The sequence below is a fragment of the Athene noctua genome, chromosome 5 (assembly GCF_965140245.1).
Source record: "Athene noctua chromosome 5, bAthNoc1.hap1.1, whole genome shotgun sequence".
Lineage (NCBI taxonomy): Eukaryota > Metazoa > Chordata > Aves > Strigiformes > Strigidae > Athene > Athene noctua.
The window spans coordinates 61,948,306-62,092,484 of NC_134041.1; the positions used below are offsets into that span (position 1 = coordinate 61,948,306).

General features: G+C 41.7%; 1 protein-coding gene across 7 annotated transcripts; it reads right to left on the reverse strand.

Annotated features, from left to right (window-relative positions):
• Positions 1-29,721: 29,721 nt before the first annotated feature.
• FGFR2 (fibroblast growth factor receptor 2) lies at positions 29,722-116,872 on the reverse strand. Of its 7 annotated transcripts, none has more exons than XM_074907864.1 (18): positions 116,206-116,872; positions 111,711-111,967; positions 96,065-96,331; positions 95,316-95,390; positions 87,888-88,057; positions 80,687-80,810; positions 62,833-63,023; positions 60,119-60,212; positions 57,681-57,877; positions 48,249-48,400; positions 44,690-44,811; positions 43,948-44,058; positions 42,989-43,179; positions 39,432-39,554; positions 37,989-38,059; positions 36,031-36,168; positions 35,209-35,314; positions 29,724-31,528 (listed from the first exon to the last, which is right to left on the reverse strand). In XM_074907864.1, the coding sequence occupies exons 2-18, from the start codon at positions 111,883-111,885 to the stop codon at positions 31,364-31,366; spliced, it is 2,472 nt and encodes an 823-aa protein (XP_074763965.1). In that variant the 5' UTR covers positions 111,886-111,967; positions 116,206-116,872; the 3' UTR covers positions 29,724-31,363. The 7 variants fall into 7 exon arrangements, with proteins under 7 accessions (XP_074763966.1, XP_074763967.1, XP_074763970.1 ...); XM_074907863.1 differs by having other exon boundaries at positions 60,068-60,212; XM_074907862.1 differs by lacking the exon at positions 60,119-60,212 and adding an exon at positions 61,837-61,984.
• Between the last annotated feature and the right edge of the window lie 27,307 nt (positions 116,873-144,179).

Genomic DNA, 144,179 nt, shown 5'->3' on the forward strand with positions numbered 1-144,179 from the left:
ATAAGTGTCCCGGATTCAGATGTCCTCCCTCATGAGAAGTGCTTCTTGGCACTTGATATCCTGGCGTATCTGTGTAATAGATACCGTGTTATCAGTACTGCCCAGCATAAAGAAATCCATTGTTTTTGGCGTAAAAGAAGTTATATTATTAAATCATCCGCCAAAGAAGGTGGTTCTGAAAAAAAATGGAGCATGTATGAATATAATAACCAAGTATGAGTTCCACCATTTTGGGTTTCATTTAAAGAAAAAACAGAAAATTGGAGATCATATCTAGACAAGAGTAACCCGTGGCCTTTATAAATAAAGGTGCTTTTCAAGGTCCATTAAGCACTAATCGTACCTTAGATTAAGGGGAGAAGAGGGAATCCACAGGTCTAAGTTTATTTAAAGGCTATATTTCATACTATTAGGAAATTTAAGACAGAGGCAGGTCAGGCTGAGTTCTGTTTAATTTAAAAGATACTCATCTTGAGCATTAGTCCGAGGTCTCAGGATACTGGATGTCTGTCTTATATGAGCGCACACAGGAAACAGTGAGGAGAAAGAATTTCAGGAGAAGAAAGAGGAAGAGAGTCCCGATTCTGGCCTAGTTTCCTCTATTTCCCCCAGAACAGAGTTTAAAAGTCAATTCTGGTATTACTCGCACAAATTTGCAAGTTGCTCATCTAAAACACATTATCTGACACATACACGATCCCCTAATTCATCAGTTGACTTGTATCAAGGTGCACTGTACAACACCCTTCTGGGCAAGTTCTGCCGGTCTGCAGGAGTATTTTTCTTGCACTGGTTCAGCATTTGCACAGCTCATGGGGGCAGTGACAGCCCGCACAGGTGACTGCACCCCTGTCTGCATCCATCACTGCGATCCGCTCCCCAAGGCTGGCTCTGATACCAGATACATCCCTGCATCGTCAAACAGAAGCATTGCCTCCTCCTCAAAATAGTCCCTCCAACTACAGTACGCAGTTTGCAGGAAAAGTGGTTTGAAAATATTGAACAGTGAAGTTCTTTGACTAAATTCTGTGGATCAAGGTAAGTGATAAACATTTTAGCCTTAGCCTAACTGAGGGGATCTAACGATTTAGTGTACAAGGCTGGCAGCCTTTCTGGAGCAACAGGTAGGTTATCCAAGAGCTACCAGTCACCCAAGCCAACTGGCACCCTTCTCCCTTCCAATCTCAACACAAAGCAATCACTCAGTCACCCGATTTGGCTAACGGCCCACACCACCTCTCCTGGCAAAGCCTTCGAGGGGCTGATCCAAACCCCAGTCAGGCCCAAAGGTCTCTCTGTGTGAGCGGGTTTGGCTGCTGCAGCCCTTACCAAACCTCCCCATTCTCTGCAAAGGCCTAACCAGCACGTACCGGTGCCGAGGCAATTCCAGATCTCTGCTCCATTGGCTGGGTGAAATCATCTCAAAACAAGGTCAGAGAGGAAAATGTCACCTTAGAAATGAAAGGAGGTTTCTGTAGCACATTATCGCCTAACGTAAACAACGACACTAGAGACAGCAAAAGTTTGCAGCTGTATTATAAACTTTCTTCCATCCCCCCTGCCTAGGAATAAGTCATCCAAACAAGCCCTGGCAGTTTTGACTGCTCAAGAAACTTTATGGCTGAAAGCTGCACAGATGATTTAGTGCTTGGTCCCCTTTTTCCCCTCAAGCTTGCACTAAACTAGAAATCCACAATAGTTTAATGGAGGACAGCATACTCTCCTTTTTTTTTTTTTCTCCCTTCTCATAAGAAAACTTGTTTTATAGTTCTTGTGAAAGAATTTGTGATGTCTGATTACAACATGGAGCTATAAATCCAAGTCTTTAAAAAACCCCAGCATCTTTTTTTTTTTTTGTGCTCAGCAGTAACACACTTGTTTTAGTGAGCCAACTGTCTAGGTATGAGAACACACGACTGCTGAGAGACAGAAGACAAGACAAAACACCCTGCTGCATCCCTGACGTTGTTGTGATGGATGCTGTTCTAACAAAGCATGTAGCTGATACTCAAAACTGCTTGTAAGCTTCAGGCCAGCTACTTTCTGCTTGTGAAACAGTCTGAAAAATGAAGCCAAAACCAGGCCCTGATGCACAAAGGTGGTTTAGAAGATATGTAATTCCAAGTGCATCGTCTTCATTGGTCAGAAATTTAATTATGGAAATATTACAAGACTCTCTCATTTAATAATTCATTTACTCTATGAAAATAGTACAGAAAAAATAAATTGTTTCTGTACTGAATAGAAGACAACATCAAAGGAAATGCAACCACCACTTACAGAAGAACGGGTCTAAAGATAAATAAAATCTGAGTAAATGGATCTAACCCATTTGGTCTCACAACACAAAACCTTTTAAACCTAATGATCAACTTATAACCATTAAGACTGGAAGAGCCTGCGGTCCATCTACACACAATCCTCCACCTGAACAAGTCATCCCACACCCTACATCTCTCATAGTCTGTTCCTCAGGCTCTTTGCCAACATAAACACTGGATTCCCCAAGCAGAGCACCTGTAATGACCTCACCAGTACAATGGTCTCTCTGAAGTCATGGTCACCACGGGAGGGGGACACACTGAGGACATCCCACTAGTCCCTTCTCAGCCTTGGATTTGCCAGGCAGGTTGGGAGAACCTTAATTCTCTCTGCCATCCATCTTGGGCTTCTCTTGAGGGAGATCCCAAAGCTCTTGCCCCAGAAATGTGCTCCAAGCACCCCCTGCTCAGCACAGACCAGGCTCCTTCCCCTTCTCCAGCTGCATCCAGCTGCAAGCATGTGAGGCTGTTTATGAACTCCACATCGTGCAGTGGCTGCAAATACAGCACTAGTTCAACTGTCAGTGACATCTCAAGGCAATCCAGTAACTGAAGAATGTTTGCTTAAGATGTGTTTGCTGTCTGTTGGGTTGTTTTCAAGTGTCACATTTTTCATACTTCCCTAGTTGGTGAGATATGATGACAATCAAAATGTTACAGGAGGTATTGAACTACCCTTCAAACACAAGTCTACAGTTTACAAGGCAACACAAGCAGGTACAGACCCTTATGTCATACAGGCAAACCTTTGTAGTGAACATATTTCCAGAGACCAACAAAAAAACCCAGTAAGTGACTAAAGGGATGGGACTAATCTATGGAACCAATAAATGCAACACAAGCTATTATGTCCATCATTTCTGTTTTTCTTTCCTATACCTATCTGCCTTTTTCCTACTAGCCAAAGTAAGGCTTAGCAAGAACGGACTTTAAAAAAATTAAATCCCTTCCTACACTAAGTTATACAAGACAAACTCTGAAAAGTGAATGTAAGTGCTGTAGCATTGATGATGGAAGGACAAAAGGCAGGATGCAATCTCTACCAGCTATATCACTTAAAAAATCAACCAAGAAAATTTTTCAAACCCAGAAAAACAAAGAATACCACTTTGAAACCTTGTTTTTGAAGGTTTTTCTAGACATTAGTCCACTGAACTTCCCAGAAGTCACACTGGAAGAGAGGTTGCCCTACCTGTGGGTATGTATGATACTGCACACACAGGGAGCTTTCCTTTTCCTCCCTGCAATGTTGCCATTTTGTTAAGTACTTATTTTTGAGAGTTATGAATACTATTTTAGAGCAAATTATTCTTCTGAAGGTGTATGACCAAAGGATATAGATCAAAAAACTATATGCGAAGGCTTGTTACACCACATATTTCTAACAGTAGAATATTTTCTCTTTCTTCAATTTTTCCAAAGAGGTGTAGCAGAAACATCAGAGGGACATTTAATCAGATGGATGTTCCATGTCTTGCAAAATATTTTTCTCTACTGGGAGAGAAAGAAAAAAAAAAAAGTACTGCTGTGCCTGTAGCAGATAGGACTGCAAAAAGAAGTTGGCCAGTCCCTACATATCTGCTTTGAGTTCCTCCCACCCCTTCATTTTTCACTGAATGAAATGCTTCCATTTCAGTTCAAAATATTTCATCTTTGTTCCTAAAAACTGAAAAGTATCTATTTTACATTTTCCAGTTTCAGGTTTTTCTCCTCTCTTTTATTATTATTCTCCCTCTCCAGAAAGGGTGAAGTAGTATGAGACACTAGAAATACAAGAAAGTTCCATCTTTGTTATTTCTGTAAGATTTAGTTAGAAAAAAGTTACAAATATTAAGATGGTATTAATAGTGGGATTGAAGAGGCCTGCTTTTAATGCTTAATCTCTAATTTAGAGCATTTTTAGAATAACTTTATATGTACATGCCTTTGAGGAAGATAAAAATCTCTCAAATACCATTCACAGAACAAAAAGTATTCAAAGTGATTATTTTATTCAATGAAGTTTTTATTCAGCTCTAAGTAGCACAGAGGTCTTGGGGGAACAATTGTTTATTTTTCCTTTCATTGTGACAAATGCTTGACTACATCTCAGTTTTCACTGTTGATACTGATGATTTATGTTTCAGATTCATATACTACTGCTTTAGAAACAAGATGACCTTTTCAGTTAAGAAGTATCATTGAAATGGCAATGCTTATTTATTTAATAGAAAACCAGCTTTTTCTCAAAGTTGCTTTGCTCAAGATAGAGCAAGTTGTCAGCAATGGTTCACAAACTGAATTTAAATTAAAAACTCAGTTAAAATTTAAATCAAAATCGAGGCTTGTGTTTTATTCAGAGAAAGGAAAAAACCCTCCTTAAATTGTAAGACACCTGTTAAATCAGAGGTCTTCCAAGATCAGCTTTAAATTGAGTTTTCAGCAGCCTCCAAATACAACTCCAATGATATTTACCTGTGACACTGATCTAAAAATCACAGATGACTTTCAATTTCAGCATTCAAGATTCAATCCTTGTGAAATTTAAAGGAACTCTAAAAATGAGGTCTCATGTCTGGTATCTGTATAAAATTTGGTCTTTCTTAAAAAAAACAGCATCAGGACAAAATATAGGCACAATTTTATTTTTAAATCAATAATTTTTTTATCATGGTTTCTTTGAGACCTTGGAACTATATTCAGAATGCAGCAGAAAATGACAAGTCATGCCAAATCACAAGCAGAGGCTGAGACTGCAGGTATGAATAATCCCACAGGGTTGTGAAGAGCAGCGAGATGTTCAGAACAGATTCAGCATCTTGAAAAAAAATAACAGTTCTCTTAATATAGCAGTGGGCCACTGTCCTCTCACAGAGCAGCAGTTAGAGGTGGCATGCACATAAGCGCATGAGTTTGGAATCACATCCGCATCAGACTTTTGGCTGTGGTCCCCTGCATTGGTCTGTATGCAGGAGTAGCTACAATACACACAATGGTGCTGTCACACCTGCAAGATCTGTATTCTTAAATATTATAAGTTGCTCTTAACCTACACACACACACCCCAGATGTAAATATAGATATGTATGCACTACATCTGGACTACCTCTGTAGCCTCCCAAGCCAGCCATGTATAAAGTTAAGGCTTCTGTATTAATAGATTTACTATTAGCCAAAATGAAACCTAGGACTTAAGAAAAATCTTAGTACTTCTCAAAAAAAAAAATTGCAAAGAAATCAGAATTAACCAAGGAGCCAGGGCTAATGTCGGTTTTGGAACTGCTATAAAGAAAGAAGAAACATTGCAGACTGGGAAAAAAACAGCATGCCTGTTAGGAAGGGAAACTGTTAAAGTAAACAAGATTCTCTCATTACAAAAGTATTTGAACAATGGTTAGTTTCAGTTTAGCTGCTGAACTTTGAAAAGACAGGGTGTACTCATAACACAAGGTGTACCAGCTTAAAAAGCCATCCATCAAGCAAGGCAAGCTTTGCATTTGCCAGTCGAGCTTTTTTATTTCAGCTGCACAATTTCAAATCAGAAAGAGTCGTAACTCTGGTTTCAGCCTGGATCTGCAGCCTTTAAAGTTGAGTATAATTTCCTGCATCCCACCACTACCGTCCCCCGCACCTTTCATAATATCCACTTCACTTGTACTTGCAACTGCATAAATAGGCTGCAGCACACATTTGTGGCTCCCAAGGAAAACATTAGGGAGTGGGTGTGCTTCCTTAAGATTGTATTGTGCTTAAAGATAAGCCAAACAGAAAACAAAGAGCACATTATAAGCAACTGGAATAGCAGCTTCTGAGGTTTCCAACACTTCAATAAGTTTGAAGTAAAGTGGATATTAATGACAAACAGACACTTTCTTGATTAAGAACCGTACCTTTGCTTTTTACTGGATGAACTGGGAGAGGACAGACCTTATTGATAACGATGCATTTGGCCGCAGCTATGCTTGTGATGTTAAGCAGCAGGTAACAGTTGGTAATACTGTAGTGCACATCTACTGTAGGAAATACAACCTAGGGTACAGATATACAGGTAAATTTACCTAGGAATATCACATTTGTTACTTTTAATATCAGAGCTCCATAAAGCCTTCCAAGAAGCTGGTCCACTGGAGTAGAACATTAGGTAGGCAAGATCCGTTAGGCAGGGCATGCTTTAAATGGGAGCATTTCATGCATTTACTCATGTTGCGTAAAGCCTTCCATCAAAAAGGAGTCTAACAAGCCTTTCTCAAAATAACCTTTCGCACTTCTGAAGTTTGCAAAAAGCTTCTGACACTTGGCAAGCAGAGCATCTTTGAGTTAAAAAAAAAAAAAGACCTTTTCTGTCAAATTCTTTTTGGTTCACGTTGATATGAAATTGTTAAAAATCTCCAATTCCTTTCTGTAGCCTGCCAAAACAGCAATTAAAAAGTGGCTGATTAAATTCTCAAAGTAATGCAAATTTTGGCATGATTTTAATTAAACCATTGTTTTAAATTCCATTATCTGGAACACACCACCTAAGAACAGCTTGTAACACACAGAATAGATTAAGACCAACGGTTTAAAAGAGCCATGTGCACTTATGAAAACTACATTCAGATCTAGGATTTTTTTGAAAAAGGAAGAAGTATAAAAAAGAAATTCTCAAAACTTTACCGTACTACAAGGATGTGTAGAATAACTTGCCATCAGCTGAAAAATTGCTTGAGACCGCATGGATATATGGTTCTATGGGGCTATTTGGCAAGAAGTATACTAGCCCTAACAGAAAGGGTAGGGCTTACCACATTATTTTTTCCCCAGTATAAAAGTTTGGGCAATGGTAGAATTGCTACTCTGAACTATCTACTGGCTTGTCAAGGTGAGAATACCAGAACTGACCTCTGGAGAGATTCTGTCAAAGCTGTCCCCAAGTCAATGTTAGCACTTCAAATGATGTAGCATTTGTCTAGTGACAGCAACAAATCAAGCAAAGATAGATATAGGGATTTCTAGAATTACTACAGAAATATTTTCCCAGAAGCGCTTATCTAACAAGTAACGCCTCCAGAGTTTTAGGGTTTCTGGATCCAGACTTGGGTTACACCTCTCCTGGAAGCTCAGAGCTCATTTGTAAGGTCAGATCCTCACACCTCCATAGATCAGGAGCAATAAGACCATGAACATCTCTGCATGAACCAGGTACAAGAAATTACACAAGACTCATGAAAGTCATTCATTGGCCATTGCTTTAAAAACTCACATATATTAGCAGGCACAAGATATTAAACCCCCCATAGTCATATGCTCCAGAGCAACTGTGCTGCCCTGGGTTCAAATACAATCTGGGAAAGGATGAGAAGCAAAGATAGCCCAAACACACTCACATTTATATGTTGTCTTAATACAAAACAGCATAGAAACATAAATCTCCTGGTTTGGGTATTTTTTTTTAAATAACAGTTCATAAATACAAACCATGAAGAAGGACAAAGTGGCAAGAATACAAAATTAGCCAAATAATACCTTACGAGTGCTCAAAGCACACTTTATATCATGTAATTCAGGTAATTAAGCATCAGATAATCTACACAGACTCTGCATTGGCCATATTACAGGGATAATATTGTCACAAGAATAATTGAGAACTGGCACAGTGTAATATACAACTCCTTGCAGCCTGCCAAGACCCAAAAGTGGGGAAAAGAACCAAAAATGCACATTTAAAGTTAAATAGCATAGGAAATCTAAAATAGCATGGATTTAACTGCATTAGAAGGAACAACATTTCTTATAGACTATGCTTCAAAGGTCTGCTATACCGAGACAAAAACTGACTTTGAAAAGCAAGATATTACAGAGAAAATACTAGGAGATCAGAAGCAAACCACTTTTTCCTCTCTGCAAAAAGTGTTTTGTGTCCAAACATTTATCACAGGCAATCTAGAAGAACCCTTCTTGCCATCACATGCCACTTCTCCTTCAAAGTCAAAACCACTGACATGATAAAGGATGTTGGATCTATCATTTTCAGCAGGAAATCCTAAAGCAAATACACCTATGTAGAACTCGGTGTTTAGACTGAGTTGAGTTTTGAGCATCTTTATGTCATAACTAACTTTGGTTCTTTCACATCTGGAAATCTTTCCAATTTCATTCTTTTAGATGACCTCCCATAGTCTTAATTCTAAAAAGTGTTTGGTATTTTTTCTTAAAGCATCAGCATTTACAGTGACCATGAGAACTTCAGGCTTCATTAGAAAAGGTTACTGCTTATTGTTACAGAAAGCCTTGTAAACAAACTCTAAAGGTCCAAACCCCAGAAGTTTCATAAAGATCTCAAATTTCAGCTGGTCTAGCACATGGTTAAATATTAGAGATAGGGAAGACAGACAATATGTTTTATATATTCAGGTTTAGCAGTACTAAGCTGCAGACTTAATTTTTAGTCTCAGAGCAGATAACATTTTACTTTTAACTTCAACACCAAGAACTTTAGATCATCAAGGCATAATGTAGCACCCTTGAAAAATAAATAGGGCCCTTTCAATAAGTATTCCTACTGAGAATATTTATGAATGAGAACTGAAGTTATTATAAAACAAATATTTAAACCTCACATTCTGGGATTGTTTTGACATTGAACTTGTATCAATAAGAATTGGTCTGAGTTACTGAAGAATCTGGATTAGAGATAGGATGCAAAAGAAAATTCTGGTTTGCAAACAAAAGCTACAGCTTGAAACTAGCCAATAAAAATGTCCAAAACTCACTTTGAAAAACAATGGAAGTCTGTCTGTCAGAAAAAAAGCTGAAAACTGTTTGTCAGCTTGCTAAAGGCAGCTCATCCAAATCACTGCTTTCCTTTATATTTTCATGCACCACAAGCACCAGTCTAGACCCCAAATGCACCATTCTGAGTAACAGGCCTTCCCAATTGCCCCCCAGAGGGACAGTCAGAGCCCCATCTACTCCAGGAGATCCATGGACGAGTTCCAGTCAGTTCCCCTCGCAACCCTGGTCAGATTTGGCAGAGATTTTTAAAGACATGGTACATGTGCACATATTCTGTGGAAAAAAGGTTCCTTGTTCAAAACTTGCTGCCTCTTCCTCTCTTCAATTATCCTCACATAGATTTAACTTATGGGGTAGGTGCTCTTCACACATTTCCTCGCTTAAAAAAAACCCAGACCCCAAAAAAACCTCCACACCCAAATCCACTACTTTTATGGCTATAAGCCAAGTCTTAAACTAATATAGAGACTTACATTAAAACCAACATCGTGGTACCTAGATTCCTAGTTTCCAGTGTCCTATGATGCATAGTATCTCCATAAGCTATGCTACTTCCACAAACTCTGATTTCACAGGACAAAGACCGAACATACCTTCTGTGTCATGATACAGGGGTTACATATTTATTTTAGTTCATTACAGAAATGGTGAAAAGTAGACGCAAGGATCAAACTCACAGTATGGAAGGGGAAGTTTGAAGCAGGATCAACTTGGGGGAGACTTTCAGAAAGCACAAAGGAATGATCAAAGTCTGTAACTTCCTCAAGACCTGGTTTGTTAATGTTATCACGGGTTGGTGAACACAAGGTATTAAAAACAAACAGATCCAGATTCCAGGCAAAATGATCCAAACTGAGCCTCTGCACAGGGCAGGCTGCATGACACCATATTGCTGCTTCTCCCACATGGACAACTCCAGTTTGGGGAAAAAAATATATAAATCCATCTTCACAACCTCCTTAATTTAAAATGTTTTAAGGCTTTTTGGCACTAGGATGGCATCTCTTATTTTAACTTTTCTACACTAAGGATCAACCTCTTGGACATGGAAAACAGCAAGTTTTAAGACTTTAAGCAACATCTTTTGGGAAAAGCCACCAAGAATGAAGTAGAGATAGACAGTGGTGGCAATTTCTGTATGTAAACCTGAGCATTTATGCTTTCACTTCTCATCCTCCCTTGTGTGTACACCTGCAGAAGTCCCCATTTCCATGCTCAGCTTTTCAAGGAGTCATGACAAGGGAGACACAATTACAATTGCAATTCCCTTTGCAGAAGAATTTAAGCAAATATTCATCAGAAACAAGTCAGAATTTAATTTGCCTAATCCACTGAGAAAAGGAAAGGTCCCAAATCCTTTTGAGGTCTCAAGAGTTCCTGAACTTTTTTTAAAAGACCTGAAAGATATGGGTTTCAAAAATAGCTCACATAATTTTCTATTTTTCTATAGTAAGTACAGACCACAGGAGCAAGTTGAAACCCTGCTTTTTCTTTGCCCAAATATTCAAGCGAGGCAAAAATTCTCTCTCCAAGGTGAATAAACTTAAGCCATAAGTAAATTCCTGCTTAAATATTGACACAGAACAGTATATTCTCCACTACCTACTGTTTTGTTAGCAATTAAAGTATTAGATAACAAGGCACATGTACACAGCTGGATGAAGAAACCTCAAATTTCTGAACAGCGTCCCAGTTTCAAGTCAAAGTGACCTTTATCTTGCCAGTGTTAACAAATTTAGATTAAGTACACAGATACCAAATTCCTTGCATGATTTATCAACTATGTAATGCTAATTTTCATACCCATACAATTTGTACAGTCTCATTTTACTAAGCACTGTATGAAATAACGTGTCAAGCATACGACAATATTGAAAGTGAATAGGGTTGTTGGTTTTCTCTTGATTTGTTTTCCCCGAAAAATAACCTGTAAATACCCTGGTAACTGGAAAAAAACCATGCTTCATCTTGCAGATCAGACTGGCAGACTCAATGGGGATGTTGCAGAGGAGATAAATTTGAGCTCTGGAGCACATGCACTGTTGGGAGTGGGAGTCCACATGGCAACAAGGACCTACCTGCCTGATGTTGCCTGGAGGCTGAGGTCTTGGTATGTGAGCATTTCTCAGGTGAGAGAAAAAGAAATGACAGATGGGAGAAGGAAGTTTCATTCTGTAAGTCAGAAAGGAATGAGAAAGCTGACATTGGAAACAGATCTGGTCTGCTTTATTTAAAGCGGGACTGGGCATAAAAGAATAGACATCGAGATGCAGGTAAAAGTGAAACTCAGAATATTGCTCTAAGTTTCCTATATTTAAACCTTTTGTTAGAAGTCGTGCCATATCATCAAATCTCAAAACAAATGTACCTCTTTCCAGATGACCTCCAGTAGTACTTCAATCCAATGCATATTTGTGTATATACATTTACATCTTTATATTCAGTGTTCTGAAATAATCCCATTTTCATTTATAGATTTAGTCTAGCAAACAGGATGTAAAAATATTAGTCTTCTCCCAAAACCGAAGCCATTTTAAAAGGCTTCTACTTTCATACCCTCCACACACATCTGCATCACTGTTCATTGCCCATCAATTGCACGGGTGCAGCACTTTGTGGTGCTCTGCTAGGAACTGTGTTAGGGAAGTGATAAATGTTATAAAACTGAAAACAAAAATGTAGGTACAACCATTGTACAGACCTATCCTCGTGGAACATCTTCCCAAAAAACCCTAGCAAGGAATTAGGTGATTGTACTCCACTCAGTGTAAAGGGAACTGTTTGTCACCTGATCTGACGCCTCACTGTAGCATAAAAAACCCTCCTGATGTTTCAGAATAATTCATTGGAGCCTCTCAGCCTTAGAGTATTTGAGAATCAACATCAGCACATAAAAGACACACTGAAACTCTCTTTCATGGGATATTACTCAAAGAGCAGCAGCAGCAAAGCTGTAGTTAAAAGTGGCATATTTAACCCTACTCATAATGATAAGAAGAGGTGGTCATAAATAATGCCTATGTCCTGGTAAAAATAAGGTTGTTAAATAAGGTTCTTTCAGTAGTATTGCTAGCTTCTTCTGCAAGCTGGAACATGCTGCGTGTCTCACTCATTGCTATGAAAACTCAGAATAATTATTTTTAAGATTACCCAAACACAGGTTTGTATAAAAGAAATCATTGAAGTATACAATTCCCTGAATACAGCTGCAAGGTCAGGAGGTCAGACATATGCTCCCTTCTCACTTCCCCAGCTATATATTGAAATATCATTAGCAAATTACACACTGAAAGGAACACATATGATGGCCTTATAATCATCAGTTGAGCATTTCCCCAGAATTGCTGGATTTAATAGATTTGCTCAAATCTAAGGATATGATGAGAAGCTCAGAGACTTGCTTAACATGGTTGTGGGGTGCACGTACGTCTAACCTGTGGGATGGGGTTTAGGTGACAGGATAGCTTACTGCACAGACCTTGCTCCCTGGAGCAGAAATGCCCAATCCTCTAGGGACCGTAAATTTGACATTCCTGTTTTCCTATCCATTCATTATAGGAGAGAACAAATGTTCACTCCTCCCAGTGCAGTTCAGTCACCTGGTCTGACTGGGGTATATCAGGGCAGCTATAAATAATTTGGAAACATTTGTTTAATTTTCCAAGCACTTAAAAATACATAGTTTATGCGAAAGATCCACCACAAAGCAGGCAGTTAGTTTACAGTCCTATTTAATAGCAAGTTAACAGGTTGACCACAGAAGTTGTGGATGGTGCCTCCCTGGAAGGGTTCAAGGCCAGGTTGGACGGGGCTTTGGGCAACCTGGGCTAGTGGAAGGTGGCCCTGCCCATGGCAGGGGGGTTGAAATTAGATGATTTTTAAGGTCCCTTCTAACCCAAACCAGTCTGTGATTCTAAGTTTTCCTTAGCCTAACCTGTGCTTCATAGAGCAGCAGAATTAAAAAAAAAAAAAAAAAAAATCAGGAACCAAATATATCATAGCACAGTATCAAGACCAGGTTTGTTCAGAACATCACTAAACTCAGATTTCAGAGAGGGTTGAGAAAGCGTTTGAAACTGACAGTAAAAACACTTCTGCAAGGCACATTATAGAACCAGAAACCCACTAAGTTCCTGCCTCCCTAGGAGTGCTGCGACTCAGGGCAGCCTTTGTAAGGCTTGCTCACACGTAACCTTCATCAGTACAATAGCAATGTTGATTTTAGTTAATTACGATCATCAGAAAGGTTTGGACAGCCAGAGAGGATCTTTTAAGGCCCTGCGTGAGCTCATTTTTGACAGTGCCCCATCCTGAGACACAGGACTGAACACTGTTTTGACCTCCCGTGAGCTCCTCACAAGGTAACAGGTCCAAACCCAACTTTTCTTCCATCATCACTGATGGAGGGGAACCTGCAAAGCAGCAGAGCTTTTCCATCATGGGCCGCATGCTGTGGCTGGCTGTTTCCAGTGCTAGAGGCTCCAGTCTGGCTTGGACAACTTCTCGCTGCAGTGAGCAAGCAGCTGCTCTCGGGATGCAGCGGCAGACGGTGCCAAGGAAGGTCTGACTCCTGCTCAGCTGGCCCTCCAGCAGCTGCCAGCCCTGGAGCAGGGGCAAGCTCCTTTGACACTTTGTAAAAGCAAAGCAAACAAAGCTGTTTGCAGATATGTGCTACGCCAGCGCATCCCCAACGCTTCCCATCCCTATGCCTCCTCCCTAGCCAGCACTGCACAGGATAGGGGCCACAATGATCACCTAAAAAAACCATAATTAAATAAAAATTCATATATTTTCAGGCCCAGTGTAAAGTGCTCTGCTCATAATGCTGCATGACATGGCCGTAGAAACCTAAACTCAGCTTTAGCACTCTGTCCCAGCATGACTAATCTTGAGCCAGTGCTGCAGAAAGCCATGGCAACACAACAGCAGAGCCAATTCATCACACTGGCACGGGGAACATTGAATTTCCCCCCATAAACATTGAGAAATATTCAATACAAAAGGCTTGACTCTGCTCTCACTCTTCCCAGAGTAAATCAATAGTAATTGCATTGGGGTATAATGAGCCATTAAAGCCAGGATCAGGTTGGCAGGATATACACAACTCTTGAAATTAAATATTGGCTGCCATTTGTAATTGTGTGACAGTTCATCTTTGGATTGCTTGTTGAGCTCTAGGCACCCTAATCTGTGAAAATAAGTATTTGTACGTATTCCTAGAAAGTAGGTCACAGCATTAGTGGTAAGCTTATAACAAAATGCAGTATTAAAACAAGGTTATAAAAATCTGACTTTGCAAAGAAACAGGCCCAAACAATGCCTGATTAGCTGTAAATTCTGAATAGCTTGAATCATACAAGTCTGGTGACACCAACATTTATAAATTTATCCCTTAGAAATAGATCAGATGAACTGTTCCCCAAGATAATTTCCTGCCTCTACATCATGGTTTCACAGAACAGCTTGGTGACTGAGCTACAGCTATTGCTGCTGCAGGTGTACACTAACTGCCACAGAAACCACAGTGCCCAGACAGCAGTGACTACTACAAATCAAAAATCAAGTTTTCTTCAGCAGATGTTAAAGGAATAAACTTAGAATTAATAAGCTTAGAAACATAATCTTCTTGTGTAGCAATAATAAAAGACTAACTTATTCACACCTTTCCTAAGAAAACACATATTTACATAACTTGCTTAAGTTTTTGCTAAGGGGAAAGACTTCGGAAGAGAGAATTTGATCACTTCACCAATATATACAGATATCAGACATCACAATTTTTACCATTCATGTTCCAGAGCATATAATTCCAACCCTGGGCCTCAGCAACATCTCACACTTCAGAGAAATAAATACATTCCTGCAATGCTTCAGGGGTCCTTTCCAAAAAGGCACCACAATGCCCCAGCTACTCGGTACCCAGAGCAAACCCCTGGCCAAGCACTTTCTCAGTATGACAGAGAGACATGGGATGGAGGTGTCACAGTGCTGGGCCAGCAGCCACGGAAAGGGCACCCTACACAAACCAAGCTGAGACCTGAAGACCAAGTCAACCTTCCCGAGGATGCAGAGACACGTAGCACATTCATGCTAGGGCTTGGGGACCAGCAGGTGCACTCACCTTAGGAGAGGGCTAGACACGGCCACGGTGCAGCGCAGAGCCCTCCCAGGGCACACACGAGCCAGGGAGAGGGGCCCACAGCCCTCTCCTCCAGGTAGCCCCTCCAGCCTGGGATTGGTTGGGTTGGACCAACAACCATGGGTAAGCGCAGGTCATACTTCTTGCTCAGTTGGCCCTTACTTCATTTTCTCCAGAGCAGCATAGCTTCATCAGGCAGGTGGAGAGACTCCCCACACACACCACCACAGCCCCCTCAAGGTCGGGGGGGGGGGGGGGGGGGGGGAAACGGACACAAGCATGCACACACCCCACCCCAAAGATATCAGCCCAGCATCCCCCACATCCCCCAGCCCCTCACAAGGCAGCCCCACCACTGAGACACTTATGTAAGTACCGCATCACCCAACAACATCCACCTGCTCAGGGTTACAGCCAAACCCCCCGGGGGGTGTGCACACAATCACACAGCTGCAATTCTGCTGGAGCACCTCAGCCTCAAAGTCCTACTTTGGGCATCTCACAGCTAACTTTGGGGTGTGAAATATCAAATAATGGGGCTTACCATAATGTTAGTCAGAGCACAAGATCTACTGACTGTTAGTTATCCTAGAATTACAGTAATTAGTGGGACAGTTATAATAATATGTTACAACAAAAATTTAAAATAGCTTTTATTTATTCTGTATTTTATAAGAAAGCAGCCCAGTTCCTCTCCTGAATAATAAATGAAGTAAAATAGTAGATTTCTGCTTTCTGTCATTTCAAATTTGTCTTTCAAGACAATAGCAAAGTATCAGCAAAGCAAACAGGGAAAAAAGAAAGATGCCCCAACACCTAAATATTCTTAATTTTACAATAGACAATACTAAAGATACTATTAACAAACGCTTTTCATTCCCAAAGCCACACCGTTTTTCTTTCAGCAAAATGCTATTTAGGTTGTCTTGGAGCAGCATGCTGGGCAGGTGTTTCTCATTTGACTAATAGTAATTAAGGCAACAACAGCTTTAGCATGGGAAAGACATGCGCAAATGGGAGAAAAATCTAATAACGAGGTGAAATAAAGGGGTGTGGCAAGGAGTTCACAAAATTGCTTGTAACAGTGGTTTAAAGCTCCTTTGGGGAATATTATCATACACTACAACACGGCAACTAGGATCCCTCAATATAGAGATTGCTTCTGAGAGCATTGGCTCAGACTGGCACTGGTGACACCACCTGGAAGACATCAGTAGATTAGCAGTCGTGGGTTTCCTTTACCCTTTTTTTTTTTTTTTTTTTTTTCCCCCCCCCCTGTTTAGCCAGTTCCAGGAAGGGAAACAAACATAATTTTGCTCACAGGATCATAGATGCAAAAAAAGACTTTATACATAGCCCAGTATCAGTAGGTGTTGAACTGTTCCTTGAGTCCTATACTTTTAAAAACTAGGTTAAAAATTACTCTAAAAGCAATAATCTCACCTCCTCTGAACTACTGCACAATGTACAGCTTTCTGCTAGGCTGTGTTCCAATAGCAAAAGGTTAGAGTGGATTATAAAATCCATGATGCTCAAGGGTATATTCAAAATTGTGAAGGTTTGGTTATTACTTGATGTCCTCACAGCACATGAAAATTCTGAACACTAAATATATGATTTGCATTAGAATACAGCCTTTTTTTAATGAGATAATTATTTTGTAATCAAATTGCCACAACTAGATAACTTAATGGCATAGGAGCATTCAGCTGGTAAAAAATAAAGTACAGCTCACAAACCAGGCTGCATAAATTGATGCAACTTCTTTGGTTATTCATTTAAGTTCTTTTATTCATTTATACTTGCTGATGCTCTTATTTGCTTTGGTAATTCAGAAATGCAATTTAAGGTTTAATATGATCTCAGGAAAGAATTCATAACTCTCAAACATCTGCAGTGATAGTCAACCAATCAGTACAATGATGGCATTCACATGAATTTCAGCAAACTACAACTGAGGGCTTGTGTCTAAGATCTGGGATATGTGTGATAAAATTATTTTTTTTTTAAGTCACTCTCTTCTGAAAGGTAAACCTAACCTAGCAATTCAGGATTCTGGCTACTCCAGAAGGATAAAGGAAATCAGATTTACCAGACCGCAATTGGGAATCTCAGCTTTCGGCCTTATGACAGTTGGCTATTCTTGAAACTCAAGTTTATCTGCTGGTTTATATGTGTATTTAGAAGTTGAATTAACTCCCTGATTGTTCAAATGAATGTTCAAAGCAATAAAGTATTTGACAGATTTAACTTCATGGAATGCAAAGACTTCATGAACAGATTACAACCCCTTTGAATGTTCTCATTACTAAAACCACACCAGGATTTATTTTCTTATATTTCTTTATCTCCCTTCCTTCAGTTGTTCATAGACCTGCTAAATACTCTGTGCTAAAGCCATTTTATCTGATACTGATCCACCCCCACCTCCCCAGCTGTATTTCCCAGCCACTGCTACCAGTTTGTTCTGCTCCACTTGGTTACACCAATACCTACATTTGCTTCTGTATGTAAGACAACTTGGAGGACAAACACTCAACACAGCTTGAAGACAATTGCACAAAGGGCATCTGCAATAACAGAAACTTTCTTCAGTGGCAACAAAACTGCTGTGGAGTGGCAAGACCGCTTTTCCACTTTCATGACTTCACCTGACATCTCCCTCTCCTTTGGTACCACCTACTGATTTAAGAATTGATGTGGATAACTCTCCAGGTGAGGTGTAACCTTCAGCAAAAGGAAAGAACAAATACATTTTCTTATACCCTTTTTTTCCCCACAAAATTAATCTTCTGCTACACTTACAAAACCAAAATTATCAGCATTAATCCCTTCCTTATTATCGCTTCAGCAGCTGTTGCTATCAGCCAGAAGCGCTGCACTCACTTTTTTCTCCCTTCTGTTTTGGAGAGCTGGGCAAGTATCTGTGATGCAAACGTGGCAAATACAAAACTTAACTTCTGCTGAAGCAAATTATTCTAAATGTTGTTTTTATACGTGGTCATGATTGTAAGACTGCTGTGCGCTTACTGTATGTGCTCCAAGAAGGGGGAACAAGGCCAAAGATAATTCAGTTCAAAATCCAAATAAATACTCATGGAATATTTTGGCAAATATTCACCAGGTCTAGTCTGCATTACAGTTTTAATCTGTGTCCATTTCACACTGCCAAACTGATGAGACACTCCTGCTGTCTACAGTGTTGTCCAGAAAGGCATCTTCATAATAACAGAATTTGGAAGGTGATAAAACAAACAAAACAACTTCCAGAATTAGTTGTCAACAGCTTCAAGTGATTTGTTTATATTTGTTACAGACCTTCTCTTTCCTCGGGACAACTTTGGCTTGAGCACTGTTTACATCACCATGGTGGTGGGCCCAGAAAGGTAATCCAGAACCGTGGTACATCCCGCGAACGCTGAACGTGCTCCTGTGACCACGGAGAGACCTGCTCCGTGGCCCCGATCCTGGGTCTTGCCTGACATGGGGCAGCCAAGGCACCTAAGCACCCTTTCCCACAGGTCACCACCACCTCATTTACACAGAAGCCCTGATTCTGGTGTATAAGCACATGATTTACACTCAGCTTGATTTCAGTGGTAATAAAGGATGTGCATGAAGCGAGTACTCAAGCAGTTTGTTGAGCTAATGCCAGGGTTTTACAGCAGTGCTGTAAGGGAGAGGGAACTTCTCCATGTAGGAGTTTCAGAAAGACCATTAAAATGAAAAAGGCAGATACCTCTTCTGTCACATATCCCAAGTTTTATTCCCACAAAATCTATTAGGAAAAAATGAAGACTGCAGTTCTGACTGCACTAATGAGTTTCAGCCTTATCTGCAGGCATACAGTGTCCATGCACTTAATCAAACACTTGATAGAGGAATTAAAAAGTCAGCAAAAATTAGTTTTGTCTTAATTAGCACAAAACAAGTTGCTTATAGCCACTGAAATAATACTTCTGGGAAAGAATAAACAGACTACGTATATGGAGCATAATTTATACTCTAATAAATGATTTACAGTATGGTGAGGGTGGAGTGACTTAGAGTAACAGGAGATAACTGTTCCCCTCGTGCATTAAAACATGCTTGCTCCCTCTCTCCTCATTCTCATGGTTGTGATTACACCAGGATAATGAGATTGTTCAGGAAGAGTTAAAACAAGACAACTCCTTCAAGCTGGAAGTCTGGTTTATATCCTTAACCATTTAGTTTTGCAACTACACTCAGCTGCTAATGCCTCCTGATCTCAGCTTGCATGCCAGGTTATCAAATAAAATTAAAACAAAACAAAAAGCCTGTCAGTATTGTTAAGATTGCAGTCGTTGCTAAATCACTTTGGATGCCTTTGGAAACTCCCAAAAGTCCTCACTGGAGTTCCTGTGTTGCTGCTGACAGAGAGCAGGAGGCTTCATCCAGGCAAGTGCACTGGAACGTTTTAGACTTCTGAGGTTGCTGACATTCTCGTTGCATTATGTGCCAAGTTTGTATTATTATATCTGTAATTTTAAAAAATGTTTTAGGCATCCAGATATCTTGCTGGTCATAAGTGTAATTTGAAAGTAAATACCCAATGCAAAGAATTTATCTAAAGGCTGCTCCAGTAAGTTTGCATTAATTTAGGATTTTTTTGCATGTACCTCTTACAGCACCAATGCCAAAATTACATTTTTTTATAAATTCATTTCCCTCTTTATCTAAAACAAAATGTACTACAGTGATCAAATTGAAAAGTCAGTCTTTTCAGAGACAAACAAGAAGCTGCCATGCTGCAGAGAAAGCAATTTCTCCACTCAATTAATTCTACTCTTATCAATTAGCTCTTGTGATGGAAGGAATTTTATCTAGTAGAAATTGGACAGAGAACTGGTCTGAAAACTTACAACATTTTGCCAACTGAAGTCATAGTAGGGACACTATAGTGCATATCCAAGGTCTCAAACTATCTGGACGTTAACAATTTCTCCAACCAAGTGTAAATAAAACACAATCAAAATTGTCTAGCAAGTTCATGAATGTTTATATTAGTTTAATTAGATCTCTCTTTTAGGACAAGTTGAGAGCCAGACTGAATACAATTGAAGGAGTAAGCCCTCATCCAATGAACAAGTCATCCAAAATCTTTCCTTACAGCATATTTTTCAGTAAATCTCATTAGAGGAGCTGAGATGAAATTAATTTCTCTACTAGAGCAAGTCATTTTTCAGATATGACAGTAATGGCAATTAAGTTTTTGTCATACACGGAGCTCATCAGATCCCTTTGTAAAACTTAGAAAAAGAACATTTTTTGTGCTCTATCTGCAGATGTAACAGCAGCATACGATATTGGTCAGAGAAGGCTAAACTCAAGTGGGTCCTTTTCACTGCCTGCCAAAATAGAGCAGCCTTGAAATGTTCCTGTAGGAAGAGGAAGATTTAGAAGTGTCTCTCTGAATCCTGCTGTTCCAGCTGCTTCTCAGGCTTATGACTTCAAACTACAATTCAGCTGCTGGTATTTTCATTCCAATTAAGTTTTGAGTGTTTTTTAAACAAAATATTTTCACAGAGTGACTATTAAGAGATTTCGTCGTGATCTGATTTCAAACAACAAATGCTTACTGAATTGAAGAGATCAAGTCCGAGAGATGAAGAAACGTGTGTTTGGAGATTATAAAAATGCTAAAAGGATTTAACTTGGCAAGCAGAAGCCTGAGAGCTCAATTTGACTCAAGGGATGCCAAAGTATTGAGGGTTGTGTTAAACAGTAACCCAGACCTCCTCTGTAAGCTGTCCATTAATAAGGGACCTGAGGGACACATTATAAAATTAACAATTGGAAAAATTAAATCCAATCCAAAATCCAGCAGAGTGCGTGCAGTGTCCAGGCTATATGGTCAATGCAGTAGCTGTCTTTAGAAGATCATACTGCAGAGGACCTGGAAGTGGCTTTTTGTTCTAAAACAAAATTGAGATTTATTTTTTAGGAGGCAAAGTGGCAGCCAGTAAGGCCAGGGTGAAAGCTGCTCACTCCTGCAGCCAGCAGTGTTGATGTGGGTCTGGCACACGTGACTTGGAGAGCTTTCACAAGGATGAGGGGTCCCTTCTGGGGGAAAAGGCAAATGTGGGAGCACACACTTTTACCCCCATCATGCTTCTTCCCCTGACACTGCTGCTGTAGGCAACAGAGAAGGTGTTCACAGAGAGAAGATGAACCTTACAAGCAAAATTCCTCCCAAGTTTTGAAGTTGCAGTGATTTTTTCTCCAAAGCCTCCCAGCAGCCCTTCTGGAGAGAGCGAACAGCAGGAAACTGCTCTGGGTACTGAGCACTGGTAGCAGCAAGCTGTGGGACTCGATGGTCCAAGAATCTGATCCAGAATTGCAGTCAGTAAACCTTCAATCAAACTAAGCTTAGGAGACATCATATGCGAACGCTTACCATACAACACCAGTTACCACAAGATTCCAGAGAACCCAACATTTTTCTATTAATTATGGGGAAACAAACATCGCTGCAGCGAGGTGGCTCCTTTCCACAGCCATACACAGCCCTCCTGCCAGCTCTGGAGCCATCTTCTGCACAGCTGGGCCATCGTGTGCTGTGGGGTGGCTGCATGTTTAAAGGCGGTCAGCATGTTCCTTTCTTGTGGAGCTTCTCTGTAACTAATTATTATCATGAAATGGCCAAGTACACAGAGGATAAACACACAATGATAATTTCCTACTGACTCACAGTCCCAGCATTTGAAACATTGACAGCTAAGTAGATGTCCACGGCCATTCCACCGTTCGAAGAAGGTTACTGGTGCATGATGTGCCTTTTTCAAAATGGTGTGCTAAAAGCCAAACGTCGCACCCTTCAAATATTCTTTGTCTCTCAAAGAATGGAATAAAGTGGGGATTTGGAGATGGAGTCAACTTCCTCACCATGTTACTCTGACACCGTAAGAAACATAATCATGTGGTTACTGGCACAAGGCCTACTTTTAATGGCATCAGACATACATAGATTTTGCTGAGAGAAATCCTTGTTACTTTTTTATGGTCAATCTTGGGAACTGGCTCCATAGCAGACTCAAAACAGAAGTTCGGATGAAGATGGGATTGTAATGAAAAATAGATATAGGAGAATGACCTTTCTTGACTATCAAACACAGAATTAGGTGCCAGAAGCATCAACAAATTTATTAAGTGACCTAACACATAGACCAAGCAAAAAGACAAAGGCTTTTTTTTTTTTTTTTAACTTTTTTAATTGATGTGAAAGTTGAGTTCCATCTTCTTTCATTGTCAGAAAACTGATGGATTTTTTCCATTGGGTTAAAAAGCTCTTGGGACATCTCTCCCTCAGTGTGTCTAGGAATATGTTCTTGATCTTCTAAGTAAGAACCAACTTGTTGTGTGGACTGCAAAGGACCACAGGCACTACTATCTGAGTATCTTTCCCTTTTCATACTATATGAAAAGCACATACTGATTTACACATGCTTCTAGTTGCAACAGATATAACAACAATATCAACATTGCATTTGTTAGTGTGTGTAACCTCAAGGAATACTGAGCATTTCTCCTCAAAGGATATACAATGGATGGAAGAAAAAAAACCTCAAAATGTTTCGGACTTACCACACGAATATCGTAGTTGCTTTGAGGAAAAAGAATTGCATTTAATAGCAAATAAATTAAAAAATGAAATTAAAGTACTTCTCCTTGATGATAGTTTTCTGGAATTGCTGGGGTATGGTTGTACATAGAAACACTGTGGAAATCAAGAACTCCAAAGCTATTTAAAGAAAGAGTTTAGAAATCCAGCATGCAACTTCACCATGTTTGTATTGTAACTTTGCTATTAATTAATGAAGTGGGAATGTTCCGCCTGAAATGGAACATCTCATTCATGACTGCTGTGCCACTCAGAGTGAAAGCAGACGTTGCACCTGCAGGAACCATATAAATATAGTGACTTACCACTTTGTCCTCTAATGCTCCTTTTACTCCAACTCCTACCCCAGGACCAAAAGTAAACCCTTAGGTTTTTTGTCTTCCCCTTGGCTCTTTATTTCTTAAAAAATACATTTAGACCTTTGAGGGCACATTTTAGGAAACTGAAAATACTCTGGAAAAGATAACATTTTTTTCTTTGGTTTCACTCCATGCTTCTCAAAGCCCCAACTCTAATGACGTTTGAAAAGGATGTTGCAAGCCATATCTGGAAACTTCAGCTGAACTGATTGATTGTGTTTAATTGCGTTTTGGTTTCATCAACACAGTACCATAAATCTACTGCTTGTCAAACAGAGGGACTTGATTAATGGAGCAACGGCTGTCTGCAGTCAAGTTACAAAGAAATCTCAACTAAATATGAAAGTCTTTGAGGATGTATGTTTTTTAACTACTGATGAGGCGTGTGCTCTGGGCTTTGGGAGCAAGGGCAGGAGGTGGAGGAGGGTCCAGCTAGAAAGACAATGAACACAGTGCTACAAAAATCAAGGGATTGCTGCCTCTTCCCTTCTCATCTGTCTGCAATGAGTGAAACAAAGCCTAAAGAAAACCACAGCAGATTATTCCTACTTGTTTATTGCAACACCAAGAATAAAGGGAGCTCAGCACACATAACTACGAAACTGTGAAGCCAACTTACATGCGCAAAAAAATATAGATTATAAGATGCAAGTCTAGATCCAAGTGAAAACCTTCATATTTAGGGCAGTCAGTCTCAAAAGAGAGACCAAGCATGAAGTTCTGGGATTTTAAGACTTGTTGGAACCACCCTGAATGTAACTGTTGTTTCCCAACTATTAAGCCAGATGAGAATCCACAGCCTATTTGTGAACAATGAAGCAAAAAGTCAAATGAGGAGCAAGCAAAGAGCTGCCAAATACTAAGGGGAAAAAATACCCCAACACTTTTAACTCACAATAAAAACATTTCTCGTTCAGAATTTTTATCTGGTTAGTAACACATTTATTGAATCTTCCAGAACCCTGTCATGATTACTTCTATTACATGACTACTGAACTTTTATACGGCATTAGCTTCATGATTTAGTAACCTGTAGGGCTAAACCTACAAAAAAATCTTGTACAGATCTAGTCTATATATATAATTGAGATAAATACACTATTTTTACTGATAAATACCAAAAAAGGGCTACTGAACATTAAAAAACAAACCAATGGACCATACTTCATTGACCGGCACATAAATAAATATTACATCTCCTCTGACATGAAAGAAGTCTTGGATTACATCAGCTGAAGAAGTCCACCATTTGTTATAACAGCTGTCAGGGAACAAGTCTTGGAAATTTTAAATGAGAGGGAAAATATTAATTTGGAAAAATATATAGGCGAATTTTTATTACTTATATTTTCCTAGCAGAAACCCTTGGTTGTTTTGGGTGTTCTTTTCCCCCCAAATCTACGACCTGAAAAATGCAAATACTTTTTTTTTTTAAAAAAAATCTTATTTAAAAACAAATGAAATATGGTCAAGGAAACTGGTAAGAAGAAGGATTATTCATGAAAGAAAATACTTCAAGAAAGTTGAATGTGCCAGGCAAGTTGCATGCTGGCAGTTCCATTTCAAACCCACTGGCAGCTCCACAGGAGATGAGCACACAGGCATTTGGGTTGGCGGCTTCCTGAAGCTGATGAGGAGAGAATGAACAGTTTCATAAGGAAACACTTTGAATTAAGAGCCAGTGCCAACTGCACAAGTATTCTTCTCTCACCTCTTTTCTTGCAGCATATTGCTGGCTTGTGGTAGACCATCGTTCTCCCTTCAGCTGAAGGCCTCCTCATGCATTTTCTGCACCACCAGGATGGAGGCTGCACTGAAAAGGTCCCTCATCTCCAAACTACTTTTGCACCAGCAAAAACTGCCCACTGTGGGCTCGGTCCTGTCCTCTCCAAAACCAGCTGGTTGAGTGAAGAACAAAGGAATCCTTCTGCCACTGCTCTCCCCAGGAAGCCTCATCGCAGGCCAGCTGCGGGTACGCGTGGTCAGTTTCCTCAGGGGCACTGCCACTAACCTTCCGTGGTCGCAAACTGCTCTCAAGTGCTCTTGGCATGTAGGACTTAACGTGTAACTCTTGAATGTCAGGCATGGTGTAAGAAGATGCGACTCTGTTTTCTCCAGTGGTGTCACACCCACTCTTTCCAGACCCAGATGTAGTCTGCTCTTCTGAATACCCAAGCCATCATTCCCATGGCAGATCCCTCACTGAATTTAGCAATACAGCAGTATTCAGCTGTCTGTGCATCTCTGCAGCAACAAACTTTTGGAAAAGAAAGTACTGTATGCTGCTGAATAGTCCTAAAAAATACAGTTCTGCCAGGGAAACATGTCTGGACAAAATATTGCACCTTAGCTACCTCCTCTGATATGTCTTTAAAAAAACAGTCCTTGGCAGTATTGATTTTTTTTTTTTTTTCCATAAATTGCAATTCACTTTGGTTCCAGTATAATGGGCCATAGATTTCTCCAGACAGCGGTGACACCAGGGGTCTTGTTTGCTGTCCTTTTTCTCCACTCTCTCTTTATTGCCTCGGACAATTGAAAGGCACGATGCCACAGCAGAGGAGATGAGTTGCTCCTCTGCCACAAGGAAATATTAGTCCTCCCTGGAAATCCTTCGAGGCTTTGGAAAAGCTTGCCCAGTAATTTACTATTTCAGGGGAGGCAACCTGCTCCCAGTGCATGGTGCTGGTCAGTGGAAAAGGTGCCAGGCTCCTCACAAACCCTCCTGAGATATACTGGCTCCTGGCCTCACAGTATTATGGTTATAGGGGATAATAGGTGGTACATCAGGAAAAAGTCTGTCAAAATATTGATACAGACTCTGAGCAATATAAACATCACATACTTATGAGTGTATTCCTCCAGAAATTCTGGTACTTGGAGAAAATATCATCATCAGCCTGAACTGGAAATCAAACAATTTAAAAATGCAATTATTTGGGTGTCACTTTGAGGTAGTCTAACCATTGTGTCTTGATAAAATCAATATACTCCATTCTTACTTTTACTTTATATATTATTGTCTACTACTAAATAGCTGCAACATAAAATGACTTCATTTCCTTCTGACAAGATGATTCCAATAGGGTCGTGTCATTCTGAACGTCAAAATATCTTCTGCAAGACCCTCGTGCTTTAGAAAGCCTTTGACAAAACAGTTTTCCACTGCATAAGAATTCAGTCAGAAAATTTTTGGCCAGCTGTGAAAGTCAAAAGCAAGCCAGGACCTGACTTTTAAAATCCAAATGCCTTAATAGAGAGGAATCTCTCTTGTTAAATGCATCACTAAATTGAATTTACTGAACAATACATCCTACTGACAACCTCAGCATGAGCCAGCGCAGCTTTCCGGAACTCATCTGCAGACCTGGGTTACCTTTGGCCAATAACACAGATATGCAAAATCACAGAAAAGTTTCAGCTGGAAGGGACCAGTAATCATCTTGGCCAACCTTGTGTTGAAAGCAGGGCCCTAGATTCAGTCATCCACAGCCCCATCAAGCCAAGTCTTGAAATCCTAAAGCCAGGCAGATGCTACTGCTTCTCTAGGCAGCTTATCCCAGTGTCCAAGCGGTCTCACAGTGAAGAAATGGTTTCTAAATTCCAGACAGAAATCCTGATTCAATTGGTGCCTCTTGCGCCTTGTTCTGTCTCTGTATCCTTGTGAAGAGAATGACTGCCTCCACCTTCTCTGTCCTTCCAGAGTTTTATGGAAAATCTGGTTGACAGGAGTCTGACATAGGCAAAAGGGGATTAAAAAAGAAGACTTACTCCACGAAGTCTATTGCATTTAAGCTGCTTGTAACGTTTAGGACTCACAGTGACGAAAGCTCAGAAGCACACAGACATATTTACAGGCACAGGAGGATTGATCATCATTCCAAGTACAAATTGTCGGAGATCACTTACACTTCATCACAACAAATTTATTATATTTATTGTGGAAAAAAATCAATTAAATATTTTTATAACAACTAGATCAAATTACGCAGATCTAGAACTTCCTGAATACTGAATGGACAAATGACCTTTCAAAAACAGGTGTCGGTTGGCTTCTTTTTCCCCTCCTATGGCTTTTTTTTTTTTTTCCTTCTCAGAATAGCAACTTTTTTGCATCATTTTTTTCCCTTGATTATGTTAGGCTACTTATATCCAATCCAAATAAAACTAAAACGTCTGAAGGTTTGCTACAGGACTCGTCTTCTAACAGTTTACTTTTTCTTAACATAACAGTCAGACACTGATTCAAGCGGCCACTCTGCACATACTTGAAGTTTCCTGAACTGCAAAAAGTCTCCAAAACTTGCCGTTCAAGATCTGCATGACAGAACTTTCCCATCACAGACTTGGAGGACAAGAGGAAACATTATAACCAGCTCACTGGGCTGCTGAATGTTGCTCACCCTTGAGTCACGGGAAATCACATTTTCTCCAACTGGGGGGAAGGACAACGGCACCCATCGGTACACTGCTTCTACCACCGAAACTTCCACGATACAAAAGGTGTGCCTTTCCACCTCGCCTGGAAGAGCCTTGCTCCACCTTCAGGCACTGGGTCTGGAGCTTTTATGGAAGAGAACTATATTATTAAAAAGCATCTTACTCAAACAGCAGCTTATATGCCCTGATCGAGACAACTCTTAACCTCCTCTTGGTTTAATTAATTACACTGAGATAACTGAATCGTTCACTCAAAAGATGGTCTCTAGACCTCAGGGTTTTGTGGCACTCTTTTCTCAGTGGCTAGACAGGAAAATTACTAGATTTTCTACCCAGCTTTGCTCATGTTACTTCCAGAAATAAAACAGCAAACTTGTCTTTTGACATACTTGAAAGTCAGAACACATTGTAAAAACGTAACAAAACAGATACTGAATGATATGAATTCATCAGAAAAAGTGACAGAAGCTATCTTGTAATCTGATTGTATATAGCCCATGCTACTTGTTATAAAGTGGAAAAAAACCAAACAAACTAGGCAACATGAACTTGTTTGTGGATTTGAGCCATAATAAACTTGGTTTCTACATCTATATTTTTTCATATATTACAATGTTGATTTGAATCAATACTTAAATGAGGAACAAGAAACAATTAGGTGCTGCAGGAAACATTATACACAGAATATAATCCTCATTATCCACATCAATATAAATTAATTTCCTGACATAATGCTACTTTTCAGTATTACTCCTGTTATTAGTGGCAACTTTATTTTCAGATGAGATAGGAATCCAAATTCCTAACCCCTTCTTCTCATGAAAGAGACAAAGACAGCAGTGCAATAAAGAATATGTCCCCTTCAGACAAATTTCAATGTTGGGTTTTATTTTCTGCTGCCCAATTTCCTCTTGCAACTCCCCACACAGAGGATGTTCTGCTTCTACCCTAGAAATTGAGTTTGTGAAATTGTGGTCTCTCTCTCCAAGGTGCAAATCTAAATCTTTTAGAGCTAAAATAAAAATGAACAGAGGAAAAGCAAATAAACCATTTAAACCAAACCAAAGGTAACCAAATAACTTCACATTATTTAACAGCTCCTTTCCACCATGTTTCTAAGTGTTAATGTACTTTTATTTAAAAACAAAAAAAAAGTAATAAAGATGCGTTTAAATTCATTTCAATACGAGCAGACCAAGATTCAAGATCTTCTGATACCCTTTAAGAAAATTTTAAAAGGAGACACGTCACATTAAGAATACTGTGGTTTCTGCCAGACAGTAGCTACCATTGCTGCTAATAGTAATAGATGTCATGGGGAAAGGAAATTGTTTGGGTTGGTTTCTTTTTTTTTTTTTTTTAAAGGCGGTGGGAATTTTTTCCATCAGTTAGAAAATACCAGTTTTTAATGGGCACTTTTTAGAGTGTTTCTTGGGATTGGCATGGGATTTCTGGTCAAAGTAGAAAGAGATGAAAAGACACCAAAGAATAGTTTGGTGTCTGGAGTGTTTTTACAGCATATGGTGAAGACCAGGTTCAGTAACTCTTTTCTGGCTAGCCTACAACAGTAATGTGACCATAAATAACGTGACTATAAAGTTCCCATTTCTGGCTCAAGCACTAGATATTTTGGTGTGTCTTCCTTCTGTTTTCAAGTTAAAAAAAAAAAAAAAATTATTCACTTTCCATGATGACTCTCTTTCCACAGGATTTTTTAAAAATCTCTTACAGAAATGGTCCTCCAACATCTCCAGTCTGAATGAGAAACCTCACTAATTAGAGGATACAACCTAAGTAAAAAGAAAATATATTTTATGTTTACACTATGAACACTTCAAATAATTTTCCAGCATATAGTGTCCCAAGACCACAAACACCAAAGACTGTACGTATGTTTACTCAGATAACCCACGTTATTCATGAGCAGACATTTTATAAGACAGAGGCAATACTATTATTCCTGAAAGAATTGCTTTGTAATATAGGATCTACAATAAGGGCAAAAGGAAGCATTTCTGGATGCGTTCCATCACTTGATGTTCAGGAAACCATTTTGTATCACACAAAGGATTAGGAAAAATAAGCTGCATGACATTTATTTTGTAATTTTAACATTAATATCTGTAGAAACATTTTATTGTCAGTACAAAAGTTAACAGATTTTAATACTTTTTTTTTTTTTTACCCAATTTAAAAACAAAACAAAACAACCCAAAAACACCACCACATAAAACAGTGTAATTTGCATTCATACTGCATGGCCATATCAGTGTGAGTGTTCTGAAAGTAAAAACACAAGACTTCCGTAAAAAGATACAAACAACAGTGATATTTTAGCAGAGGCCAGTGCTATACCTACTGTTATGGAATGGATCAGAAGGAAATACTGGAGTCAGCATGAATTAATCCTTTAAAAAGATGCTGATATTCCTATGGCAAATTGTCATTATAAACAACTTCTCTCTTTTAAACTTAAGTTACAATAGAGGGTAGTCTAAAAGGCAAAAGATCCAGGCGAAAAGGTCTGGAACCTATTATCCAACTCAGGGAAGAGAACTGTAGTTAATTTGATGCATGTGCAACTCAGGGTAGAAGCTCAGCTCCTTTTAGAGCAGTAAGTTCTGCTATGGTTATAGACAAATTCATGTCTTTACTTACTTTAGGAACCCTCTTTAAAAAAATTTTGTTATTGTTGGTTTTTTTTTGTGTGTGTGTGTGTCTGTGTGTGTTTGGAATGATTCTGCTTTTTGGCCATGGGAAATATCACTAAAGAATTAAATTGTTAAAGTGACAGATACTGAGAATAAAAGACTTTCTTGTTAAAGGATTTGCTTTTGATAAGAATAATCACCTGACACTGCAGTTTTTAAACACAAATAAATCAAAAGTTTAACTCCCCAAAATTAGTTATATACTGTAAATATTTCTTTTTTTAAAGATCTGAAAACTAGTAAAGTCTGAGCAATATATCTACTAGTTCTCTGTGCTGCCTGCATAGAAATGCCATTTAAATTACAAAAACACAACAACCCTATAAACGATTAACTGTTTTGTACATTACCAATTAGTTAATAAATTAATGATATACCATTTTCCCTGAAAGCAAAGTATTTTCCACCTTTGGATGGTGAAAATTAAGAAATTCTGTGTAAGAACAGCATTTAGCAAATAGCTGTTAAAAAAGAGACTAATTTGCTAGGTGGATTGGGACATCCATTTTTAAATCAATACAAAAAATAATTCATTGTAAATATATATAATATATATTTATACATATTTTGAATATATTTACATACATCCAGCACCTATATACTGCATTTGTGCTCTGTAAGTGTGTGCCAACATATATTTTCTCCAAATATTACAAAATAAACAAGAAAGGCAGACCCAGAGTTTGCCTCAAGTCCAACTGGTCCATTGTACAAACAAAGTCTGTTGCAGCTTACAGGAAGCCAGAAAATTGATAGTGACAGGTATCTAGACACAGCTCATAAACATTCTTCTTTGTTGGGAATATTTGAAAGTTGCAAATTATGAGATTCTTTATATAGGTTCTGACTGCTTTCCTCCAAGTTTTCTTTTTTTAACTTTTTAATCATATTTCATATGTACAAGCAGAAACATTAACGTCCTGGAGAAAAGGATTCTGTTTTGTATATGGTAGGTAGCTTGATGTTCTTGTTTCTTTATTCTTCTGTATGATTTCTTTTCATGTTTTAACACTTCCGTTCATGTGTTGGTACTTGGGAAGACAAGGTTCATAAGGCATTGGATCGGGAGAAAAAACAGAGTCATCACCTGAAGAACACGAACTCCTCGTGTCCGGGTAACTGGGTGAATACTGTTCAAGAGGTCCACTGAGGTCCAGATACTCCTATGTCAAAAGAAATAAATCGCATTTTTAGACAGTGAGTAAAACTGACAATAACACGTTAGCACTGCTCTGATTTGGCTTGATTATACAGCGATTAAAAGAACAGTTTGAAAACGGCACTCATTTCTGTAACGTAATTGCATTCAAAACTGCCTGTTGCTTAAATATCTTTTAAAACAAGGAGCCTGAATAGAGAAAGAAAAAGAAAACCAATAACACGGCACTTTTGTGAAGTCCAACATCACCAGCATTAGCCGCGTCAGTGGAAATAAACATGCCAACCACATCAAAAGAAGACTTTTCACTCACAATGATAAAAATGAAATTTCATCCTAAATAGAACCATTTTTCTTTAGCACATGGTAATGATTTGGAGAGGGAAAGATACTTCCAACTTTATATTCCTTTGGTCAGTTTGAATATCTGTTTTATATTCTGTGATATTAGATTTGTGTTTAAACATGCAGCGGCATACGTGCAAAAAAAAAGAACTGAAAGAAAAACAAAATTAAATTCAATAAATTTGGTTTTTTTACACTATATATTCATGTGTGTGTGTGTGTGTGTCCCAGAGTAGCCATGACCAAAGCAGTCATTAAAAAAGGAAATAATATCTGCTGAATCCAAGTTTTGGGTTAAGGCTCTTTTGCTAGAAACAACAGTTTTGGCAGGAGAATAAAGTTATTTTTCCCCTTGAAATGTTCCTTCTCTTTCAACTTCTAAAGGCAGCTGCATTCATTTAAATGCAATCTCTTCATTTGCTAAACCACAAGTTATGATCGTACTGACGAGACAAGTCTTCCACCTCAGTCAGTATTTTATACTGCTGTGCTTAAGGTTTGGGGTAATTTAGTTCTTGGTTAACATATTTTAAGTCAGAAATTCAATCATTACCATATTATAGTCACCATTTTAAAAGAGGGGGAGAATGTAAGTTTAAAATGCTGACAAATACAGTAGGCAACAAGAGAAGGCAGTTTGGATCTATGATTACTGCCTATCTTGCTGCCTAGGCTTTCAAAAAATCCACGAGGAAGATCTTGACACTTATTTACTTATTAGTAAACCAGTCCCACATGACCAGAAATAATCAAACACTTTCTAGACAGATAGAAGAAGAAAGTATTCCAGTATCTGAAGAAACAGGCCTTCTCATGGGATATCAGGCATGGCTCGTCATATCAAAAGGCTTGATGTAAATCAGTTATGAATTCAGTATTGAAAATGGGATCCTTATTCCCTCTCCACCTCCTCATCCAATGTCAAGGGCCAGAGACACATAAAGGGGCATAAGAAGTTTCCAGTATCGGGATGGTTCCTGGTGTTGATATAACACCACAGCACTCTTGGTGACTTCTGCTCATGTGGCTCAGGGAAACATTCCATGCTACTGTGGGAAACAAGGGCAATAGGGGTTTTTTTGGGAAAAAATACAACAAAAAAGCCCCCCAAAACCCAAAACACCAATAAAAAACCCCAGGTGATGATTCAGCATGGAGAAGAGCAAGGCACTACCATTTAAGCAGAAATAATTACTTGCACAAATGCAGACGAAGATATTATAGGCTGCCCTAGCAATTCTTTGAGTTGTTGCGTAAATTAGGCTGGCCCTGTACAGAGTCATTCTGGGGGGAAAGTGCCACTGTGGAGAGAATAAACAGAAGTCACACTGACGCAGAGAGGACTGAGCTTTGGGAAAATGGTGTGGAATACACAAAATCAAAGGTCTCAAAAGTTATGGAGGAAAGTGGGACACACTGGAGTTCTCAGGAGACACTGAGTGAGAACATGACGAGTTTACAGGAACATAAAGTGTCTTGCAAAGACAAGTGAAATAATTTGCTTTCTATGTCCAAGGCAAATAGCACAAAAGCAGTAACTTATGTTGAAAGATTAGCGATTAGGAAAAAAATTTCAAGAAGCAAGGCTAATGAAACAAAGCAATTGACTGTCAAGGGGTGATGCAGAAATACAGCCATGGAGATCTTTAAGGACAAGTTACATAAACATCTGTCAGGAATGACAAACGTATAGTGGATGCTGCCGTAGGCCGATCAGAGACTGGATGTGTTCCTGAGCTTTTTCCAGCCGTTTTTCCTACGATTCCAGTCTGAACTAATTTACATAACCCTAAAGGCCTTTTCAGGTTACCTTTGAGATCATTCCAGGTCCATGAGCGGTACAGAATTGGGAAGGCAAGATGGTTAAACACACAGAAAAAAGAAAGCAATATCCTTTCCCAGGCTTAGAATTGCAGCCCATAACCTCCTTCTTGAATTTGCAAATGCATATCCAGTCCAAGCCACCCAGCACTCCGCAGTGGCAGCCAGCCCACCTCCAACCGGTCTTGTGAAATCATATATAAATTAGGCAGAAAAAGATGCAGCCAACACGGGATGAAGCGAAAATGGTAACGGTGCACGGAGCTACATTACCAACTCAGTAGGGAGCACATACTCCTGCCTCATCTCTGAGCCATCCCTGAACGTGTCACTTAAAGTAAACACAATCCAGATAAATTTATAGCGGCTACTGAAGCAAAAATATTTTTCAACCAGATCTACTGGGCAAATGATCATAAAAAATGGCACCACTTTACTAAGGTTCTCTTGTAGTCTCTATTGGACACAGCCTTTCCTAATGCTACTTAATAGTATGGTTTTTATTTCTCTGACAATTCAGAAAAACTAGAGAGTAATGTTGAGGACCAATCTAAAGTGATGCAAATCTTTTTCTTCTACTTCCCCCCCCCCTATAGTCATAGCAAATCTGAAAAATTTATTTTGAAATGATCAAAACAAGTTATTGCAACTCTCCTCTGTAAGCATTTTGTTATTTTTCTTTCCTCTCATTATAGATATCATTTCTCAGAAATTGTAGGAATTTGTAAAATGTTTTTGGAACACCAAGCATTTTCCCTCAGAAGAAGTCTCCACCAAAAGAATCAACATTTCCATCACTTGTGATCTTCCTCAAAGGCGCATGTGATTTAGCAATAAGAGAACCAACTCCTGTGTGAATACCCTAATCAGTGTGTTCCTTGCTAAAATTAATAATCTCTCAGACCTCTGAAAGAATGCTCTTCAAATAAAACCTTTTTGCATTCATATATCCCAACCTGAAGCACTGTTAAGCAGGACCTTTAGATAATTGGATGGCTGTTTGCATGTTCCCCGTGGGTCCTCGTTCCCTCCACAGAGAGCTATTTCAGTGAACCTAATTCACTCTCAGACATATAATCTGAAATCTACCATTGACTGTTCCTCCTCTTCTGACCTAGATATCATGGCTGGGAATCAAACTGAGTTGATAAATGAAAAGCGCCACGAACTCTACATCTCTCCTTCACACGAAAATCATGTTGAAACATAAACATCGCCTCTCAACCTGCTGCATGGAAGTCCCTTGATACTGCTATGCTAAAAACATCAAAAGATGCATTGAGAAATAAAGAAAAACACTTTGAAGATATTTTTCTGTTTAGTTATATTAATCAAGGCATAATGGCAAGAAACTGAGGATTTCACAGGATACATATAGTTCAGCTGCATGTAACCTCAGAGGACAACAGCAAATAGAACAAGAGAACTCGAGCAGGATTTCATAATTGAATAAATTCCATCTGTCTCCTGAACCATTTGTTCTGATCAGCAGCTTACGGAGGGAAACAATTTACCTACCTCATTAGTTGTGAGAGTGAGAATCCGATCCAAGTCTTCTACCAACTGTTTAAAAGTCGGTCTCTGTGAAGGCACAGCATGCCAGCAATCTCTCATCATCATATAGCTGTAAGAAATACACATTTTCTTGGCTTAATTAAGATCACGCGTCCTTCTTGCAAACCTTTTCATACACAGTCAACGTTCGTCATCACAAGTAAAACAGCAATCCCCCACAGCCCTACACATGGACCACCGACTTTCCCAAAATTGTGCAATACTCACTTCCCTCCTGCATCTCCCTTGCCCAGTGTCTAAATTACCTCTTTGTGGACCTGATTCTGTAGCCTCCTGTCCCAGGAATGTCAATGATATTAAATTACACACACTTAAATATTTTTGCATGTTAGGGATTGCAGTCTTTGTGAATCGAAGAAATTAAAATGGGAAAAAAAAAATAAAAATAGTTAAGGGCTATACTGAAATATTAGAAAGGGAAAACACTCTCCCCTCACCATCAGGAGATAATGCAGAAGTTCCCAGATTTATTTTGTTGAAACAATAAAACAAATTAACAAATATGCACGTGAAAACACTGACAAAGACTGGCTTGTAGATGATCTCTTCTTTTTTCAATGGGATCACAGCAAGGTGTGTAAAAAAGTACCCTCCGTCAAACATTTCCTGAAGACTTTTTCATACCTTTTCGTTCCATATCGATACACACACATTTATATATACACAATTTTAGAGTCAAGCAATTCTGAAAATGTTTGATTCTGCCATGTGAATTCAGTACAGTTTGTACCCTTCGATCCTGGTATAGCAAATAAAGGTCCTTACAGTTCATTGGTGCAGTTGGCAGGTTTATCCATTCGGTGCCCTTCTTTAAGCAGCTTAAAAAGTTCCTCCACTGGGATTCCTGGGTAGGGCGATCCTCCTAACGTGAAGATCTCCCACATTAACACACCAAACGACCAACTACAAATCAAAGAGAATACTGCATTAGTAGATTTACTGCTGAAAACAGAGATGTGTCTGTGGCTGATGCAGTGACAACCGAGCCCTCTCAGGAGAGATGCTTAAATCAGCGTCTGCCCAACTCCAACCACCCTGAGCAAGACATCGATCTGTGAAGCACATCAGGTGCATGGGCAACAACAGGGACTAACCTGAGCATATTTGCAAACACACTCTTTGCCTTTGTCTGGTGTGCTCCGAGCACCTGAATTTCCAGGGCTACTGCAAGGAACTGTGTCTTCACAGCTTAATTATTTACAGAATGCTCACAGTGGAGCTAGGCTGCAATTCTGTGGCGGGGTGTTTTGGAAAAAGTAGACTGTTCAAAACAAAGTTATTTTGCATCATTCTGCTCTTCTATTTTTCTTTTTTTTTTTTTTTATTAATTTTTGTTTGGGAATGAAGGACGATCATTTTAAGCCAGTTTTCCTGCCTGCTTGCCACCTCCTCCAGAGCCTGCCTCATCATGCCTTGCTGGCAACCCAGGGCTCTTTGGCAGGCGGCTTTGCCAGGTGAGCAACACCACACAGCTTGCACTGGCTGCTGAGCTTCTCTGCAGCTCTCCCAGTGTATTTTAGTAAACTGTTTGCACAAACTTACAATAATATTATCTTTAGCCATCTTCAAAGCCACCACGGGGCCAAGAGTCTCCAAGTTCCAGCACTGAAATCCTCATGCTCCCTGACTGTTGAGGAGCTCAGACTGACTTTCAGTCCTGAACCAGTGAAGTAGTTTACTTCACATTCACGGAAATATTTTGCCAAGATGGGGGTTTTTTGCCAAGATATTTTAAAACAAAAGTTTGATCCACCCTTAACCAGTATATAGCTTCCTTCATAAATAAAGATTGCAGGAAAAGCATCAATAAATGCTTTTCTTAAGGAGAGAGTAGCTCAGGAAGTGCACCCAGGTTAAAGATAGAGGAGATACCTCTTTATTTTCTCCACAGTGCTCTTTATCTTTTTACCCTGCACTGACATGCATAACCTTTTACACCTGTGCTGGGAAGCATCCAGCCCTTTACAGTTAACAGCTTCTCTTGGAGAAATAAAAAACATAAGATCTTCATCTGCATTGCATAAAAAATGCAGGTCTACTTCAAGCACAATGCACAGGAGTACTGTAAATGGGCCTAGGAAACTGTAATAGGAAGCAGAATAAATCCTGAGCGGTTGCATCAGCCAGTGACTCTGTGCACACATTAAAAGATTTTGAAGTGTCAGAGTCCAATGATTTCCTACTACATGTGAACTACGGCTGGGATGCAAGAACACTTCTAAAAATCAGAGAAAATTTTTCCACTATATCCAACCTATGTTTGATTATACCTAATCCTAGCACAAATTTTTATAGTAAGTTTTCAGGGAGTTTCTTTTCTCTCTCTCTCTCTCTCTCTTTTCTTCTTTTTTTAAACCTGAAGGAAGTCCAGAGTATGTCAAAAGCCAAGCAAATTAGATAGACTCTTTGTAGCTGCACATCCGTAAATAAGTTCAAGGGGGGAAACTTCCGCACTGACAGAAGGAGGTTAGCATTTTCCACCTTTCATGTGCTTTGAAGCTGGGCAGATTAGTAACAGAGCACTGGTTAGCAGTCTACCATAAAATCCTCACTTTCTAAGGGCAAGTCCTGTTCCATCTATTAATATGTGAAACAGAATGAAAACACTTAAAGGTAAATGACAACAGGAAAATACATTTAAAATATCCCCAAATTTCACAAATACACACCAAAACAACCCTCCTTCCCACCTCCCAAAACCCCATTCAAATAAGGCCACTTACACATCACTTTGATGTGTGTAAACTCTGTCAAACAGAGCTTCTGGAGCCATCCACTTTACTGGAAGCCGTCCCTGGAATTTTGGAGGGGAAAGGGAGAAAAATTAAAACAGTAGCAATTTACAGGATGATTTCAAACCTTTTTTTTAAAAAAGGATTAATAATTTCTCAGAGAACAGTCTAATGCAAACCAGCACAAAATGTAGCTTTAAAATTTTCAGGGGAAAAAAAAAAAAACAGTAAAATTGGCTGAAGTAGGGAGACCATTAAGAAAAATGGATGTAAACATTGAAGATAAAATTAAAAGCATTGAGGGCTCCCAAAAAATTCCCACTGCTTGCTAGGAGAATGATAGGATAAGCAGATCAAAATTCAAAAGATCATTCCACTATGGCTCTTTAAAGACAAAACCAAATCAATAATCCTCTTAAAGATAGGCTTGCCTGCAAAAGTAAGTTGATCACTAAACCCAAGCATGTTGTTTTCCTGTTCCAGCTTTTGCAGTGACCCAAATCTCACTGTCACAACCGCCTGTTGCTTTGCACGCAAAGTCTGCTCTGCTCAGAGCCCAGGAATTGCACCAAATTTGATATGAAGAAGGTTCAATTCCCTCCAGTACTGACGTACCCATACCTGGTTGCTCTGTCTTTTGAAAGCAGGCAGATATTACCATTAAAATGCCATTAATCACTCAGTGCTTTGTTTTCATAGATAAAGACACTTAACATGATTGTGAATAATAATTAACATTTATACAAAATACTAAAGTCTGTAGAACTGAATGAGTTCTGCAAAGTTCCCGTGAAAAACCAACTGCAGTTCATCAGGATCTTAAGAGATGCCCTGAGAAGGAGGTGTAAGCTGTTCAAACTAGGCATCAATAACTACATCTGAAACATTTTATCTTCTTGATTTGGTACAGGCTAAAGAGCAAAATGGTGACAGAGTGGGGAGTAAAAATCAATTTTCTCAACCTCTAGCCCCACTTTGATACTACAGCCATTAACTTGTACATAACAAGGTAAGTACAGGCAAAAGGCATAAAGCTGTATGTGGTATTACCACACAAACAGGATTTTTATCATGGTTATTGCTAACATTTATACAGCGTTTTTCAAGATCCGAGGCTTGGCACAAAATGAGCTGGAATCAACAGGAATATTTCCACTTATTTCAAGTGATTGGAGTCAGGGACACACAAAAACCTAAGTCTTGCATTTTAGCATTTCTAATAAATCACAGAATATACAGCCTCTTTGGTTATCTTTTTAACTAACTATCATTGTATGAGGGAACAGAAATTCTTGTGTCCTTGATCCCTGTTTTCTGTCTGTGATGAAAAGTGAGGCTGCTGTACAAGAAGCCCATTAAGTTTATAACCACAGTTTTGAAGTAAATCATTGAAAGAAATGCTTGTTTCCAGAGATAAGAAAACCATCTACTTACATTAGTAGTCTTTTTATAATAATCTATATTGTTGATGTCTCGGGCTAAACCGAAGTCTGCTATTTTCATGACATTATTTTCAGTTACCAAAACATTTCTTGCAGCCAAGTCTCGATGAATACACTGTTAAAGGAAAAAAAAAAAAAAAGGCCCACTGAAATAAAATGCTGTAAAAGTGAAATTACTTCCACACCATAACTAAATCTCCTTTATAGATTTCAACCTAAATCACAAGGTGGGAAAGTCACACATTTACTACAAGCCTGTGAAATGATGATTGTCTTAATTACTGCAATTCATCCCCTCAGCTGGTGTTTTTAAGTTGAACAATGGCCCTAAGAAGCCTCAGAAAAGCCTGGTTTACTGAAGACATATTTTCCTAAAGCTGAAAGCTTGGGTGGTAACCCACACGGTGCCATCCTGTTTGTGATGCACTCTCCATTACACGTGCCCAGGTACAGGTATTGCAGCACTTTCATTACAAAGACTGTTAATTAATGTTTCATTATGTTGCTTGTCTTAAAATTGTATCATCTCACCAGAGTAAAACCTGACAGTCTGGATCAGCACAACCGTTTTTAATATAGAAGATTTTAATATGAGATATATGCGCAGTATATAATTTTAAACTAGATAGCTAGGGTGTGTGTATTTACTTCAACCACGAGACCATAAAAATTTAATTATGAAAAGAAAAGGGTAAAAACCCAATACAATCTGGGCTTGGTTGTTTGCTTTTAAAACAGCTTTGATATTGAAACTAAACATGTTATCTTCTCAGAGATTTTTTCCTTCATGTCAGCGTTATCCTGAAAACTTGCAACTGATTCTTGACACTGAAAGGACACTGTGATTGCTCTGGATATCATTCCCGTGTATAAGCAGCATATTAGGATTGATACAAGATGGCAGCAGGGGCATGTTAAGAAACATTGTGTTTGGAATCCCCCCAGGATATTCTACTTCTTCTCAAGTTAAATATCCTTCCCCCAACTTTTGGATTACTCTTTATGTTGGACTCTTTATTTCAGCATGTGCATAGACTTGCTGGACTGAACCACTACAAAAAAAAAAACCAAAAAACCCACACCAAAACAAACAAACCAACAGACAATTTTTTTCTTGCATTATAACTTGCCCCAGAAATTTGCTGAGATCTCTTATCCTGCAAGGGTTAAATGAGCCTATGAAGTTTCTGCTCCTCACCGGGTTACTCATGGGGAACTGCCAGGAAAAACCTGCTCCAGCAATGCCTTCATGTGCACAGGACCAGACAACAGTACATGCTTTCAGCATCAAACCAGTGTTCTAATTCAGCATCAAGAATGCTGCAGTAGCAGAAACAACTCAGACCAGCCTTCCTACTTCCCTATCCCTGTTCTCAAACCCTACAAGAACATCCTCCAAGACACTAGAAACTCAAGTCAGCCACCCAATTAGAAGTTCACCATGTCATCTGAGACACTAGGATATCCAGGTTACCTTGATGAGACTACCAGGGACGACACAGGATCTACAGCAGATCCATGCCTTTCCAAAACAGCAGGCTGGGGGTACCACAGAGCATCTCAAATGGCATGTAACGTCTCTGAGTGAATACCAAGTGATTCAAACCCTGGCATCTTCTGTTAGTATAACTCTGCTTTCTCATACCCCAGTTTTTGCAACTGAGCCTGTACCTATCTTCAAAGTGATACCATTATTGATTTCCATATCTGACAAGTTTCATAGCTGTTCCTCTGGCCCTCATGATTTGCTGTCTCTTTGCAATGATCTAGGCCAGGCCCTGTATCAGTACTGGAGCAATGGAGAGGACACGTCTACACAATTTTAAAAAGCATCCATCCAACTTTGGAAATGGGATATTTTTTCTAAGTACCATTGCTTGCAAGGCAAAAACTTTTTGTAAGGCAAAAAGTAGGAGCCCAAACATCATCTTTACATATTATTTTTTGCTTTTTTGAAGTCTCCGTTAGCCATTTATTGGATTGAAATAACAAAAACACTGGCCTTCTCACAGTTCCTGCATGATGGAAATACCGTGAGAAGACCAGCTCTCTTATTATTCTAGCTCAGTAAATGGATCCCTAAGGGGAAGAGAACTAGTGAAATACAAACAGAAATGGTGGGATATCTGAAGAACCGGAATGCACAGTTTTACTATGTGCTGCCTTTGTTTTCCCTCTGCCTTGTGCAATGCCTCACATACTGTCAAGTTCAGCACAGTGCTGATCAAGTGTTTTTGCAAAGGAACTGCATGGAGGATGAAGTGGTTCTGCTGGGTGCGTCTGTGAAAGTGCACACCTTCTTGGCAGTGTCCTACAACAGCACTTCAGAGCTTCTCAGCCGGACGCTTGTTCTCAAGATATGCCAATCAAAAGATTTTTTTTTTTCCTTTCACAACAGTTCTATTTTCTTGGGACATGGCTCATCGCCAGGCAAATGTTTCATTAATCTTAGAAAGAGATATCCTAAGGTGCTTTACCTAATACAGTACTCACTCTTACTCCATCAGAAGATTTTTCTTTTGGTGTCATGCATGTCACCCTGTCTACCCTACTACAGTAAAAATTACTGTTTCAAAACAAAAGAATAAAGGCAAAATTAGACCTAGATTCCCCCTCCCCTCCAACCTCTACAACTGCAGAAAAACAATAAAAAAAAATCATGACTCCATGCAATAGGAATGGAGGTTTACACTCAGCTCTGGTCTTTGGTTAAGAACAGTTCCATACTTGGGAGTGGACACGATTGGAAACCGGCATAAAACCCACTTCCATATCTTGCAGGAAGTACTTATCATCAATATCTGGTACTCTGGTTTAGACACTGGGTCCAAACAACACCCAGGGTATTTATGATTGCTTGTCCACCAAGCTACAGTATGGTTACAGAGTTAGTTATACAGGACTATTTAAGTTTTCGTAACTATAATTTAATCAAATTACTGGTTAAAAAAAAAAAGTTTGAAGAAAAGTTGAAGAAGTAAGTGTCTATGGATACAACAGGATAAAAAAATTCTTTCATCAAGCTTGCTCTCCTGATAAACACCAGTTTTAAGTAAAGCGCAAAGTGCCTTCTCTGTTCACAATTTTCGCCCTGGCACCTTGTGTTTTTCTTAAGTCTGACTCTTATCCTTCTATAAATTCTTTCAGAAACAAATTCATTTGCTTTACATCACTCTGTGAGCTGGTTTGGTCGATTTGACTGGAAACAGAAGGCAAGTGGTGCTTGCTGTCTCATGGGTGGAGTACTGTGACTTGTGTAATCAAGTGACCACCTGTGCTTATGAATTCAAAGTGCAGATATGTATGCAATATTTATTTCAAATGATCCATTCTGGGCCTCATTTTAGCAATCTTATTAAACAGAGATTAAAAACTAAGTGTATGAATTTTCCCACCGATTTTCAAGAGTATGAATTATGCAACTTGTTTGAGAAAGGTCCTTCTCTCAGCAAATTCCTGAACACAAATGAGATGAGAACAAATTTAAACTAAAAAAAGTGCCAAATACACACCATGCGCTTTGTGCAGTATTTGCCGAGTTCTACTTACTTTTTGTGAAGCCAGGTACTCCATGCCTCTTGCCAACTGGTACGTGCATGACACTAAGTCCTTGAATGTCATCTGCTCTTCTGGTACCCTGTTAATATCAAACGAATACTCCATCCCCGGGGGGCGACGTGCTCGCAGGTACTCACGTAGGTTTCCTTTGGAAGCGTATTCTACTATCACGTACAACGGCCCTTTGGATAAACAGAACCGTGTGAAAACTAGAGTAAGATCAAAGGGTAAAATGTTTCTATGTAAAGAAGCTTTTAGTGTTCTCTAATGAGTTAATTGAATCAATAAATGTTTAACTGTGAAATCAGTAAGCACAACTTGAAAGAAAAGGAGGTCTGGACTTGGCGAAGTCACTGGTCCAAACCTCCACAGCAGGGTAGTGGCAGAGCTACAATTATTGGCTGAAAGTACCTAAACCCTGACCCAGCGCCTATTCCCTTCCAGACCATGACACGTACTGAAAAGCAAGCATTTTTCAATCAAAAATTGCCACGAGATCTCAGACAGAGGCAAAGTGCTTCTTAGCATTTTTTAATTTCCAGAATTTTATGCCATTCTGCATTGCTTTACATGACATAATTAGCTTTTAATAAAAACACTGTGGTCTTTAGAGAGCAAAAGTGCTCATTTCAAATTCATGGGATACAAGTTCCACTAAAGCAGGGCTGACAATTGAGAACAACAGGCATGGGTAAAGCCCCTGTAAAATATCCTTTTTTCCCCTACAGCAAGGGATTAGAGAGTTTTCATATGATATAGTACCCTTTCTCATATTAAAGCTGCAAGTATAATGAGAGACAGAAGTTAAAATATTGCTGCTAAGCTGGGGAAATATCTAAAAATCCCATCACGGCATGACTGTTTCCTTAAAAACCCTTGAAAAATTATGATTAATGATACTTTCACAGACCTGTTGGAAAGTCCTGGCTTACTTTCTTTTCTCTACTCACCATCCTGAGTACAGGCTCCAAGGAGATTGATGATATTTTTATGCTTCCCAATCATCTTCATCATCTCCATCTCTGACACCAGGTCAGATAGATCTTTTTCTGTAGCATCATCTGTACAAGACACAATTTGAGTTCATATTTTGTAGCATGCCAGCCCAAAACTCCGCTAAAACCCACCACATGGTATAAAACACGTGTACTTCCAAAGGCAGAATACAGGACTTGTTTCCCAGTAAACACTTAATGTTATACAAAGTCATGTTGTGTCCTAACAAAAAATAGTCTCAACCTCTTTGATGGGCTGACCACCTCCTCAGTGCTATACGTTAAGAGGCAACACAGTAATATCAGATATAAAAATGCTGTCCTTAGCTATCAAACCTCCACTAACTACGCTTTTCCTGCAAAATAACCTTACAATTAAATTGAAAATAAATAGGCATCAACCACCTGGACTGAATGGGCTAGGATCTACACACGGACAGCCTCTGACATGAACTAAACTAAAAGCAGAGAGACCCACACGACGCTAATACATCTCCTGGCTCCTAAATACTCACTGCTCAAGATAAACAGGCTGTCAAGGGCACAGATTTACACCCCAAACTGCTGAAGGCTGAGGTCAGCTATGCGCTCTTTGACCCCCCGATGATGACAGAGTTCAGATGCCACAAAAGAAACTTTTTGTGGATGAGAACTGCCATATCCCCCATCCCGATCCCTAATCAGTCCATTTTCTTACCTTTCAACATCTTCACTGCCACAGTCACTGCTTCTTTTGGCCTGTCTTTGTCAATCCCCACCGCTTCGGCCATGACGACTTGCCCAAAGCAACCTTCTCCCAGGGGTTTACCCAGCGTCAGCCTAGAGGTATAAACAGGAGATTAGCACACAGCATCTGGTGAAGGGATGCAGCCAGTGAAATTCCAGGGCTAAATATAAAAAGCTTTCAACAACTTGCTGTAGCATGAAGCATTTATCATATGGAACTAATGAGACTCTGGGTGAGCATCGGTTTTCACGCGCGCTGCAGTCTGTTTTCTTAGGGATGGGATAGCGAGCATCTCAGAAGGGCAGATAAGTTGCTAAACTCAGGTTTTTAAGCTCTCCCTCTCCCTGTAATAAGAAAAGGCTGTACTCAATGGCTAGCGGCGAGACACAGCGTGGAGGGGCAGAGCTTTCAAAAAGCATCAGTCTGCGGCTGAAATACAGGAGCAGCCAGCAGCACGCAAGCTTCTCCTGTCATTGTAACACGGCTGGTTCTCTTCTTTTTCACACTGACTGCAAGGAGATGAAAGAAAAGTTTCTTTGTGTGTGTTGCCATGTGGTCGCTTTCAGGCAGCTGATGATTTGTGTGGTAAAGGGTGGTATTTAGAGCAGGGGGGATGTTTTAAATATTATTAACTCCTCTGATACAACGGCACAGTGCAGAGAGAAAGGAAAATCAAACATGCTCTCAGGCAGCTTAATTTTAGCACAGAATTTGTATTCTTGAGTTCTGTTTGGGGATGCGGGCTGTGAACGTTTGCCTAATGATCTCCTGAGCTGAAGGAATTAGACAGGACAGAAACAAAGTCAGTAGACACCATGTTTGGGTGCAGATGCGGGTAATTATCGCACCCATTTCTCTTTCGTGTGGCTGATGAGGTGGCCAGACAGCCGTTGTCTTGTGGGAGAGAGGAGGGAGGATGCAGGCGAGAGAAGGGGAAGGGAAAAGAGGCCGTCGACAAGCGTGCGGCAAAGGCTCGGGAGGGGTTCCTGCTGCGAGAGCCCGGGGAAGGCGCCGGCGATGCTCACGCGCCTTGAAGGGCTGCCAGGAGCTGCCACGGCCGTCGGCTCCGCTCCTCGGCTGCACGTCCCGGTGCAGCTCAGGCAGTGGCCAGGCCCAGGCGGGCGGCAGGGCCCTCCCTGCCCGGCCGCACAAAGGCAGCACCTCCGCAGGACAAAGCACTTGGCAGATCTGAGCGTCCCCTACGAGCCATCTTCTCCACGGCCTCCCCACCCACAGCAAGATCACTCTTCTGACATCCTTGTGCATTCCCCCAGCGCTTTGATCCTTTAAGGGGCGAGACGGGATGCTTTATTTATCCACAGCTGGGTCTAGCACAGCGGCTGTCTCTTGGCTGCGGGCTCTTTGCTGCCACAAGTGTCATTTATGAGGGTAAGAGGAGATGCCTCCTGTCTGCAGCACCCAGGTTCTGCTCAGAGAGCGGGAAGCAGAGACCAGAGGAAATTGAAACTCAGTTATAATCATAGTATCAACGTAAAAAACCTTCTAAAAAGAGCAGTCATTGAAGAGGGCTCTGCAAAAATGCATTTTGTGGAGCACATCCCTCGTTGTAAAACCCGCTCAGCTGTAACAGACACAGAGATGTCGATCTCAACTTTATGAGGATAAAGAGATAAAATAGAAAAGAAACCTCAAAGCCTCTGGGTAAAGCCTTTTTCATTCCAACCTAAGTGCTTAAGGGCCAGATTTGTGTTCCTTTACTCACAGAGAATATCACTTAACACCCAGAAGTGCCATGGCAGAAATCAGAGAGGGTGCTCGGCAGGTGTGATGCTGCTAACGTTACCCAGCGTAGTGGCCAGAATTGGCTTTTCAGAACTGATTTCTTAAGGTCTTGGTTTTCCATGGTCAAAAGCAAAATTCACAGGTATGATTATGTAGGGACTCATTCTTAAAAACATGTCTTTCCCCATGAAATACAGGGAGAGGTTGTCATACCATCAACAGAAGAGCCTTAGACCAGGGCTATGTGGTTTGAAAACCCCGCTTATCTGCTCAGGCACAGGACAGAAGTGAGAGGTGGTTCCTCCCGAGGGCAGCCCACAGACTCCTTGTCAAATGCAGTCTTTGCCTGGGTGAGAATTCCTCAAGCTGTTTTGGACTGGTTTCTAAAGCAAACGCAAGTTTAAAAAGGTGCAAAGACTGAAGGGCAGCGTATGCTATGCTGAGGTCATCCTGCGTTTTCTCCAGAACTAAAATTGAATTTAGGATCTTGGCAGAGAACAAACATTTGCATTGGAAACTGGTTAATTTATGTGCTATTGCCCTGCTAGGACTAAAGTAACAAACCCCTCATTGTGTGCCTCCTGCCCCCCAACCTAATAAACTGCCTCTAAATAGCCTCCTTTCATTGCAAATCTGCTCCACCTACATTTGTGCTGAACGCTGGTTTTAAATGTTTAGCACTCTAAAATTTTCCGCATTTGGTGTATCCCCCCAGGGCATGGGCTGACAGAAGTACATATACAGGCCCTCACTGTTGACTAGAATACTGCAGGTGGCAATTACAGCATTTTGCACTAGTTTTCAGCTACATCATTAAAATAATTTCCAGAACAGTTGTCAGAAGGTTCAAAATTACAGCTCTTCTATCCAAAAGTTACAACCTTGAACTTTCAAAGAGAACTGTTCACGATAAGAGGTGTTATTTTCTCAAAGCCACCTAAAGACTTCTTAAAGTTAGTACTAACTTTAATAAATAATCACGGGTCTGTGTTAATATTATCTATTTTACATGTCTTTTTTATATTGATACAGTTACAGCTTTAATTAGATTATTCAGAAGCTCATTTTGCATGTTAGTTAACAGACTTTGAAGAAATTAATATGTAGCCATACAAATTTGCATTTATCAGATTTCACTATGCCCTGCTTGAAACCGAATACTTTCAAGCCACAGTTGTGGTACATATATGCCCACAGTATGCAAGATGTCCCTCTAAATCAAAAATCATTTCCATTAATACAAGTTAATACAAAATCAACACAAAATCCTACCCAAAGTCCTGACAGAAAGAAAACATTGTCTAATATCATATTTTAGTCTTTCTCTATCTCCTACATGATACTGTATTACTTGTTTTATAAATATTAACTAATTAAGTAATCAAGTAAGGAACATGTTTTAATGTACAGAGGTATTGTTTTGGGAAATCTTCAACAATGCTTGTACGTGGTTATCTCTCACAGCCTTGACTATATATTTTGAAACAACATTTCAGATTTACTCCCTTCCTAACAGAGGAGTTACAATTCAGCACGGTATCTGAAAACCTACACAAGAAATCTGAAAATAAAATTATAATGACACGCAAGGAAAATTTAGTTTCTATTTAAACAAACTGATTTCAGATAACTGAATTGGATCTTCATCTTCAGAAGAGGCTCAAGTAAGTGAGATTTTCTTTTAACTAAAGAAACCTTGGGAGACATTAGGAAAGATGCTTCCTCCCATACCGTGTTATGTTTTTCAGATGTGCATAGGCAGTGTTAAGGGAAACGGGCTACGTACTTATCTCTTGGAAATTCCCATTTTGGGTCTTCTGGCAATTCATATTCCGAGACTCCTGCCAGCATGGGGGCATCAGCAGTAGAGGAGAGGCGAGTAGTTATCCTCACCAGAGGTGTGTTGGAATTCATGGAGGAACTCGAGTCTGCTGACACCTGTTGTTGCAATACAGGATGCAAAGAGGGGGGGGAAAAGGCATCGATGTAATCTTGGCCCAATATCTGAAAAGCAGCAGTACTTGATAACCAAGCCAGCTCAGAACAGTGGTACCAGAAAAGAGGCTCAACCTACAGTCTTGTTTCTAGTGTACTATTCTCACCTCCCTTGTAAGCACAATACTGACTCTAATTGCTGCCAAGGCTCTAAGTCTGGCCCATAGGTTGAAAACCCTCTAAGTTTTAAATACATTCACTCAGAAGATACATTAAATAAGCCTTTCTCACTGTTTATCAAATTAATTTTTTTTAATTGATTGAAAGTATTTACATCATCACCCGCAGATATCTAAGTAGGCAGCTTATAGTGTAAGCAAATGTTACCAATAAGTTCTCTTCTTCCACTAACTTCTAGCTGTCCATGTCACCATTTCTCCTCCCAAATCAGCACACAATTTACCTTTTTCTTTTTGGTGTTACTATTAAATTGAAATTTTGGGGTTTTAATTGAAAAAATGTTATTTTTGTAAAGGCTCCCATATTTTTCATCAGTGTCAATGATCAAGGTTACATGAACATTACTGCATAGGAAATGTTGGATTCTCTTACACCAGGTCCTGCACTTGGGTCACAACAACCCCACACAACACTGCAGACCTGGGGAGGAGTGGCTGGAAAGCTGCCAGATGGAAAAGGACCTGGGGGTGTTGGTCGACAGCAGCTGAACATGAGCCAGCAGTGTGCCCAGGTGGCCAAGAAGGCCAATGGCATCCTGGCGTGTGTCAGCAATAGCGTGGCCAGCAGGACTAGGGCAGTGATTGTCCCCCTGTACTCAGCACAAGTGAGGCTACACCTTGAACGCTGGGTTCAGTTTTGGGCCCCTCACTGCAAGAAAGACATTGAGGTGCTGAAGCGTGTCCAGAGAAGGACAACGAAGATGGTGAAGGGTCTGGAGCACAAATCTTGGGAGGAGCAGCTGAGGGAACGGGTGTTATTTAGCCTGGAGAAAAAGAGACTCAGGGGAGACCTTATTACTCTCTACAACTGCCTGAAAGGGGTTGTAGCAAGGTGGGTGTTGTACTTTTCCCAAGTAGGAAGCGATAGGATGAGAGAAAATGGCCTCAAGTTGAGCCATGGGAGGTTTAGATTGGATATTAAGAAAACTTTCATCACTGAAAGGTTTGTCAAGCATTGGAACAGGCTGCCCAGGGAAATGGTGGAGTCCCCATCCCTGGAGGTGTTTCAAAGATGTGTAAATGTGGTGCTTAGGGACATGGTTTAGTGTGGCATTGGCAGTGTTAGATTAATGGTTGGACTCAATGATCTTAGAGGTCTATTCCCACCTAAATGATTCTACGATTCTGTATTTTCTAAGCATCCAATATTGAAAGCATCAAAAAGCTATCACAATAATCAGGGGATGCTTAAGTTTTCAGTTAACTACATTCTTAATTAAGATTCTGCAGGCAAGGTGAAGAAGAGCTCCTAAAATAATTTCATGTCCAATGCGTTGAAACATAATTCACTTTGAGGTATGATTTCTTACTGGTCTCAACATTTTCCTTAGAGCAAAGGTAGTTGATAACTGCTTTGAAAAATGAGGCGGCTATTTCATCCATATAAGGAAACTCGTTTTTGGTGTGAATGGTGTATCTTCTGTACGGTGCTCTCCTCAAACCTGCAAGCAGCAGCCGGATGTCTGCTGACCTCAGAGTTTCAAGTGAATATGAACAACAAAACAAAAATGCTTGTATTGCCAGTCTTCTCCTCCTTTGAGTGTGACTCCTCTGTCTCTCTCCAGGCTGTGACAGTCTTGACCAAGCCTAAACGCAATGGCCAAGAGGGGTGAAGGTTGTTCCAGTTGTTCCACAATGCCATCACTGGTTCCTGTCCTCACATCAGGCGGCAGGAGGTGCTTCTCAGCCAGCATCGTTGGGACCCTGCCCAAGCTGGAAGCCTAGTATTGCAATAACTACCACTCTCGACCTTTGTCCTTATCACCTGGAGTCAACTTTGACAACAGGTTTGCTTATGTAAAGTGCCACTGGGCTACAATTTTGTTCCAGAGGTCTTATAACTATATTAAAAAAAAAAAAAAGCAGTAAGTAAACAGATCCTAATAGCATTAGAGTGCAAACTGGTGACAACGATATGAACACAAAATCCTCTTGTCTCCTCTCTTGACACCTGATAAGCACAACTTAGTGCTCCCTTATTTCAAGTCCAATTAACTATTACAGCATCTCAGCCCACGGCATTACTCCAGTTCCTCAGAATGGGTCTGAAAAGCTTTTGCAACCATGTCATGCTCTTACACAATTTATTTTGACAGGACAAGGCTAAAGCTCTCAAAGAAATCTCTCATCATGACTCTGACAACCTGTTTTGAGAGGTCTTTTTGCAGGCTGACATCCTCAAACCCATCTCAATCAAATGGGGTTGGTTTCTTGACATTCTTCTAAGACCAGAGATTAAGACTGGAAGAGGTCTCATACAGAAAAAGTGTTAAGGACTGCTGTAAAAAAATTTAACCTTGGTCATCAGTTTTGCAGCTGACAGAGACCTTTCTTGATAGCAGAAGCTCCAGCTTCTGCATGCACGATGTGATATCCATGGAACAAGGGAGTATGACTGCACAAATACAGCTACCATTCAAATAAGAGAGGTGGACTGCTTTCCCCCTTGTCCATCCAACCATCGCTGATGTTAATATTTACTTTCAGCAAATATAACTACCTGGCACATTCCTCTAAGCTAATAAATATGGTGACCACTTGGGATACAAACAGAAAGCTTCTATTAAGGCAGACTACGTAGCTCTAAATCAATCAGTAAGTGAATACTGAACAGAGTCAGTCCTTCGAGAGAGATGCTGCTATGCCCAGCCTAGAGGGAAACACACCTGCTAGAGCTGAACCGCTCACTCAGAGCTGCATGGCAGGTCAACGTGAGAACCTGGGCTGGAATTAAGACTTCTACTTATTTTTATATTTTCACTATTTCACTACAGTTTAAGAATGAAGCTTCATGAAATGAACTAGCTCAGCGCTAAGAAACGTGCAAATCTCAACAATGCAGAAACTCCTGTCCCACACAACTTCCCCTGAATTTCATTTCTCTTATTTCTGGTTTCCATTTTTACATCTCTCTCACAGCAAACCTACTCCTAATACTCTAAGACCGCTTCCTTCATGTTTCCAAAATCCACGCACCAGCCATTCTACCAAGACATTTATTCTAGTCCTGTTTTATTTATCATTTTATTAACATTGCCTTTACTTTCTCACTTTCCATTGTCATTAAAACCATTGTTTTCATGGGACATGAGGAAAGCAAGGAAGTGAAGCTGCAAAATTTAGATGATATCACTTACATATCAGAAATGGCCCAAAATGTTCTTAAGTCTTTTTTTTTTCATGAATACAATGTATCAGACACTGTTCAATTTTCTACTAGAGTTTCATCTTCTCACTAGCTCTTACATTCACAATTCAATGGTCTTAGCACGGTTAAAACCTATAAATGTAAACTTGCAATAAACTGAAATACTCTGGTGATGCATTTCAAACAGAAGTTAAATAGTAATAAAGTATAGAAAAAACAGTTGAAAGACTCTGCCAGGTTCCCTTTTAACATTATTGCACGTGTTTACTTCACACAATAACTGGATGATTGGCCAGAGATGCTGTAGGTAACCAAAGTGCATTAACACGCATAGGAATGATGAGAAATCCAGAGGAACTACTCTGTGTCTGGGAGAAGAAAAATGAACTGTACTCCCAGGGAATATTCTCCTGATTGATTAATTGGAGCAGTACAAGGAGTTACAGGAGCTCAAGGGCTATAAAAATCTGCTCCAGAAAAGATGAAGCCAACCCAGTCTGGCCTGTGGTTGGAGGAGATTTTCTGTTTCAAAATACCCTTTCACCTTTTCTGCAATAGTAAAGAATTAACCTTTGAACTCATCCTTTAAGCATCTTTTTTCACTGCCTTAGAGTGCACTATAAAACAATGAGGAAAACCTTACCTACTCCAAGGTCAGTACACATGGTCAACTTTAATCTACATGTACACATTTAAGTAGCAGCAGATAGAAGGCCTTTTTCCAGAGCTTGCTACTTGCAGCATTGCTCTCCAACCCCTGGTTCAAGGACCAGTGACACTCCTGCCATCAACCCTGCATTTCAGCGTGTGGAGTTGCTTTCAGGTATGTGGATGCTCTTTTCACTTTCAGTCATGCAAAGATTCAACATACGTAGGACATGGGCACAACAGAGTCCATAGTGAGTTTTTGCATCACGTTTGCAATTGTGCATGGCCAATATACAGTCCACAGGGCCCCTTTTGGCTCTACCAGGTGCCAAGAAGCAGCAGCTGGACATCTAGTCAAAACATCACCCAGCTCACCAACATGTGCTTCTCAGAGATAAAGGAACAAAGCAGAGCCAGGGCAGAGACGCAAGGAAGGGCACCCAAGGTAGGCGAATTAAACATCTTCAAGGTCTATTCAGTGCGTTGGGGGCACCTGGTTTAAGTGATGACACTGCGCTAGGGAGGTTTTTTTGAGTGCTTAACTAAAGCAAGGAAAGCAGAAGTCAGCTTGACTTGAGCTAAACACTGAAAGGACTACTGTGGTATATGTTAAGCTTCAGAGGAAGGTAGACTTCCACCATAAAATATTCTTTGTGTGCTTCCTTCCTGCTCTTAGGAGCCAGAACCAAGAAAAGTACCAGTCTCAAGCAGATCTTTAGCTCCATACCTGCACTTCAGAAGGAGAAAAGGCCCCTGTGTCCAAACCTCATGCACCAATGCATGATTATATCCCCATTTTAACAACGTGTTTTTCCCCTCAGCCAACACACTGTATTTAATCAGCACTAAGATAATGCTTTAAAAGCATTTCTAAGCAGTGGAGCATTTAAAACAAACAAATCTTTGCTGAAATCTTTAAATGCCATGTGGCAAAATCAGCTGCAGAGCAGTGTGTAATTGTCTGTAATTGATTATGAAGGGTGTTCCTCCACTGGTGATTTATACCATGTCCCAAAGCCTAAATCTGTCAGTTCTGGCCCTCATGCTGTGAGATTTTAGCAGCCATGCAGTGATTTCCTAGAATTGTCCGTCTTTTTGAAGGCCCTGCTACAGAAGTTAATTTGAAGTCATATGCATATATGTATATAAATATAATTAGTAACTAATTCTATCAGCTGTGGATAGAAACAGTCCATCTGAGTGACTGGTTCTAGGAAAATGGAAGGCTAAATGCACTACATGAAACTGAGGATTCCTAGTGTTAAGTACTGACATTTAACACACACGCACCACCCCTTCAGGAAAAGCACTCCTCTTGAAACACTTACACAACAACATAAAGAACAAGTACTACTAGGCAAGTGGATGGTTTCCATATAGAGAAATCCAAGGATAAAGCAAGAAACTAAAATAGGTATTAAGATAAATTCCTTGCAACATATCCTACTGACAGTTGTATATTAATCTTTGTATTTCAGACATGAATTCTATTTTTACAGCTCAATACCATGTGAAATACTGTGTTACTTTACTTGCTCCAGATTACTTTTCTTTTTTTCAGGTTCCTGCTGCCATCATCATTTTGAACTAGCTATTCTGCTGGATGAGCTTAAGTCTTACTTTAAATGAACCAATCTTTGTTCACAACCGCACTCATCTTTATGAAGGATTAGACTCAACAACAGCAGATACAAATTAATGAGAATGTACTTAAAATATTAAGCCTATGAAATCATTCCTCCCTATTTAAGACACCTATCTACACCCACACTGAGGGGGTCCAGATTTGACAGACTGTCAAATGTGTAACTGTGATAGCACTAACAAAATGCTCAAGTGATGATAAACTCTTGTACTTTGGGCAAAGATGGGAGTGCCTTTTTTTCTGTTTAAATTATAATTTATTTGTTAAAAAAAAAGTTCTACTAAAGAGATGTAAATCCGATTTAAGGCTACTCTTTACTTTTTGGTTGAGTGAACCTGTCACCTAAAGCCTATACTGCAAATCAGCTTGTGATGTTCAATCCTACAAAAACACTTCCTCTCTCTCTCTCCCTCGCAAGCTGGCACTTCTAGAACAGAACAGGGCTAATACCAACAAAGCACTGCACCTCTGCTTTTATTTAAAGAAGAGGAACTGCTTGCTAGATTTCCCTGTTAGCAGTTTCTATTTCGAAATTCCTAGTGAAGCTTAGGATTGTAGAGGGAGGGAACTGATAATTCCTGACTTCATCATGACCCTTCCTATGAATGTGAAAAGAACCGCATTTTGGCAGGGAAAAAATGCCTGCATGTGGGGAATGATAAAATCCTGTAGTAGCTCAGACTAAATAGTGTATGAGAATCCAGGCCTGCAAACCAAACCATATGTTACTCAGCAAGACTCTTATCCCACTTAGACAAGATGGCATCACAGTTATGCAAATGTCTCTTCGTGAACCAGGATTATTTTCATATCCAGATCCTTAGGGAGCTTGACCCAGCAGAAAGAGCTTTGAAAACAATATCAAGAATTCCCCAGCCTATGGCCTCATTTCTCTGGAATTCCAACAAATCCCATTACGCAGCCCTAGATCTCTGCCCAGCTCACAGTCTACCTGCCACGAGCATCGCCCCTGCTCGCTCTCACCCATCCTCTCAACAGCTCAGCCACTTTCTCTCTTCCTCCCACACACAGCACAAAGGGAGAACCTTCTGTGATCAATAGATAAATAAAGGCTTAATGACAAAACCCCACCTGACTTTAAATACAATCCTCTGAAATACAAATAACGTGAAACAAAAAAGTAAGCCTGACAGTACAACAAAACAGCGTTGAATAACCCAGAAACACATACCCATTAAATAAAACACCTCCTGGATTATTTTTTAATTCTTGGTTTGTGACAACAATTCTGAAATCCAAAAATCAGCTTTAAAAGATGCAGAAAGTAAACAGCTGCAAGCAGCCTTAGAGACCAAGGAGATGCTAACTGAAAAATTAAGGAATCTTCACTGTTGATGAGCAAGACTTCAGGGACTGATCATCTCACTCCGCCTCTGCATGCTAATACAATTAGTGAAATGGCCAGTGAAATCGTCAAAACAGAAGTACAGATTTCTTTTAATGCTTATAGTAGTTATATTTGCCTCTACGAAGATACAAAAACAGAGAGCCCTTCAATGAGAAACTCCTGTTAATAAAAAAGTACTTGGGAGAATTGAGAATAGTGGAATTTTTGCTTAGGGGTTGAAATAGGATTTGCACTTTAAAACACATACTGTTTCTCTAAAAATTATTCCCAGTTTTAAAAGTAAAATGCCAGTTTTGCTAGGAAAAATCTAGAAAACCAAAATAAACCAGTAAAACTGTATCTGACAAGCATGTTCTAAGACAGAGAATTTTTCCTCTGTGAAAACCTTTGGAGAAGGTCCATATTGCATCCTTTAATGATAAATAACTAAATTGAGGGCAGTGGTTGGCATTGCTATCACACACAATGAAATAACACCCTCTCCCCAAGGAACCATTTCCAACTGACACAACTGAGCTCACACCAAACCTTAAGTATGTTTTATGCCCTCAACTTAGCTCTGAGTTATTATGATGCTTTGATATTTAAGCAGAAATTTAATGGTTAAGTATACAACAACTGAAAAGCCTTCTTTGTCCAGAAAGTTACACACATCTTCAGCCATAGAGATGTGTGAATGGAGCTGAGGGCTTCTCATCACTTTCTGATACAGTCAGAAGTCCCTCTTCTTCGCAGTGATTTTCAAGCAAACGAATAAAATCACAAAATTAGAAAAAAAAAAAACAAACCCAAGCTGTGAAAAACATAAGAATTAACATTTTTGATCATAAAACAAACCAAATATTTTTTCAGATCAGAAAAAGTTCATGTCCCTCACCAAGGTTTTGGAAAATACTGCATTTCAGAGGAAGATGGCTAAAGCATTACTACTCTGCAGTATTTTTAACCAAGGAGGTTCAGAAACAGCAGTTCAGAGGAAAGTAATGCCGTTCAAAATTCCAAGATCAAGCTCCACCCTAACTCTGTGTGACCATGCATCTAAATTTTAAACACCGAAGAACTATTTTTAAGGCACATATATCTGACAGCAATAATATTCTGGGCAAGCTGTAAAAACAAACTGCAGAAATTCTGTGCAACCTACTCACAGTGCAGATGGACCTGAACTAAACCCTCCAGATCCAAAGAACCTGAACTAAACCCTCAGATCCAAACCCCCTGACCGGAGCCTGGATCCAACCCTGCAGACAGCCCATTTTGAATACCAAGGTGAACCACAGCCTCAGGTGCCAACACCCCTCCAGCTCGCGAGACTGAAAGCTGGGGGTGGATTTGGTGAGTTCAGAGGTCTATCCTGAAAACATGCTGCAAGAAAATCAAAACATATTAAACTCCATCTTCAAAAGAAACAAGTCTTTCAGGAGAGGATAGTATGTGGGAACAGAGGCTTGTTTTGGCAAGTGATGGCCTTTGACAAAGCCAAAGTCCTGTTACTCGTTCAACGGGTTTGTTGCTCATGGTACTGCCCTCTCCAGCAACGCTCACTGCCAGCCACAAGCAATTGCAAAATATATTTTGGGTGAAGCTGCTGTGCGCGCTTTAAATCTGACATTTGCTTTTGTTCCCCACTCAAAAGCATCAGCATTTTAATCAAAGTGTCCGAGATCTGATACAGTATCTCCCCTATTTTTACTTTATTACAGCCACTTTTCTATTTTGGGGTGGTTTCTGGATGCTTGGCTATGAAATACCCTCCCCTCAGCCTTCAAAATTCTTCCTGAAAAATACCTCTCTGTATCTGGTATCCAGTTACTACAATAATAGTCACCTTAGAAACGTTAAAAGTACACAATTGAAGAGGATTCTGTTCCAAAGTCCATTAAGTCAGTAAAATTTTTTCCATTGACTTCAATGAGCTGTGGGATCAGGCCCCAAAATACTTTAAATACATTTTTTCCATCTATAGGCTGCTAATACAGAACATATTCCATTTTTTTAACATTTCTCCTCTTAACATCCCTGCCCTGGTTTCCTTGCCTTGAGACACACATCGCTGTGCTGTTAAGATGTACTTTTTTCCCATGCCAGTCTCCTAGGTGCCAAACTAAATCCTACCCCTACTGCAATATGGTATAATGCTTATTTATTCCCCTTTCCAAAGCTTTCATCAGAAGGATGTGCTGGCTTAGTTGTTTGGTAAAAGTTTTTTAAACTCTTTATCTACTTTCTGTTACCTGTCTGCGCAGAGGGATTCGCTTTGTCAGCTTGTGGACAGCGGGCTGGCTGCTGAAATCGGGCTTCTTGGTGGTGTTCTTCATGCGACACAGGATGACTGTCAGCACCATGCAGGCAATTAAGAAGACCCCTATGCAGTAAATTGCTATTTCCAGGTAGTCTGGAGATGTCGGATATTCTTTTTCTTTTTCAGGAGCTGGATTGGAAGTTTTTAGGAGGGAACAATCATGCCACAGAGTTAGCACACAGTACAAGCAGAGTTCAGTACAGTGCTTGGAATAACTTGAAATGGTAAAATACCAGTAATTCTTGTAGTGACTGGGTGATATACAGAATAGTGTGAATGTTTAAACCTTCTTGCAATCTGAAAGTAATTTCTCTTTCTAGAACACTGCTTTTGACTTCTCAGTTAGCCACTGTGAGCTTGTGCATATATGTATACATGTATAGATATACACACGTGTCTGCCTAGATAGGTAGATAGATATACATTGAGACATATTGCATGATTGAGCATAATTTTAGTGGAAAAGAAAAAAACCTGGTGTTCAAACTAGGCTTGGGTTCATTTTCTTGCTCAAGTCAAACTTCAAAAGCACTGTAATTCTTTTTAACCACATAAAGACACATCTAAAGAGAAAAGATTGAATTGGCTAGCCCAAAAGAAAAGTGTCAAAATTCACAAATAGACATTCGGGCTTGAGTCTGCATTGCCTGTTTACTCAAAATTTTCACTGGGATCTCAAAATACAGAGAGAAGGCAGAATTAATTGGTCCTTCATCCTGTTTCTAAACTCACGTTAGGGGTTTCAAGAGCGTTTCAAGGACCGGGCTGCCCAGCTGCTTAACTTCTTGTGGTTCATGCTGGGTGCCTAACGCCCCTGAGGTCCTTTAAGAGCCCAGTGTCCAGTTAAAAAGCGTAACAGAAGCAAAAACTGAATTGCTAGCAATATGTTAATTAATGAGTCCTCTTTGGTGAGAACCGCCTATTTCAAGTAACCTCATCAGTGGTTACTAGTCTATGAGATTAGATTTTAGTGGGAGTGGTTTCACATAGCTGTTACTCTGATTGAAACCATTTTGAAATTATCTTCAAGACAGTTATATGTGCAAACACTGTCCCTAATCCCTTATCTGGGATTCAACCCCTGGATAAACAGCATTCCACAGCAATCAGTGGTCACTCTGCAAGCAATGCACGTTCAAGCTGAAATTTTCTTGTGCCTCATTCCAGGCTTATAAAAATATTTCATTCAAGAAAATCGGTTTTAAAAAAAAAAAAAAAATGCTGTTCAAGCACTTGCAAAATGCAAACACTGCTAGCAGAAGCAAGCTCTACACAAGTACTGCTTTGCCGGCTTGGTGACAGACCATGCAGGCTCGGTGTTCACATAAGAGTGCGATGTAATAAAGCTGCCTTGTTCAATATATTTTAATAAAGGGTAAGAAATTATCTGCAGAAAGTGGGAACGTTTCACTCCCATAATATGAACCTCAGCAATATGCACATGCAGGTTTTGTACCTTTATTTAGGATTAACAATTAATAAATGGTAAGCACAAGATGACCCAGCAAACCTCAGGTGGTTTATGTTTTTTCAAAGGAACTCCTAAGGCAGCTGCCAACAGTTATAAATGAGAAAATTTGACTAGTGTCAAAACCAACTACAGTTACATCTTCTAACAGCTGATAACAATTTTCAGGCAATAAAGCACATTGATGTTTGTTTCTTTTAAGGACAGAAACATCATCAACCCCAGAACAGCAAGACATGCTTTGCAGTAAAAGCAAATGACTACTTTTTTTCTCAGAGCATGCAATGTTTAAAGATGCACGGAGCCGATTCCCAAGATATGGAAGGCACTGCTTCTGTACACCATCTATTGGCATTAAAATTAGAATTTTCCGTAAGAGATTTGGAGGATAGGTAAAAATGAATTTAATCACACTGAGTAACTCAGGTATTTTAATGAACCAGTATATGACCGTGGCCAAATTAGTCCCAAAGCTTCATAAGAAACTTTGTATTTCCTCCTCTTGAAAAAGTTTACAATGATTAATGTGCTGGTTTTCAGTTATCTCACTGAAGTGCTAAGGAAATGCAATTCCTTAGCATTTCTGATGAACAATTAACAGATGTAAAAAATATTTCAATTAAGTGCAATAGCCATTCCCCCACCACCACCCCTTTTTTAGTTGTTGTTAGTTTTTTTGGAGTTGCAAATATGTGATGAAATAATTCGCTGGCTTGAGATAACTGTGTTTTTAAAAAAAAAAATCATTGTAAAAGTTCTTTTTCTGAGACAGAAGCTGTGCTAATTCTGCAGCAATCAACAAGGGGGAAAAAAAAAAAGAGGAAAAACCACAGAAGGAGAGCAGTGTATACCTGGCAGAACTGTCAACCATGCAGTGTGAAAGGATATCCCAATAGAATTACCCGCCAAGCATGTATACTCCCCAGCATCCTCAAAAGTTACATTCCGTATATAGAGAACCTCAATTTCTTTGTCCGTGGTGTTAACACCGGCAGCCTAAAAAAAAACAAAAGAGGGAAGCAAGAGAAAAAGCTAGACATTGAGAGAATTCTTGTGGATAGGGAGATGGAGCCACAGGGCTTTGCACTTTGTAAAGGCAGAGGTGTAGAGATGCAAAGCTCCTTCCCCATCCACAATCCCTCATCCAAAAGGCGTTTACCAACAGGTCCCAGCTCACCTCAGAAAGTAATCAACACCCTTCACCAGACCTAAACTCACCACCTAAACATGCATGCAATCAAATGACATGGAAAAATTACCCCACAAAGCTTTTTTTTTTTTTTTCCTTCCTCTTTTATAATAAAAGAAAGTTGAAAGAAAAACAAAGAGAAAACAAAGTAGGACAGAATGTGGGATCCTTCACATGTAGTCACCTGTTTCAGAGGAAAGAATTTACTACAAAAATATAATCTGAAAGGATTTTAAGAAAAATTTTTAAAAAGGTAGGGGAGGGGAATTCTGGTCCAGAAGACACAACTTAGTAGCTGTCTTAAGCAGTGTTATGGTCCTTGCATCATCCACTGCACTACACTTAAATATTGTATGTCAGGCTGTGTTGCCAAATCTCATTTTCATCTGAAGCCCGGTAATATTTGGTGGTTTGCTTAGAAGCAGTGTGTATCTCAGCTCTTGTTCAAAAAAAGATCAGTTGTGGCTCTCAGATGTGGAGAAAAACTGGGCCCCAAAGGTTCAAGAACCAGGAGGTAGACATAAAATATATTTTTCTAAATTTAAGAGACTGAAAAAAAAAAAAAAATCTGTAAGGTTTCTTTTTTTTCAGGACTCCTTCCAGAGGAGAAAATCTCTAAATCTCTGGTTTGACAAGTCATTATGCACCAAACCAACCAGTGTTATCAGTGATTATCCAAACTCATACAGACAGAGTGAATCTTGGTCGTGGAACTTTCCAGCTGTCCCAAGATGGGTGCAGCAGGGCATGAGTGTCAAGGTCTCTATGATGGAGATTTAGAGAAATTACTGTTTGCTGCTTTTAGCCTCTGTTCCATTCAAAAAGTTCACTTTGAAATACATGATGAGGGAATAAGCACGTTTTTACCAGACCATTTTAAAGTAAATTTAGTGTGAGTTGCAGCTGCATTGTTGCCAGTCTTTATTGCTATTGATGGGTTGTTAACTGGGTAATAACGGGTGAGTAACAACTGGGAAACACTCCCTCCTTGCACGGTCCAAGGTGACATGGGAATTTATAAGTGACTAAACTGACCTGACTTATGCTTCAGTGGGTAATTATGTGAACTTTTCATATATATACACACACATGTGTATATATAAATATACACTAATTATATTATTCAAGCACCCTGTACGTGAACTGCAAAGTATGCAGAATTAGCAACAAAACTGGATGTAAACACACAGAAACAAAGACACCAAACACCAAGAGAGAATAAAGATCAGCATCAGAAACCAGTGTTTATGGTACACACAGAATATTGTGGGAATTTTTCCATGGCTGCTGGTGTAATACCAGTTGCATCACCGAAGGAGGATTACACATAGACCACAAGGCCAAAGAGTTATCCTACAAGCTGCCTGCAGTCTCCCAAAGCACCATTTTTTCCAGCTTCTACATCCAGCTTGCTTTAAAAAACATTGTTACCTTGTATACTTGGCAGAACAGAGAGCCAGGCAGACTGGTTGGCCTCCCCTATATAATTGGAGACCTTACAAATATATTCTCCAGCGTCCGCCTCTGTCACATTGTACAGTGTCAGCACTTCAGCATTGGAACTATTTATCCCCGAATGCTAGAATAGACCAATAACACAGGAGAACAACGTCACTGCTGCCCAAAACGGTCACCAATCTGTCTATGGTCCCACCACCAACACGTCATAAGAATACGCCTTCCACTTCATACAGGTATCAGCGTCAAAACATTGAGGGTTTGGCATTTTTGTTGTTGTTTGGGTGTTTTGGTGTTTTGGGTTTTTTTAAATGTGAAATATCACACGAGGAGTTAGAAAACAGCAGCATGGGGGGAAAAAGCACCTGGGCTGCGTGGAACAAGATGGTATAGAGCTGGCTGTCCTGCCTGCCAATGTGCTGAGTTTTGGCAATGCCACCCAGCTCAGAAAACTTTGGGCCTTCCTTGGTCAGGCTTGTCCAAAACGCCTGCAGGAATGACAGCACCAATACGCCAGCGGAAAACGGACATCTCTGCAGGCTCAGAATCCAGAAAACCCAATCCTGCCAAGCTTTTGGCAGCAGGTGTCACGTTATTTTGAAATACAGAGGCTGAAGAAACGTGAAAGAAATGGAGTAGATTGTCCCGGGTATGCTTTGGAAGCGTTCTACCCATACATAAATGTCAATGATGTTCTTTAAGAGGGTTTTCATTTTTTTCTAAATAAGTCATGCCTGTAACATTCAGAGATTAAGGACTTCACAGAAGTAAAAAAGAACAAACCAGCATCTATAGGCTGCACAATTAGCATTTAGACAATCAAATGTTTATCTAACTCATTATTTCATTTGTAACGTAAACACTTCTATTTTCAAAAGAAGTTCAGATCTCAAAATTTTTGGATTTACATCAAATAAATTCAATGCTTTAAAGAAGTCATCACCATTGCCGGCATCTGTAAAGCCTCACCTTTAAAACCTGAAGATATGGCAGTCCATCTGGTCCGTATTTACTGCCATTCTTCTCTACATGTTTTATCCACTGAATATGAGGTTGAGCATCACTGTAGACTTTGCAGACAAACTCAACATCACCTCCGACGACTGCAGAGGCATTTGCTGGAAGGCCAGCTTGGAGGATGGGCCTGTGGGGTGATCGCTCTGTTCGGGTGGGGAAGGGGAGCGAGAAGGAGCAAGAGAGAGAGAAATAAAGACGCATAAATAAGCGGAGCTGCCAAGAAAACTGTAAGTGAACTCGAGCCAAAAAGCCCTGTAAGCCTGTTGGCTGACTCCTCCGAAATAACACTGCAGCCAAAACGTATAACAAAAACTACAGTTCAAAGGAGATGACTTGAGCACTACACTTGTAATATAAAGAATAGCTATTTGGGGGGAGGGGAGAAACCATGCGTAAAAACTTTAAGCATTTTTCATAGTTCAACTCAGTAAGAATTACGTAAAACATGTTCTTTTTGTTGGAGCTATTGTAATAAGTACCTCCGAGTTTTAAAACATTCTCATTGGACTAAACCTCCACAAATTAAGATTACTGGTTAATTTTAAAAACTGATTAACATATTAAAATAAACCAGAGGGAATTTCTCAAAACTAGCAGCAGAAGCCTCAGCGCTGAAACTCCTCATGCAGGACACACATACCAGACAGCTCAACTTTTCAAAGCACTCCAACCAGCACTACCAGGATAGCTGCTGTCTGCTTTACCCAGACACAGCAGCAGAAATACCAGTTTGCTCTTATTCCGAGCAGGACGTAGGGAAACACAGAGTTCTCTGGAAAACTGCCATGTATTTAACGTGAGCTTTTAATCTATGGACTTGCTTAAGCATCTATCAAATGGCCTTGGTCAAGCTTACAGCACTGAATAGACCAAGTGCACCCTGTATCATCTGGGTGTCCAGAGAGCCACTGCAGCCAGTGCTCCCAGTCCAATGTCGTGGATGCGAGATACAGAGTCTTTGGGCAGAGCACCCACGGAAGCCTTGCCTTCAGCTGTGACAGCGAGGCAGCGTTCCACCACCCTCACTAAACCTGATTTAAAAGCTGCTAAAGTCTTCTGGGTGGTGGGCAGGGCACAAGCCAGCTCCCCAGCCTCCAGGGTCACCAAAGCCTTTTTTTGCCCGGACAACAGGCAAAACAGAAAAACTTTTCATTCAAATATCACGTAAGAGAAAGTCTTCTAAATGACAGTCCTGGTTACCAAATTTTTTTATTATCCAGTGAGCGAGACGGACACTGCCACCCTCTCCAGAAAACCTTTGGAGAGCCACAGTTTCATCAGCCTAGCTGGGAACTCACCACCTTCTTCACACAAACTTAATTCTGTTCATTTCTTTTTATAAGAATGTAAAGTTAATACTGACCTACATATACTTTCAAACTATGAACTAGAAGTGAAACACCCACTGCCCATCCCCAGCCCAAGCCATCCATTCTCCCCTGCTCCAAGAATACTTTGGAAGATAAGTAAAAAACAGCAGACCAAAATATTTATTTTTAGAGGCTGTACACTGTAAAAGCTTTGACATTGAGAGCCAAATCAACTGAATTTCAAATCAAGTGTTCCTTCTTAAACATACTAGTTTCCAATAAACTCTTTCACAAGCAAACATTGTGAGCATAATAGCAAATAATGATGCCCATGGAACAATGGGATCTTTTATACCGTCCAATATATTTGGCATGCAGCAAACATCTACTGGGAATTTACTCACTGAGGCTATGCTGGCAGCATACTACAAAGCAGAAGTCTTATTTTACTTGTGGCAAAAGTGCATTTGTGCTGCAGTTATTAAATTATTCCATGGCTATGTGTGTCACTTTCAAAGATCTAGGAACAGTTTAGTATTTTTTAATTTGTAAATTACAGTAGAACATATAAATTACTACTTTACAGTTCTGGAGAGAACTTTTAGTTTCTCACCTTATACTATGTAAGCTCTAATTCCATCTCCCTCGCTCCTTCATTTGGGTACAAAAACAGCAAGCAAAAAAATCTCTCTTTAATAGAAACCTTACACCATCTTCCAAAACTTATTACAGCTGCCTTCAGTATAAAATGAAACCTTAGAGAATGTTATTTAAAATGTTTTTTAGAAGTCAGTAGGCCTCATGTTTCATTTCTCCACATCAGGGTTTGATTTCCTTTGTGACCTTATTCTCTGCCCTTAAACAAACCAGAGAATGAGGCCTGAAACATCTTGGAAAAGTTCCTACTATGCCAGCATCAACACACGAAATGTGTTTAGTTTATCCTGATAGCCATCAATGATTTAATCTTTTATTGATGACTGTCAAACATTTCCTCTACCAAAAATGAGGCAGCAAAGCAAAGAAGGCAAAGTTCTCACATTCTTGGTCCCAAATTCCTTTTAAAAAATTAAATAAAGTCCATGCATATGTATAGGTGCATATGTATAGCCATTTGTGAAATTTCTTCTCTAAGGGTAAATATGTTAAAAAGAAACTTTAGTTGCCCCCCAGCATATGGAGCAATGATTAGTGTTCGTGCACTCCCCCTCTTCAGCAGGAGGGAGTATTCCTATGCCCACACAGGCAAACAGCACAGAATAACATAACCTTCATGTTGCAAATTCAGCAGGGTTTCATGACAAACCTGGAGTCCAAGGACCACAAAAAAGACACTCAGTACTGGGGAAAATAACTAAATATGGAGAAATTACAAATGAACAAGTATAATTCTGTACAGTATCATTTCTGGGAAATAGTGGTATCAGGATGTTATCCCATCTTTCCTGTTTCTCTGCAAACCACACACATCTAAGGACCCTGTTCAAGTGCAGGTACTGTCAAAACCATATTCATAAATCTCACATTACTATTGGGCATTTAAAATACAAGCTGTACATTTGTACGTAGACATCATCACTCAAACAACTGGCTACACTAATATTAGATGGAAATGGTCTGTTCTTTTTTACTAAAGACTAGCAAAAGAGTCAGTTGCCTTTAAAAAGGTGTTAAAGGCTAGTGAAACTTATTTTATCATTGGCCTTATATAACCTAATAATGAGGATCACTGCTATAGTAGCCATATACATCTCTCATTTAACTCAATATTTTCATATAAAACAAGTTGACAAGCAATCTCACAGCTCTGTAGCCCAACTGATTTCAATATTCCCCTTGATCATTAATATTGACTTGAAGCAGGACATCAAGAAATAGATCTTTGCTAACTGACCAAAGCAATTTCAGTATTTCGCTCACTGCCAGCATTTCAAAAAAAGGCAACACCTTGCCACAGATTAGCTGTCTTCAAGCATGCTAAGCAGTACATCATAAGGCCCATAAAAAGTAGTAGATACTAATTTTATTACCATAAATATTACTTGGTGAACTACATACATATCTACAAGGTTTTTCATAGATATGCCCTGCTGTCTCAAACAGACCTTTCTGATTTAACTGAAATGTAATAGATGTTTAAAAGCAAATGTAATGGATGTTTAAAAATATTTTCAACTGAAAGATCTTTTCTGTGTATTGATCTGAAAGTAAATGAGCCAAAGTGATAATTACATATCAATCTCCATATGTTACATTTCATTTTTATTCTAGCTCTTCCCGACGTCTAACTTTGTAATACTTTTTAAAGAAAAAGAATGCTTAATACCGGATCCCACTTTAAGGGGCAGACACCAGCTTGCTTTCTCCAACTTGCAGTTTAGATACAAAACCATCATCATCCCCATTTGAGGAGTCACTTATCTACAGAAGGCAGAGCGAAAATGATTGTTCAGGTGAGGAATATGATGTTCAAGGCTACAAGCATCTAAATTTTACACCACCATAAAAGTGCCCAGGGATTAAGTATTTCTGCTCAGAATAGCTTGAGCAATTCTGTTTGCTTATCTATAGTCAAATAGACTCACTATCTGAAAAGACGACTGACAAAGAGACCTGCCCAACGGCTTAGAAGAAACTGTCATTTAGCCTGTTAATGTTAAAACTTCAGAATCCCTTCCTCCAAGAGAGAAAGCTGCAAAGAATCCAGAAAAGCTGGGAAATTCCAAGTTTCCGAACAACTGGTGCAATGGAAGGTTCCCAGGAAGCTCCCAGCCCTGTGGAACACCTGGAGATGGGTGAGAGTCCATCCTGCCACAGATGATGGAGGGACAAGTGACTGAAGAATTATCCTGGAAATGACTACCAGAGCCCACACACTTCACAAGGAGTCCTGAGAACTGGCACTTTAAGAAGTTTAAGGCAGGCCCACAACAGGTGATTCCTACAAAAAGGCCTCATTTTCCCTCCCATCCTTGACTTCACCTCCTCCAATTTTTTTTGCTGACCAGCTGCCACCAACTCAGAGGGAATTCAGAGAGGAGACAGACAGGAAAGCCACGATGCAAACGTATGAGGTGAAGATGCTGGGGTATGGAGGTGGGGCGACAGGGGCCAAAACCCTATGTTTCACAGCCAACAGAGACCAGAAGATGCAATCCCACCACTCCAGTCCTAGTGCAGGAGGTGCAAGAATGAAAAAACTGCTGGAAGAGAGGCTGCTCACCAAGCATGCCAGTGGAGGGAAGATGTAGGGCAGGATTTGCTGCTGCCAGGGGCTGAAGTAGAGCATGTTGTGACTGAAAGAGTGGCTCTGCCACTACTGGAGTGCCTTGGCAGGGAGAGAAGACAATAACCCCGGAAGGGGTGAGCTCTGGGACCCATCCTGAGGCCAAATCTCCTTAGCAACCTGGCTGCGTCAGGGGCTAAGAAGAGCTCTGATAATTGTCTATCCGAGCCTCCTTGTCACCCTAGCACAGACAGTTCAGGACCTTTCATGGGAGCTAAAAGCCAGAACCAAAGCCCATTGAAGTCAGGGGAAAAACTCACATGGAATTCAATGGGCTTTGGATAGGGCATCCAATTCATTTAAAAAAAAAAAAAAAAATGAAAAACTACTCTTATTTTCTCCTTTTGAATGTGCTTGTTTCCTTTCCTTGCAAATTTGTGATTCAAGTGTAGGCTAGGAAAATAAAAGCTGAATAGCAAATGCAAGACTAAACATGAGTTCTGGGGATAATGGAGAGATCCTCAGTAAAGGGGGGGAGCAGAGAAGGAGAAAAAAAGTTATCTAACTCTTTTCCATAATTTTCAATTAGACACATTTATCAGAGTCTTTAATACAAGTTTTGAAATGTTACTGACTCCTAAGGAGTTGTCTTGACAGCTGCCACTGTGAAGCTACAGAGGGCTCCCTCAAATGATGTGTCTCAGAGCACCAGTAACCGTTCCGGATCGATAGCCTCTGGTAGAGGTTCTGTGTATTCAGTCATCACTGAATAAATAATGAAACAGTTCCAGCTGTCTCTCAGCTTAACTGAAAACACAGACTCGCCGTGCCCTCTTCTTCACTTGCCCTGGTAGGCACAGCACGTTCAGCTCTAGCTGCTTATTTTGCCAGACTCCAAGCTTGGGAAGTCTTCAGCAGCAGTCTAGACTCTGTTCAGCAAAAACTCTACCCATTCCCAAGCACCTTCCATCTGACAGTGCAACATCTGTTGCTTTGGAAAAATGCTAATTATCCTGTAAATTATGAGTCTCAAAAGCATTCTACAGTGTTTTAGGCCAGACTGTAATCACAGCATCTTCTCTTGGCTTTGACCTGGCATCCTAAACTTGCAAGATTGACTCTTCAGCCTTAACAAAACAAACAAACAAAAAAACAAATAAAAAAACCCACACAACAACAACAACAAAATCACAGCCTTTCTCCTCTGTGTTTCATTTTCACCTGGTACGCAGCACTCTCCCACTATTTCCACTGAGCCATGTACCTAACACGGGAGGTCCCAGAAGGCCGCTGAGGCACTGCTGATGGAGGAACATGTTGCTACACGGTTCCATCCCCAGATTAACTGCACGTGTCCTCTCCCATCCAGCAACACATCACATGTGGGGGATTCCCCAGGCAGACACTGCACAGACAGATGCGTATCCACCTGACGCATCCCTCGTGCCACCAAGTGGCCCATGGACAAGCCTTCTGGAGTGGGAAGCAGGCAGCGTCACCCATGTCTGGGACACCCAGAGCCCCCTCCTTGTGCCCTCTTCCAAACCATACCTGCAGAATTACCAAAACTGCTCCAGCAGAAAATGCAGTTAAATGGTAATTTCTCAGGTGACTTAACCACTGCCTGGAGTTGATCGGAAGGTGAAACTCTCAGGTATAGCTCCAGCACCCCACAGGGCCAGTGCACCCCATGCCACCACAAAGGTGAATTATTGTTTCTTCTCAGAAGTGGCAGTAATGAATATTTCAGCCACAGTTTGAGGGAACAGCACTCTCTATCTGTGCAAGCCATTCTGTCTCTATGCTCAATTTTTGACATCCCTGTTGAGACTGTACACATATGTACTATTATTGTTGGCTCTGATTATGTTTTTCGGTGGTGCAGACACCTACCACTAGGTGAAGGCATTTACTAAAGCCACTGAGCCAACCACAGGCTATCAGTCCCTATTTGGGCTAAATATCAACCATTAAAAGAACGATTAAATGTTTATCAATCCCTCACCGTTCAGTGAGGGAAGACCTTTCAAGCTTCTATCCTGCCCTAGCTGACACCGAAGGAACAAGTTTGCAAGGAGAGACACAAGGATCACTGTCCTTCACGAAAGATCTCACCTACATGAGCAGCAAATCCGGCTTCAGTTCACAAGCACTCAAAGGCTGGATTAATTATTGCTCTCTGAATTAGAGAGCTCTTGTGAGGAGAGTTCCAGGAGCAGCCAAGGCATGAGGAATTACAACTCAGATTTCTCTATAAATCCAGCATTATCCAAGTTCATACAAAGGACCCGATTTGAAACGACACTTGCTCTCCATAGGCCTAGGTGAAGTGGCATAGGAGGGGTCTAACCAAACAGATGTCGGAGTCCCCACAGGAATTTCCTCCTTCAAGGTAGCTTTCTACACTTGGGCCAAGCCAAACCTTCGCTTCCTTTCTCCAGCAATAAGCAGTTGCTTATGGGGGGCTGTGCTCTATGAAATGCTGGACGAAAAACATTGCTAACTCCACTCTGCTCCATGATATGGAGGAGTAAGGTTGAGTGCTGGCTGCTCTTCCAGAAGATGAGAAACAACCGAGCAGGTGCACGCAAAACGCCTCTACTAATTAACGTCATACACTATAGATACACGAGAGCCAGGAGCTGAGCAGCCTCTACCAGCTGCATGTCAGTTTGGTTTCTTTTCTGCATAATATGAAGCACTGCACGTTGTTTATGGCCAGTTCAGAAGTGCTGCTGTACTGTCATGTTCCATTTATATGTACATACACACCCCCCTCAAATCATCACTTCCTAGGTAATTTATACATGCCAAGGTAGCATTCGCAGCAAGTTAAGGACAATGCCCTCTTCCCAAACTCTGCAAAATCAGAAGATGTCTTAAGGCTACAAGGAATAACAGGTCACTGCCATTAAACATTAAGAGATAAAGGAGCCCTTAAAGCAGACTAGCGGAACAGCTTATGGATCAGAGCAGCATTAGCAGTGCTGATGAAATCATGCCTTACAAATTTTGGTATTTTTTTATCAATAGGCATTAGCCAACAAACGTTCATACCATTCAGTGTTTCTCTACAGCAGGACTCCCCATGTATAGCCTTTCCTACTGGCCCGCCACTACTTGAAGAAGAGCTCAAAGGGGTATCGCAGCAGCTGGAGCTCCTGGCCCCCACAGCTGAACCTGGCGAGGCCAGGAGCAGCACAGGGATCTGCTCATGCAGCTGGGAGTGAGGGGCTAACCTCCATAATCGCTTTTGGAACTCCCTATGTACTTAAATTTAGAAGACATTTATATAAACTTCAGGTATTTCTTTCTGCTGCTGTGCCACACACTTCATCATTACTAACTACTGGGCCCACACGTCCATCTCTGCTTTGGGTTTTGGACCAGTATCTGCAGTCAGCATCAAGTGAGACAACAACACTCCATACCCTGCTGTCACTGAACCGTTTCTCATTAAATTAAACATCTGAGCACTGGCTATTAAAGAATTTTAGTTCTACAAGTTAAAATTCTATCACAGACACCAGAAGCAGCCCCATTTGCCACCCATACCAAAGCCTTTGCCACCCCATTTAACTCCCCTGAGGCACCCAAGCCCTCCTACTTACCAAGGCCAGATGAGTAAATTGCAGTGCCTTTTTTAAATCTTTACAGAAACTAATCAAGTTTATTCAAACTCTTTGTCCTTGGCTTCACCACCTTCACCTCTGATTTAAAGTAATGGCACTGTTTCTCCAGCAGGCAAAGCTCCCACTGATGTTATCCCATCTGTCTCTTTGGATAGCTCTACAGCATAGCTTCAGCTTGCTGTCCTGTGAGCATTCGAGCTAAAATCCATCTTTGCATAACATCTTTACAGCATAAGTTCATCTGCACACACCTCTTTCTCATATGGCAGCAAGCCGAGGAAAAGAAAGCAAGCAAAATTACTTATTTGGCTTGATACAAAGCCTGTTGGTGTCAGTGAAAACAGTAGGGGGGAAAAAAAAAAAAAAAAATCACAATCGGGACTAGTTAAAAGCTATCCTTTCAAATCACACATATATGAGAGGGTTAAAAAAGACAGGAGCATCCAGCAAGTCCGGGCTAAGGCAGGCAATGTGAACACTCTTCTTCTAAAGCGGTTTTAAGACCAGTTTGTCCTTAAAGCAAAGCCCTATTGTCAGGCTGACACAGCATGGGTTTCATCAGCCCTGTGGAGCAGAAAAAGTCACAGCAACAAGAGTTGTACAACATTAATCTTGGAGCTCACTTGCAGCATCCCTCACACAGTGCATGCATAAGCAAAAGCTTCGTACATGTCTGAACCAAGAGGAGAAAGGCCTTATTTTAGTATGAACAAATAAGGGAAACAGAACAATGAAGAGCTGAAATTTTCATTGAAATTCTTTTCAGTGTACCCTAAAAGAAAAAGGCTACAAGAGAATATGAAAAATAACTTGTGACTTCTCGCAGACGAGTGGTAAAATTTTATTGTTCTGGCCTTTTCCAGAGACTGCGTTAATTTTTACACACAGATTTATCATCCTTTGTGCTGTGCACAGCTCCCAGCACTCAGCTGCTTTATAACAACCAGAGACAATGCTGGGGTCCAGCATCACTGGACTGGGCTCTCCAGTAGGCTCTGCCAAAGGTTTACCATATGCCTGGCAAACAGCATCTCTCCCACAGAGATGATGTCCTCTCCCAGCTGCAGTGGGTTTAACTCACCAGCGCACCCAGTAATGCCATAAAGCACACAGTGAGAGTTACTATTGCTGTTGTTATTGTGACCCGACTGCATATTTTTCATCCTCCAAATTTCCTTTCCTGAAAACAGCGCTGCCTTTAAAGTAAAATGGAAAAGATTATGTAAACCTTTAAAAGCCCTCTTATATTTCTACACTCCTCCCCCCTCCTCTTACACAGCACACTCGCTCTATTGAGCAAGGCAGGTGTGAATTTATCAAGAGGACTGCGGTATTCTCCCTCCCCCAGCTCCCTGCCTCCCCCCTAGACACGGCCGACCGGCCAGCTGACCCAGCACACCCGGTGCACAGGCTCCCAGGGCAGGAGAGAAGCTCCAGTGCCCTGAGTTTCATGTGCTGGACCATCCTGGCCCAGCTTCAAGAAATGTCTATGTTGGACCTCACTCAGCCTCTGGGCTTGCCTTCCCTGGTGATGAAGTTTGCCTTCCTGTGGTCCTATGTCAGGAGGGGAGATGCCCCTCCATCAGGATCACACTCACCTCTGCAGCACAGAATGCATAACCTGCTCTAAACGTTGGACCAGATGAAGATGACTGCTCTTGGGAAGACCCTGATTATACACATTTGCCAATATATTTCTAGTCATTCAGGTAAATCCAGGTAAAGTTTACAACATGCACCAGCATTCATAGCAAGCCCTTAGGCTGGCCATGCCTGGACACAAACTGTGATCCAAAACAAGAAAGTCTTTCTCTGTTACTTTCTACTTTCTCTTCTGCACCCACATCTTCCTGCCTTTCAGCATACCCTCCAAACAGCCAGCTTCCTACGAAACCAAGAGCACCATCGCCAGCCTCTGGCTGAGCAGCAGGTGACAGAACTGCTTTCTGACAAAATTTCACTGAGGAGTCGAGGAGGAGGTAGAAATAATTTGTTGGAATATTCATTCAAATGTAGACATAGGTGGGTTTCACAAACACTAGACAGCACATTAGCACAGATATCAAAGCAAATGTACGTCTGAAACCAATTGTCGAAATTACATTGCTCTCTAATGCATATAACCCAGCCTAACAGCAGAAACAACGCTGCAGATATAAACCCTAACCAATGCATGTATGTACAGTCACTTGTAAATACAAAATACATTAACAACTTAACAGCAACTGTTTTGATTACCTAATTTGTGACTGATTAAAGATCTCTAAATATATATCTCATTTTACACTTTCACAAGCATCTTGTAAAAATGGTAAAGACTAACTCTATTCCAACTAACACGCTGTCATGGTGAGTTCTTCCTTCCGCTCAGGTTCTGACAGTATCAGTGTTCTTCTTTCATAAACAGTCAAAAATTTCAACGTATTCATGCAACCTTTTAAAGAGCAACCTGAAAAAATAAACTTAATATTTCATGTTTACAGAGCAGTTCAACATTCAAAAGTTCTTAACAAACTATGATTTTTAATGCGGCTTTTTATGTTTAAATGGAACAACTGCTGTTGAAGCTGCACCATGGGAACGGCAGTAATCCAAAAGTGACCTAATGACTTAAAATCCTGAAAACCTGTAAAACACAGCGACCTCTGGATTTCAAGTGGTTTGCAGAGCAGTCAGAGGAGAGGATACCAACATGAAGGTTGTAAGTGCAAACTTTTTCTTTTTTTTTTTTTTTTTGTCTTTAATAGACACAGAATTTCACCTTAGTTTACTGAGCTCTCCACACTTTCACACTGCCAGATCTCTCACCCTCTTCCCTATCTCAACCCAATACCATCCCTCAAAGTTTTCTTCTCTCCTGCATCACAAACCTCAGGAAGACTCCCCACACCCTTTCACTCTGGTATCCTCTCAGTCCTGTCCCCCAGAGCCTCAGCTCATTGCAGTCATGCACAACCCCTGATGCCTACCACCGAGTGCCATCTCTATCCACTTCCACCTCTGCTACATCTCTTCGAAACCTAGTTTAAACCCCAAAACCACCAGTGTGGTGGTCCCAGTTAGGATACATCTCACTCACCATGGGCAGCTATCTGACTGTAGCCACAGGGTTGTCCCACCTCCACGTTTCCTTTCATGCTTGGGGATAACAGGAAGAAATGCAGGTGCAAACTCCTCATCAATAAGACAGACATGGTTAATAACCTTCTGTTTGCCTTTAATATGGTCCATTCATCCAGTCTATATCGCAGTTCATTTATGACTTTTCTATACTGTGATAACTTAAGCTTTTGCTTTTTTATTTTTAAGAGTAACTTTATCAATTTACTGCCAATTACACTGCCATTTTTTTCAGTAACAAAATTGGTGGAAAAGCCTGGATTAGGTCAAAAAGCCCCTCTTATTAGGTACAGACGTGGCTTTTGACACACGCCAGTTGCACATTTAACAAGGCAACAGTCTTGTTAGCATCTTCAGACAGCTCCTGCAGATTCCTACTTGCATTTCCATGAGTAGGATACTGCACAAATTAGAAAGCATGATTAAAAATGATAATAACAGAGCTGAAACAATATCCTGTTCATCATTCATCAAAAGAGAGAGAAATACCTGCCTTGGGGCTGTAATAAGACAGAAAGTGGGACAGGGAGACCAGTCCTCCCCCAGCAGACTCTGCAGGAAAGCATTCCAAACATGACAAATTCACTGTTCACCCAGCAGATGAAGTAATGACACTAGTATTTGTCCATAAAATGTAATTTAGCCAGACTACTCTAATGAAATCAGAAGCTTTAGTGTTATAGAACCAGGGGGTTTGAATATTTTTACCTTATTAAGAAAAAAAAACCCATAAGCTTTCATTTTCCCTTAGCTGAACCATCACACTGTGGTCTTTGTTTTCAGGAGTGAACTGCACAGCCTCCAGCACTAAACAATTTACGTAATTTCTTCTCAGATGCACACACCTTGCCAAAACCCAGTGCCAGGTGTAAAGTCCAAGCTCAGGCTTATCAGTACATTAAAAAAAAAACCTTCTTCCCTCTCGACCTAACCAAATACCTGAGGGCAAGCATCAGCGTGGATTCCTTCATGCTTCCAGCCCCTGTCTCATCATGTCCCATGCCGCAAGCACTTGGGTGAAGATGTCAAGCCAAAGCTTGTCCACGTAAAGAGCGAGTCAACAACTACAAGCACATCTGCCAGAAATGCAAGTTTAGGCTTGGTTGTAATACCTACACTTAACTCCTGCCAGACATTAGTGATGCAATGTCCAAGGCATGTATTTAGTTGGTGTTAGTTCCTTTTTCATATGTAACCTGAATCCTAAAAATAATTCTTTGGAAATTAAGGAACGTATTATAGTTAAGTCAAACTAATTCTGAACTATGTTTTGACAAAACAAGCCTCAGCAAAAAGCAAATAACAATACATATGTTTTTATGAATTCAGGAATGACAAAATGGAAACATGTCTTTTTAAAAAAAAAAAAAAAATGTGTCTGTGCCATGTTCGCAGCTAGAGACTCTGAGAGCACATGAAAATCCAAAAATAAAACTGACTAGAAACAAAGACAAAGTTTTTCTTCTGCCTAAACTACGGAAAATATAAACAGTGAAGTACCAATAGCAAAGAAGTTGATTCCATTTTAATTAGATTTTTAACATGCTGTAAAAAGCAAGAGTAAAATTCATCCTAAAGCCCTCTAAAACCTCCAAGAGTTCAGAATAAAAGCGTTTTTCTGCACACTCATCAGTAAAACCACTCATACATGATATTTCTGGGGCACAAGCTGAGAGTCATTTAAAATGCTTCCCGGATGAGAAGTTATTCTCACACTGTTTTCATATCAAAATACGAATTACTGTTAAGGGACAACTGCGTGGTACTCTGCCACCTCTGGAGTTCACTTCTCAGTAACAAGAGCCAAAGGCATGGCTATTAGGCAAACTAGAAACTGGTCAAAGTACAGCTAAACTGGCTGCAAAAGGACTTTTTTCTTTTTTTAAAAAAATGTATGTTTGTGACAAGTTACGTTCATTTTTATAGTAAACAGCAGGGTCTTCTTATACATTCTTGGAAGATGTGTCGTGCTATAGCAGCTGCTTATAAAATCCAGTAAATGAGGTAATGTGGTGAACTTCATCTGAAACCAAACCATCTTTTGTTTCCCTGGATGATGACATTAAATAGGACAGAAATGGCTACCTGCGCTAGGACTGTACAAAGACTAACCTTTTTTTTTTTGCCGTTAAAATATAAATTCAATTAGTTACTTCCATGCTTAAACAGAACTGCCGCTGCTGAAATTGTACTCCAGCGATAATTGCAATCCAAGTGTGATCTAATTATATACAAGTCTCAGTGGCTGCATTCCCATGTTGCTTCCTACAACCCGGATTCACTACAATACAATCCATAAGTGAAAACCACACCGTTTTCATTCATTCTCCCTTAAGACTGCATGACTTTATATATGTTTAATGAGAATGGAGTTAGTCTATTAGTAAGCTTACTATAAAAATGCGAGTTTCTACCTACTGTTAAATACAAAAAGCATAGAAAGGCACTTCAGCTGCATGAAAAAAAACAGCTGATGGGCTAAACTGTACAAGGGAAAGAACATTCTTTTAATTAAGGTACTGGATTAGGATTCAAGTACCAGCTTTACTTTTTTGGCTCTGCCACCAGCTTCCTGTGTGACCCAGGGCAAGAAATTTCATCGCTCCACAGCTCGGTTTTTCATCTATAAAATGGACAGTGACATTTCCTTCTCCTGCTCTCTCTGCATTTTGGTTGTAAGCAATTACTGTGTGCTGGCTCATTGCCTTGGACAATAAGTATCCAATATTAATTGAAGCCTCTGGGTATACTCCCAATAAAAAGCTAAAATCAACTCGTCTCCCTCCCTTCCACAGGATCCTCACAGAGTTTTGCACCGCCACCATTTGCCCCTACTGCAGTCTTAACACACTTGTATCCCTGAGCAAAGCCCTGCATACAGCCTGCTTAAGTCCCTCTTTTGAAATGGAGGAGGAGGAGGAGGAGGAGAGAGGAAAATGCAGGCAACTGGGGTATCCCAAACATCTCAAGAATAACTTTGGCCAACTCAAAATATCCTGGCCAACCCCAACGGACAATTCCCCACTAACACTGTCAATGTGCACAAGTATCCTGTGCAATACAGAGAGGCTGCCAAGGACTTGCTGCTTTTTATTTCAGTATTTTCTACTCCCATTGTTAAAAATTCAGCATAACGGTTTTGCCAGGTTTGTAAATTTGAATGAGACCATCTGAGCTGAGCTGACTATTTTAAGAGGGTTCTTGCAAGTAATTACAAGGTAAAAATGAGAATACTTCACACCTACATTCTCACTGAAAACTACTCAGCCCTGCTGGCTCCAGGCTTTTAATTGTCAAAAGAGTTCAAGGTTTGGAAAGTTATTGGCATCAAGTAATACTGGATATTCCTAACTAGCATTGTGTCATTATTTGGCATGATTTTTGCTGGGATACCTCCCAAATCTGTGACATAATCAGAGGGTTCTCTACATTACACCATATAGTCAGATGCTCATGTTAATGTAATACGTTACCATGTTTAATACCATTTGCTATTACTTACACTTAATCAACTCTGGAACCAGTTAAACCATATAGGAAAAGCAATTTCAGAGGCTTCCAACTGACAGTTTTCTACACACAACTTGACCTAAAATTACAATCCGAAGTTTGTAAGATACAGTCTACATACACAATTGCCTCTAAACAAATATCTATAACTCCCCATGACCCCATGGGAACTGAAAATTCATATGAAAACAGGGGGGGGAAAAAAAAAAAAGGCACAAAAATAACTTCTGTAGAACTGTCTTAACTAGAAAAACTGTCAGTTTCCCCTTCTGGCCAGCCTTAATTTACTGCTTCAGCAATTTTATGCCCAACCTCTATGATTATTACAAGCTTTCAGCAACAGAGAAATGGCTGAGTTTTCTAACACCGATCCCCCTTTTAGGTTAAGGTTCCAATGCAGCATCTCTTGCAACTTACAGCAAATTCAACACAATGTTAGAGTACACATTCCCATACGTATCTTTTCAAAGTAAACTAACAATTACACCCTTTAACTCTGGAAAATTAAATGCAAAAAGGAAGTAAAATGATTTAAAAATACGCAGAACTCCAAAATGCAAGGTTGTGACATGCAAAAGTCACTTTTGGACTTCTGGTTTCATATCTCACAGGGCCTGAGCATTAGAAAATGATGAGAATTCATCCAGGGAAAATCAGGGCTCCTTTGGGTGCCATCAGCTAGGTACCCAGCACCCCAAATCCCTAGTCACTTTTGAAAAACCTCATTATTTACTTTTCTGCCTCTTTATAGGAAAGAAATAGACATTTAAATAAATGACATAATCCTTATTACCATTCCATTCATTCATGCAGGTCACTATAATTTACTGCCAGGAAAAATAAACTTCTGCATAATATTCCTCAATGTAAGACATTCAAAAGGCTCAAAAGGGGAGAGGAGGTGAGGGGGGCTTCTGATAAATATTTGCTCAAGTGGCTGCGTTATCCATGAACACATTTGCCAGAAAAAATGGGTGAAGAAATTCACATCAACATGAAACATGCCAAATTGGGACTGGGGTAGTAACAAGGAAAAGAGAAGGGAAAGGGAATTTTTAACCAGTTTTGTTTCGGCAAGGAAAACTCCCAGTATTGCAAAATTGGCTTTTTTGTCCTGTGTAGCCTACTAAAAAAGTTTTAAGCAAAACCGAAGTTGAGTCAATATAGGCTCCCTAAAAAATTAAGACAAAATACCCAAACCCCAAAAAAACTCAAAAAATCCCACAACTCATCACCTCCTTACACTCATCCTGGGCCAGGCTCTGTAAACCAAGTCCCTGGCGAGCCCAGGCGAGCAGCCCACACTCTCCAACGAGGTGGTCAGCAGAGGACAGAGGCATACAGAACACAATTTACCACCACCTCTGGCAGCCGTTGCTGCTGCACCCTCCACAAACTTTGTTTAAACAAGTGTTCAAACAAAAATGGCTTTGCCAGACCCTCGGTTCACCTCAACAATACCCATAGCTCACTCTACCAAGGATGACAAGATATTGCCAAGGCTATAAAAATCCCCACTGCTTTCACTGCTGACTACGTAAAAACCAAGGGGAGAGGGGTTGGGTGGTTCCCAAACTGGTTTTGAAGACTTAAAAGTATGGGGGCTGGTGGTAGGGCTTCAGTCGGACAGCATCCCCATCATAAAATTGTCTTTCTGCTCCACAAAGGCTACCTCTCACTGGCATTTTCACAGGGAATGTTTTCATTTCTTGCTGCCTGAGAAGCTCGTACTTGCTTTCTTTTGGATTTGGGGGTTTTCACAGATATAAGAGGTCTCAGAGAAAATAAGGCACTACTTCTTAAGACCATCCAAAACACTGTGAGGGATGCATTTTTATTCATGTAAAAACCAACCAAGAAATACGGAAATGAAAAGTTTGTCACTGCTTTGGTCTTATAAACGCAAAATCATAGGAAGATTCACCACTGAAGATAAGCTGGGCTGCCAGTCACCAGCCAAAAATAGCTTACAACAATCAAATTCATTTTTGCTTTCAATACCGATTGATCAAAAGTTTTATCCACAGAGCTTGTGATGCTCAGATCACCGCACAAGTCTGGAGAGAGCAAAGCCCATTCAAGACATGCTTCAGAAACTGCGGCTCAGATCCCCAGAGGTTCTACCAGCAGGTCCACACTGTAACAGCCAAACTGATTACTTCTGGACAGCAATGCCTTCAGAGTCAATAAAACTACTCACACCCACCCCGGCTAATCAGCAAGAGCAGGGAAGAATTGAACTGGTTCCTGAGATCTCAAGCCCTAATTTAGCTAAGCACTTAAATAAGTATGTGTAAGGCTTATTAAAGTCAACAGGATTTTGGTATTATTAAGTTAACATTATTAAGTATGTGCTTAATAGTCCTGCTGAATCACAGCTTTGCTACTACTAAGAATTCACACAGCTCTTTACAGTTTGTCCTCAGGTAAAACACTTCCTCACGGTTTTTGTCATCTGCATTTCAGGGACTGCTCAGAGCCCACACAACAGGCTACAGTCAGACCTCTGTTACACTGCTAGGAACGCAGAGTACCTTTCCTGAAGTTCCAGATCTGCACTAGCTTCCCCAAAAATCAATATCTATCTTTTCATTTAAAAAAATAATCATTTCACCTATAATAATAGCAATCTAGAGGTTCACTTAACAGTTTCCAGGTATTAAAACGTGAGCTAATACAATTGTACAAGTAATAATTAAATTGTAATACTAATGATTAAAATTGCATCAGTATTATTTGGTCATCACGGTAAGCTTGCCAGTGTATCACAGCAACAAGAATTCACCTTCACATGTGGTTATTACCCTCTGCCAAGGTATCAGTAGATTAGTCCTACAGGCATGAGTGAGACAGATGAATATACAAAATCACCGAGTAATTGGTTACGTAGTGAAATCTTATCTTTATAGATTACAGTAAAATCATCTTCAAAATGAATACAAAATGTATCAGGTTAGTTCTAAATTTAATTAATTAAAAGCACTGTCTTTTTTTAGAGTTTTACTTACCAACGACGTCGAGATGGTACGTGTGATTGATGGATCCGTACTGGTTTTCCACTATGCACGTATAATTCCCTTTGTCAGACGGGACCACGCTCTCCATGATGAGACTCCAGTGCTGGTTGCGGACCTGGTGGGTCGTAACCAGAGAGGCTGAGAACTTCACTAGCATATTTTCACCCTCTCCCCCTCCAACAGAACCGTTTTCCGAATAGTTAACCTTTTGTAATCCGTGTTTAAAAGCCTCTTCTGTGCTCGTTTGACAATTCTGGACACTGAAATACTTTATTTATGCCTGATCCGGTACAGCATAGCTGCAGCAGTGAAAGCTTTCACGCTTTCTGCTAGAAATGTACCTTATCCCTGATCTGAGCACTGCAGACGTCGGTGCACACTCCGTCCTACCAGGCTGATGAGGACGGCACCAATGAGCAGCAACTGTCTTACCAGGCTTTACCTCTCAATCCACTCTAAAGCAAATTCACACCCTCAGGATATTTCCCATCTGTCTCCAAACAATCATCTGACAATATTAACTACCCACCAGCAATACGGGGTGGATATGATCCCCTAACATCTAAGTCTCTGTCTTTCTCTAATAGCTCAATTACACAGCCCGTGTTTTGGAGAAACAAACTACCGAAGGGCAATGTTTGGGGTCCCTCCCACAGACACGCAGAGCAGCCACACCTCTCACTGCTCTGGGGTACCAGAAGAAAGAAATGAAGATGCTGCCTCATGAAAAACGCCTGAAGAAAATCCTCATGGAAACAGAGCGTAAGGATATACATTTATTACACACAATCCTTCTCGGATAGAATATATTAAAGGTGCTGATTCTGTTCCCATTTGAACTCAAAAGGAGCATTGGCATTGGTCTTGCAGAAAATAGGATCCAGCCCAATACTGGAAGGATATAGAGCCATCCGGTACACATATGTATTTCCTGCATCATAAGTTGGCTCCCAAAATGACCTTTTGCTGGCTGTCCACTAATCCCTTGTTTTAGCATTACATTTTTTGACAAAGCGCTCAAAAGATCTTAACATTATGTAGCTGTAACGTACAGCTTTTAAACTGCAAAGTACATATTTTAACAAATGGAATAAAAATACAATCTGGTACAGTCATTTTAATCAGCCAAATGGAAAGTAATAATTCAGTGCAGTACACCCGAAAAAAATTTATGGACCATTCAGTGACACTTCCAGTAACTATACATTCTTAAAAGATCATTACAACTACAGGTCTGAAATCCTGCTTTGTGGCTGACTATTGCATAGGTCCTTATCCAGCAGGAAAAGGCTGCGCAGGGCTACGTTCCCAGTGCCAAGAGCTTAGCCCTCACACTTGCTGGAGGTAAAAACACCTTCAGCTCAAAGCCTGGAAGAGCTGTCATCTTTGTAAGAGGCTCCTGGCTTTTCTACTCCCCCCCCAGCTAGTAATTAGCTCCTTAGCTAGATACTACTATTATTGTCCAGTCATGGGCTAATATTAGCTAATGACTGGCTATGTGGGCTTCGAAAAACAAAGAAAATTTAGATAAGACTCCAGCAGCAGGTGAAAGGCATGGATGCTAACCTAATGTCACAGAAATTTGTGACATGACCTCAGAATCTACAGCCCAAACTTAGCTCCTCTCCCCAGCCCCCCTTCTTGATGGTGTACATCAAAATTATATATTGATTTATATTTTTTTTTCACACTATGAAGAGCTAAGCTTATAAAGCTAGAAAGAGTTGATCAGTGTTATTTTATTGTCTCATTCTGCTAAGCAACCTTGAAAGACGAAGTTTGGCTCAGGAAGAATTACCATCATAAACCATTAGTAAATAACAAATACAACAGCTACATATTTTGAATATTTTACTTCTTTACAAGCTATTTTGAGGGAGACTTGGTCACCGTGACCTGAACTTTTTGACGTTAGAAGTTACACCACACTTCTCAGAATCAGAGCAAGTTTTTTTTAACCATTTTGAATGCAGAACAGGAAGAACAGATCATGGTTCCACAAAAGTTAAAACAAAATAAAGATTGGTAACAAGGTGTAAGTAATTAATTTGATAGGAAAACACAAGAAACTGTTTAGCATTCAATAAGAAAACATAACTAACTTACAGCCACAAGTGGATATACTGGATGGCAATACTAAAAAGAATTTGTGTACTTTCCCTTCTTTTAACTCCAATGAGAAGAGATAATATCTTTATAATAAAACAACAGCTTAAGCCTCTTCAGTTTAAGCTAAACAACTGCTGTAGAGGCCCAAAGCATTTATGACACATCGTCACACAACTGGATTTATGTTGTGGATCTGGATTCAACTAGATTCAGCCTGTCAGCTTAGTGCTTTCTGGTTACAAGTGCAGCACTGCAAAGCCCAGAAAAACTCCCCTTTGCTGGGGATGATTCATCTTCTCCCATTGAAGACTCCCAAATGGAACCTTTCATTCTCAGACACGTGATGATCCTGCCACATCCCTGCAACACCCCGGTCCCACAGACTTTGTTAATGTGGTTCTTCTTTTAAGCAAGGTGCCATCGCTCTCTAGTCTCAATAAAACCTGTCTTTGGGCAGCAAAACTGGTGTTGTTACTGACAACCAGCACCAAAATCACAGCAGTTTATGTAAAAGCTAGTTTCAGAAAAGGTTTGAAGCAGTCTTTCCACAGTACACAGGTCTTATACCAGCCTTCAGTGTACAGGTGAACTACAACATTCATTTTCAGGGAAAAAAAAAAACAACAAAACAAAAAAACAAACAAACAAAAACCAACCAACAAACAAACAGAACCACCCAACCCCCTCCCCCCCCCCCAAAAAAAAAAATCCCAACAAGACCACCCTCATGATTGAAGTTGAAAATAGATGGTCTCTTTGGTAATGCCGTCAGTTCCCCTCTGCTTGCTCACTAGGGCCCTTCTAACTTGAAACACCAGAGCTACAGATCTCCAAATATTCCCTAAGTTTCCCTAGGTAATACCAACTGGTTCCGTTTAAGCTGTTTAAATAGATGACTTGAGCTCGTCTGGCAGACGGAACATATTAGGGAGCTCATGTGAACTAATCCGCTAGGAAAAAACACGAGGGCAGCAACAAGCCACTGAAAGCAGGAGCATCTTCACCAGGCATAGAGTCCAGAAAAGGACAAGTGTCCACAGCCAGAGATTTATCAGTTGTAGGAAACTCTTCCAGCTCTCCAACCTAACTAGCAACTTTCCAACTATTATCCTGTTATTTCTACTATTTTGTCCCCTAAAGCTCTATTTCATACTGAGTTCTTTCAAAATCCCGAAGAATACCCACAGATTCACCCGCTCCATCATCTGGTTTTCGGGGTACCCCCCTTTCAATTTGTCATTGCCTTTTCTTGACATAGGGAAATTCAGGGAACAATTCCAAGTATCCTGAATCACAAGTTGACCCTTCAGATATTTTGTCAACACAGTTTAATAACTGCTTTTTCTCTCCTTTTTTATTATCATTGCTTTGCAACACTTATTTTCATGTTTTAGTTGTGCTTCACACACCCAAAAATGTTATTTATAATCTCTTTCTTTTTCTAACCAGGTATGGACACTTCTAGAAAATTTTTTTGGCCATATTCTCCATCAAATTTTTAAACCAATTCTTCCAAACAGTCTCTCCAAACAATTCAATTTTTAAACTAAATGATCAATATCAAATGCATACAACTGTACCCTTAAGATATAGCTTGGAGGTGGGAAAACAAAACTGGAATCAAAATGCCAAGAAATATTGGTCAGAAATCTAGGAAAGGGCAAGTAGTGTTTCGTAGAAACATTCTGCTTTTGGAGCATATAAAAAATTGTGGACAGTTCTCTTTAATTTTAAAATGCATGTCTTCAGTGAACAGGCACATCATGCAAACTTATCAGGAAAAAATGGTAAAAAGGGGTCAATTTTAAATGAATTTCAAAAGAAAAAAGGACGAGAAACCAAAATATGATTCCCCATAAAATCAGCACAGTTCAGACATATACTGGTACCGCTCAGGAAGAGAGAGCAAGTGCAGAAGATCCATACAAAAGCCATGAGGTTTTACAGTTCCTATAGAGTCAGAACTCTTTCTTTACTCTGTATTTACCTGTCTGAATTTAAATGTGTATGAGACGACTGTAGTGATGAAGTTTATCAAAATGCCTATGTGAAAACACACACCCGTTCATACTTAAACAGTAACAACTGATAGAAGTACATTTGCTTTCGGGGTGGTGTTCAGAAAAGTAAAGGCTCCTGTGGTGTCTCATAGAGGACTGAGATTATTCAATCAAAGAAATTATAAAGTGCCTTTAAATGCAAAAGCAAGAGCTATCACCACTTCAGAGACAGATAAAGACTAAAAAGGATTTAAACATTCAATAACTGATCCCTTTCTCCTTGCTGTAGGAATTTTGTGTGTACCTTGAAAAATCTTTAAAAGGTTCAATTTTTAAATTCACCACCCAGAATTAGTCATGGTGGAGGAATTTCACTCTGGAAGCTATCTTGGCCAGCACGTACACCCTTCTGCCAGCCTGCCTGAGTGCAAATTGACTCAAGATATTCCCCAGTCAGAGGGACAAAGTGCTACAGGTCACAACCTGATTGCGATAAAGAGAATACAAAGCAGCGATTTCTTAGCTCAAGGCAGCGGGAGAGAGGTGGCTGGAGGATTACTGGAAAGCTTCACATCTTCCTTCCCTTTACTTTGTTCTTAAATAAAGTCTTCAAGGAATGATAGCCTCTTCCGAAAGGGACGGATGGAGTTACCTCAACTGGTGACAGCAGATATGGCCACGTTTGGTTTCAGCTATTCTAGTCGCTCAAAGTATTATGAAGATCTCCAGCAGAAATGGAGAAACATATAACAACACCCAGATTCAAGACAAGCTAGCATACAAGAATTATCATGAGTTGCCGTGATATCTGGCCGAACACAGACCAATATGGAAAGACTTGGTCCTTTCCGAGGATTCCTCCATTACAAGTTTGTCAATGTAGAGGTGTCAAGAAAATACAATTCTCTAATTTCAAAGTAATTTTCAATAAGCCCACAGTGACCTCATCCTGCCCCTCTAACAAGAAGAGGACACAGCCTCCAGAGCTTGTGGAGGTCTCATTCTTTAATGCCTGTTCACTGAAAACAAGATTCCATTTTCAAAACACATGACAGAATCTAGAATATACACAGATTTGGTCAGCAGAATGTCAATGATAAGTAAATGCTATCAGATCATTTAAAATCTGATCACAAAATCAACAAGAAAGTCTAAAATCCACAGCTGTGTCCCCTCTTTTTTTCCTTTAGACTAAAGAGTTGTAAGAAGTTAGGATTTAGAATTATGGGTATATACTTCACTTATCCAGCTGGCTTAGAAACAGGCATCTGTGGTTTCTTCCCAGAGCACATACATACCTAGGAAATTGTATACATTTAATACACGCGAGCAAAAATTTAATTTGTGCCACTTAATGGGCACAAGTCTAAATGAGCTCACCCAGATCCCTAACACAGGCTAGAAACGGCAGCACAGAGCCCCACATGGGCTGATTTACCCCGCCAAAACCTCCCTCCCAAACCAGAGATCAGGTATCTCCATCTTGCCTTGCAAGACACACATTTTCCTTCACAGTTTTCAAGAGTGATATCTGCATTTCCCCTTCATGAGATGTAAAGTGTTCAAATAACATCTCCGTTAGTACCGAAACAGCTACTATTATTTTCCAAGATAGGATTAGTTTGGGGATTTTTTTTTAATTGGCTTTTTTTTGCTTTTAAAAAAAGGTGAAAAATCACTGAATTGTAGCCAATTCATTAATGCTCTATAGCGTTATGAAAGGCAGAAGGTGTTGCCAGGTGTACACTCACAAGCAACAGTAATTTATGGTGTAAGCAAACATAGATGGAAAAGTCTACTTAGATAATTAGTGTTCATGCAGGGAGATTTTTCTGGGCTTCACTCTCTGCTAACACAAATGTTGGAAAAATTGACACTTCCTACCATAAATCTAGCTGGAGAGGAAAGGAGACAAGGAGACTACGGCTTGTCCTCCTCTGCACTGGAAAACAATTTTTTTTGTACCAAGCAGGATCTAAGTCAACAGCACATGAAGCAATATACACCCTGGCTCCATCAGGGCATCGCAAAACACACCACCCCAAAAATTCTGCAATTGCTGGGGTAAGGCAGTGGCACAGTCTTGGGAGAAGCAGCCCCCAGGACTTGGTCTTGAGCTTACTGCACCATCTGCAAAAAGTCAGTTAACTTCTGTGTTAATTACCATTACTAATTGCTCTGAGGTCCTCAGCAGAATTCCTAGGCTGGGGGCTTACAACCGTGACACAAGGTGACTTAACTTGGAAACTTCTCATCTTTGGAGAGAAGTTGCTGAGGTGTCGGGCACGTGAGGAAGCCACTGACAGAAGCTCCGCAGAAGAGGTTTAAGGCAGCTCAGAAATGTGGGGCAGGACGGCAAGGGTAACGCTTGAACAGCAACTTGCCATCAAAGTCACACACTCTCATTCCCTATGAGGAGCGGGATAAGATGACCGAAGCCTGACTTCTGACCTGACCTAGGCAGATACTGGGAGGTTAAAGGTCCATGCACAATCCACAGAGCTAGATGGCCTCCCTAAAACTCTCTCTTAATCAGTAACCACCAATTTAGAATGAAACACCTAATCTCAAGCTGTTTAAAATTCAAACAAACCCTTGTAAGTAATTGCTGTTACTTTCCCTCAAATTCTGCTCCTCATTTCAGTTTCACAGACCATAAACTCCATAGAAAATAATAACTTTTGACTTTCAACTCTTCCTTTATTAAACTGCCTACAATCACCAAAGTGGATGGTCACGTTTTTAACAATGAAGCTGAAAGTGAATAGAGAAAAACAGTCGTACTCTGATTTGCAAATTCAGTCTTTAGTTTTCAAAAAAGTCTCTATAAATAATCTTTAGCTGCTATGCTACAAGCTTGAATTTGAGGGGAAAAAAAAAATAAATACAGAATTAGTGCTGAGTAACCATCAAAGAAACCACCCACCCTTCCACAGAAGAAAACAATTACTTTTTTTCGCTTCTACAGTTGATCCAAGGCCATTAAAAGATTTTCTGTTGACTTCAAGTTTGATATTTTTTTTTTTTTTTTTTACAGCCTTGGTCAAGAACACAAACTGCAAAATCACAGCATGAGATCTTACCTTGTATCCACCAATACGATGCTCTTGTTTAAACTCCTTCCCATTTTTCAGCCATCGCATGGTCGGTGTTGGGTTTCCCATCGCTGGACAACGAAACTTGACGGTGTTCGCTGCCGGCACTGCATGTAGCCTTTTCTCCATTTTGTCCGTATGTGTCCAATAGGGTGCCCCTGTATCAAAGAAATACATCCAGAAATATCAGTACTCAGAAACAGAGTTCCCTTTCCAGTCCCTTCCATTGATGTAAAGCGCAGCACGTACTGGTTTTTAAGCGTAGTTTAGAAAAAGTAGATGGCTGGATATCATATGTTGCAAGTGTTGACCAGAGCTTTCCAAATGGCTCAGTCTGCAGCTTTAAAGTATATAATTTATGAAAAAATTCCAATATTAACCACAGATATCCTTTGTTTTGTGTATGTCAAGTAAGATAGAAGGACCAAGTTTTCAGCAGAGTCAAACAACTGACGCTTTTGGCCTCAAGCTGAGTTACTGTGAGCGCTCAGCAAACTTTGAATTCTTGGAGCTTGGCTGTGAAGCCAGACAGACCAAGTCAGACGACCTGTTGGAAGCATCAGCCTTAACCTTTCCCCATCTCTTAGAAGGGGAATAAACATACCTACCTGCCTGGCAGTACGCTAAAACTGACAGCGCAGGATAGCAGGGTGAACCGCGCTGTTACTGTCAGAGAAACCCCTAAAATATATTTACAAATACTTCTGAAGCCTTAACACCGAAGAGGTGTCAAGCAAAACTCAGCAATAGCATTTATCATTTTGCAGTGATTTCCCACTCTCATGAGCCTGGCGAAGTCCAAGTGTTCAGTGAGGTCCAGCATCAAGGCACAAAATAAAGAGTGTCTCTCCCAGCCCATTTTTACTGAAGTGATCACTTTTACCAGCTCCTGGCAAGGCTCTCCTGGCTCTCACTCCTTGCCATGCCCTGACCCAGCCTGTGCCCACATGAGGAGCACATGGAAAACCCCTCTCTCATCCAGGTTCTCAATCATTTGTCATGCACCAGTACAGGAAACACAACAGAACAAAATATAAAGCTGCACATCGGTTTTTACCCTCCAAGAAATAAATCTGGATAGATAGATCCACGTACAAGGTTATCCCATGCTCTGGATCCACGTGCCACTTTGGCTACACTGCACAGCGTCTTCATAGCATGGCTTCAGTTGTCTCACCATAAGAGTTTTTAAAAAGTTAAAGATTCAAGATCTGTTTAATAGTAGGAAACATTAATTTCTTTTACAATGGACTTTTCCTGAAGCAAATCAGATTAGTGTGGAATTTTTTAGGACTAGAGGGGTCCAGAAAAATAACTTTATTTCTCTCAGCCCTGTTTCATTTCCTTCATTAGCAGCCTAACACTCCACTATAAATAAACTCTTCCGTTCCTCAAATATTTATAGCAGTTCTTACAATCACTGCAAACTCAGAAATCCTGCTACCCCCCTCTAAATAAAAATACAGCTGGATAGAAAATACAGGAATAAATCCTTTAACAACATCTCTCTCAGTATAAAGAAAACATTCTACAAGCAAGTCTTATAATGATGCTAAGAACGATAAGTGATTTTTTTTTTTTGCCCGAAGTGGCAATTAGTGTTAAAATTAATGAAGTAGAAAAGCAAAGCAAATTTGTCCATGTAATCACAATAGAAAATCAGGTAACTATTGAAAATTTAACTGCAACACTAAGAAGTTGTTACACAGACTTAAGCGAATTAGGGATGCAAGGAAATTCACTGTTAACATTATTTGCTCAAACCAGGGTCACATTAAAACAACAGAAGACTTTAAACAAAGCCAACCAAAGGAATTAACTACTACGCGCAAAAAACAAGTTACATTACAAGTATGCCAAGCAAAGGTGGAATTACACATTGGTACTGATATATTAAAAGGGTATTGTCTCTGAAACTGCTAAACATCTTCCACGAGGCAATGTATAGTGACCACTATTGGGCTTTACGCACAGTTCCCACAGAGTGAACTGTGGCAGGTCAAAGCCAATCGACCATCCAAACCAGTTATACTGGTATCTCAGACAGAGCAGAGTGCCGAGATTTGACCCCAAAAAGGCAATGCCAGCTCTGCAGCCAGCATGGTCACTTCTCATCGCGTCCACCACACACAGAGCTTCTCACACGTACAGGGCACACAAAGCTCGGATGCAGCGGCTGGCACACACAACCTCTGACCCACAGGCTCCACAGCTCACCCACAGTGATGCTGCTCGGCAGCACACAGGCGGGATGGGCCAAGCTCTGGAGAAGCTCCCATCAAGGATGGGCCAAGCTCTGGAGAAGCTCCCATCAAGGATGGGCCAAGCTCTGGAGAAGCTCCCATCAAGGTACAGCCCCAGACCAGGGCATCTGAGCTGGTCAGGCTCCAACTACCAACAGTTCCCCAAGCAAGTCTGCTTCATGCAGCCAGGTTTAAACTGCATTGCAGTGCAGCTCATCCTCCGGTTTTCTTGCATATAACCCCCCCTTCCATCAACACTCACCCTTTAAAAAACTAATCCTGGAAGAGAAACGTTCCAGTAAGACTCACATACAACAAATGTATAGGGAGGAAAAACTTTATGGTGGGAGCAGAGAAGTGGTCAGGAGGATGCAGGCAGGAGCAGAGAGAAGCAGCTCAGTTCTGTGCCACGGGAGAGGGGGAAAGGAAACTCCCCAGGCTGGGAGAAAGGACTCTGCTTGGAAATACCCCCCTCACCCAACCTCGCATCAGCATAACCGGCACTGCTCCTGAATTACAGGAGAGCTTAGAGAAAAACATGCAGGCATCACATGTTGAAAACACTGTCTGAAAACGCTTCAAGACATCCTACCATTTTTCACTTGGTACTAGCAACGTATATTGGCAGCTCCTCAGTGTGTTTAAGGGAAGAAGAAAGACAGCAACATGCACAAACTGTAACGCCCTCATTTTGTGCGTTCACACAGTGACTGATCTGATTAACACACAGCGTTTCTCATAACCTAAAAGCACCTTTTACTGCTTCTATTCATCTTGAGAGGAAAACCAACCAGATTCACTAAAACTAATAATGAAAGTAGTTAATGAGTATGTACCACCAAGTGCTCAGCCCTCTTCCCGTGTCCATCGCATCCCATCTTTGCTAACAGGACAGGTGGAAGTAGGTAGCACCGCTGCTAAAAGTTCACAGTAACAACAGGGCAGACTCCGGCACAGAGCGGTAACGAGCAGCAGGGGAACGGGTGGGAATTCCTGATTGCTTTTTGAGCTCTCATTAGTGAAGAAAATATCCTGCTGACCCACACTGCACTCCACTGCAAATACATTACATCTAATCAGGCAAATCTCCTGCATGTGAAATTGAAATTAGGCAGCCCAGGGGACCACTTCACTTCAGGACTCCTCAATTTTTATTTGGACTTATCTAATACAAAGAAATACAAAAGTAGTCAACTCCAAGCCTGCCTGACAAGCACCTCAAGCAGGCAATAGTGCGCCTGAAATGACCACATCAACCCCCCCCCCAAGGTTTTCAGTACTATTGTATTTGACCTTTAATTAAAAAACACTTCTAGGCAACATCCAATTTTTGCTGTTCCCCTGAGTGGGTTTCCACTCTACAGGATTTGATGAATTTGAACCTTGTTTCATCCTTTCTGAAATTCTTCAAGGCATGAAAAGAACAGCATGTGGATTACATTTAGATACTTTTTGTTCTTGGTGCCAATTTACCATTGCTTGGCTCAGAAGAAATTGTTTAAAGGGTGATAAGAGAAAAAAAAAAAAGTCATAAAGCTTCCAGTCGCCTGACTCAAATTCAAGGCAGAATAACAACATCTTCAGGGCAACCCAGGGGTCTCTTGGTGGACCTCAGTGAAACCATCATGACAGCTGCTGCCTTGCCAGCACCAAGTCAGGATTGTAGAAATCCCTTACGTTAGGGCTACCTCTCAAAATCATTATGAGGATATGGCAACAAGTACCAGCAATGGATTCTCCACTGCTGCCAGTAGAAACTGACAATGATCAGCCCTTAGCTTTGCAGAAGGAAGTCCCAGATCACTGTCCTTGGAGGTGGCCCTCCAGAACCAAGTTAAGGCACCTCTTTAGGGCAACAAAAGGAAAAACTGAGTTGCCAAGAAAGCCATTTTGTGGAGAGAGAGAGAGGACTATTTTGCAGTGGAACCAATCCTGCACCCTCCCCACAAGCACTAATCCCTTCAACAAAAGCTGGAAGTAATAAAAAGCTATTCAGGATGCAGTCTGGAACAAATCTACCACAGTGTTTTCTCAGACAGTTAAAATATCTGTCAAGCTAAAAGGACACCGAACGCAGAGAGTGCAATCTGCTATGCATGCCTTTTACTTAAAAATACACACAGGGCAAATGGTCAAATGCACATGTGTACACTCGAGTGCCCTCCTCTCCCAAGCACGAGCTGCTCCTCACAGCTACCGCGCCACTTACAGCCTCCACTGATCTCAAGAGCAGTTGCATTTTCTAGGCAGCCTTTTTTTAAAAAAAAAAAAATAAAAAAAAATAAAAAAAAAAATCATCACACTAGGTTTCCTCAACAGCCTCTCTGCTTGCATTTGAAAACCTTGGCCTCTGAAAAACATATTTGTAACAGAGGCAAAGCAAATTTAAAAATCTTAAAAAGAAAAATACTTACCATCATAAATAAAACAGCTCTAAAAGGTTTGCTTTAGTTTTAAATATGCAGGAATGAGAATGCCAAGGTTGAGTTTCCTGTGGAAGGCACTACAGCCATTTCCTGCCTCATCACATCATAATTAACATGCCAGGACAGCTGGACTTTATCAGAATTGTTTCATCAAAAAGCAACAACCTTTGAAGACTATGGCCTTTTGTTTCCATCAGTAAAGGCATAACCAGGCCAATTTCCATTGCTTATCCGTAATGATCGCAGCTGTAATTTGTATGTAAATTATCAAATTGTTTTAGATCTGTAAAGCTTAAACCATGATTCAGGAAACACTTAAAAGACTCCTTCTTCTGTTAAAAAACAGCAACTAGGGACTCTTGTGAGGTCCTGGACTTCCCCAGGCTCTGCCTAACATAGGCAGGAGAAGGTGGTGAAGGGCATTTGACCATTACACACCACCGTGAGCCACGTGGCACACACTCAGAGAGGATTTAAGGCTACTTCTCAACTCCTCATTTGCTTTTCAATCTGTCTTGCAGCACAGTATCTTAAAGGAGATGCGGCCTTTTGGATGTGATATAAAATCTAGAAGAGAAATAGTGATGGGAGGACTTAGAAAACACCAGATACGCAAGCTTCAGTGGTTTGCAAAAGCACCACACCAAATCCCACCCCTAACTTTCATGTAGCTCTGATCTTGCCAAAATCTCAACCCTCTTTCAGCAACGTTGTATTAATCCAATCGAGTTACTATGATGCAACTTTTCATTGAAAACAGACTACTTGCAGGGATGCAGTGCCACGATCATTCTCTCAGCTCCAGCTCTCCCCGACAAGCGCTCAGGCGTCGGGAGGAAGGCTGTGCTGCTCCCGCACCCATCCACGGCTCCCAACAAGCCCCAGCAGTTTTGTGGGCACCTTGTAAAAAGCTCTTTTGCATGAGGACTTGGTTGTGCAACGCTCCGCTCAGGGGCAATCTGTCTTCTTGCAGTTTCCCCTCTTCTACGCCGCAAGAGTTTGCTCTCTCCCCGCCATCCGAGAGGTTCACGCTCTAGAGGCATCTTTCATTTTGAGCAGGGAAAGTGTGACTGACCCCTGCTGAAGTACAGACCCCATCCCCGGCAGACGGAAATTGTCACTGGCCTTTCACCAGCTCCTGAATCAAGATTGATTAACAGTCGCTTAAAATGATAGCTCACATTACAGGAACATCACTGCTGTTACAGGGGACACCACCGGTAGCTCTCCCTGTTGCAGGAAAGGGAAGGAATCCTTACCACCACACTAGAGCCTTGAGATCAGGTGCTTTTCTCCTCACCAAAAGCCATTTGTGCTCCCCACGAACCACCAAACCCATCAGCAACAAATGAGAAGAATAACTGTCTTTGCTAACACACCCAAAATACTGCAAGCCCTTTCCTGACCAACACCAATAAAGCTCTGAAGCGATAACAGACATAGGGATGCTTCCTGAAAGGAATTTCTACCCACTAGTCCTTTTCAGGGGAATGCTAACACTGCTTGCATTGGCAGGTTTTGCCTAGACAACTTCTTTTAAAAGCAGTGTCCCTTTTCCAAACTCGCCCATTATCTTTGCCACCACATTCCTTTGTCAGAGCAGCCTCCAGCTGCTTAATCTCAGCCACTTCAAGCTGCACCTGTGAATCAGACAGGGTTAATCACACTAACAGATGGCAGGGGCCAAATAGGCAGCTAAGAACTTATATCATTTTAAATAGCATCTAATGTTTCACAGCTTCAGACCAGGGCCAGTCGTATACAACAGTAACTAACTAGGGGAGCTGAAATCAGGCTCGTACTTTATCATCGGAACAAGTGTTTCAGGCATACAGTATAGCTGCCAATTACTAATCAGGCTGAGGAGCAATTATACTACCCGGCTACTGCGTTCGGTAACTAGCTGACATCTCCCATGAAGGATTTCTGTGTTCTGACTGCTATTGACTTTACAAAGCACAAGCGATAGCGATAGACAAAGCACTAGCAGTCACCACAGGGATTTTGCAACAGTGCATAGGGGCATAAGGAACCAATATGAATTTTGCTAAGAAAGAAAAAAAAAAAAGTAACTGCTCTATTTAGAGCCTATTAATAGCTTTCCAAATTCTCTAAAGGGACTGAAGTTTAACATTCAGATAGGTTTAAGACTCTGTTAGCCCATTTTCATCATGCATAAGTAACTAAAATGTGGTTTTAATGCTGGATTGCTTTCTTTGAAACAAACCTTGAGGTCCTTTGGAGACAAAAAAACCTCATTGTCTCCAAATTCACTCTCCCCGGGGAGATTTCTGCTGAGATTAAGGATTGAAGGATTTGCCTCATTACAACTTAATTTTATTTTTAAAGTTTCCATACCACCTTTTAACAAAGTGAGCTGGATCTTTGTTTCTTCTGCTAGATTTCAGCTCAGGTTCAGGGAAAGTTAGTTCATCTTGTGAGAGTCTAAACCAGACAAAGACTGAACTTCAATTTAGGAAGAAAGAAAACTGCAGAAGAGCTAGCAAGAAGGGAGAAAGAAAGTACAGACCAGTAAAGCATGTTTAGAAGAATATTAGTTTATTTTTCTTTTTCTTTTCCAAGTTACGAACTATGTGAAACAGAAAATGGAAAAGGACAAAGATAACACTATTTGACAGCCCATGCAGTTAACAATCAAGAAGCTCTGAAGGCAGGAGTGCGAAAGACGGAACATTATTTTCCACGTGGATCTTGCTAGTGACTTCTGGCAGTTCGCTGTTACTTACTCATCTGGTTGCTGTCATTCACAAAGTCCTCGGACCCATCGTTGTCGTCTTCATCATCCCCAGAGGAAAGAGCATCTGCACATTAAAAATAATCAAGTCTTTAAACCAGCCTATTTTGCAGACAAGTAAACCAATATGCTTTATCTTAGATGATCTATCAAAGAGAACAGATGTTATGTTAGTTGTGCAGAAGCTAAAGAAAAAGAAAATACAGCCACAAAATGTTTTATTAAATTCTAACCAAACTAAGCTAATAATCATGAAATGCTACAAAGTTTCCAAAGGGAGCTTGCTAACTCCAAAAATCCCTCTCCACTTACAATTTTTATTTTTCTTAAAGACATTCAGTTGAGCAGACCCGAGCGTCTCCAGAACAATTTATCTCTAAACTTAAAGGATGTAGGACACCCCTTTTCCTCTTCTGATGTAGGGGGGAAAAAAACCCTTGTATTCATTCTACTGGCTTTATCATCATCACAGCGACTCTGTATAATTTAATCCTGTCACAGTGGCATAAAACAGAGGGTTCTTCAGCAGCTGTTAATCGCTATAGATCCCATGAAGTAAAAGGAGTACATACAAACTGAGTCCGTTTCAGGGTCAGGACAAGGGGGAAAATAACTGAAATAACTACAGAACTCAGCTCAGCTCACTGTGCCCCAGTGGATTGTTTCACGTTATATCATAATGTGTCTTTATATCACATTTTACAGCTTCTACATGCAAAAACCTACATTTAACTCACTCACCTGTAACATTTACAATGAAGTACAGAGTATCACTGTCTAGGGTCCTAACAGCAGTGCAAGCATAGAGGCCCGAATCTCTGGGTGTAGCATCCTTAATTTGTAAGTACTCCCCAATAATCACTGTCCTATTGTCGGGGCCCAGAGGGACCCCATCCTTAGTCCAACTGATCATGACGGCGTCTTTCAATTGACAGCGCAACTCAAGCGGTTCTCCTGGAAGTGCTGAATATACATCTGGCTGAGAGATTTGGTATTTGGTTGGCGGCTCTGCGAAGGTGAAAGGAAAGGAGGAAAAAGAAGAAAGAAAAGGGAAAGGAGAGAATTTCCAACAAAAGTCAGTGAAGGCCCTTTTTATCCACAGAAATCAAGTTACGTTCAATAAGAAAGTTGCATCCAGATTAGCCCAGCAATCTGTCTTGTAAAACTGAACCATATGCAGGTATGGGATAGGCTTTATTTTCAAACAAAGCTCATTCCCTTTTCAGCAGTGTCTCAGTACATGCCTTGTCCCAAGTGCCAGGCAAAGGCACAACCCTTCCCGCTGGTCACAGCAAGCCGACCCTGGGGGCTTCAGAGAATTTGGATGTGCCAGCAGGATTTCAAAAAGCAAATTCAGTTTTATATTCTAGAATTTATGTCTTTCATTCAAAGGAATATTTATATTTCCCCATCTGATTTTGTAAGTAGCTTTTTTTTAAAAAAAAAAAAAAAACACAACCCTGAAAAGATCTGTGTTGGAAGAAAAGGATGGCCAAAAAACCCTTCACTGACTAAGCTAATAAACATGAGTTCCTATACACAGCATATATGAGGACCTTTCTTCTCCCTGCACCATTTCCAAAGTTTCTACATTTGCCTTCCACACTGCCAACTCAGCTCCCAGTGACAGTAACTTTTTCCTCTATTTTTTTTTTTCTTCATTTCTTATTTCACAGCCTCTCCTGAGCAGAACACAGCAGTAACCCAGAAACACAAGCAAAGCTTACAAAGTCACAAAGAGAAGTTCAAAACGAAACGGCTCATCCATCAGTCCCCTGTTGTAACCAAATAATGAGAGGAATGTCAAACCACAGTCTTTTTCCAAAAAACCATCCTTGGAAAACTACATCTGCCTATAGTTACAAGAATTTCATCATGCCCTTCCAAGGGCAGCTCTTGGCAGGGGGAAGGGAGCCACAAGCCACAGTCCTAGGCCCTTGTCTCCACAGGGGCAGCAGGACAGCCAGCTCAGCACACCTATGACACCCTCGAGCAGTGCCAGACAGAGGAACTGCTTTTGTAACTGGTTTCTCCCTACAACCACAGTATCCCTCCCCCATGAACTTTCTGGCCTCCCCAAGGACGGCATAAATAAAGGGAAAAAAGCACGAAGGCATCTTCTGTTTGCTCAGGAGGAGGGTCACATCGCACCAACAGCTGCTACCCTGCGTGCACCCTGGCACACATCCTTCCCCGGGCAGGCACCAACTGTGCACCACTGTGTACACATGTAAATAAAATACACACCTCTTTTTGTTTGTTTAGGAGTCTGAGGGAATATTAAAATAGGTGACTCCTCTGTGTCCACCCTTCCTTCTAAGAATATCGAAACACTGAAACCTATGTTCTTCACCCTTGGGGCATGGCGTTGTCATTTCTAGTATCACACTTTCAACAGAGAAGCCAGAAATGAGCATCACATCTGAGCTAGCCTGTGGGTGGGAGTTTGGAAATGCTGAAGCTCTGTCAGTAGTTTGAGGGAGTCCTGCGAGGAGCAGGGAATTAGACTCAACAATGCCTATGGGTCCCTTCCAACTCAAGATAGACTGTGATTCTACAAGTACCAGAAGTGGCCGCCGCAGTGGGACACTCACGCATTGAAATACTGGGTTATACTAGTGCACTTGAAAATAGTGTGCCCCATTTCTCCTGCCACTCATCCTGGAATCACGTAATTCCAGGGAGTTCAGTGGGAGCTTGCCCAAAGCAAAAGGAAAACAGATCCAGGGATGTGCCCTTGCAAAGCAAGCAAAGCTTCTCCTGGCTTTTTTCCCTAGGGCAAACACATTTTTTCAAACAAGGGATTTGATACATGCATCACACCAAGATGGTGTCCAGGAGAAGTACATAAAACCATTTAAATGAGACCAATTACGAAGACTGTAAAGATTCTGGGATTTAGATTTTATAACAAGGTCTCTAAACTTTCTAGTGTGCAAAGTCTCATCTCAAGGTCTAGGACAAGCTACAATACAGCTTTATACTCCTTATAAACTAATTCAGTCTGTCTGATAGTCACCAATCCACAATGCAGGTGTCTCACTGACGCTGTTAGAAATCTAATTTCCAGAAGGAACATGGGCTCCTTTCTACGTATATTCTGCAACAATAATGAGTATATTTGAGTCTGCTTGAGTTTTTTTTAAACTCATATTCCACTGTCAAATTAAAAGGTAGTTGAAGCCAAATAGCTAATTTACTTTGAAGATTTTAAGACTTCTTTGTAACACTCTACCTACAAAGAATATTTCTTTTACAGAGTTTACACTGTGCCAACAATGTTCTGGAGTCTAAAAGTGTCTTTGTTTAAAGCCACCATGGGTGAAGATAACTCAACCCTCCTTTAAGTGCATTAGAGGCTTTTGCTGAAGGGTGCCAGGAAACTCGCAGGAGGGTCTCATAGGTTGCAGCGTCCTCCTGGGCAGATCAATTGTTCACATACAATCACAAGGAAAATAATTTTCTACCTCCCATCCTTGATTTCATCTCTTTCTAAACTACTATCCCCAAATTTACACTCAAGTCTTTCAACACAAATCCAAATCCAAACTCAAGAGCGGTAATTTATTTCAAAATTACAAAAAAAAATTCCTTTTACAAGGAAAATTACTAGTATACTGAAGAAAAACAAGTTTCAAATAGCTATTAGCATTTGGTAAATATTATCCTCCTCCATTTCTTTCTCTCTAGAGTATCAGGGAAGATACAGCACAAAGTGATGTCAAGATGTAATGAAGTCATGTTTGGAAATAGTGAGTTATTTCAGGTAAGCCTTTGTGTTGCCAAACTAGAATGTAGCAGCACTTAAGACTGTCACTTTTTATAATGTTTGCCTATAAACTTTTTCCAGTGTGGGTTTGAAATGGTGCCCAAAAGCAAACAGAGAACAGGTGGGATTCTGAGGCAGGAGTCCGCCCAACAGCCTCACTGCAAAAATCAACCGGCTTCAACTGTTAAAAAATTCCCAGCAGCACATAAACAACCTACGCTGCAAAGTTAACTCTCTCTCCAGGACACTGCACAAGGATTTTTACATCGCTCTGAAACTTAGGGACAAATTTTGAACTCATGTGCACGCTGTACCATCAAATCAATGGTTCCCCTGAGGCTGACATCAGGAGTCTTTCCTCACTTCCACATCTTTTGAGCATACTAGAGAAGTAAGGCTGCAAGTTTGCTCAGCCTTCACTTGTACCCACCCACCAGTGTTTTCAGCAGCATCCTCCTCAATTTTCCCTTAGTGAAAACAGGTAGATGGCAGAAGGAGGAGATAGCCCTGCAGAACCTCCAGCACCAAGCAAGGCTTGATGACCTGGTATCACACCCATGCTCCTCCAGCCCTCTCCGAATCTCTGCCTTGAAACTGTGTCCTTCAGCCATCACCATAAACCTGTAAACCAGCCCTGTGCTGGGCAAGCTCTGCCTGGCCAGGGGAAAGCAGCACAGGATTCCCTTCTAAGCAAATTCTGTAACTGTGGCATTAGCTCCTACTGCAGAAGGGCATCACCCGATGCAAATAATAACTGTCCATCACCCCCTAAAAAATAAACAAGCAACAAAGACACGAGCAAAATTTCAGGTGGCGTTCTTAAGCACTGGGGACAAGTGAGGACACGTTGTTTCTGCTATTGTCTGCTTCCAGCTACATCCTTATTTGTAATAGTGGTGCACACAATGTATTTAAACTTTATAGGTGGAGCTATCGAACAATACCACCATGGAAAACCAAGCTGCTGTTAAATAAACAGACGTGAACTTTTTCTCTGCCCGCCTGCAGTCTCGCAGCATGGTTTATGCCAGCCAGCCAAATGGAGTAAATACTGTTTGTATAAAAAACCACGACCACAATAGAGGACTGGGGACATTCTGAATGTGTTATTTCAGATTATTATGAGATACGCAATTACATTCCAAATCATGCTTTTATCCAAGATTCGGTCACCGAAATAAGACATTTATACTTCCTTAGGTTTTAAATTATTATTTGCCTTCATTTATTAAAATGTTAACAAAGAGCTGCTTATCTTAAGGCTCAAGGCATTTAGTTACTTAGTTACAGAGCCAAATAATTAAACAATCAGCTAATAGCTAACCCCAGCAAAGATTCTCACACAACTCTCCATAACACAAAAGACTCAGACCCCATCAAGCCACTTTCTCTTCAAAAGGCTTTAGTAAATAACTAAACACTCACCATAGCATGCCCAGAAGGGTCAACAGACCTGACCTGTCAAGAATCCAAGAGGTTCATTGCAACACTGAATGTCCCCACAGGGAACGCCAGGCTGCCACCCACTACCACTCCTCCTGCTTCTCCTATCCTTTCTCCTGGTTTTCCTGTCATTGAAGATCCAGCAAGACCACACTGGATGAGCAACATAGAATGGGGATGTCAAACTATGCCTGAAGCAGAATAGCCATGGGCCCCAGGACTTTGTGAGTCCAACCCAAGCCTTTACACTCGCTCCAGGACACAGCCTCTGCAGGGTCAGGGAGCCCAAGTATCATCAGTCAGGTCTGCAACCTCCCTCCCACCTCCCAGGGACAAGCTGATGGGCTTCTCCCTCAATTTAATCTGGTAGGCTAATATTAAGAGTAGCTCCACGTCCTCTTCTGGTGATGGATGATAAACTCAGCCTACAAAAGAAACAGCCGCTGGTTTAAACATGCGAAGAATCATTCCTAACCATGGTGACTATCTCCTGTTAGCTAACAGCAAATCAAAGCCACAAAGGCTAAGCACATCTCCTTATACAAAAAGGGATAAAATGTGTGTTTGCAATTCATCCATTTGCTTCTCCAAGATCACTGGATTCCCTCTGTCTTATTTGTACTGCGTTTCCATCAGCCAGCTGCCAGCTATGCCCAGCTTTGCCACCACCAGGCATAACCAGGAAGTCTGTTCTGATAAAATCCTTTCCTTTCCACATTACTACAGTTCCTTCTATAATTTTAAAACACTAAAAGAGGTTTTAAAAACCCACCTTGTCACTGAACGACACTCTGAAGAGCAGGAATAATTTCCCCCCCTCTCTAACGTATAAAAACATCAATTATTCAAATCTGACGAAAAAGATCTAGGCCTTATAGAAAGAATTCATCAAACACAAAGCATCAAAGAGGTATCTGTGATCATTAAAAAGATAAATATGTGGCAGATTCTAAGTCTTCACTTGTTCCTTTAAAACAAGCTCACAGGCTGCTCTATTTGAAAGCAGTGGCTTCCACAAAATGTTAAGCGCCAGACTCTCCAAAATAAATTGAGATATTTTTTCCTGGCATCTTCTTTAACCCTGTTATTCTATAAGGACCTAGTCTTCTGGGGGGGGGGGGGGGTATAAGAGATGAAATTGGACCAAGAAAAAAATTATCAGAGGAACAGGAAGCATTCTTTTGCCCTGGAAGTGAACATTTGCAAAACAAAGTGCTGCCACATAATATATGCCTGGTACTCTAGCAAGCGTAGAGCTTCCAGCCACACTGACAGGCTACAGCATGGACCTCCAGCATCATGTCAACTCCTATTGAGTGTTACATATACTAAGATCATAAAAAAAAAAAAAAAAGTGAATCTCCTCCAATTGAAGTACTTGCCAATGTCATCATGGGTAAGGGAAAATATTACACTACACTAACTTGTTTTCCTAAGCTTTGAAGACTTCAGAAAAATAATTAATTCCGGTGAGTAGCAAAGCGTTTCACCATTTGCAGGACCCCCCAGCCAAGAAAAAAGCTCTGCATGTGCACCTCAATTTATCCCCACGTGATTACATCTATCTGCCTTGTGTAATGCTCTTTGGCAGATGAGCAGCTATGGAACTGCAACTCCTTGAGGTAACTACCCCCAAGCAGCATTTAGCCCTGGCTAGACACAAGGTCCTCACCACACCCAGCAGAGAGAGCAGCGGGGGCAAAACCCATGCTATGTCGGTGTGTTGGCTGATGCGGGGTGAGGTACAGAACTATTTCAGCATGGCTTTGATGGCTGCAAAGCAGTTGGGTTGACACGTCTCACCCCATGGTGAAAGGAAGAAGACTCCTCCTCAAAAGAAAAAGAAATTGTACTTGTCTAGGCTTCATGCAAAGATTAAAAATTCCTACAACTTGTAGCCTGCTTGCTCCTACCTGTCTTTACAGTTGTGATCATTGAGTTATGGCTGCACAACCACGCAACGTGCGTCAAAAATGCCAAGTATCACATGCTCATGGGCTTGGCCGTGTGCTTTATGCTTTTGGAAGCCAAGCCAGGGAAGGCTCAGAGCATGCCAAGTTCAAAGTAAACAGCAGAGAGACCAGCAAGGCCACCTCCTGCTGCTGGGAACTGCCCTGCAATTTCTTCCTGTTTGTCCCCATTCTTCACGGTCTGCTCCTTACAGGATGAAGACTTCTTTATACAACAGTTACCGTAGGATTTATCTCCAGATATAGGACAGAGCAAGAAACAGCAAAGCATCAGTTTGTCTTCTGCACAAAGACTTGGTAACCAGGGAGGGCGAAAACACACCCAAACCTCGAGCAGCCACACCAAAACCCCTAAAACTGTTGTGCTAACTTTTATCATTTCATCAGTATGATGAGAAACTACAGGCTGTCTTCAGGATTTGAACCTTTGGTTCCAGGCACCAAATTTTTACCATTTCTGTTCAAGCCATAAGCTCCATCAGCTGCCTAAAGTAAGAGAGTCTCTGTGCTAAGTGTACTGGGGACTACAATAGAAACCTAATACACATGTAACGCAATCTCAAAAATAATTAACTACTCTTCAAACTCATTACAGAAGAGTCTTCTCATGTAATCTATTACACAATACAAAAGGGAAATGTATCACCTTTTGCCAGAACACCAAATGAAAAGCTGAAAAAAAAAAATTAACCTCCTCTCTAAAAAGCAGACTCCAAGACTAGGATCATTTTCTCATTGTTTCTACTTTCAGCAGCAGCAGAACATCAACTCTTTTTGATTGTATTCTGCACATAACCAAGTGGCAGAGCAATTTAAACAACTCCCACTGTCCAACTCAGCATTAAATTCTGCTTGGAAAAAGCTCCATACAAGATATACAGCCTTGGGAAGAGGTATGAGCACGGATGTTTAGTCACAAAGGGTTTTTCTTCGGCTTAATATTTTCTTGTATCTATTCCAATCTGTAGCTTTTTTCACATTCTTTATTTGCATTTCAAGAGCAACATAAAAACATAACAGAATATAGCATAAATCCAAACATAAAAACACAAGCTTTTTCTTCCAGGTTTGCCGAAGGCAGTGCTCGGGACTATTACTACTCAACATGCAAAAGAAATAAATTACAACTGTGAGGTTAAAAATTGCACAATTTCATGTTTGATTGTTAGTTCTGGATGCAGAGAACATCTATTCAGATTCCCTATAAGCAAGTCAGCAGTTGTTTCTTTTGTACACGGTCCCATTTTTACTTGACTATACAAATGCTCTTAATTTTAGCAGCTAGTCTGGAAGTCTCGCCTTGCCTGTTCCCCTGAAATTCATCTTCCCCCACTTCCTAGAGTGGGATTTGAAAAAAGTCACTGGAAACAATATGCCCAAAACATCCCCTCATCACTTTTGAAAGTCCAATCCACAATGTATATAAACCATAGGATATTCTCCCAAACACTTCAAATCATCAAGGCATACCAGGCTCCCTTTTAAACAAGAACAACGTTCAGTCAAAAGACATCAGAGCTAATTTAATCCCGGTTCCACACAGATAAGAGTCACCAGGTACCTGAGGGACAAAGAAGGAGCAGCAGAACAAGCCCTGAAGTTAAAAGGTAGGCTGGCTAGCTGCACTTCCAGGTGGCCCACAACCATTTACATGACAAGGGTTATTTTAAACTTGCAGACACCTCCAGTCACTCCTTACTGTAACAGTGGCTGCTGGGCACTTTGCCATACTAATGGAAGATGGTTCAAATGCTTCTAAACTATGAGTAGAAGGGCTGTTACTGAATAGTGGTGTGCTGCAGACTTATTACAGAGTCTTAATCCTGTACGTCTGAAATACCTGTGGCTACCCTGGCGAGAAACAGCATCCAATAAATCTGGGTACTTCAACAATGTCATATCTAAACAGGATTATTTTTCACGATTAGACTGTGTTTAATAGTATCAAGCTCTATAACCGCTCAAAATTTAAACCAGGGTTTTAAAATCATTTTTAAGAACTGTTGGGTGGCATTCAGAATTACAAGTCGCATTGCTTTCCTTGAAACAAATTAAACATTGCAACATCGGGACACTGAGCAGGGCACTTCACAAACTTGCAAAGCGAGTCTCACGAAAGCACACGCTCCCTCGATGCCCCAGAGCCGGTCCTGCCAGCAGCTCACCTGTACCCCTGCACACCCACATAGGTCACCCTAAAGGGTATTATCAACCTTACGTAGTTTTTTGACACCACAACTTTTTATTGCATTTAAAAACAAAGGTGCAGCATGGTGCTCTGATCAAGTTCTGTCCCATCCAATCACGACTTAACCTCCCACAGACTTGTCCTGGTCAGTGAGGACTAAGGCATGTCCAGTCACAGCATCCAACTCCAAACCCCACTCAGAAACAGCCACAAGTCCCCTGGCAGAAAGCCTGAGGTGATAACTACCATGCCACAAGACTCCTTTCAAAATAGAAATCCATTAAAAGCTTCAAAATAGAAATTCATGAAAAGCTAAGAGAGTAAAAAAAAAAAAAAAAAAGTAATTAAAATACAGTCAAAATAAGATTTTCACCTCCCCAATCAGCTTTCCAATCCTCCTGTTTCTCCCTTCCACTCCCCCAGCACATTGCTCTTCCCAGTAAACCCTCACAACTGCAAGCTGCTTCTCCTTGGTACAAAGGAGTTTTCCCCTTGTCTCAGTTCTGGTGGCTTTGCTACCGCAAGGCGCTCTGCAAGGCTGCTCGACATCGGTTAATGTCCCAAACTGATGAGCCAGTTCTTTTGCGGGGGAGGAAAAGCAATAATTACACACAACTTGCAACAGCATGTGAGGAAGGGAATGAAAGTAGGTCAGATCTCACAACTCCTCAGCTTCGCTGAGGTTCACCAAGTGCTTTCACTTACAGTCATCTTAAAAATACAATTAAAATAATAATAGCATGGCAAGTGAAGGAAGTGGAACAGCAGAATTCAGCTAGCATTTAGTTTGCCTTTCTGTTCCTCCCTTCGATACGGATAATGCCATTTGTGCGGTGACAAGCAGCAAAAGGATCCGAACCAGCAGAAAGCGATGCCCATGAGACACATCTCTATGCCAGGTGCTGACTACTCTGATACTCAGAAGTAGGTCCAGGAAAAACAAATCCCTAAAAAAAGGCATTCTTTTTCCAAGAAGAAAAAAAAAAAAAAAAAAACAAGAGCAGTGATAATTAAGAGATGGGAAAGGATAACCTGGAGATGTACATAATTGTTATATGAATTATAAGCTCTTACAGAATATCTCATTTTGCAACTGTCCTTGCTGAGAGGTGCAGTCCCAGAGCGGCAAATGCCAACACAGTTTTGCTGACTCTCTCTCGACTCCGATTGAAACCCAAAAGGCCAAACTTCCAGAACTGCTCGGCACTCCCAGCGCACGTTTCGTAATTATAACAGGAGCTGTTGGCTGCTGCACTCTTGCAAATCTGGTCTTTATTTAAGATTTGCCTGTATTCAAAGCTGCTCCAACTTCTCTTTCAATCAGTTTAAAAGCCAGTTTAGTCCCCAGTACTACAGGATGGCATCTCTGATTCTGGGGGCATCCTGTGCCAAATCCATCCCCCCAAAAAAATGCTACAGACACACAGTGTGATGTGCTGAACCTCAAGTTAAAGGGCTAAATTTCAGATTGGTTCCCAAATTGCTGTAAGGATAATTTTACCCTGGCAGGCTCCATGCTAAACCAAGTACTGTCTAGTTTCCCACAGCCACCACAAACACAAACCAGTCCATCCTGACCAACTCTGCAGAAGATGCTCCCACCTGACCCGCTGCACTGGAGGAGCACAGCGTGTCCAGCCTGCGACCAGGGAACCAAACCCTCCAGTCACACTGGTGCAAAACTCTAGACTGAATCATTTCAGGCATGTTTGGGGTTCCTGCTGTCTTTCCAGCATAAATTTTGCACTTGTTTAACACCACTGAAAGAAATTTTCACTTCTAGTTAAACCAGGTGCGCTATTACAAATAGACAAGATGTAACTTGCCTAAGTGGGTGATGGTTCTTTTAAAAACACAGATTTATATTGGTAAGGAGTGCTGCTTGGAAGGAAGTCTCCACTTTCACTCTAATGCTTCAACTTTGAGGACTCACAAATGTTCAACACTTAAAAAAACCTGATCCCTCTAGTAAGGATTTTTTCTCTATTATCGATAGAAAAAAGGCCAGTTAAGTGTTTTTCTCATGCTCCCCTCTGTTCCTAAACTAAACATTCTAAGAAAATATTATTCTTTGAGTGTATTTGAATAAAGGCAAACAATCATTTCCACCAAAGCAGGCAAGCTGGAGATAGAAATACACCCATTAAGAGCTATTCTATGGTTAGTATTAAAACATCACAATAGCCCAGCATCTCACACGTACACAACCTTGCAGAACTGGAGTGGTCAGCATTTTCATTGTAAATTCTGTTTTCAAAGGTTTGTAACTCGCTTGTAAAAAAGTTTCTATAACCAGAAAATTTTGAAAGTTCTCTGCCAAGGAAGAGCTATTTTAAAACTACAAAAACAATGCAACTGTTGAAGTCAATCGTTGGTTTGGGGTTTTATCTATACAGGTGGTTTTTAAAAATAAATAAATAAATAACCCAACTCGGCATCTCTGAAAATCTTCTGGCTTTAAAAAAAAATAACTAAAGGAATTAAATCCCTAGAAGTTAGTATTTCCCCCCCCCCCCTTCAAAAAGCTGCAATTGTATGGCAGATAAGCCCGAAACATGCAATTATTTGTGCTACTTTGCAAAATAGCTGCCACGCTGCCACGCTACCAAGTCCCAGTGTCTCTTCAACACCAACTGTAAATACCAACCCTACCCATGCCCAATTAGTTTGCAGCTCAGGATTACGCCCCTGGCTAAAGGGCTGGGGATTTTAAACACAGAATGGACACGTTAAAACCGACTTAATCTGGCTGCTTGTACAATTCCCCAGAATCTCAGCTAGCCCTTCTTGCACTGAGCCAAATAACTTACTGAAGCAGATCCCTGAAAGGGCATCCAACCCTCACCCGAAGCTGTGGGGATGTCACATTCCTCCATAATAGGCTGTGATAACTGCCCTTCCTTAAAAAAACCAAAAAACACTCCTATTTAACTAATCAATTTGAATTGTTATCAATTTGAATTGTTAATCGTAACTTGAAGATATCAAAGCCACTATTCTCGTAATTAAAAAAACAGACAAAAAAGCAGTAGCAAGGGAACTCTGGACGAACTTTTTGCTTTACTTTTCCTACCAAATTGGACAGAGCATCCTGGTGTTCTGTCACTGCCCCAAGAAGATGACCACCATGAGGGTCCCATCAGCCCTCCATCCTCACAGCAAGGTGGCACCAGCATGGAGAGGGACCATGGGGCACCCCAGGATGGGGAGCACAGTGCTCCCCGTGGGACAGGGGACATCCCACCACTGCAGCAGCCCTCCTCCACAGGCTACAGCCCAGCCCACAAACTGGAAGCACCTCACAAGACTCCCATCCTGATCCAGGCAGGTCATGGTAGCTAAGGAGGGATCTCCAAGTGAACTGTGCCAACCACTGTGACCACAGGTGACACTAACCTGTAAAGCACTGCCAACATTATTACAAAAATAAAGATACACTGCTCATCTTACGCAACATTTGTACAAAAAGGAAGGTATTGCTCTGGGTACTGCACTGAATGTGTTTATATTCTTCTATTGTTTACTGCCAGTAAATATCTGTGACTGAGTTAAAATCCAAATGACAACTCATTACTCGCTTCAGAGCCCACCATAAGCACACATCACCAATTAAAGAAGGTCTCTCTCCTTCACTGTTGCTCCTAGAAACCTCCCAAATGCACATTTAAGGCCATTTTGAACCACTGTGTTTTTCACAGGACACGGAATTAGGCTATCCCTTGTGGAAAGCTTAAATTAGTCCTTTGAAATTTGACCTAAATTAAAAGAACTGAAACACACTGTTACTGCACCAGGCGAGGGCTTTAAGTGGGTGCTCCAAGGACAGTGTCAAGGCATTGCATGTGGGGAAGAGACTAAATTAGCTACCCAGCAGAAGGATAACACACAGCTTGGGCAAGGGGAGGTCAAGGGAGAGCTTGCTATTTATCAAATATATGTCTAAACTAATTATTCAATTCACAAAGTAACCCTTCAACCTATGTGTGCGGTCAGAGCCCTTTTGAAATGTTGGCTATCATCAAAGGCTGTCACAGCCTGGGTACACAGAAAGAGAATGGCTCCTTTGTACACACTGGGGTAGACTTATTTCCAAATATTTTCAAGAGAAAGGCTTCATACTTCCTAGGATAAAAAAACCATATGTAAACACTTGATGCAAGATATAATTCGATAGTTGACAGTCCCTAAACTAACTCCTACAGGTCGTGTTTCTGCTCACACTAAGAGCGTCAGATTTTAACATCACTGCTTCAGGAAGAAAGCACCACAACCACTACCAACCACACTCAGGATCCAGCCCTTAACCTGCACCCATGAAATCAGTATTGTTCTTATCGTTTACAACGGCTCATTTTCAGTGTAAATACTTTCATATGTACCAGAGTAATATCTAATGGTCCCAGATGAGATTCAGAGCTCAACAAGTCCAGTATTTTATGAAAGCACCCAAGAGAAGCGTGCTACCAAAGTGACTGAATTGACTGCAGATAACCAAAAGTCAAGTACCTCAATGCGTGACAATGCCTTGCACGTATCCTGCACATATCCACGCAGCTGATCACTCTATAAAGTACGTACTTAAACGGTTGCAAACGTCCCTAAAGTTATGTTTAGCTAAGAGACAAGACCATATTCTCTATTGGAATCAAAGGAATGAAAAGCCACAACCTCAATTTCTGTTAACATTGCATACAGCTTTGTGAATATTCTAAGTCACTAAGACAATAAATAGTAACAATAAAAGCACCTATCAAAATTTAAAAAAAAAAAAAAAAGACAAAATTTAGGGCATGCCCACGAAGGAAGACTAAGGAACAGATCAACATGTGTCACCAAAGGTCACAGCCCCGTCGACCTTCTCAGCTGGTATGAAATGTCATCGCTCTAATGACTGCACAGTCAGCAGCCCTACCAAAAATTTACATTATTAGAGCACCTGACCCTCCAAATTAGCTGTGGCCAAAATGGTATTTACTAAATTAAAAAAGAAGTCTGCTTTTGTCTTTGAAGAGATTTTTTTGAAGGGGTTTTTGTTTTGTTTTCAGCTTGGAGAGCTTGTGGGTGGCAGTGATGGAACCCAGGGAAGGTGACTGTGTAAAAACATGCTTTTTTTTGTTTGTTTTTAAGGGGGTTTAACGAAGTACATAAAGGAGGGTTTATTTCCCAAATCTCAGATATAAATCCCACACAATTCCCTCTATTCTGTAGCATTAAAGCTCTTATTATACCATTAACTAGGAAGCAGGGTTGGGTTTTTTTGTTTTTTCCTCATTTCTGGTAATAATTTGGGTTCTCACATCTAAAATTGCTTCATGTCAGTAACATTCCCGCCCAGGGAAGAAGTTTAAAATCCTTTTTAACAATTTACTCTTTGATAAAACCCAGATTCCACCCCCTGGATATTCACTGTGGAAGAAACATTTTTAAACTGTGCTTTTTAAGATAATAAAAGCTATTCTTCCCCCAAAAAGCTAAAAAATTATCAGGCATCATTCAAAGAACATTACTCTTCTCCCTGTAAAATTTTCCACCAATCATGCAATCACATTCTTTTCGATTTCACCCTAAAACTAGGGGACCTCATTACAAACAGCTAATCTGCAACCAGAATTATTCATGATTTTGTCATTCCTCTGAAAAGCCAAAAAGGTACCAGATGTGCAATTAACAAATCATACAGTAAGTGGTGATGAGAGTTGGAGGGTTTTTTAATTCTTGAGTTACCTTCAGAAGGAAAAAAAAAACCCAAGTCTTTGCTCTCAACAATCTCTATGGCTGACAGATGACAATACTGTTATACTTGGTTAATTTTTATTCAGAAATGCTTGCTAGGGAAGAGGGCTCATCATCTCTTAAATAGTTCATCCCCTGCCATCAATAAAAATGTACTTGGAACGGATTCTAAAAATGTGTTAGCTGGTGACGTCTATTTTTAGAGGCAGTGGATAGAAACAAATAAGTTTTGCATGAAAATGTATTAAATAAAAACAAAGCTGTATCCGTGGACATGAGTAGTAGAACGTGTAAAGGTCAAATTCTCTCCAGAACCTCGCCGGATCAGAAATGCTGTATGGACTATTACATTGGTTTGATAGTTATTAGAAATGTAATCACTCCTCCAAAGGACAGATAAAACCTTATGAAGGAAGCCTTGCTTTCCCCCTCAGGTGCTCAGAGGGCTGGAAAGATCCCACACAATACCGTAAAATCATTCGTACATACAATCAACTCGCAGTAATAAAAAAGCAGCCCCTCATTAGCTCTTTAGGGAAGAAAACCACTTTGCAAAGCTTGAGGAACAGATATACCGAGAAGAGCCTACCAACAGGTGCAGGCTCAAAATAGGTTTTATCAAAACACCTCTTCCAATGTAAAGGTCTCGGTTAGCCTTTGTTTTCAGGGTAATAAACTCCCGTCCTGGCTATTCAGATCTCAACATTTACGCTTCCAGAACTTGCAATCCAGACACTGTACTGATTGTTCTTGGATATTAACAGTTAGAATAAAATTTCCCTATCGCTAAGTACAAACACCAATAAAGCTGCAACACCGTTTTTGCAGAGTGCCTGGCAAAATGAAAACATTCAAGCCACACAACTGAAAGCCAGCGGGATTTGTTTTTTTACCTGAACTTCTCAGGTTAAGACAATCACAAAGACACGCAGCTCTACAGCCATTTCATTCCCTGAGACAGCAACATGTAACACGTATGTAAACCCAACAGACTGGTTTCCTTAAAGACCCATTCCTGAAAACTTTCAGGCGTACGCTTTGATAATACAACGTGATGACAGTCCCAAGTGAAATCACTGACACCACTTGCTTGCATAAGATTAAACGCCGTGCCTGTATGAACACAGCCCATGTGTGAGCAGGAGAAGTGAAAAAACCTAACTTTTGAGGGCTAATCTGTTACTTGCCAAAGCACATAAAGAGGTTGACTTCTTCTGTGTCAGACGTTCAGGCATTCAGAATGAACTTATTTCGCAGAATTAAGGATTCTATAGAGTGATTTACCTTCAGGTTCCAGTGTGGTGTCTTCAACAACTAAATTAAACGAAGGTCGAGCCAGGGAAAGTCCAGCCATGGTGACCACCACCAGGCAGATAAGGCAACCCAAATCCCAGCTGACCATCTTTTTAGAGTAAATTCCTGGTCCATTTCCGTATCTCCATGTGGACTTTAATCCCATCTGAACACCTCTAGAGAAGCATGGAGAGAAAGCAGTGCCTTCGGCCAGGGTAATGCCTCCTCCCTTGGAACGACGGCTGCTGCTGTGGGGAGGAGAAAGATTTAACACTGTCAGCAAAGACATCTTAAAACACAAACCAAAAACCTTCAGAAAGCCCCGAACAGAGCTGAGGTGAGAGGGAGGGGAGGAGGAGGATGGGGAAAATAGTTTTCCAGCTTCAAGAATATGTGAAAAGTGAGTGACTTTTCATTTTCTGTTAGCAGTTTCCATCATCACCTGAGGCATAACCAAGTCCTCCCTGTTTTCACAAAATCACTTCTCAGCACATATTTAGAGAGCTATTTTACTGACAGGAAAATATACAGTTTTTAAAAAATGAGAGGCACACACATGTGCAGGCACATAACCTGTAATGCTACAAAATTACCACAATTATACAAATTATATTCTTGTTATTGTCTGAAGGTTTATGTAAGTTTGTCTTGTTTTTCATTCCTTCACCTAGGCAGTTCTGCAGCCAGCTGAATTCGCAAGAATTCAGTAATTTTCCACAAGAAAGAGAGTTGAAAAATACCCTTTAGACTTGGATAATCTCTAAGACTATTTCACCTCAGGACTTCCAGCTCCCCCATGGACATACCTCCTTCTTACTCAGTTCATTGTCCTTTTAAAGCCTCAAGAGTCCTGTACAGGTGAGAGGCTCCAGTCTTGCAGGGATACTGGTTAGCTACTTTGCATTACAAGCAATTAAAATCTGTATAAAGTACTGCACAGACTGCACTTTCACAGACCTCCCCAGCATCGTTTTCCATTCATATATGCTAAACTGCATGTACACACGTTTCTCTTTTCTCTCTCATTGATGCTTATTGATATTTTTCAAACGGGGGGAAAAAAAAAAAAAGTCTGGATTATACACAATGAAACTAATTTAAATTAATGGAGTTAACTGGTAATCGAGGCATGGGCTGATGGAAGACAGAAGTGGTACCAAAGTAACCAGGACTCCCTTCAGGGGACCTTGTTGCCACCATACTAAGATGCCAGGTGAGGGTCAGAAGAGCATCCTCACAGGGTGATTTAACAGCTCAACCAGAAAATTAGACCTGATTTTCCGCTTCAAAAATAAAAGATGGCAAACCTCAGTAAATGGATAAAACAAGTAACTGCAGCAACTGTTCTAACCTGGCCAATGATTCATCTTAGATGTGATAAAACCCAACTGAAACTTAGACCGTCTTGAAGGGAAAAGTAACATAAAACCTTTTCTTCCTTCCTGCCCTCACCCTTAAAAAAAATAAAAGTCAAAAAACACAAAAAAGTGTAAAGAAAATGGCAAACTTCTCAAAACTCCCTGTCATTTGGATGTGGTGTGGTACCTCAGCATACACTAGACAGGAACATGGACAAATATTCTCCCTTTATAAAGCCAACCATTAAAAAGTTTATTCAGAGTCTGTTAGCCTTTCGCTGCCTGTTACGTACAAACCAAGTTCACTGTGCTAAGGACAGAAATGCTGCTGAGGTCTCTTCTCTTGGGTACTATATACAGTAACTCCTGGGGTCAGTAGGAACAGATTTTTGATGACATAAATAAGGCACTTGGGGAAAATAATTAATACATGGTATTTCAGGTGAATCCCTGATACTTCAGGGCAAGCTTTTTTCACCTCAGCTGATAACCAGTTCAAAGCTCTGTCCCTCCCGTAGGGAGTTAAGCATAGCGCGAGCATCCCAGACCACAAGTTAGCAACTACCATTAAATCTCCAGTGAAAACACCACCAGACCACTGCATAAACATTTGCGAAGAGCTTGCCGAGCACTTCTTTAAATAAGCACAGAGCAGGTGTAGAACTGAAGAGAGCTCTGTCTCTGGGACCGGTTTGTGTTTGGTGAAGGACTGGAGCAAGCCCTTGGACGCTACCAGCCAGGGTCAGCTGCCCGACAGCCACAGCTCTGTAGCTCGGTTTATCCAGCTGTATAGTGGGTAGAAACCCTATTTAACAGACTGGATGTAATGCTGATTTAATTTCCATAAATCATCTTGTAAACTCTCAATTAAAGGCTATGTATATAAATGCAAAATTTGATCATAATTTTGCAAAAAAAGAAAACCTACCAGAACGCTAGCACGTATTTCAGACTCTTAACAGCACGAATTCCACTCGCATTTCAACCGGTTCAGATTTTTAGGCTAGATGAAACACCACTGAAAGCACGTTTGTGGTTCCTACCCTCATCCCAAACCCTGAAGGGCAGCACAAGGCGACCTGACCACGCGTCTTCTCACCTGAAGCTTTCTGCCGGCTCCCGCACCTGAACATCTGCCGGCAGAACGAAGGGCCTCGTCACCCACAGGGCAGCAGAAAACTCAAACCCCAGGCTTGCAAAGGTGTAGCAAAGCAAAAAAAATCAGAGCTCCGGACCCATCCACGGAGCCAAAACGCGCTTTTTTAGCGCCACGACAGCGACCCGGGTTCAAGGATTGCCCCTTCCCAAAAGAAGCAAGAGTCCAACGAAGATGAAACAAAACCAAATTCTTTTCATAGTTTGATCGCCACAGTTGCTGGGGGACGAGTCTCTGGAAAGACCTCCTGCGCTGGATAATTATGTACCTCTATCTCAATGTTTGGAACACAGCCCCAGCATGCTTTTTGGCCTCCACAATTCTGGCTTCCTGACTACAATACCATAATCCCTCCTGGAGTCTCCGACTCAGTGAAAGCCACACGTAGTGTTTATTTTTCCCCTTGAAAGGGAACTCTGTCTCTCTTCTCAGCCTACACTTTGGGGAGGAGTTGTCAGCCTCCAATGATTGATGGCTCTCCTTGCCACTCGCTCATCAAGTCAATTTTCACCTCGTCACATACCTGCCCAAATTTCTTTGCCAAACTGACAAGCATGGGAAAGCAGACTGGTTTGGGAGCCCAACCAAATTCCTCCAAGCTGTACTTCAGTTTAAACACACTCACACACACAAACAAGTAGTACTTGTTCAGCAGTGGCATTAATTAAATTCAATGCTCAGTGTTCTTTTTAATCTACTTCCATTGTTGTTTATAAGATGTTTATCACTCCCCAGGGAGAGTACAATTTGTAGAGTATGTTAACCAAATCAATACATTGCTCATTGTAGAACTCTTGCGCATCATTCTCTATTAGGCAGGGAATAGCAAAATCTGAATGAAATACGCATCTTCCCTCCACAAAAAACATCTCAAGCGCCCTAAAAGCCCAGCAGCTTCATCAGAAAAACCCAGGTACGCGAAGCTTTAAAGCCAACAGCTTTGTATACACACACACACAAATACATACGCGTCTATAAATATATATATATACACACATATATATCTAACAAGGCTCTTCATCACAGTTCAACCTCCAAGCAAATCTGAGTATCACAGCTATTAAACATTAATTCTGGAGGACTAATGGGAACCGGCTGGCAGCTTCAGTACTTTTTTCATTGTTTGAACTTCTTTCATTTGCTTTCCAGGACTATCCTGTTTTTCTCAAGTCTTTTGCCACTAAGAGATCAGGGGGAGAAGAAAAAAAAAAAAAAAAATCTGCATTTTAATTGACATTCCAGAGAGAGAGAGAGAAGTCCAGAGGCTGCTGATTGCTGTCTATTCAGCCCAAACAGGCTTTTCAGATGAAAATGAGTAAAGGCTAGTGGAAGATTTACAGGGATTTGGTACAAAGGAGACAATGAAGTTTTAAATGTTGATAGCGTTTCACACCAAACGCATAATGGGTCGCTGTTTGAGCGGGCCGTTTTGCATTTAAATATATATTTCACTGAGGATTTCTTTCCCCCCTTACCTCCGGCGGGGGCAGTTTCGGACCGCCAGCCCCTCTCCCCCGGGCACGGCGGCGGAGCAGCACCGCCCGCTTCACCCGTCGGGGCGCTCCCGGTATCCCCCGGGCAGCGGCACCGAACCGGGGCTGGGGGGTGGTGCTGCTCCCCCAAGGCTCAGCCCCCCGTTTCTCATCCCCCGCTGTCACCGCTGGAAACCGTCCCCCCAAAAATTTCCGTGCATCCAACGGCCGGGAAAGGAGAGGGGGGGACCGGCATGGACCCAGCGGGCTGGGACCATCGAGTGACAGAAAGACGGACCCGCCGGGGGGCAGAGCCCGCCCGGGGGGTGCCCGCGCCCCGCCGCCGGTGTGCGCCAGGTGCGAGGCCCCGCACCGGCGGCCGGAGCTCTGGGGCGGGCACGGGGCAGCGGCGGGACCCCCGGCCCTTCCCCACCGCCTCGCTCTTGAGGAGCCGCCCCCCCGCCCCGCTCCCCCGGGGCAGCCCAACCCGCTGCCGTTACCTGCAAGCGAGGAAGCTCCGCGGGAAAGGTGGCGGAGGAGGGGATGGGTGTGTGGGGGGGGAGTGTCCGCTCCTCCGCAACCGGCGTGCTGAGGCCAGCGGCGGCTCCGCGGGACGGGGAGAAACTCCTCCGCGGCCGCGGTCACTCCGCGGGCAGCCCCGGCGGGGCCGGCGGGGGAGCCGGCAGCGGCGCAGCGGGGCGCATCCCCCGCGGGAGGCGGCTGGGGGAGGCAGGAGGGAGGCGGAGGCGAGGCAGGAGCCGGCCCGGCGCCCCGTCCCGTCCCGTCCCGTCCCCTCGCTCGGCTGCAGCGGCTACCGCCTCAGAGGGGCGAGCCCGCCCTGCCCGGCGCCAGCAGCCGCCTCCCCCGCAAGGGCATCGCCGAGCGGAGCACCGCGGGTCCCGCTCCGCTCCATCCAGCCACCCGCCCCGAGCCGCCGCAGCTTTGTCAAGCCGACAACCCCCCTCGGGTGGGTGGGTGGTTTTTCGGTTGGGTTGGTTGTTGGTTTGTTTTTTTTTTTTTTTCCCCTTTCCCTCCCTCCCTCTCTCTGCCGCCGCACTCCTCCGGCTCCCTTCCTCCCTCCCCTGGTCACTCCCCCCGCTGCAACCCGAGCCGTTTCCTGGACGGCGCTGCTCGGCTCTGCCAATCGCGGCGGCTGCGGCGCGGAGCCCCTTCCCCCGCCGCGCGGGGCAGCGCGGAAAACCCGCGGCCCCGCTCCCGCGCAGCGCAGCCCCCCCCCCTAACCGGGGGTCGGGGCTGCTCCCCCGGCGGGGACGTGCTTTGGGGGGGGGTGCTGAGAAGCGGCGTTAAAGAGGGGGCAAAACCAGAGCAGGACACACACACACCCCGCTGCTGCGTCCCCAGGGGAGCGGGAAGCGCATCCCGCCGCGGCCACTGCGCTGTCGGGTGCGGGAATCCCGCGCAGCCCCCGCTTGGGTTGCGCCACTGAATGTTTTCCGACGGGTTGGGGAGGAAAGTTGGGGAGCGCGGTGTGTCCCACATGCGACTGGACCCGGCCAAGCCGGCTCGGTGCCTCCCTGGTTCCCTCCGCCCAGCGCGGTGATGCTGAGCAGCAGCAAAATCCTCACACAAAAGTGCTACCAGCTCAACAACTTTCTCCAGAAGTTCTTTTGGCTCAGAAGCCGCGGCTGGCCTGTTCCAGCTAGAAAGGATGATTGGGTAACACCCACTCAAAAAATCCCCCTCGGTTTAGGGCCCCTTCGGTGCAGAACCTGATTTCAACTGCCTTGTGACTTGGTCAGCCTGGGCACCTTAAACAATCGTGTGTGTGGTGCCAAACAGGGAAAGTTGTCGAGGAGTTATGCAAACATCATTTGCCTGGACACACAGACTTAAAACTGCATAATATTGGTATTCAAAACTCAGTATAACTTAACCTGATGCTTGCTTAATAAAACATTTACTTTAGATACCATTAACTAAAAGGTTGCTAATACAGACCCTGTGTAATGCTTGCTTTGTAGAATCAGCTTGACAACAAAATCAATAAGCGGTGGTTGCCTGAAATTAAATCAGTGTTGATCAATTTAATGTTACTTTATTTAAGCATAGCCCTACTGTACATTTCATATGTTGTATGCGATATTGATCAAGGGGATTTTCAAGGACTGTGGCCGCACATTGTAGTGGAACTCTCTATTTACATAATTCCAGACTCGGAAAACTTGAAAATAAGTTTTCTCTAGGATATGTACTTACTCCCCAGAAAATATTTTCCCACCATCGCCAGCAGGCTTTATGAGGGATGGCAGGCAAATTTGTAGTTGATTAGAAACACAGGTTTAATTTTTTTATTTTTTTTTTTTTTTAATGTTCCTAAAGCAACAGGCATCTGAATGTTCTAATTGAGAAGCTAAGATGTCACAGTCAAGATCCAATTTTCCCAGCTCCGGGCATGTCCATCGCCCATTGAAAACATCGTTAATGCATTCTCACATAAATTATTGTTCGGCACAGGAAGCTGCAATACCTTTCCCCATTCATCGATATCTTTGCATACTCTGAAAGAAAAGGAAGCATTCCACTAAAAATGACAAATCAGAACACCTATTTCCAATGTCTGGAAGCACTTGTCAGAATTTATTCTTTTGGGGGATGAAAAGATAGCAGTCTATCAATAGCAGCCTTTTCTCTTAAATGAGCCACATTCTCCTAAAGTGGCCCACAACAGCCCAACTCCTCAATCTGAGAAAAGCAGAAGCATGTTTGGAATTAGAAGGGGGGGGGGGGGAGGAATCAATTCTGTCATCATATTTAGGCTTCAAGAGATCTCAGTGGGCCCAGGGAGCCTTTCATAGCAGTTAGGCTGCTGAATGAGAGCATAATCTCTTTACAGTTTTTTCCTCCTCCTCTCAGAGTGGCTGGGATCTTTTCTGTGAGCCCTCCTGCACGTGAATGGTGTGGCTAATAAGCCTATTAATGAGGTTCCACAGTGGAGTGTGAATAGGTAAATAAGCCCCAATCTGTTGAGGTTCAGGAGCAAGGGCAGTAAAGCCATCATGAACTAAAGGTGACAGTTTGAACTGAAATAGGAACAACAGCTCCAGGTTTCAGGGGAAAGAATAGACAGACAAGGCACACATTCAGGCTCCTTCTACCCCCTACCGAGTCCTATTTTCTTTCCTATTCTTCCTCCTTTATAAAATGTCTTGAGTAGTCACCCATTTTTTCAAAAGCTCTTGAGACGTCCTTTTTCATCCTGGCAATGATACATCAATAGGGAGGAAGGAAAATGAGGACACCAATGCTCCTTTGCACCGCAACTTTCAAAAGCAGGAACAGTGCTGTCCCCCCTCACATATGGAAGCGGGGGAGGAGAAAGAAAGTTAAATTGAATCTTTCAGCCCTGCCAGCTCTTTGTCACTGCTGTCAGCTGGACCCTGGTCCCCCTCTGCACGCAGGCAGGCATACAGTTAATGTTCAACAGGGGCATGGTACAAGCGAGGGGCTCCACAGCTGGGATCAGCCAAATCTCCGTTGCGGAGCAGGCAGAGGTGAGGAGATGAATTCATCTCCACCTGGCATCTCTTTTACCTGGCAGGGAAAGGTGAAGATGCGCCTGACTTCAGGCTGCTCCTGGGCTGGATGCGCAAGAGCCCAACTGAAGGGCTTTTAGAGATGAAGGTAGAAGGTTAAGCAGAAAACAAAGAGCTTCTGTCTACGGGGAGCTGAGGTGAGATAGGCAACCAAGGCCTTTGAGTACTGTGGGAAAAGTCACCTTAGAAAAAAACATAACCCAGAACTTCTGAGCGCGCCTCAGTGCTATTCCTTACAGAGCCTCTGACATTTCTTTTAAGTGCTGGAGATACTAGTGTAATCAGGGCTCCAGGGGAACCAGCTCCTCCATGGGAGCCCAGCGAGGAACAAGCCCCAGCTCCTGCCACGTCGCAGGCAGATGGCACAGGAGGCCACAGGGACCCGGGGCAAGCAAATCCTCCAGTACTCTATTCCCCAGGTGCTGGACTGCTGGCGTGTTACGTTTCTAGCTATCTGATGAAAATAGGAATATAATACAGAAAATTAAATAAATGTAAAAAAAAAAAAAAAAAGAAAAAAAGAAAACCCACACATTAAAGTTTCTGAGAACTATGGAGAAAGATCCTCTATATCCCAATTCAGCCACGCACATCACTGAGAGTTTAGCTTCTCCCCAAAAGACAATGGGAAGCAACATTTCTCCCCTGTTATTCAAGCTGCCCTGTCCAAAATCTTTTGCTTGACCATGCTGAATACAATTAAATACCCATCCAAGATTTATCTTTTTTTTAAAAAAGTTCTTCTAAAGCTAAGTGTCTAAACCCAAACTCTGGCAGCTAAAATATTTACCTGGTTTCCAAAGTATTTATGGCTCCCTTTCCTGGCAGCTTTGTACTTTTTTTCAGGGTGCCAAAGAAGCAAATCATAGGGACCCACTTCCGAAAACTTTTTTCTTTTCAAAGATAGGCCAAGCTGCTCTATATATTTGACAGCGTCTTAAGGAAAAGTCACTTCATATTCATATAAATGTGAACCCTTTCTAACATAAAAACTGCTTCTGAGAGACTTCCATCGCTATTACTTCAGGATGCTGCTAAACTGAAAAACTGAGATTAAAATGTCTTTATTTTAATGCCAGTAGATCCAGAAATTATACACAAAAGTGTGAAGTAGATGGGCTACCAAGTTCTTCTGTGGGGGGGGGGGGGGGGGGGGGGGGCGCTGCAGATCCCAGCCCGTAAAGGGATATTTTTACTGGGTGTTTATCAACAAAAAACTTCATTTTGGTTAAGCTACAGAAAATGGCAAATTAATTGCTTTTGCCTATCAATTTTTTATTTCTTTCTGCATTATGCGCAGCAGAATCTTCTAAGAGAATCTTCTAATCTCTTCAGGCAGTAAGGCCAAGCAGTTGGAAATAAACCCCAGATTATTTTCACTACTATTGTGTCAATGTCTTGTAATGGCATTTTGAGTATCAACACTCCCTCCAGACTGTTATGCCTTGTAGCCATGTAACCTTTCTGGTACTCCTCTCATTTTGTATGTCTTAAGGAAAAGATTCAAAAAATATTTGTTGTTATTATTACACCGTTACAAGATATATTTAAACAGGAAATGTGATGGGTTATGAGCAGAGTATTACACTGGGATACTGGATATTTGATGCTTTCTGCCCTTCTACATCAGCTTTCCTACACAGTCCTGGGAAAGGCACTTAATTTGTCTGTGTCCAAGCTCTCCAGCTATGAAATGAGAATAATAGATGCTTCCTGTCTCCCACCCTTTATCCAGTTCATCTATTTAGATGGTAAGCTCCTCATCTCTGACCATGTTTTTATGCATGGCTTAGAACAATAGGACACTGATCTCAGCTGGAACCTCCAGGCACTTCCATAATGCAAATATTGAATACTAAATAATCAAAATAAAAGAAAATCCTCAATTTATTATGTATTCTCTCATAAAGAATTTGTCACACGCTGTCCTGGTAGAGCACCTCTGGCTCTTGGGGAATAGTAGCTTTCCTAAATGAGTGGGAAGCAGCATCCATTGGAGAAGATCTTTTAACAGTGAACTCCCCTAAAGCAGGCCTCAGAGAAACCATATGAATAAACCTCTTTTCAGCACTGAACAGGGCACAGCAAGACAGAGCCAGACTTATAAAAATGAGAAGACAAAGGCTGCAAAGACAATTTGTCTTTCTGTTACGGATCTTGGATATATTTGGCTTGTTGGCCCATGCACTTCTTATTTCTGTTGCCAGCTGATCAATACACGCTGGTTTGTTTTACTGAAGCTCTGTTGTCTAACTAGACCAACTGGTGGTTGTGGCAGCTTCCCCTGCAATGTTACATCAGATCGGATTCTTCTCTGGTGACACCACAGGGTTCAGCAAGCGTGCGTTGACTTTCAGGCACAACCTCAGAGCAGAAGGTGTGAAGTCGGTTTTACACCAGGGTTCATGTTACAGTTTAATCCCTGGAAGAGGCAGAAAACTATATGGCAGGGACCCACAGTGTACGCACGGTTCTGTCTGGGCAGGGTCCCGTGACCCAGCCGCCCCACACCACCGAGTCCCTGCAGTCCCCTTCTGCTTCCCACATCCTTCACTGCAGTGCCAAGCTCCACGTTTCCAGTTCACTCTTTCAGAGGCCCAGCTGCAGACACAAAGAGGCACAATCATTCTAGCAGTTCAAAAAAAATTAATTAAGAGTTATTTTTTTACTTTCCACAACCCTGGGTAATAAAGCACTAAATGCCTACAACTATTTCCCTGCCTCGTTCTTCTCATCCCTCAAACATCTGTAAGTCAGCATTTCCCAAGCAGTTCATATTCTTCCTTCTCTCCCCATCCTTTGCACATAATTTCACTTCTCTATCTCCTACCATAGTTTTCACAGGAATTTGCTTCTTCCTGTGTGTCTCACTCTCAGTGAAAGCTGTGTCTTTTATCAGCTCCAGTCCCCACTGTAAGATGACCTCCTCCTCCACTTTGCCAGGTGATTAAGGTACCCACAATTTCACTTGAGAAACTGGATTGCCTTGGAGAGAAGCCAGTGAGGACCTGCCTGAGAAACCTTCACGTAAACAGAGATGCAGCGAGGTTTAACAGCCCTCATTTGTTAACTCTGTAACCACGTTCACAAGCTGCAGTCCAGAAAATGGGATGAAAAGGCAACGGTCAGGTAGGTAAAGATCAAATGCAAATAGGGATTTGCTATTTGATACAGGCACGTGAAGTTCCTTAAACAAAAGTCACAGGTTTTACTATAGGAAGGTTTCCCAAGTCACCACACAGACCCAAACCGTCCTCTTTCCCTGCTCACACAAACCCAGAAACACTTTTCTCCTTCACTCTGTTGTGTTTTAAAGGGAGGGTTACAGGGAAGCTCAGTTTGCATGAAATCTAGACTTGCATTACTGAATATTCATACACATATCGATGAATATTCATGTATGTATGAATATACAGCAATATTTCAAGGCTTGAATAGAAGGCCTGCTTTTGATTTAGGTGGCCAAGCTGAGGTCTTAAAAGATCCATTCCATCTCTTAAGGGATAACAAAGGTTGTATCAGTGATTGCTGGTTAAGGAAAACCCAGTAACAATCGTGCAGTTCTTCTGATGCCAGCCAAACAGAGAAACAGATACTGCCCGAAACTCTCAGGGCTGCTGAACGCAATGGATCAGGAAATGTTTTACGTTGTGGATACCAGTAAGGAGGCCAGAAACTTGATTACAAGGGAGACTTAGTTAAATATTCACTGGGATTCATTATGTGAAAACCACTAGAAAGGAACATGTTTCTACAGGAAGGGTAGGGCTGTTTTTATTCTTGCTTCTGTTATAAAATGCTGCTGATGGCTGCATACACCAGCTACCGTCCTCTAGTGGGAGGAATACAGCAGGTCTGTGTGGATGTGCAGAAACGCTTCTGCTGGTTGTTAATGTTAGTTAGAGGTAATGCTCCTTTAATTTGCCAAGTAGAGCCCTGTAGAGCCAACAGGACTTGATTATCTGACCCCCTTGCATTTGATGAGCAGGTAACATGAGCGTTTTGAGCAAGAGGAAGGTTCTAAACAAGGTTTATAAAGTCTTAGAGCTGTTGCTCGTTCAGTCTGAAATGATGGTGAGTACAAAGACTGAGAGCAAGCTGCCCAAAAGCTTGGAGACTGAGAAAACCACAGGACACTCACCGTTGAGCCCTGCCACGGAAGGGTGGTGGCTGGGTCACAGATCAGCCATCCCCGCCAGCATCGATTTGTGCAGATGCAGGTGAAGGCGGCACCCGGGTGATCCCACCTGGCAGCACACGCTTCCCCCTCAGCTGGGAGGTGCTGAGTGAACGCCGAGCGCTCGGGGACCCCGCTTGGCGCTGCCTTCCAGCTGGCCACGTACACTAGTGCTTCCTGGCCCCGGCTCTCGGCTGTTTGGGAAGATCAGGTCCTAAGAGCATAAACACAGGCGGAAAAAAAAAAATTTAAAAAAAAAAGCAAAACATCCCAGCAGATCCCCCACGATGCTTCCTGTGAGGAAGCGGCGTGTGCAGGAGGATGGGGGAGGCCTGTGGTGCTGTGTCCTGTCCCGCACAGGCTCCTCGCCCTGGGCATGGACGGGCAGCCCTGGCTCCTGGCTGGGGACACGCAGGACTCTGTCCCATGGCTGTACCCCGTGGCAGGGGCTCGCAAGAGATAGTCCTTTCCAAGCCATCTCCTCTCTCCACCTCCCCTGGCTGGCTGGGTCCCAAAATATTGCACGTCCTTTGAAAAAGGCCGTAATGATGATCAGTAACAGATGATAAATCTCACAAAAGAAGCTTTTTAAACGGGGCTCCAATTTTTACTGGCATACGCAGCCTCATTACATGCGAATAAGAGCAATTCAACAATGAATCTGAACGCAAGGAGTTTCATTTTCGGCACAGAGGACAGGAGAATTGTAGTAAGGAGTCAGGAACTGGAGAAACATTGAACCCTCAGTTACAGAAAACATTAGCACTCAGAGCTTTCCATGGCATGCAAAGGGTGAAATACTGTGTTGGCCAGCGAGGTAGCTCTATGTTAAAAATGTACAAGGCAATTTCTCTCCTGTAAATTTTATTCCCTGCAGCCTTATATTCGCAATCTTCTTTCTGAGGGGAAAAAAAAAAAAAAAAAAAAAAGGAATCGGCAGTCCCACCCAGCTCAGCATGTAGCAACAGGCTCCCAGTTAAAGTCTGGAAAACAGAGAAGCATTTTAAACATTTTAAACAGAAACTACTGCCATCTCCAGCATAAAACCAAGAGGGAGGGGGGGGGGGGAGGGGGGGGGAAAGCAAGAGGTGAAAAACTGAGGTAAAAGCAAAGGATCTGCATTTGTAATCATGCTCAACAGGAAAAACATCATTTACAGATAAGAAATAACACCGTTTAACCCTGTCTCCACAAAAGAACAGGCAGCAGTAGACAAGCGATCGGTCGCCTCCTGTACTGCAGAGGGGCCTGGGGGTCAGCGGGTCCCCTGGAATGGGGAGAGGCAGAAGAAGGGACAAAAGGGAAAAGAACTCTCACTAAAACTGCCATGAAGCCAGGACATGATGTGGAAATAACAAGGTTTCTCTGCACATGCCTGACTGCCTCAGATCCCCAGGTTTCTGCTGGTTTGGAGGTAAGGAGCAGACCAGGAGCATTTTCCAAAGGGATGTGAAAAACGGGATTAATCCCCACCTTCCTCGGGACATGACTTGCAACAGATCCTGGAGAAAAATCATGCTGTGATTCCGTCTGGTTAGAGACATCCAGTTGCTTTGTCCTCCAGGAAAATCTGTCTGGTCCTTGGATATGTCACATTCAAGGTTTAGTACTAAGGCTTCCTTTTCTTGGATGCCAAGAAGATCACCAAATAGGCCCAGGAGGAAGTTCCTCATGCCTCACATCCAAAACTGACAAATCTGTCACCCATTTGGAGCTCTTCTCTTAATGAGAGAATGGTGGCAGAAGGAAATTAACTTCACCAGAGGAAAAAAAGTCTTCCAAAATCCATGTGTCCAATCATAGAAACATAGAATGGTTTGGGTTGGAAGAGACCTTTAAAGGTCATCTTGTCCAACACTCCCTGCAATAAGCAGGTACATCTTCAAGTAGATCAGGTTGCTCAGAGCCCCATCCAACCAGGCCTTGAATGTTTCCAGGGATGAGGCATCTACCACCTCTCTGGGCAACCTGCCCAGTGTTTCACCACCCTCACTGTAAGAAATTTCTTCCTTATATCTAGGCCGAATCTACCCTCTTTGAGTTTAAAACCATTATCCCTTGTCCTATCATTACAGACCCCACTAAAAAGTCTGTCCCCATCTTTCTTATAAGGCTCCTTTAAGTATTGAAAGGCCATAATAAGGTCTCCCTGGAGCTGCTTCTTCTCCAGGCTGAACAACCTCCAGCTGTGACAGGTCCTGCAATCGAGTCACAACAACCCCACGAAACACTGCAGACCTGGGGAAGAGCAGCTGGAAAGCTGCCAGATGGAAAAGGACCTGGGGGTGTTGGTCGACAGCAGCTGAACATGAGCCAGCAGTGTGCCCAGGTGGCCAAGAAGGCCAATGGCATCCTGGCGTGTGTCAGCAATAGTGTGGCCAGCAGGACTAGGGCAGTGATTGTCCCCCTGTACTCAGCACTGGTGAGGCCACATCTTAAACGCTGGGTTCAGTTTTGGGCCCCTCACTGCAAGAAAGACATTGAGGTGCTGGAGCGTGTCCAGAGAAGGAGAACGAAGATGGTGAAGGGTCTGGAGCACAAGTCGTATGAGGAGAGGCTGAGAGAACTGGGGGGGTTTAGCCTGGAGAAAAGGAGGCTCAGGAGAGACCTTATTGCTCTGCAACTGCCTGAAAGGAGGTTATAGCGAGGTGGGTGTCAGTCTCTTCTCCCCAGTAACAAGCAATAAGACAAGAGGAAAAGGCCTCAAGTTGCACCAGGGGAGGTTTAGATTGGGTATTAGGAAAAATTTCTTCACCAAAAGGTTTGTCAAGCATTGGAACAGGCTGCCCAGGGAAGTGGTGGAGTCCCCATCCCTGGAGGTGTTTAAAAGGTTTGTAGATGTGGTGCTTAGGGACATGGTTTAGCAGTGGCCTTGGCAGTGTTAGGTATCGGTTGTACTCGATGATCTTAAAGATCTTTTCCAACCTAAACGATTCTGTGATTCCAACTCTCTCAGCCTGTCCTCACAGGGGGTGCTCCAGCCCCCCCAGCATCTCCGTGGCCTCCTCTGGCCCCGCTCGAGCAGGTCCGTGTCCTTCTGCTGTTGGTGCCCCAGAGCTGGACCCAGCCCTGCAGGGGGGTCTCACAGAGCAGAGCAGAGGGGGAGAATCCCCCCCTTGCCCTGCTGCCCACCCTGCTCTGGGTGCAGCCCAGCACACAGGTGGCTCTCTGGGCTGCGAGTGCACATCGCCAGCTCACATTCAGTTTTTCGTCCACTTTTCAGCCTGCTGCACAGATCTCCAGCTCCAGGAGCTGGTAAACCCAGCAGTAAGATCCTTGCTGGACCAGAGGTGATGCAGACCTCTGCTCCTGGGGAGGCTGCTCCACCTCTTCCTGGGAGTTGAATTGCATCAACACAGCAGTGAGGAGAAGCAGCTCACAGCTGTTTGCATGATACATATCTTGCGAATAAATAAACCTCATCTCCAGTGCTGCTGCTCTCTAAACATCTATAGAGACATGCATTCACTCAAAACAGTCAGAAAGTAAACAAGAAAGAGCGCTGCTCAGCTGAACCCTCCTCTAGCCAAAACCCAGCAATGTGAAAGCATCGCCTTTCAGCAGAGTCAAAAGTCTCATCAGCGCCCAAAATTTCTCTGCTCGAGGAATGTTCTGTCTCCATTTTCTCATGCAGAGACACCTCAGAGGCCGTAGGTTTGAAGTTCAAAAACCTGATGTATGTTTTTCCACGTATACTGGGAGGCAGAAAGAGGTAAAGAACAGTTAAATGCAGCACAATTGAAAATTAGCTCAAAATGCCGCAAGCTGCAATTCAGATGGATTACAAGATAACCTCAGTAGTTTCAAGAATGTAACAAGAACAGCCTTAAATCAACATAAATACTTGCTCAGCCTTTTCTTCATCTCGGGATTAATGTCAGACTTTTTTTTTTTTTTTTTTTTTTTCTTCTGTCCTGTGGCAGTAAAACCATTTTCCAGCTTTTTTAGGGAAGGCATTTGTGGTGACCAGGAAAGGGGGTGAGAATGGTCATGGCTACGGGACCCCGGGTGTAGGGGTGGGGTGCAGTGGGGTCTGATACCCTCTGGAGAGCAGGAGCAGAGCTGGGCAGGGAGAGGTTGATGCTGGTGGGTGCACCTGGGCCGTTACGGTGCTCTGAAATGCCAGGGTTGGTTTGCCAGAGCGTGGTGAGGAGCCAGCCAGGCACCTCCTGCCAGCCCCACTTTGTTTCTGCATGCTCGGTTGTACCAAAAGGCAGCTATGACCATTTTCAGTGCTTTCTTGAAGCGTTTTTGGGGTTTTTTTGAAGCTCGCATGGACCATACCTACAAGACACTGTGATGTGTCCCGCACTACGTTTGCACTCACACTTGGCAGCACCTCAGGCAAAGTGATAGCCTCAGGATGCAGCCCTTTATTCTGGGTTAAATTCTGGAGGTTTCTCAGAAAAACTGCAAAAAAAAAAAATCCTAAGAGGCACCTGTGGCCTCTGGGATAAATTTCTGCTTTATGGTCGCCTGCAAGCTGGCTGGGAGACACACCCTTGCTTGCTGGAGTACAGATAAGCTCCCAAGGACTTCAAAGGGATTGCTCAACCAGACTGCAATGAATTTCTGCAGAAATGTAATGCACAGCATGTGTCTGAGGGGATGGAGAAGAGCTGGGGTGGTTTAGATTAGATAGCACTATTTGGCTTTTGAGGGGCTTGAGGAAGTGAAGGACATGTAATTGTCTTTTAAAGTGTAATATTTGACTTCAATTCACCCACACTGTAGAGGGGCTTGCAGATAAGCAGTGGAAATTATTTCCGTGCAAGAGCTGGGTACAGCTTTCATACAACTAATCTCCCTGAGATCAGTTTTCCATTCTGAGTATCGCTGTGCTAGGGTAAGGCTCGGTTCTACACACTTGGTTGTGTCTGCTCCTCTCGGTTTATTACTGAGCGGACCCTCAGGGCCATGTCTCCCTTTGCCCTTACAGTCTCACAGTTAACAGCACCGAGGGGCAGGGAGGTTGTGCCTGATGAGCTCTTAGGCACAGGGGAACCCACGTCCCAAAAGGGTCACACCTGGTGCCCCAGCTGATGACAATCCCTCACATGTCAGCACTCCCCCCTAGTTAAAACACGGATATTTTATTACCTGCTGAATTAAAACCTGAAATGGGAAATCCTTTCACTGGAAGAGCAGCTGAAGGAAGAAATATGTGTATGCTAATGATATTTTCAGTTAATGGATACCAAAAAAAAAGCTTCAATCAATCTAGAATCCTTTTTACAACCAGGCAAAAATGTCTGGACACGACTTGGGATCTAGTGCCAGCTCTGTTGCTCTCTGTCCTGGGGACACTATAAATTCATTTGAGATGGGACAGTCTCTTTCACAGTGTTTCCAGCATGCCAGGCTCTCTACATCTTACAATAACATTCAAAAAAAAAAAAAAAAATAAGCAGCTAGTTGGCAATACCATCTAATTTTTCCATGATGAGGATTTCTGGCCACTGCAGGTGTACCTCATCTTCTGGAAGTTTACTGATGGTCTTTCTTCATTTTTTGGTTCCAGCTCTGCTCTGTGAAGAAGTACAAATATACAGGCTTTTACGTATTTGTCAGGAGCTTATGGTATGTCCTCTTTCTTGTTAATGAGATGTTTTTTCTTTCTTGAAGTCAATAAAATCTTTCAAGATTTAAACCTAAGGATGAGTTTCTTCTTCTGATGGAAGGTACACCCAAACAGCCAGCCTTTATTTAGTTTCTCCTTAGGTGAATGTTCCCCTTTTTATATAAAGATTTGTTTTCCTTGAAGAAATGTGCCAGACCACGTCAACAACATGAAAAATCACTGCAAATTTGTCAGCAGAAATATTTACTCTACAGTAAGCATGAGCTGGAAGAGCAGAGCCAGAGTCAAGGCTAGGACACTGAAGATTAACTGTTTGTTCCATTAAATAATTTACTGGCCAAACAGCACAAAGCATTTCAAAATGCAGTGTGTGTCTCAGGCCAATAAAGAAACATCTGCCCAGCAAAAATTACCTACACGTAGTTCTCAAGTTGCATGCTTTGAAATTCCTCGTATAAATCTCACTGCCTTGCCTGTCTAGAGGGTATTCTTCCCAACTTACTACATAGTCTCCTGGTGAGCTACAACCTTAAAATGCCATCCTGCACGTCTCTGATGATGAAAGCCACAAAGGCAGAAGAACTTAAGAACTTTCCTAGCTGCCAGCTCACAACCCAGCAGAGCTTCTCAGGTCCGCGCCTCATTGCCAGTAAAGGGAATTTCTGTAAGGAAAATTCTGCCTATTTTCACTAAACACAGGGAGATAAACATACACCATTTTCCCCAAAACACTCTTCAGTAAAGTCTTCTTTTTCTTTCAAAAATGAAAATTCTTTTTGGTAAATATATATTTTTCCCCAAAGTGTGCCATTTTTGAAATGAAAGCATGAGTTTTTCTGTTGTTTTCAATAGCTACTGGGCAAGAAGCTTGAAAAACTAATACAAATTTGTGAAGCTGCATTATACACAATGAAGAATAATCTAGCATTGGCAAAAGGATGGATCCTGGCTTTAGCCTGATAACAAATCAAAGAATCATTTTCCACTATTTTATGCCTTGGGCATTACCTGCTTTTTACAAGACCTTTTCATGAAGTAAATTGGTAATTCAGTTCTCCTCTAGCCCTGCTCTATTCACAGTAAAATAACAAGTTAAAATAACTAGCAGCATTTATTAGAATGATTTCCTAAAGCACAGGAGAGGGAGTCTGACTGATGTAGCTGTGGGGACAGGGTCTGAGGGCTAATCAAACCAGCCAACTGAATAAATTTAAATGTAAAATCATGGGAAATACTGGAATTGCTACATTGATTTTCCCAAAAAGCACTTTCTGATTTAGAGTATTAAGTGAAGACTCATTATTCACATACAACACAATTAAGTCTGGCACTCCCTATATATGCTCGTTCACCACTATCATTAGTGACAGAAAAGTCAGTAGAACTTGTATATAAACCTTTTTTTCCTTTTTTTTTTTTTTTTTCCAGTGTTCTTGTATAGAAACAACCGAAATAAGTACAGGGGTTCATCTAGATCATCATTACTGAATTAATTTAGCAGATCTATACAATATTGAGAGAGTATGTAGAGTACTCCTGGGTTGCAGGGGATGCTTCCATGGGATTATATTAAAGTTTCTCTTCTTGCCTTTTTTCTTCTTTCTCATTAAAAACCTCTTACTAGCTGTTCAGCACAGCTGTGGTAACAACTTTGTTAGCTCCTTCCAGCCAAGGTATTTCCAGTAGTATAGTAAACATTTCTATGCTCCTACTTGTCCCAGCACATCTGCAGGGGATGGTGGATTCGGGGGCCATTTGGGCAGGTAACAGTGGTTTGGATGTCATTGCACTGCAGCTACAGCTCCTCTACAAGGGATCAGGAGGAGAAAGAGGGGTGCTGCTCCAGCCAGGGTGATCTGTCTGCACCCTGCTAAATATAGGGGCTTTTGGAAAACTCCCCTCTATTCAGCAGTATACTAAGGGAAGAGTAGAAAAATATACTTAATAGCTCAAAGTCACTACCACCACACTTTATTTTGCATTCCTAAAATATCTAAGCACATGGACTGTTTTTGCAGGAAAATGAGTAGAAAGAGGGCTGCTGTACTGTGCAGTTCATTACTTGGCCTGGGGTATTTCCTGGTGAATTATCCCTTAGCACTGGTGTGGTGGGTTGACCTTGGCTGGATGCCAGGTGCCCACCAGGCTGCTCTATCACTCCCCTCCCTCAGCAGGACAGGGGAAAGGAAGAAAATAAGATGGAAAAAAACCTCATGGGTCAAGGTAAAGGCAGTTTAGTAAAGCAAAGGCCGTGTACGGAAGCAAAGGAAAACAAAAGATTTATTCTCTGCTTCCCATCAGCAGGCGATATCCAGGAAGCAGGGCTTCAGTAGGTCTAGCAGTTGCTCTAGAATACAAATGTTGTAATAAGGAATGCCCACCACCACACTGCCCTTTCTCTTAGCTTTTATTGCTGCTATGGGACTATCCCTTTGGTCAGTCGGGGTCAGCTGTCCTGGCTCTGTCCCCTTCCCAGATCTTGCCCACCCCCCAGCCTACTGCTGGGGGGGATGCTGGAGAGAGCCCTGGTGCTGTGCCAGCACTGCTCAGGAGCAGCCAACACACCAGTGCGGTGCCTTACCAACACCTTTGTAGCCACCAAGATACAGCACAGCACTACGGGAAAATGAACTCCATCTCAGCCAGAGCCAGTACAGCTGGTATGCTAGCAGGCAGGCAGTAACTCATTCCCCAGGACAAGAGGAGAGATCAGGAAGCTCTGCAAAGGTGACCTGATTCCTTTTAGATCAAACACACTTAACATCAGTGAGAAGTTATTGGAGGAATAGATTAAAAAGAAGTAGAAATACATCACAGAAGAAACAATTCAGAAAATGTCATTTGTTCTCACTTTTTCCCCATTTCTTCATGCAGGGGAGGTTGGGTTAAGATTCAGAACATGGAAGTAAGCAGTGCTTTAACATGCCATTCAAAACGTTTTTATTTCACCCAAGTGGAGACTTGCAGGGTCTGGCCTGAACCCTTGCATCACCCGGGTCATATACTTGCTCACAGTAACTCCAGCATTAAGTCCATAACTTCTGGTTGAACCAGATTGTTTAGAAAAAAATAACCCCATCTTAATTTAAGTTTTCAAAGGGAGAATTCATCATGTCCCTAGGCAAATTGTTTCAGATATTAAATTCTCCAGTGGCCAAGAATGCACACCTTATTACTGGTCTGAATTCTTCAGCTTCAGCTTTCAGCCGCAGAACCTCATTATAACTTTGCTTCATTAAAGAGCCCTTTCCCCACACCAGTACAGTTGCACTAATGGTTTGTCCACACAGAGAAGCGCGGGGTGACGCACGTACTGTCGGAGAGCGTTCGCACGGAATAGCCAGTAAACATCGTGTAAATTTACTATACAGGAATTTCCTGAGTAACTTAAATTAAGGTTGACTATCCAATCTTTTATTTAGACCAATTTAACATTTGAAAGAAAATAAAGCATGGTCAGTGTGGTGGGAGCAGCTTCTGGCACGCACCAGCTGTAGCGTATAACCAGCCGCAGGGACAGCACATCCCAGGTTTGCTGGTGGCTCCAGGCAGGAAAGAGCTTTTGGAGCCACTTGTCACTATTGCTCCCCCATTTCACTCCCTGGTCCCCACGCTCCAGCCCCAGGCCCTGTCTCAGGGCCAGCCCCAGCCCCAAGCACACAGGGAAGTGCTCATGGGGGGCTTGTCCCCACCACCAAGAGCTCCCTGTACAGTCCTTGTTCTGGGAGGTTATCCTCCTACACTATGGTACTGTCCCAGTGCAAAGCCTGTGGTGACACAACTACAGCGCTACTGTGACAAATTTATTTTTCAATTAAATACCCCAATGGGCTAGAGGAGAGAGAGGATTCGCTCCAAATGGATTATGGAAGCAGACACACAGTAGCGCCAACAGCACCAGCAACTCCTCTTGGGGTGAAGTTGTGCCTCAGCAGTCCCTGGTGATGTGCTCAGACCATCACAGATCACGCAGAAGGACACGGGCACCTCTCTGAGAACAGCCCCATCCCATCTCCCGGGTTACCATGCTGCGTCAAACATCATTAAACTGCAACATTAACGCAAAACCGAAGCGCCACAGCGCAGCATACGCAGGGCTGCGGCTGCCTTTGGCACCTCAGGTGCCCAAAGTGCAAAAAGCCACAAATCAGCAGGACAACGTACTGCAAGCAGGCTGCTTCTGTGCCTGTCTACGCTTCACAGTGCAGGGAATGTTTATTGTGTTTGGCACAAAAAATTTGAAAATAAACAGTATAGTACCTGATTGTTATTTTCCATTCAGTTTTTGAAGGCTAAAGCAAGGAAAGGCAAAGGGGGAGGCGAAGCACCATTCCAATAGGTGTGTCTCGGAGTCTCCGGCGTGTTGCAGCTTGACAATTCTCCCTGTTGCGTGGGCAGTGTTCATGCAAAGAAGTTAACTTGTAACTCCAAGCGATAGCCCAGAGCAACATTAACTCCCTGCGTGCCCTGTGGTTCACCACGAGGGGCAAAATAACGACCAGCACAACAATAGCACTGCGCTCGCTCCTCCTTCACGTTGTGATGCCCAAATATCCCGCGATGTGCAGTGATTTATTGATGTTGGAGAGCCGTTCACTTTGCTGGGCGAAGGAGGACAGAGGGGGAAAAGGGAACACTTTGGGCAGGGCAAGGCGTCTGGTTTTCTGCACAGGAGCAGGATTTGGAGGCGGTGACTTCTGCTATGGTCAGTGGTTGCATTTGCAGCTGCTTGGGGCGTGCAGAACACGACACAACTGGCATCCTCAGAGGGAAGCTCTGATCCAAAGTGGAGGAAGATCCTCTTTGCAGATGCCACATTTTCAAGGAATAAAGCTGCACTGGTAACACACTAAATCTATACTCATGGACAGCAAGCCTGTGTTTTAATCAAAGCAATGAGATACTGGAGGGATCATGGTGATACATATCCCATTACCTGTGATTCCTAGAAACCCAACCATTTTGTAGAAGAGGCAATTTATTTTCACACTCAACTCTTCATTATTAAGATGTGTTTTGGCTCCAAGACAGCTCCAGCTTCAAGAGTTCTGCATTTTCTGATCATCTTTATTTCAAAAACATGTACTTCTTGGCCTTGCACTACAGAGTGAGACTATTTCTTGCGTGTCAAAAGGTAGAAGAGGCTTACAGCATGTTTCAGCCACATCAGTAAACTAAAAAATGCATAGCGTTGCAGAGCTTAGCTTACCTAAGTCATCTCCCCATTCACTCCCTCCTTCACCTGTTTCCAGACTGCCTTCAGGTTTTTTTAGGCACAGCCTTTGAAGTCAACAGTCGGTTACTTTTCTCATTTATATACTGAAAAGAGTGCTCAGTATGGAAATTATGACTTTTTAGGGCTTCTTTACGTTCTTACAGTATTTTGTATAGCAAAAATAATTGAAACACAAACCACACCCTTGGCCTTTTTAAGTCCGGTGACCCACCATTACCACCTTTCAGAGGCTGATGAGAAGCTAGCAGGGTACGAGGGTGTGAGGCACTGGGGATGGAGGAGTGTCCCAGAGCGGAGCCTTTTTTGACCCGGTGAACAAGCCAGCAGTCTTCTCCTCCCCAGGTCACTGGGGGCTTCCCGCAGCTTTTGGGCAGAGCCCAGCATTTTTGGCAGCTCTTTCACCAGAGAGGCCGAGGGAAATTCTTGGAGAAGCTGGACATACCATCTGAAACTGAAAGATGGACAGTCAGCACGAGGGGAGTCAAAGAGGTGGGCTCCCAGAAGCTTGGTCTTTGAGCTGAATATATTAGATATTTTCATTAATAATTCTTGGCACAGGAAATAAGAGCATGTTGATGAATTTTGCTGATAGCATAAGACCGGGAAGGACTGGGAATGTCCATTCTGGGAAAATGGGGATCAGAATAGACCAGAATAAAAAAGTACACTGAATTCATTAGCACAGTGAATAGCGTTGTGCTGCTCAGGATTAACAAAGACAAATTATGTCAAGTTTACCAGCTGGCAATGACAGGAAAACATAGAAAGTTTCTAGCTATTGAGAGAGGTTGTGAAATATCTTTCTAGATGGTAGTGAGTGAAAATTCCCACCTAACCTTAGGGCTGCAGCTAGATACACGGAGGATTACATGAGGTGGTTGCCTGTGAGAGCTGATGTCAGGGTTCAGTATCTCCAGCAGAAGGAGCTTTGAAATGCAACTGCTCCCCTGTGTTCCACAAATCAGTAGGTGCTTTTGCTAATTAAACCCTTTTTGTGATGGCTATCTCCACTACCATTTCCTACATATTTTGTTTTAGGTTCGCCACTATAGTCAAGCCAAACATCATCGCTCCATATAAACATTTCTTCCCAAAATATTTATTCAGAAGGGACCTTGCTGCAGACTGCATCTTCTTACCTGACAGCAGAGATCCTCCTCGCCCTCAGCAGCTGACTGAGCAGAATTCTCTCTACAAACAAATCATTTGCAGAGATGCTAGCCCTTGTGTATACGAAACACTATTACACTAAACACATCACACACTTCAGAGGGAAAAGGCAAGGTACATCAGGTCACTAGCTTCTGAAGTTTCTGCAGTATGGCTAGATGAAAGTAAAAGCCACCCAGAACAAGATGGTGTGATACTGAGCAAACCAAAGGAGGAACACTAAAAGTAAAACTGGAGTGCGAGTAAAGACAGGAATATGCTTTAGTACACACTCACTCCAAAGCAAGTTGTTACGCTCGGTACATGAAAGCTCTATTTACTCCTCTAAGTAGTAAGATGTTTCCAACAAAACCTGGGTTAGAAATAGAGATATTTGCAATGCTTTTATTACTATTATAGTTCATCCAAGATGATGTGTCTGGTTTGAAAGTCACAAAAAACATATTCTTGTTAAAAATGCTGCCAAAAGGCTAAATGAAAACAGCCCGCTGCTGAATCCTGTGTTTGCAGCATTACCAGTGGGTTTTTTCAAGGGTGTTTATATAGACTGAGTTTCGTTTAACAAGGCAAAAGCCGGAGCTCTCACATACTCCATTATTTCTCTGCAGGTCCTTCTCACCAGGGTTAAGTCTTTACACTACTTCCAAGCAAAGCAGCCAAGAAAAAGAAGAAACAAATGCTGCTACTACTGAGCACAGAGGCCTCCTTTGCAAGAAATGTGATTTACGGAATGAAGTTCCTGGCATGTCTGCCGCGGGCTGTCACAACGTGTGCCTAAAATCCAAGGCTGAAATATGATCCCTGTTCCTTCCAAGATGCGTTGTGGCTTCTAGCAAGTTCTTCTGAAAGTGCAAGCAACCCTTTTCTTGGGAGCTGTGCTATTTCTGTGCGTTGCCATGACTTAATTGGTCTTTGCCTATCTGAGCGCTGTTTGGGGGTGAGGACCCTCCGAGATTTCCTCCAAAGCTGGTGAGCCCTGCTTTGTTGGGAGTTCTGGAAAGTTCTTCATGTAGTTTGGAGAATTGATGCACTTGGGGAGACACAGAGCAAAGCTCATCCCGGTACCCAGGATGAAGCTCTGTGTTCATACTCTCTTTAGCTCTCCACTGCCCACACTTGTACCTTGGATACCTGACTGCTGGGAACTGAATCACAATGGAGATCTTTTTCCATAATTTCATAAAGTTGCAAGCAGACAGTAGCAGCTTGAGGGCTTTCTGGCCTTTGCCGGCCCCGAATTGTTGATGTAGAAGACATTTTCACCCCATTTCTGCAGTCCTTCAGGCGTTCCTTTTCCTCTACGTGAAGCAAACGGCTTTTCAGCATTCAGCTTTCCCTCAGCTGCGTTCCAAACCCAGAAAATATTTTACCTCTAATGAAAAGTCCTCCTCATTTTGCTGCTGTATTTAAAACCAGTGAGGCAGTGGCATTTGTACACCACCATGGTCTACCTCGCCTTGCAGTATCAGACATGTCATTGTTGCAAGCCCCCATTTTTGCCAGCCTCTCCCCAGGATACAAGATGACCAGCCCTTGCCCACGTGTCTCACATCACCTGCTGGCTGATCCCATGGGAAACACCCCTGAGGATCTCTGGGTGGGGAATTCCATGGAGCGAGCGGAGGTCACGAGCTCCTGATGGACTTCATTAGTGAGGACTGCAGACACAGAAATAGCCTCTCTCCTATGATTTTGGATAAAATCCAGTATATCAGTTATAAAAAGATTTTGCTAACATATCTGCATGATGAACAGATATTTTATAAGAGTAGTAGCTCATGAACTGACATAATTTTCTGCAAAACAAAAAGACAGACATAACAGAGTCAAAGTCATCCTGACCGTTGACTTTGTGTTTGCTTCAGCAGGTTTTGGCGCTGACCCCACTTGAGCCACAAAGTTTTGAAATTCATGCGTTTCTTCATTCTCATCTTTCAGTTTTACAGTAGACATTTTTTCCCACAAATGTCTCTGAGGCCGTGTGGGATGTGGTCCAGCTCCCATTAAGGTCAATGGGAGTGCTGCCACTGCCTTCCCTGTGGGTCTCAGCCCTCTCCCATTGTATTACATTTCCAACTGCAATTGGAGACAGCTTCTTTCAATTTTTTCCTCTCCTAGTGCCCACAATGGGCAAAGTATTTTCCAAACAGAAGAGAAGGTCCCACTGAACGTCCCTAAATTCTCTAGAGATACTGGAAAAATCCTTATAATTAAATACATTTGACATGCAAGATCACAACTGTTCTCTAATAATTTTTTTTTAAAAGGCTTCTCTCCCATGTAGCTTTGCTTTACTGTAAAATAGCAGAGATTAAACACCGATTCTGCTGAAGTTTATGGGAGTTTTTCCACTTAGCTTCATTGGGACCACATTGTCTCCCTTCATCTCCATCTTTAATGCTACTGGACCACTACTGAAAATGTTCTGATAGGAACATGTGACGGCACAAGGGTCACTTTGTCACTGCCAGTCACACACTTGTTTGACAGATTATCTTAATCAAAATGCACCCCCCAAAAAAAAAAATCATAAAAGGAATGGAAATGCATGCAAACTGTGTTAGCTTATCTTCAGAAAAGCAGAAGCCTTATGCAAAAATTTATTGCACTCCAGGAGCGGTGAACACAGAGTAACAGCTGACAGTAGAAATGGCAGGGCAGCAGCTCCCTGCTCTTACACAGAGACTAAAAACATCACACCATCATAAACTATTAGGGAGTCCACAGTGAGGCTTTAAGAAATGCAACAGTGCTAAGAACCACTTGGAAGTGGGACCATTAAACATAATTCTGTTTACAGAAGACTTCATCCTCATACTAATGTCTGGTTTGGATGACCCGATTAATCTTCAGAAAAAAAAAATTAGTAGTAGTTTCCCCCAGACAGCAAACCAACAAACAGTAAAATGTTAGTTACGCTGTCTGATGTGAAGTGTTAAGGAAAACTACTACTAGCAGGTAATAACCTCAAGCCTTTATATAAAGGCTTCATAAGAGACAGTTTAAAAACATCCCAAAGTGGGGATTTCACAAAGGAAACATAAATTTACAGTGATGAAAAAAAAACTTCTTTATGCACGAAGAGAAGAGTCTCTTCTCCATAACAATTTGATTAGGGGGCATATATTTGGGATTCAGTCTAGTTAGCTAGGAAAATTTAAGTGACAGCTGCCAGCCACCAGAAAAACAACTGACAGTGACTAAGAGCCCCGGTTTGCTGCATGTGCTATGGCAATCTGCAACATCTTGTTCTCATTCTTTAAGTGAAACCAACCCAGTTACATTTTGTATTTACAATCCAGACTTGAATGCAAAAGTCACTTCGTAGATGTTCCCAGCTACCCATATTCTTCCGTAATTTGGGGAAAAGGTATGGATTTGTTGGTTTTGTGCATACACTACAATACCACAGATTAACTATGTCATCCAGCAGTGCCATTTTGCCACCAGTATACTCCTCCCCACCCGGAGTTTTTATTGATTATCCCTACTATTTGTCACATTGGGATTTAGCCTTCAGCAGCCTGGAAGGTCTCCTACAAAGGGGCTGCCTATGCATGGAAGATCCTGCATTACACCAATGCTCTTGCTGACACATTTGTTATAAAGCCAGGTCAAAATAGCTCATTTAAGAGCAGAGGAGGGAAGTCATTAGAAAATAGACTATTTCGGTTGAAAGGGACCTACAATGATCATCTAGTCCAACTGCCAAAAAGGAAAAACTTGAAACAGGTAAGACCCTGTGGTGGAGAGGCAGATCCCTAACTGGGACACTCTCCCACGGTGAGTGCTGGGAGGATGTATTTCTTCTGTGCCAGTCTTATTCATGTGTTAGGGCAGTTGACATGCAAACATTTATTTTTTTTCCTCATTTAGAAATGGATCTCACATGTATGTAGGCTTCTTGCTTTTGCCCATTATGATCTTCTCTGCACTGATCTTGTTAACATCTTCTATGGTTGTTGTGCTGCTCCATCAGCTCTGATGGCTTTAATACTGCTTGCAAAGGCTGAAACACTAAAACCACGTTGTGGTTGCTGGTAACTCCCCAGCTGCCAGACCAGCCTCTCAAAGTCACGAACTCTGTGCTAGTGTCAAGCTTACACATACGCTCACGCTGTGTTTACCAAAGTAAAGTAAGCTGCATGCATTCTTTATTTACCAAAAAAATATCCACGTTTAGGTGGCATGAACCCAAAGGAGGAACTCTGAAACCACTTCCTCCTGCTGCTGGAAAGACACAGGGCCAGGATGCCTCTCGCCATGTTGGTCTTGGCTGGGTTTGTAGCTGCTGGGTGTGAGTTCGAGCATCCCCCCAGCCTGTCCAACACAGCTCGTTGGAGGAAGTCTTGACAGGGCTCTGGCAGAGCCAGCAGTAAAGATGTGTGCTAGAGGACACTTCTGTGCACCCATTTCTGGTCTTAGTTGTCTGCCATTTATATCAGCCTTTAGGCTGCTTAACTTACTGCTATGGAGAAAAAAAAAAAAGTTTGTGCATACCTAAAGATACATAAATAATTCTATTAAGTAAAAGAGATACCTAAGCAATGCCTGGAGCTTGCACAGCAATATCTGAAGTGATGAATATTTGATTATAATATTGATCCATAACATCTGTCCTAGCCACAACTCAAAAGGCATATTAAGTTTTTGTCAGAGAGTTTAGGTTCTGCTAATCACCCAAGAGAGGATTTGGAGGGTGTATTAGACTTACTCCCTCTTACCTCCTTTTCCTCTCCTCTGAATTTGGGTGGGTGGGGAATGAAGAAACAAAGCACATAGCTACAGTGCAAATGCCCCACGTGGGAGCTCCTTGTGTTCCTCTACCCCAACAGTGACCTGTCAAACCCTCCTGGGTGACTTACGGGAGCATCAAAAAAGCTTGACATTGCTGCCCTGGTTTTGGGGGTCTGCTGCTTTTCACAGCTGTAAGAAGAGATGCCTCCTTGATTGATTTCCTGGGACATTAGCAAGAGAGAGAGTTTACATTTCTAGGGTAAGTGACATTAGTCTGCTCCCAATTTAGGCAGACCCCATTAGCCAGCTGGTGGCTTCTCAGCAGCCTCAGTGAAATGCCACTTCCTACTGGAGCTTGGACTGAGAGCCAGAAATAGAACAGCCTTGGTGTGAAATTCTTACAGCTTAAAAGAGCAGGCAGATCAGAGATCTTTTTAACCGGCATCGTACTTCAAGTTGATGCACTGAGAAGCCCCAACAAGGATGGCAAACCGTTGGTCAAACGATACAGGCATCTCCAGGGAATCCGACAGGGGGAAATGCACTTTGCCTATTTCTTTAACATTTATAAGCAGGGGCAATACTACTTTGAACACAGAGAGTGGTTTTATCTGTAACTATCAGGACAAGCTGGACAAACACCATTATCCGTGACCTAAAAAGCAAACCTGGAGCCCCAGTGCAGCAGAGCGTTTATTATACATTGTTATTGAACACATGTGTAAGCCCCACTGAAGCTAATAAAACTTAAAGATATATTCACATTATTCGTTCAACAGGGGTCAGCTCAGGGATGTACTTGAAGTACTTCCAGGATTCACAGAACTGAGCTCAAGTCATTGTTCCCGGTCTGTCTTCTGTTCTCATTACTTATATAATCATTAAGAAAGTTCTTCACTTTTTCTCCATCATCTTTTAAAATAAAGGGTCTCCACAACAGCTGTAGACAAGATTCCTCTCCTGTTTGAGGGCATATAATCCTTAGCATGGGCAATATAAACAGGCTCAGCCACATAAAACAAATATGGATTTTGCTAGTATTTTTTTCCATATCTAAGAAAACCTACACTGGTTTTTTTTAAACATCAAAAACGTTCAGCCACATATGCAGCCAAAAGTGGTTATATACTTTGTAAGTTTATTAAAAGTTAGAATTGTTGTTCATGAACATACTGAATGGATTTTACTAGCTTCCCATAATGGAGCCCAGGCTGGCATTGCTTTAGACATTTTACTGCAAAAGAAATGTCAGGCATGCACTCATCCCTCTGACTGCAGTTCAAATCAAACAAACTAGGCTAGACATCTAATAACAAGCTTTGTTCACTCTAGAATGGCAGCTATGGAAATATGACTTGCCTTTTGTATTATTGTATGCACGATCCGAGGAGGACACTGCAAAAGCAACAAGCACTGTTCTTTCTATTTTAAATGACTTGATTCAAGCGACTTATTTAACCAAGAAAAAAAACCAAACATGTAGGACTTACAAGAAGAATATCTTCATAATTCAGTTCTCCCTGTCATAAATTATGATTCATATAACTAGACTTTTTTTTACTAATAGAAGCTAGGGACTTATATGGAAACCAATGTTACCAAAACTTGAAAGTAAATTAGAGCTAATTGTTTGGAATTAATTTACTAAGGGAATACAATGTGCCTTGTTTGCAGTTCTAGTGCCAAAATAAAGAAAAAGCACAATTTATAGTTTGCTTCTTATATAAAAATTAACATTTAAACTTTAATTTTTGCAGCTAAGTTTAAGAGATGAAGACAGAAGAGCACGCCTTCGTGAGGCGTGCTGCTGCTCTGTCTTCAGGGTGGTTTGCTATTTCCCCTTTTAGAAACCAAAAGCCCCTTTTCAGTTGGCATCTGGAAGCTTTGCAGGGTTCCCCAGCAAAGATGGGAGAAAGGCACATTCCCCTCCACGTGTGCCTCTCTGCTCTATTGGAAATCAGCTTGAAGCAGTCCTGGCATGGTCAGGGAGGCCTCCGTGACTGACCCTCAAAATCAGCGATCCAGTGCCTTGAGTAGGTATATACATCAGCCCCTTTTTATTTCTAAATTCCAATGCCTAAATATTCACCCTAGCAAATATTACCACACCCATGGATTCCAGCTGCAAACAGCATCGTACCTCTCTCTGCAAAGCCAGGCTGAAGCCCTTTACACAGGCTTCTGGCTGTCCAAAGCACCAGACCCACTTTCCTCCAAAACAGCTTCTTATCATAGTAAGACAAAAGGTCGGAGTAACAGTTTGCAGCCTCTCTCAGCAAGGGGAATAAATGGGCAAACAAAGCCATTAGCAGTTTCCAAAATAGACTCCTATACTCTGTCGTCAGGACCGCAGCGATGCCACATATGCACTGCACAGAAACGCTTGCCTACATGTCAGCTGAGCAGCTGCAAAGAGCTGGGAGCCAAATGACCACTCCCCGTTTGACCACAGAAATGCCACCTTAATTAATTATTTTGATACCATAAGCTTAAAAGCTTATAGCTTAACTCTTTTGTTCAAGACAACCACATGGAGATCGAGAAGGGTTTTCACCTGCCAGCCCACTCCTTTACTACACTCTCCAATTAATGCTCACATCAAACAGGTGTCACTTTAAATTTTTTCTTTTTTTAAAAAAAAAAACAAAACTGTCCTGAAGGAGCATATTATTCCTGAAAGGGCACGCACACAAATTACCAGGGAACCATCTGTGCCACAAAAATTTCAGCAGAGATGCAGCAGCCAGAAAAGAAGAAAACCAAGAGCAGTAAAAGCAAACATTCTGATTTAAAATATGGCAAAAATGTTTGAGTCAGCTCTAATAAAGATTTTTCCTGATCATTATTTTCTTTATCAGGCTGGCAGGGATGATTCTCCCATCTTGCAGTCCCCTGGTGCTCCAGGACAGGCAATCCTCTCCGTTGCCATCCCTGTTGAGTTTCTACTCCCTCTGCTCCCCAGGACTATCACATTTGTCTGTCCTCTCTCCCAGAGTTTGTTTTCCTGCTGCTCCGGTTCTCCCATTGCTGGTGTAAACAGGAGCAGAAGCCTCCTGCATGACTGGGGCTCCATTTGCTTTTGTGGGAGCTCCTAGTCCCGTCTGTAAGACCTGAACCAGGTTCTCTGAACTCCAACCCTTTCAAACCTGGGCTTGCCCTCACCCTAAAAATCTCCCACAGATTTTGTAATGTCAAACCAAAGATGTATCAGGGCACCCATCCTCATTGTCCTTAAATCTCCTTCTTAATCCCTTACCTTCAGATTACAGAGCAGGAAACATTGCTTGTGGTTTGAAAAGTTCCCGATACCGTCTGGCAGTAGCAGAAAAAAAATGAATCCATGTAAAGCCCAGCTTGAAACAAGCATTCCAAGAGCTAGGGAAGAATTAAATAATTGATAGTGACAGGTATTAATGGGGCAAACAAATTTACAGAGCCTGCAATTATACCCAGGTTGTGCTTGTTTGAAACCTTAACTGTCTGATGAGACTTAACACCCAGCTAATTAGCGTTAAAAAGTGATTTCCACGTGCCACCACCTTCATTTACTCACAGAAGGGAAGCAGAATGTCTGGCAATTGCCATGGCCATCAATCCAGGACTAGCAGTTAATCCTATTTTATTGCCATCATTAGCCAACTACATGGACCATCCACACAGCAGCTGTCTGCTTGTCCTCTTTCTCCCTGCGCTTTCTCTCCCTTCCTGCTCACTATCTCCACGCGCCAGATACTGCTTCTCAGTCCACTCAGGTTGCTGTCTCTAATTACTCCTTTTCTCCCCTTTATCCATCCCAGAGGAGAGATATTTGAGTCACACAGCTGGCCTGAGCACCTGTCTTGTGATCCAGCATGGCCCAGCAAGCACACCTGGAGCTCCAGGAAGGCTTCCCACCACTGGATTTAGTTCTGAAAACTAAACTCCCTTTCCTGAGGCTGGATGTGTGCAGTCCTCCCTAAAAATGGTTTCTCTGTAGCCAGCAGCAATTCCCTGGGCTCTGCTCAGCCATCCTCACTACT

Excerpts from the sequence above, each read along its gene's own strand:
- FGFR2 (XM_074907862.1), bottom strand. The coding sequence starts at position 111,885 with ATGGGATTAAAGTCCACATGGAGATACGGAAATGGACCAGGAATTTAC. Across the intron at positions 88,058-95,315 it reads GAATGACAGCAACCAGATGA|GGGCACCCTATTGGACACAT; the intron begins GTAAGTAACAGC and ends TCTTTGATACAG. Across the intron at positions 31,529-35,208 it reads TCACTCTCACAACTAATGAG|GAGTATCTGGACCTCAGTGG; the intron begins GTAGGTAAATTG and ends CTTTTGACATAG.